Genomic DNA, 144,179 nt, shown 5'->3' with positions numbered 1-144,179 from the left:
ACAAAATTGTGCAAGCTCAGCATTTAGCAATTTAACCCCTATCATCAGCCAGTACAACTGATTCGGGGGAATTCCACAACTTCACAGCTCTCACAGTAAAAAGTCCTTTCCGAATATTTAAACGGAACCTCCCTTCTTCTAAACGAAGTGGGTGCCCTCCGTTGGAAGGACCTACTGGTAAAGGTTATTATATGATCCGCTTATATATTTATACATAGTTATCATGCCACCTCTTAAGCGCCTCTTCTCCAGTGTAAACAAACCCAACTTGGCCAGTCTGGTCCTGGTTTCTGCTTGGACAAATCCTGAACTGAATCCTGGATTTCATATTGGCCCCAGTAATATGCCTATAAATTGGCTATATTTTGATATTTGTAGTTTTGACAGTAAATTGTGAGTATCGGGGCTCAGTAGTCACTATTCAGTGGATGCATGCAATAAAACCGTAACTTTTAATATTGCATAGGTATATAGAAACCCGTTATCCAGAAAGCTCCAAATTACGGAAAGCCTTTTTTTCCCATAGACTCCATTTTAATCAAATAATTTAGGTTTTTAAAACTGATTTCCTTTTTCTCTGTAATAATAAAACAGATACCTTGTATTTGATACCAACTAAGATATAATTAATTCTTATTGGAGGCAAACAATCCTATTGGGTTTTATTTAGGTTCTATTTATTTTTTAGTAGACTTAAGGTATGGAGATCCAAATTATGGAAAGACCCCTTATCCTCTAGATAACGGGCCCTATATCTGTACAACTAAAATTATATACTGTATATACTCGAGTATAAGACTAGTTTTGCAGCACCCAAAATGTGCTGAAAAAGTCACCCTCGGCTTATAATCGAGTCGGGTGCCACGGGTCCCTCCAGACTAGCACCCTCTGTCCTTTGTGTGCAAATTGGGCCACCCGCAACCAGACCCTCCAGTGCCCTGGCCTGCTCCCAAATTCATCTTCATCTACCATCCTCACCTGTCCCATTCTACACTAGACATTGCACTTTATATTCAATATGAACTATATATAGTTTTGAAGGATTTTAACTCTTTGTGTTTTAGCTTGGTTGCTGATTGAGCTAAGGGGGTAGTACTCTTAAGGTATCATTGTTGATACCATATTGTTTTGTTGTCCACTAGAGCTAGTTTACTGTTTAAATAAATATTTAAAAACACATACCCCACTCATTTAATGTAATTTTATTGGTATTTATTTTGATTATTGAAACTTAGTAGTAGCTGCTGCATTTCCCACCCTAGGCTTATACTCGAGTCAATACATTTTTTCAGTTTTCTTAGGTAAAATTAGGTACCTCGGCTTATATTCGGATCGGCTTATACTCGGGTATATACGGTAAGTAACCAAAGACAGAAGCTAATAGGTTTTAGGCTGGGGTTTTACAAATCTGTCTTTATCTCAGAGCCTCTCTTAGCTACAGGTTACATTACCCTGGCACTGGGGCGTTGTTCTCTTGGCAATTAAACATCATGTTACTACTGAGGCGATCAGATGTCACTTAATAAGTAATGATTTAGTTTACTCATTATGTGCTGTAATTCACTCATAGATGGCGCCTGTAGCCTTATAAAAAGCTACCTGTGTGTTGTTTCTCTGGGATTCCCCCAACCAGGGCTGCCACCTTTTCTAAAAACAAAATACCAGCCTACTATAGCATACCCCCCAACTGTCCCACTTTAAGCGGGACAGTCCCGCTTTCTATAGCTCATCCCGCTGTCCCGGATAGTTCCCTGAATGTCCCGCATTTTTGTAATAGATTACAGAAATGCGGGACATTCATAGAACGATCCGCGACAGCGGGAAGAGCGCTCCGACTCCTTGCGCTGCTTCTCTTCTTATGTGGCTCCTTCTCCGGCGGTCCCTGGCCCTTTTATAAGGTTGCGCCCGTGTGTAATGACGTCACACGTACGCAACCTTATAAAAGGACCTGGGACCGCCGGAGAAGGAGCCACATAAGAAGAGAAGCAGCGCAAGGAGTCGGAGCGCGTATGGGGGGGCTCTGTGTAAGGGGGGTGCTCTGTGTATGGGGGGTGCTCTGTGTATGGGGGGTGCTCTGTGTATGGGGGGTGCTCTGTGTATGGGGGTGCTCTGTGTATTGGGGGTGCTCTGTGTATGGGGGGTGCTCTGTGTATGAAGGGCACTGTGTATGGGGGTGCTCTGTGTATGGGGGGTGCTCTGTGTATGGGGGGGTGCTCTGTGTATGGGGGGTGTTCTGTGTATGGGGGTGTTCTGTGTATGGGGGGTGCTCTGTGTATGAAGGGCACTGTGTATGGGGGTGCTCTGTGTATGGGGGGGTGCTCTGTGTATGGGGGGGTGTTCTGTGTATGGGGGGTGCTCTGTGTATGAAGGGCACTGTGTATGGGGGCACTGTGTATAAAGGGTACTGTGTATGGGGGGGCTCTGTGTATGGGGGGGTTCTGTGTATGAAGGGCACTGTGTATGGGGGGCACTGTGTATAAAGGGTACTGTGTATAAATGGTACTGTGTATGAAGGGTACTGTGTATGGGGGGCACACTGTATGGGGTGCACTGTGTATAAAGGGTACTGTGTATGGGGGGCACTGTGTATAAAGGGTACTGTGTATGGGGGGCACTGTGTATAAAGGGTACTGTGTATGGGGGGCACACTGTATGGGGGGCACTGTGTATGGGGGGCTCTGTGTATAAAGGGTACTGTGTATGGGGGGCTCTGTGTATGAGTCTCCCCTGTGTGGGGGGGCAAATCTGGTAGATAGTTAGAACTCACATATAACTAACTGCCTTCTCTCTATATTTGTATTTATATGTAGGAGTTGCTATATGGTTTTCCTTAGGTAGTACAGTATGAGGGTATAGCACATTTGCATCTGATCCCACCATTTCAACTATATAAAAGGAGTATTTTTAGAAAACAATGGGGTGTGTTAATTGGGGCGTGGCCACAAAAGTGGGCGTGGTCAAAAATTGCCCTCTTTTCGGTTTTCAAATGTTGGGAGGTATGCTATAGTTTCATTTTTAAGTATTAATAACATTGGCAGAGGGGTCTCAAAATGATTTTACAATTATATGTGCCACAGTTACCGCTGCTTTGCGTTAGCATTGCCCATAACTGTGTGTTTTATTGTTCCTACTGGTTATACATGAGAATAAGTGAAGATTATTGTCCCAGCACTATGATTGGACGCTTGGCGGGGTTACTCAGCAACAATATTTCAACAAATCGCCTGCGACACTGGAGTAGCTTTTTTTCTATTCAACATGAAAAACAAAATGCTAATGAGAAAAATGAGGCTCTGTATGGGCGCCCTAACGCTACCTTACTGTAGGGGTCGCTGTGGGCAGCCGCTGTGTAACTGATGGTAAAGCCTGAGCCTGGGGGTTTTCTCATGTGAGAAAGGGGGGAGCTGCGGCCCAAAGGATACGGGGCTGCTCATTCTGTAGCAGCGGTGCGGCTTCTGTAGCACTTGTATTACGGTAATCTAGTTCTGAAGCACTTGTATTACGGTAATCTAGTTCTGAAGCACTTGTATTACGGTAATCTAGTTCTGAAGCACTTGTATTACGGTAATCTAGTTCTAAAGCACTTGTATTACGGTAATCTAGTTCTGTAGCACTTGTATTACGGTAAGCTAGTTCTGAATCTCTGAGCTCATCCTATGTGCGCAGGGTAAGTAGGAAAGCCCCCCAGGGAAGCCCATAAACTTCCAATTATAAAGAGCTCCGCCCCTCCCTCCGCAGTCTTTACCAGCAACGCTTCTCTTTAGCATCTATAGCTAGTACTTAGTATTGGTAGATACACTGCCCCTTGGCTTTCACTCCTATAGCAACCGCTGCGCTCCCAGCTAAGGGCATTCCCCTCCTCCGACACGGACGTGAGGCCCTATTAAGGGCAGTAAAGCCGCCCCCCCCCCGGCCGCTGTCGCATGTGGTCTCTTCTGCACGGCTCCTCCCTAGTCCCACTGCTAGTCCCACTGCTAGTCCCACTGCCCTCCTGATCTGCCTGGCACATCCATCCTCAGTCCCTCTGTCGTATCCTGCCTGGCACAGAGGTAAGTGGCACGGCTCTCTTATTGATCGCAGTCATGTGACCCCCTGGCACAGAGGTGCCCTGCTGATAACGCGCATCACCCCCTCCCATCTGCAGCGCAATGTTGTTTATCCCCTGGATTCAAGTGACAGTAGTGCCTCTTAGTGCCATTAATAGCATGGGGCCGGGGGTGGGTCTCTTCCCTTTATAGAAACCGTGTGTGTGTATGGGTGGTGGGTGCTGCTTTGGGTGCAACTGGCTGTAGCGTTTCACCCTCACATCAGCTTCTCATTTGCCTTCCTGTAGGCACCCACCAGAGCCTGGCACCCAGCTAGCTTCTCTTTGGGCATACTCACCCACACACAGGTAAGTGGCATCTGTATCTGAATAATAATAATAAGCAGTGTAATCCCCTCTATATATATCCATATAGGCTGTATTGTAAATATCTTAACTTGCCTAGAATTATTATCCCTTATAAATAGAGTGTATATGATGTCCATGCTATAGCCCTACCGAACATTATTATTTATCCAGATAGGGGGGCTGGGTAACCTGTCATTCTTCTGATGTTATTGAACTGCAACTCCCAGAACCTGCTCTCAGCTAAAGGTGGCTGTTAAAGGGTGCTGAGAGTTGGGGTTAGATAGCAAGACATTCTAATTGAATCCAATATTTATATATGTTTTAAATAATTATAGATATTATTATAAGGGTTATTCCTCTCTTATGCAACCTCAGACTTTATCAACCTTGTTGGCTTAACAGCTTGGGGACCTGATTGGCCTTTACAGTAATGCCTAGAAATCATGCACATGTGTGTTTTCAGCAATATTCACATCTTGAGTTCTATCAAACATTCTTTTTTTTATTCTCATTAATCCGGATTGCAAGCTCTCGTGCCCCTTGTCAGGGCACTTTGCATTGTCATTGATATTTTACATCAAATTGAATGAAAGCTGATGTTAAATCCTGATCTGGATTTGTCTTCTTTGTTTGCGTTTTCTTACATATAGTGCTCGCTCTGTGTACCACTCTTATACCATCCTTTTATAGCACCACCTTTCCATACTGCCTGGAAAACATGCGGTCCTTCTATTTTCTGGGCTGGTTTATTAAGTAACCGTTATTATGTTCTTTGTTTGATGACAACAGTTAAATGGTTGCTATTAGGCAGAAGAGTAAATTCATTTCCAATACACATTATTATTCAATTATTCACAAGCCAGTTTCCTGCGATAGCAGATGCACTTAAATGCATTACAGTCCAAGGAAATAAAGGAATGGCGTAGAAGTGCATTACAGGCTGAGGTGGGGCATGTTAAGCATAGTGCACTGAGATCTTGAACACACAGGGAAGCCACCATTTGCATTATCATCCTCATCATCAAAGAGAACATACATGATGGCAGTACCAGGGTACATACTGACACTACCAGGGTACATAATGATAGTACCAGGATACATAATGGCAGTACCAAGGTACATAATGATAGTACCAGGATACATAATGGCAGTACCAAGATACATAATGACAGTATCAGGGTATCAAGACATTTTGAAGTTGATGCAAATGTAATGCCCAAAACTAATAGAAGTGCCTAAGGATGGGCAGGGGCCCCAAGCCACTATTATTTGATATTTTTCCCTCTATGTGGTACTTTGGGAACAGAACAGGCACTTTCTTATAGAAGGAGTCACAGGGCACTGTTAGATCACCAGTTATATTTTGCTCTAGGAGTGGTTGGGCCAGGGCCTGACTGTGACTAAATTAGCCCTGGCACACAAACCACACCAGCCCACATGCAGACTCACATACTACTCACACACTCAGAGACCACAGAAGGACACAAATAAAGCACACAAACACACAGGGATGCACTTAATATTTGTTTCCTTGCTAGGCAGTTAAACAAGCCCTGATGATGCCATCGCTGTGCCATTGTAAGTATGACTTGCCAGCCTTGCTTGTGTATGGGGCACTAGGCAGAAGGCAGAGCTGTGGCAGTGGCAGTCTGCCTCAAACCTTTTCGGGAATCTAGAGAAGTAGGACAACCTGTATAAAGAAGGCTAGTACCTCCATTTAGACACCTGAGATGCAAAATATTCCTTTTTATTGGGCCCACAACAGCGGTCTCTAATTGCTCCACTGGACCCTTACTGCAGAATTAAACCCCCTCAAATTATACATCTGCCTTTTTAAATAATCTACTTAACCATACCTTTGTGCAATTTGTATTTCAAGCTTACTATCATATATTGGTGTTTCTACAGATGCTGCGGAACTTCCCAACTCCCAGCATCCTTTGCTGGAAGTGCTGTTCAGCAACAGCTGTTAGATGATTTTCCTGATTTATCTTCTCCTTGTTGGCTAAATAGAAATGTTCCAGTTGGTCCTAAATCCAGTCGTTGGCTCAATCCCAGTCCAACTAAAGGGCTGCTAAGCATCAACCAACAACTGATGCAATTCCTTGTTAGAGTAAGAGCAATTACTTCAGATAAAGTAATTGCTCCATTCTCTTTATAAGGAGGGGAAACGTAAGGGTGAGGTGCTATTCTGCATGGAAGTAACAGTTAACGTGTTCCAATTCAGCCCTTTCAATTCTCTAGTCTAAAGCATTGATGGTAACAGTTTATAGCCCCTTCTTGCCTGCTCACATTTATCCCACCCTAGATTGGTGCATGTACAATACAGAACTTCTTTCGGGACTACCATACTGTGCGCATGCACCCACTCAGGGTGGCACAGGGGATACCTGGGAGCAGAGAAGGAAATCCCTCTTTGCCAGTTTGTTTTTGAAAGAAGAGGTAGTAAGTTGGTATGTTGGCGATTCTCGTCACTGAGAAGCACCCCCACTGTCCTCCAATGAACATTTTGTTGCTGCTGTTTGTTCCCCCAAATAGAAACTGCTTTATCTTTAGGGCCCTGCAAGGGAATCTACTGAAAGATTTATAGCCTTTGTGGCAATGCATGCTGGGAACACTATTAACTGGAAATGTTCTGGAAATTATCATCACTACCCTCTTTATAAGCAGCTGATCCCACTGTTGTTTTCTGTATTTCCAATATATTATGCATAGACCTGGCCTTTTGGCCTTTTGTTGAGTGGGAATACAGCTGCTCAGGGCTGGAAACAAAGCCGCCAGGGAAAGCATATTATCAAAAATATATATAATACAAACAATGAAAGTGGTCCACTCTCCAAAAGGTCCCAAGCAGGTGGTGAAAGATCTTTGAGAAACAAAGATATTTGGAGTTTGGACCACTTTCATTGTATGTATTACATTTATTTTGGTTCTGGGCACCTACCTTTCACATTATTTATATATATCACAGGGAGTGTTTTCAGGTCACAGATTATATCCAGAGACTTTCTCTTAATAACTAATCTTTGATCCTACGTCTTAAGCAGTTTATTTTGGTGGTAGTCAGTAAAGGCTTTAATCTGTTAAAGAGCATGGTTATTTTTGTGCTTTTACACATGAGTGGAGGCTGCCATCTTGCGTGTCTTAAGCATTTCTCAGAGACAGCTTGAAGCTGTGAATCAAGAATGCCCCCTATAAATGTAAATGGGTAATAAACTTCACAGGTCTGTCCTGTGCATCTACTTCCATCTAGAGTTTCCACCTGGCCAGTATTTTACTTATCTATAAAATCAGGGGCATGTCTAATAAATGCAACTTTCTGGGCTTTCTGACTGATTGCAAGAAGTAGCAAGGACATGGGTGACATTTTTAACCTACCTGTAACCGGACATAGGATAGATTTGTTTGCCAGGGAAACGGATTATGTGGGAGGATGTTCTATTTTAGAAAGGATTTTACATTTTATAGCAGATAAATTAATTATTTATGCGTTCTACATACAAAGGAAGATAAACCTATACTACTTTCACATAGACAATATATTAGCAGTAGCAACCCAAATTTTTTTATACATGAAATGCAATTGACTCCTGATAAAATTGCCCATAGTGTGAATATGATACAAAACTTTGATTGTGAGCTGCGCTGGGGCTGATGTGAAGGATGTATAATCTCTGTAAAGGGCTGCGGAATATGTTGATTCTATAGAAATATAGCATAATAATTCCCGTAAGACTACGATTTAGATTGGTTAGGGGGTACATATTGCTTGGTACCACTGTCCATTCTTAGTACAGGTATAGGATCCCTTATCCGGAAACCCATTATCCAGAAAGTTCCAAATTACAGAAAGACCATCTCCCATAGACTCCATTATAAGCAAATAATTCTAATTTTGAAAAATAATTTCCTTTTTCTCTGTAATAATAAAACAGAACCTTGTACTTGATCCCAACTAAGATATAATGAATCCTTAGCATTTTCTTTTGCATCCCTCACTTTCTAGTAAGTTGTTGTACTTTATTATGGTAGGTTGAACCTAGGTCACAGTTTTGGGACTGAATCCACATTTTACTTTGTCATTCTGAGGATAAGAATTGTTGGAATTTGGAATGTTGGGGTGTCCTAGCAATACGTTTATGCTGGTTTTAGCTCCTCTTTCCTCCACCCATTGGGTTATTCCACAATGTCATGGAGAGGGTTGCCACCTGGCTGGTATTTTAATACCATCCTATATTTTTATCTTAGGGAGGAAAGATAAAAATATAGGATATAATTTGTAACCGTCCAAACTGGGAAATTGGACAGATTTTTAAATTTCTCTATAAGCAAACAAGCTGTTGTGTCCCACCACCACCATACACAGCGGCAGACAGCATAGAAGATCTCCAACATGGAAGCTAGAGGCTAGCGCAAACATTCACTTTGGCATAATGGTGGGAGGGCATGCCAAATCCCAATTTTCTAACAATGTCAGTCAGAAAAGCTAAACTAAACAGTATTTATAGTGCCGAATGCAGTGGCAAGGAGATTCTACAACCTGTGAGACCAGTGTTGAAGTGACCACTCTTTTGCAGGCTATAGAGGTGTGTCCTGTGTTAGTGTGTTTGAGGATATGTTTGTTGCGATTAGCTATTTGTTAGTGTGGACGTGTGGAGGTACAGAGGAATCTTGACAGATGGTTAAAAAAAATGTAATAAACTTCCACTTCAGACCTGACTATTATTTACAATGGCACCCTGAAGACAAATTTGACAAGAGTTTGCCAAAATAAGTGAATATAAAATTGTTAAAATGTACTAATGCAAAATTATTCACCAGAATGGTTTCTACGGTATGCAATTTTGCACTCTTTTGTTTAATTACCATTTTGATAGTGATAAGATGCTTTGACTGCAAGAAATATATCAACATCAAATTCAGTTCTATGTTGTTTTATTTTAATATGGTAGTAATGAATTTCATCTGTGACTATATGTGGAGATATAGTATATACAGCACATAGAAATATACAAATGCTGGTTTCAGTTGCCACATCTTGATTTGACATGAACCCCTCCCTGATATATGTTATTCCAGCCTTAACATCACAACGGAGCAGTGTTTGCCCGATTAGTCAATACAGTGACTTGTTGTTTTGCATAAAAGCTTTATTATAACATCCAAGGGATTAACAGTCTGAAATACACTTTAAATAATGTGGCAGGGAGCTGTCTTTATACCTCAGGAAAACCATTTCCCACTGTATTTTGTAGAGATATTGCTAAGAGCCAAAAGAACACTCAGTTCCCCATAACAAAGAAATAGTCTCGCTGCCGCCTTTCCTATAACACTGAAAGCAAAGTGCTGCAGCTGCCATGTTGTTTTCCTTTCAGCGCGGCTGAGTAAATGCAAAGGGGATGCTTGTGAGGAGAGCAGATGGTAGGACAGGGCCTAAGGTTGCCATAGTGATGCACTGAGCTGAAGCTCTAGAGCTTTCTCTTGCTGTGCCTGTGGAACTAAACACTGTGAGCATTTAATATTCAGCAGACATGACACATGCAAAGTAGGGTTTTTTTAGCTGTTTTGTTTGTCATAAGTCTTTTAACACTTACTGCACATTTGTACTTCTCTTGTGGTAGAATAAGTAATAATATTAGTGTAGCATAGCGACTGTGCTGTGATCCAGTCTAGCCTGGCATTAATTGCCTGATGGTCTCTGGGGGCATATAAGCAGTGGCGCATAAGGAGAGGGTAAAATGTTAAAGGCCAAGCACCAGTATATACTGGGGGGGAGGGGTAGGCCTGAACAAAAAATATTGGCAAAGTCAACAATGACTTGATTTTTGTCATTTGTTAACTATGACTCTAACATGGGCTTTATGCGTTAGCACTAATGGACCGATCCCTATGGACATCCTTCATGTAACATCGGTGTGCTTCATTCTGAGACAACCTATACACATGGGCTGTTAATTATAAGGTAAAGGTATCGAACCCCTTATCCAGAAGCCCATTATCCAGAAAGTTCTGAATTACAGAAAGTCCATCTTCCATAGACTCCATTGTAATCAAATAATTCACATTTTTTGTATTTGATCCCAACTAAGATATCATTAACCCTTATTGGAAGCAAAACAATCCTATTTGTTTTAATTACTGTTTAAATAAGGTTTTAGTAGAAGGTAGGAGATCCAAATTACGGAAAGACCACTTATCCGGAAAACCCCAGGTCCCAAACATTCTGGATAACGGACCCCAAACTTAGGTTTAACAAAACAATTCCATTCATTCAAATCTAGCCTCTGATTTCTGTGCCAGCAACCATGGCAACCAGATCTTTGTAAATTCAAGCAGAAGAGAGGCACAACAGAAAGGAAGACATATTAACTGTATGTGATCATAATAGCCAACTGAACTGGATGGCCATTGCCTCATGTGGGGGGTGGGTGATTTATACAATACGTTATTTATACAGTATGTAATTATACAATAATAAACAATTGTTTTTTTTGTTTTTTTTTTTTTAAATAATAAGCTGATAGTTATAGCTTTGTTGGAACATACAGTATAGCTACAGCTGGCTCTTACATTCATGTATAGAGATCTCTGCCACCTCACAACTGGGGTACCGTTGTATGACATATTCACAGTGGAGAATAAAGGATCTATTGTTATGTAGCTGCAGTACATAAGTTCCTGTGCCTTTATACTCTCAGGCACATTTGGTAGGCAGTTGTGTAGTGTTTAATGTGCTGTTTAACACCGCTCTCAAATGAACTAAAATAAACTCTTCATTTTTTCCTTTCCCTGACCTTTTTGACCTTTTTTCCCCAGTGAGATTGATACCAAAAGCATTTTTTTATTTAGTTTGTGGTCTAGGTGTGCGACATTTGGCAGGCAGCCGTCAAAGAGACGTCAGTTTGGCTTCTCCTTCTCGGTCACATGATGCTGAATATAATTTGTTCACACATCATCAGCTTTTGACCCCACCCATCAGCTGATTTAAAGGGGATGTTTACCTAATGAACCATTAGTAACTTGGAAGCAGCCATAGCCTAACCATGCAATAAAGTTACACTTTAGAATGCCAATAAAAACATAATCCTGATTTAAGTGATACTGGTATGCATTTAGAGAGACGGCACAGCCAAAACCCATTACTATTATGCAGGCCACATGCTAAATCTGTTGTCAATGGTTAGATTGGGTAATTAGCCAACTAAAAGTGGCCATACATGGGCAGATTTGAGTTGCCTATTTGGGTCCTTCAGACTGATTTGGCAGCTTATCTGCCCATGTATGGTGGCCTCCCCGACTGACATCTGGCCGTAAATTGGCCAGATTTCAATCGGGCAGGCTTGATTTCTTTGTAGGATCGAGGAACACATCACTGATGCAGTTCTCGCTTTAACGGCTCATATCGACTTAATTAGCACAATATTGCCCACCCAAGGTCGGGGGAAAGATCCTCACAGAGAAAGCAGATCTGTAAGGATAGTGTATGACCACCTTTTGTACTAGAGGCGAAAGCATCAGATTAGTGCACTTTGGGCTATTTGACCACAGGTCATTCTATCTCCTGAATCTTGGCCTGTGACTGACCAGCAAGGATCTGTGACATTTCTGACAAAATACTGTTGTAGAAATTTAGCTAGAATATCTGCCATAAATCGTGACAGAGATGCTGTTCTTGGGCACAGGAAGGAAGCAGTTACAGTTACATTACAACCATAACTACATATATCCAATTTAAGAAAGATAACTGATACTCTAAAGGAAACATATTTAATATTAGTTGTGTCACTTTTATGTGAACTCACTTGATTAAAATGATGTCTTTTCATTGTAGGTTTGCCATGATGCTAAGAAGCCTCTGGACTTCTTTAGTCCTTATCTCACTTGTATGCGCACTGACTGTATCTTCCAAGAAGAGTGGTAGTGGGAAAAGCAAAACCGGAGGATGGAACAGTGGGAGCAACCGGAACCCCAACTACCCAGGAGGCTATGGCTGGAACACCGGAGGGAATACTGGAGGCAGCTGGGGCCAACCTTATAATCCCAGTGGCGGAAACAATTTCAACAACAAGCAATGGAAACCTCCCAAGTCAAAAACCAATATGAAGGCTGTGGCCGTAGGCGCTGCTGCAGGCGCTATCGGGGGCTACATGCTCGGTAATGCAATGGGTCGTATGAGCTATCATTTCAGCAATCCCATGGAAGCACGTTATTATAACGACTACTACAACCAGATGCCAGAGCGTGTTTACAGGCCAATGTACAGAGGCGAGGAGCACGTGTCAGAGGATAGGTTTGTCACGGACTGCTACAATATGTCAGTGACAGAGTACATCATCAAGCCAGCTGAAGGGAAGAACACCAGCGAGGTAAACCAGTTGGAAACCAGGGTGAAGTCCCAAATTATTCGCGAGATGTGTATCACTGAGTACAGGAGAGGATCGGGATTTAAGGTGCTCTCTAACCCTTGGCTGATCCTCACTATCACTCTTTTTGTTTACTTTGTGATAGAGTGACCAGAGGGAAGGCCAAATGTATGTATATAGAGATTTAAAGAGAATATAAACCGATTCTGAACTGTCCTGTCTCACGCCCAGTCTGACAGTCTCTGTTGTGATTCCCTTGCGCAGCACTGTTGGATCCAATGTGAATCCAGCCCAGCTTTCTACCATCCGTAAGCAACTATGGATTTGTACCTCTCGCTTCAATACTGACCGAAATTCCCACTTCTGCATCAGCTACGATCTCTGCTTGACAACCTACATTTTGGACATCACAAATGGGCTTTATGTAACAGTGCATGTTATTAATGAGATATCTTGCAGGTTCCAGTACCGAAGAGCCACATTTTTGTGAATTTATAGAAGCCTTTGTAGAATCCGTCAACTGCAGATTTGTTTTCCATATCTTGGACACCCTAAAGGGTCCACTGTACAGATTGATTCACCGTTGAGACTTTATGCAGGAGAGTTTTAAAAAACCCACTCACAATGATAATTTTTGCAGGTTAGAGGTTGCACACAGTGGCTATAGAATGCCTGATTACCTTGCTGTGCTAATTCAGTCCCACAGCCTGCAGCCCTGTGTGTGATATTATTACCATTTATTTATACAGCACTAACATGTTCAGTAGACCTGTACAAACACAAGGCAGTATTTCACATCAGTCTCTGCCCCAGCCGTAACACACACACATCCTCAGTGCTGTGAGGCTACAGTGCACCACTGTGCTGTTTTTTTAAGGTTACAGTTCCCAGTGTATTTTCCATTCCACTGGTGTGACCCTTCTCCTCCCTAATGCCCTACACTCTGGGCCAGAAGTAAGAAGAGGGCAGTTCTGGATGAAACAACAATTTAAGTTGGGGGTTGCAAGGGGGAGATATCACTGAAAACTAACTGGGAAATTATTTGCTGTTACATGTGGGAAATAAGGGTGTTTGCAAACTTGCCGTTCATATGTTAAACAGCAGCTTAGAGAATCCCACAGCAACATTTCAGAGGGCTGCAGATAGCCCCAAGCTGACCCTATATTTAACTACCTTTTCTATAGGAAATATTTGGATACACTCTTTATGGGTATACTGTAAATACAATTATGTTTTGTACAGTTGCTGCATATGCTTAGATGGCTGTAGAGATTCATAGCGCAGATTTAGGCTTGCTTGAAGGAAAATATTTGCACATTTAGTCAGATGGGACCATGTTTTCTCTACCTTCTGAATTAAAATAAAAACATACACACCCCAAGTTGCTTTCTCAGCAGACATACACTGCAAGTGCTGCAACAATGAAACAAGAACTATTTATGAACATTGGAGGAGCTTTTCTCACACTGCGTAGGAAACATACCTCAGCCGAGGTGAGTTCATCAGGGCTGCTCACAAGCAAAAAATGAATGTCCATGTTGTATATTACTATTCTGTTAAAGCAGAATTCAAGGGGAGATAAACTGCAATTAATAACCAGGTACACAGCATTGGCAGCTTGTCTGGTGAGAGATGTAAGTGTATAATTTCTTTATATAATGTAGCATTTAGGGCTGTGGGACACCAGTGCATTTAAATTGGTCGAAAAGCATCATATACAGCCTTCTTACTGGGAATGACAGAAAGCTCCAGTTGCCACCTACGCATTTTCTTTCACTGCTTATGTCTTAGCAGAATGTGGCATGCCTGTTCTAGCACATTAATTGGTTTAACCAAGAATCACCCTGCTGCCACTGAGCCAGATTATAAAGAAAAATTAACCTACAGAAAGTTGTTTAACTGCCAATTCAATGGAAGATGTTTTACCCCTAACAGCTAAGCAGAGCACGTATAATGTTGCCATTGACATCCCAAGTCAAGAGGAGGCAACCAGCAGCACTACAGCCTTTGCTGAACTTACCAGCTCTACTGTGGGATAAATGATAGGAGCAGTAGTTCTGCAGTAGCTGGAGGCTGTCTATCCATGCCCTGGCTTGCAGAAAGTTGCTATCAGTGCTGCCATCTTCTAGTGTAGTTTTCCTGTTTAATGGGCAACAGATGGAAAACAGGAAATGAATGCATAGCAAGATTTAAACACATCACTGCCAAAGTCTCATAAAAGTAAATACCTGCTTGAGTTCTGGCTTTTAAACAGGGTTCTACCCAGTTCTGTGTAAGGTCCCCAGCAATTGGTACCAGGTTCACATTAACAAAGAGAGGCTATTAAGACTCAGAGCTTTACTTTTATGCTCTTTTTAGTTTGAGTACCACCAAACTCTTCTCTCACCCAGACACCAGAGAGAGTTCTAGGTGTTCAGCCACCTTTATATGGTACACTTGGGCCCATCTCCAACTACATGATTGGCCCTGGGCACTGCCACTTGGTACTGCAGTTTATTTTAACCCCAGTTTTTTCCATTGTTCTACATTCCTAACCAAAGTACATCTTGGAATCTTCTACTCTTGCCCCCTGTGGCCCTACCAAGCCGTGTGTGTGACATTCTTCCTGTTACTGCCATTGTATTATTGTATTGTACCATGTTTTTAATAAATTACTGTGCTTAAAACGGTCACTTGAGTCATATGTCACTTTCACTATATCTGGAGTTAGGATTACAGGCAAATCCCACAGAATCCTCTTAAAGGAAATGCCAGACTATCCCTGAACCGTTATCATTGAAAATGAACTGACCGATTGTATCTTGTACTCATCAAATCGTTTGCTAAACATAATTTGCAGTCCGTCAGCTCTCCTGTGTTCAGCCATCTTGAACCTGTCTAAACAAATCCCTGCCCATTCTCTTTTCTTTAATTCCTGGCATTACGTGTCATTTGTTATTATATTGGAACTTGTTCTTAGCAAAGGGATTGGGTTTAAAAAGTACCTTGATGAAAATGTTGATTTTACCATAGCTGGTGCCCTGACAGATAATTACAGAAAAATACATACATCTGCTGAAACACAGAACAGGGAAAGTTCAAGACCCTTGGGAGGTCCTGACAGATCAATATCTAGCTGAAAACCTGCCAGAAAAAAATCCTGTCAGGCCAAGCCTGCATTGTTTCCATAATGTGTAAATGGTTTGTTACTGGTCCCCATGAGAGAGTTTTTTTCCTGCTGCAACCAACCAAATCTCTAGAACGGCCACTGCAGGTCCATAGATCTCTTGCACAATGACAGTTCCCCTCTAATCCCTTACAGAGGAGCTTAGTGACAGCAGACAGCATGCGTAAAAAACTGAACACTCGGGCAGCAAATGGAGAGCAGGGCACGTGTAATCAGGCTGATGGCTATTAGTATCTTAAGTAGCTTACTGGCAGCCTAATGGCACGAAAATGAACAAGCATCAAATATTCACAAATACAGTGTCATCCAAATAACCAAAGAATTATATTTAGAGGTGTTTGCGTGGGATATATCTATTGTAGGAACTGACTCAAGTGGCAGAAGTGACAACACCTATTCCGTAGGCAGAGACAGTAACATCCAGAATAATTAGAAGCTGGTCTGCCCCTGTGTTTTATCCACAGTAAGGTTTTTTTACGAAGCACAGCACTTTTCTTTATAATTCCATAAGCAAAGTTTATTCTTCTGAAGCTAGATCAGACTGGTTCTCTGCCACTAGTAATGCAAACTGATAATGAAAAAAATAAAGTATTTCGCTCACAGTCTTTTTTTCTCCTTGGCGCGCTCAGGTGTACTACTTCCTGCTTCCAGGACAGGGAGCTCATTTCTAGCCCCACCCTCTTATCACTCACTGGCCTTTCTACCTGAGTGTACACAACCCCTGTGCTCAGACTCCGGTCTCTGGGAACGATATACCTTCCCTCTTGTGTTTTCCAGTTAATGTCCCATAATTTATAGGGGAAATGAACTAAGCGGTGTTAAAGTAATAAATGGCATTAAAATACAATCTGTGAAATTATATTTTTAACATGTGAAAGAGGGGAAGTCACTAAAGCATGGCACTTTGTGCAACACCAGAATTTTCCTCCAAAAATGTGAAGTGTAAGGTTGTCGCATTGACTTCAAATAACAATGTCATGTCTACAGGTGACTCCTTTATAAATTTGAGGGTTTAATGGTATATGCTTAGAGATTTCCACAAGAAGCACAGCACTAGCACATAGGGACAATATGTATTTTACACTCACTTTTTTTTTCATGGACAGGCCCATGTTGCTTTGGGAAGCAGAAATGTAATTAATTCATGGTCCAATAGGGAGGGATTTGACTTGGTCTCCCTGAGTTTAACTGCACCTGGGATCAAAGAGTTCCTGCTCACATGAAAATAATGCTAGCTAAGCCTTCATCATTCCCACCCCATTGCAGTTTTTATTATGTAAATTCACATTTGTGCTGATAAATGACCAGGTGGCTTTTCATCCCTATTGGAAATTCATGTTTCCATATAATTGTGTCTTCCTGTTTCAAAGCCTTAGGTCACCTTTCTGCCATAAATGGGAGAGCCAAGCTTAGGTGAGTGCAGGGACAGCATTTGCCCTGGGAATCACAATTGGAAGGAGCCCCTCATACTCATTGTCACATTGTATCAAATGTGTACAGAGGGTACAAGGGGCTTCATCAGTCCCTTATCATACCAGTGATAGAACCCTTGGATGAAGGAGGAACCAACCTGTAGTGTGGGAGTTTTGCAAGAGTAGAAATAGTGGGAGAGCTAAGGGCAGCTTCACTAGTAAATATCTGGGAGTTTATAATGCCCTATATAACAGGACTATATTAGTAAATGCTGTGGTCATACCCATTCCCTAAAGACTATATAAGGGAATGCTGTGTACTTACCCCTCCCCTAAAGACTATATAAGGGAATGCTGTGGACTTACCCCTCCCCTAAAGACTTTATAAGGGAGTGCTGTGGACTTACCCCTCCCCTAAAGACTATTTAAGGAAGCGCTGTGGTCTAACCCCTCCCCTAAAGACTTTATAAAGGAGTGCTGTGGACTTACCCTTCCCCTAAAGACTTTATAAGGGAGTGCTGTGGACTTACCCCTCCCCTAAAGACTATATAAGGAAGTGCTGTGGTCTTATCTCTCCCCTAAAGAATATAAAAGGTGGTGCTGTAGTCTTACCCCCTCCTCTAAGGACTATATAAGGGAGTGCTGTGGACTTACCCCTTCCCCAAAAGACTATATAAGGAAGTGCTGTGGTCTTATCTATCCCCTAAAGACTATATAAGGTGGTGCTGTAGTCTTACCCCTCCTCTAAAGACTATATAAGGGAGTGCTGTGGTCTTACCCCTCCCCCAAAAGACTATATAAGGAAGTGCTGTGGTCTTACCCCTCCCCCAAAAGACTATATAAGGAAGTGCTGTGGACTTATCCCTCCCCTAAAGACTATATAATGAAATGCTGTGGTCTTATCTCTCTCCTAAAGACTATATAAGGTGGTGCTGTAGTCTTACCCCTCCTCTAAAGACTATATAAGGGAGTGCTGTGGTCTTACCCCTCCCCCAAAAGACTATATAAGGAAGTGCTGTGGACTTATCCCTCCCCTAAATACTATATAATGAAATGCTGTGGTCTTATCTCTCCCCTAAAGACTATATAAGGTGGTGCTGTAGTCTTACCCCTCCTCTAAAGACTATATAAGGGAGTGCTGTGGTCTTACCCCTCCCCCAAAAGACTATAAGGAAGTGCTGTGGACTTATCCCTCCCCTAAAGACTATATCATGAAATGCTGTGGTCTTATCTCTCCCCTAAAGACTATATAAGGTGGTACTGTAGTCTTACCCCTCCTCTAAAGACTATATAAGGGAGTGCTGTGGTCTTACCCCTCCCCCAAAAGACTATATAAGGAAGTGCTGTGGTCTTACCCCTCCCCCAAAAGACTATATAAGGATGTGCTGTGGACTTACCCCTCCCCCAAAAGACTATATAAGGAAGTGCTGTGGACTTACCCCTCCCCCAAAAGACTATATAAGGAAGTGCTGTGGACTTATCCCTCCCCTAAAGACTATATAATGAAATGATGTGGTCTTATCTCTCCCCTAAAGACTATATAAGGTGGTTCTGTAGTCTTACCCCTCCTCTAAAGACTATATAAGGGAGTGCTGTCGTCTTACCCCTCCCCCAAAAGACTATATAAGGGAGTGCTGTGGTCTTACCCCTCCCCAAAAGACTATATAAGGAAGTGCTGTGGACTTAACCCTCCCCTAAAGATTATATAAGGAAGTGCTGTGGATTTACCCCTCCCCTAAAGATTATATAAGGAAGTGCTGTGGATTTACCCCTCCCCTAATGATTACATAACAAAGTACTGTGGTCCACAATGGGCTCTTGGAATCCGCTTTGGCTCATGGTGGGATGGAACTGCAGTAAACAAGAGTTGTAGGGCCTCAGGTTTGATATCCAAAACCATAGTTTTGTCCCTTTGCCATGTTTGGAAGCTTGGGTTGGGCATGGGATGGGAGTCACTGAAACACCCTTGCTGATATCATTGGAAAGCTCACAGTGACACTACACCATAAGATAGAAGGGAAAGTCAGCACTAAGGGGCTTATGGTAAACATCAAATAAGGTAATGGAGGACACCTGACACTGCAGGGCTTTGCTGCAAATTAGTGTTTAATAGTGTGTTACACTACATGTTTCGGGCAAAGTCCTTTTTCAAGTGAACATGTAGTGTAACACACTATTAAACACTAATTTGCAGCAAAGCCCTGCAGTGTCAGGTGTCCTCCATTACCTTATATGATGTCTACATGCAATTAGTGCTACAACAGGAGCACAGGAGTGATAGCCTGCTTGAATGAGGTATCTGAACTGGAATACTGGACTTGGAAAGATTTTGGGTTTATGGTAAAGCACAGGCCACAGCAATATATACCAGTGTTCATGGGTCTCCATATGAGTAGAGTGTATGCCTATTGGATATCACTGCATTTCCCAGCAAGTGTAATTGACACCAATCATTGTGCAGCTCAACTATACGTGAGCATTGCTGGGTACTTAGTGATACTGACATGAAAAAATTAGTTTTCAAAATATTGTACATAAAAAGTTACTTATAGGGCATGTTGATCATTTTTCACAGAGAGGTGTTAGAATTTAGTAAGGTACATGGGCGATCAGATGGGTAACATAAAAGCATCTGGAAATACTTGTATGGCAAAATTATACAGCTCATGCAAATATATTTAAAACACAATTTAATTTCAGGTGTCAGTATTTCTTTAAGCACTGCATGAAAGTCTCCCATCTAAAGGCAAATGTACATGGTTTGACTTAGATCTGTGCATGTATGGCACCCAGGGGCACATCTGTATTCCTATTGTATTGCTGTGTTTTTGTCCAGACATTTGCATTTACAATACATGTATGGGATCCCTTATCTGGAAACCCGTTATCCAGAAAGTTCTGAATTACGGGAAGGCCATCTCCCAGAGACTCCATTAAACAATTCTAATTTATAAAAATAATTTCCTTTTTCTCTGTAATAATAAAACAGTACTTTGTACTTGATCCCAACTAAGGTATAATTAATCCTTATTGGGGGCAGAACAGCCCTATTGGGTTTATTTAATGGTTTAATGATTCCCTTTTCTCTGTAATAATAAAACAGTACTTTGTACTTGATCCCAACTAAGATATAATTACCCCTTATTGGGGCAGAACAGTCCTATTGGGTTTATTTCATGGTTAAATGATTCCCTTTTCTCTGTAATAATAAAACAGTACCTGTACTTGATCCCAACTAAGATATAATTACCCCTTATTGGGGCAGAACAGTCCTATTGGGTTTATTTCATGGTTAAATGATTCCCTTTTCTCTGTAATAATAAAACAGTACCATGTACTTGATCCCAACTAAGGTATAATTAATCCTTATTGGAGGCAAAACAATCCTATTAGGTTTATGCAATATTTAAATGATTTTTAGCAGACTGAAATTATGGAAATCCAAATTACGGAAAGATCCCTTATCTAGAAAACCCCAGGTCCCGAGCATTCTGGATTACAGGTCCCATACCTGTACTAACTGCACCCAGCAGAAATACAATACTAAGGAGCCAAGCACTCCCTCATATTTCCCTTGGTTTTTAATAAAAATCAAATAGTTTTACTATTGTATATTTTCTGATACCACTTTCTTACCCTGCTCTTTTCTTCATTTTGTGCTACCAACCTTCGTAATGAAATAACGTACGTATTGAAAACATTGCATACTGGGCAAATAATGCTGGCATGCAGAAGGTTGTAGTGGGCTGCTGCCCTCCTTCCTTAGATGCAGTGATCAGTGCAATAAGTAGAGCAAAAAAAAAAAAAAGTAGGTTTGAAGGGCTATGGGGGGGGGGGGGGTTATAGCTCCCAAATTACAACCAGTTAGCAATGGCTACTTGGCATCCCCCAGCCGAAAGACAGGATATCTGAACATACATGACACATATCCCCTTCATAGTATGAAATCGTCAAACTGATAAACACATTAGACCAAGGTTTCTCGGAATTCAAGATACGTATGGGTTTTCTGTTTTCAGCAGGGCAAAAACAACACATTGATGGAACTTAATGGACAGATATAAGCCAAAAAGCTAAGTAAAAGGAAAGACACCAGTGAAGCTAATCATTAATGTATGAGTTAGCAAAACAAGAAGGCCCTTTACCAGGACATTTGATCTATTTATTAAGTGTTTAGGCCATAAATGGACAATCCAGGAGCTTACAAAGTTTTAATGGTACAGAACCGATCCAGTATGTTCAAACAGGAGATTGATGTTACCTACCCTAGATTGTACAATGAACAGAGGACAAACCAAAGCACATAGAGTTGTGGTTGTGCAAGGTTTGCTTCAGTCATTTCACAAATTAACATCATTCATTAAATGAACTTGCATCTAAAGAGCTCCTTGCACTTCAGTTTTAAGTGAGTTTTGGTGCAATTTGCCACTGCCCCCATCATTGACCTTTGCACACTACCCTTGTGCTCCTACATGAGCCCAAAAGTGTCTGTGGAAACAACAGAGGCTACAATATACCCCACACTGCTACCTTGACAATAGAATTGGACCAAATACTGAGCCCAGGCCTGTTTTTGGTAGCCTCCATGTCATCTGTAATTGTGGGTTGCGTGGATTTTTAGCATCCATCATATCATAGTTTGGATTCTTATTTTCTTGGTTTTGCATTAAATTTAGCACTTTAAGAGTTTTATTTTTCCTTTGTAGGGACGATGCAGGATCAGTGTTTGTGTGTGTGTAGGATATTGTGTAGAACATTTCTTATCCTGTTGGCTAATAGCTTGGCAAATATCATTGCAGCTGTATTGATTAAGGAGATAGGCGTGTATCTGGCTTATTCAAGGGGAACTTTCCTCAGACTTTGTATTATAAAGACATTATTGGCTTGGTATGATTATTATCTCTCGCTCTGTTTGTGAAACATTAAAAAAAATCAGGGGCTTTTTCCTGAGGGTTATTTAATGGTTTAATCAAAGAAATTATAATTCCATGTAAAGGTGTTGTGCCAGCCAAACAAGTAATAGGGTAAGTAAAACTTTTTATGAAACATAACAAAAGTTGAAAAGTTGTGTAAATGTTATTGGTAACTAAGATGATAATCAGAGCAAACTTCTTTGTATTCAGCTTTGAAAAAGGAACCAAACTGTTCTGAATGTTTGATGTGATCATCATCTTAGCCAATAAAGTTATCCATGGTCGGACTGGGGGGTGCAGGGCCCACCCCAGGGTCCTCCACACCCTGCAAAGGGGCACTATTGTTACTTTGGGGTGTGCTTGGGGAGGAAGAACAGCAGCCGGATGGAGCTCCGGGGATTGGGTCTGGGCCGGCCCAGTTTGACCCTGAAGGGATCACCTTTACGCCACTTTTGTTATGTTTCATTTAAAATTATTTCCCCCATAAATAGGTTTAAAACAACACCACAAGCACTAGTCCAGTTGCTGTTCAGTTGCCCTTGGCTAGCTGTACGGTCAGACTTCTGCGCTGAGAGATAAATGCCCCCTACCCATAATACCTAATGGTGCTATGACCTGCCTGACCAGCAGTGCTCCCTTACTTAATGACACAAAAGTAAGGTAATATAACTTATATTTCATACTCACTAAGTGATATTCTTCTACTACTTTAGCAGTGTGCCGTACATGCCTAGATAAGGTTGGGCAGTTTGGCAAATTTTAACCATACTACCTGACCTTTAGGACATGTATACCAGATCATCTTGATATCCTGCTGGATTGCAGACGATCAGTCATGTCTAAAAAACCTTGTCTGTCACCTCAACTCATCTGTTTGTGGCTCTGATCATTTGGGCTATTGGCCTGAACAAATAGAACATTATCTCAACATGTATGGCCACTCATAAGGTATCCATCTGTTTGGCCAACAGAGACTATTGATAATGCATGGCCACCTTTACTGTGATTGGCCTCCATCCAGTGCTGGCCAGTTGTAATGGTGCCCAGCCCCTGCTTGCCCTCAACTCCCCCCCCCCCCCCAATACTAATGCAATTGCTTGCTCGCTCCCCCACTGGTCACCTTCTCACTCGCTCACTGTCCCCCCACACCGGTGCCACCCCTACCCCAATTTACCCTAGAACCATAGAGAAGCACTCCCTTAACTAATGTAGCAACTTGCCTGGGTGCTGGTAAATAGAAAAGGATAGTACCACACCCAACGGGAATACTTGTCCTAAGCCCTTATGAATATATTACATTTTATTTAGTTCTATTAATATTGTCTTTTTGTGGTTCAGGGTAAAAACTATTTGCAGTTAATTAAACAGAGTGCTGGTAAATGTAAAGATTGACATTAACAAGTACCAACGTTAATGGAATTTGCACAATTTCTTTGGGCAACAGTACCACCTGCTGCTCAGAATTCTATATTACAGAACAAAGAGAGAGACCACGAAAATGTTTGCTCCATACAAGCAGTTTATGATTCATGTTTATCATTCATGTTACAATTAAAGAATAAGCTTCAGTTTGTTGAATTAGACAGGAATATTAATAGAAATGGAGATATGTCCCTGTCCTTACATACTTATAAGGCAGGGCTGTCCAACTGGGGACCCACAGGTCAAATGTGGCCCTCTGAAGGATTTTCGTGGCCCCAAGTTGGCTTGAACACGCCATAGATGTCACTGTATTATCATTTTAATCCAGCCCTCAGACATGCTGTATGAGAATCAATTGACCCACTACAAGTAATCTGAACAGAGCTGTTAAAAAGGTCCAAAGTGCAAGCTGTTAAAAGGGAAGTTCACCTTTAAATTACCATTTAGTATGATGTAGATATTGATATTCTGTGACAAATTGCAATTGGTCTTCATTTTTTATATTTTGTGTTTTTATTAGTTATTTAGCTTTTTTTCAGCAGCTATCCAGTTATATCCAGAAACTGGAATATAAATAGGTGAAGGACTGAATTGAAAGATAAGTAATAAAAAAGTAACAATGAAGTTATAGTCTTAAAGTCCAATAGTCAGTGTCCCCATCTAGCAGCTCGAAAAAGGCAGAAAATGAAGGCAAATAATTAAAAAAAACAAACTATAAAAGTAAAAAATGAAGGCTTGTTGCCAAGTTTCTAGGAATAGGACATCATATAACATACCAGAATTTAGCTTAGAGGTAACCACACTTTTAAATATACACAAATCACCATCACAATACTGTATTCTTCCCAGAGTCCCACCAATAGCGGGCAACCACATAATAGCAACCTGCAACTTGTTTGCATCTTACTGCCATATTGTTTCTATTGTTAAGTCACCTACCTGTTACCTACCTGTTACCTATTTGTTACCTACCTGTTACCTGAATGTCATAATTCCAAGAGTGCCAATGCACACAGCAACAGAAGTAGCATTAGGAGCAAGTCAGTTGTGTGTGTGTGGGTGCAACACACAAAGGGGACTCTGTTAGTTACACCCCCTAAAGGCAGCTGTGTACTCTAGGTTTCCTTGCATCCATGTGCTCCAGAGTTTGCACCTTGCATGCAATTCTTCTAAGCAAGCTGAACCGGTGCATTGGTACTAGGTTCAAGTAGTAATGAGTGTGCACAGGTGTATTAGTATTTAAATGCCTTTAACAGTTTGTTAACAAATTTGCCTTTTTATGTCTCTTTTTAAACTAAATTATCAATACAGAGATGTATAAAGGAAAAATTTTACCTCTATTTCTCTTTACTGAAAGTCCACACAGATCTTTCTCTTTGTTTTAATTCCGGAACAAAAATAAATTAGATAAGGGGTATTTCAGCAATGACATAAGCTGTCCTCAGACAGTACTCCCACCAGAGGAGCATAGATAGTTAAGGGGGCCATATATATTTACTCAGGGTCACCATCAGAAAGCACAGGGCCCCACGCAACAAAATTTTCTGGGCTGCCCTCCCACGGGGCTAATCCCCCAATGGCCCCTCCCATCAGTACAAAGGACACAGTCATAAAAAGTATCAGAGCCTCCTAACACAGTGCCCCCATACACAGTACCCCCCATACACAGTACCCCCCTCCCCTAATGCTATGCTGGCCAGGGCCCCCCATACACAGTGCCCCCTGAAGACGGTCTTCTTCGGCCTCTTTGGCGGCAGCTCTGGCGACTTCAGGCTCCTCCGGCAACGTTGGGCTCCTCCGGCGACTTCAGGCTCCTCCGGCAACGTTGGGCTCCTCCGGCGACTTTAGGCTCCTCCACGAGATACTTCCGGAGCAACCCCTCTTCGCTTGTGTCTCCTCGGGAAAGGAGACAGGCCCTTTTAATAAGGTTGTGCCCAGTGCGTAATGATGCCACACGTACATACGGGGCGCGACCAGTTGTATTGGATTACTGATGACAGGGCCCGTAATAAATTAAAGGGGGCCCGAGCTAGTCATAAAACTGTAGCACAGTCGGGCCCCCTTTAAAAGTGAAGATTGCCCGGAACGACTGTGCCCCCTGATGGCGGCCCTGCATGTACTCCCTCCAGAGGAAGTCAGTAATTTAATGACCTATGTATAGTATAGGGTCTTCCTGACATTATCTGGCTGAAAATCAGGGAGATACCCTGATTGAAATTGAAATTGGCACTGGGTGAGGACCATAATGATACAGTCATTTCCAAACAAGTCACTGGAGGCTCATAGTATGATTTCATTATTTGGCCCTGATTTCTTCTTCATTTGTCTATTTCTTTTTTCCATCATCTCTCTTCTTCCGTCTCTCTTCCATTATCCGTTCTTACCTCTCCCTCTAATTTTTGATTTCCCTTATGTCTTCCACTTTATTTTCTTCTGTGTGTGCCACTCAGGTTTCTTCCTTCCCTGGCTCTATTACCTACAAATAAGTTTATAACACTGAGTGCTGCAATGTTGTATTATAGGCATTATGGTTGAACATGGTGGAACTTTGTCTTTTTTCAACCCAACTTACTATGTTGGAAAAGAAATAAAAAATGTCCAATAAAGGAGGGATAGACTAGGGTGTACCCTATAATAGTACAGGCATAGGATCTTTTATCCAAAATGTTTAGGACCAGATGTTTTCTGGATAAGTGATCTTTCTGTAATTTGGATCTCCATACATTAACTCCACTAAAAATCAAGTCAAAAATCCATTCCTCTCCCTTCAATAACAATTATAACTAAGGACAAATTCAAGTATCTTTAATGATTTATACTTGTGATAATATTCGGTTGTGTAACGTGCTTTAAAAAGGGCAATGTGGCGACCAATCTTCTTCTAGCCGACTTTCTTGTTAAGCCAGAATAATTGCTCCAGCTTGATGGATGATTTTCAGTCTGCCTCAGCTAGAAATTGGGAGAGAGGGTCGTAGCTAATATTATTTCCTCAGCATCATCTGTTTCGGTAAGAGCTGAGAGCAGTGAATGCAGCAGACAGGTCAGCCATCAATCTTTCAAGGACCAGAGAAGACCCCAACAAAGTCAACATGCTCACGCTCAGCTCGCTCCTTCACTGCTCACAGCTTCTAGCGAAATAAATCAGGCAGACGAAAGGAGAGAACAGAGCATGCTGATAATCCTCTGTGAAGCCAAAGCAAATGGTTCCCCTCCCAAATGGTTGCCCTTTGATTGGCCACCACTGGGATCACCTGACTGTAACTGGGAGGGAATGAGCTACAAGAATGAACTGGCCCCTGCTCCTGTATAAATTATAACAAGAAAGGGAGAGTTGTGTTCACCAATAAAGAGAGCAACCATTCTGGAGTTTGAACCTTGAAAGCAAGCAAGTTGCAAGAATAACTCAGTCCCTGTGGATAATATCTAATTAAGCAGTAGAATTCTTAATGAATCACATGAAAGTAGGACTTTGATGTAGTTGGCCAGTTTGAATATATTGCAATATATGGACAAACAATCCCTGTTTTGCTTAAAAGAAAGGGCATTTCCAAGTAGCCTAATGGACAGAATGTCTTAATGTCCTATATATATTGATAATGAGTGCAGAAGACCTTTAAATGCACAGAATACAGAACTTCAGAACAGAACATGAGTAGCACAGAAAGTGAATTTATTTTGGTATTTTGGCAAAAAATGTTCTTGTGAGCCCTCCATTCCAGGCTGTTCCTGCTTGCTAAGCTTTGCTTCTATCACAAAACAAGAGGCGTATCTAAATTAAAAGCCTAATGCTCGTCTGCAATGAATCTATATGGAATTTTTTTAGGGCTGGGATCAAGATGTTCCATGCTTTCCTACGAGCACCTGTCTGGAACACAATCAGTCACAAGCTGAAAATAGCATGCCATTACTGACAATGTGAATAATAATAACGTACCCCAAAGGGAATGAACATCAGAGCACTCTGCCACGCGAGTGGTTCTTCTTGCTCCTGCCTAACACAATGCCCAATGGTCGGCAAAACATTAGTGACTGTGGGAAGATGGAATCTGATCATCGCACTTTGATATTAATGGTACATAATGCACTTTGCAGAATCTCTTGAAACTTATCCATTATCTATGTTTTTTTGGATAGCGTAATGGAGATTATTAGGTCAGTCACTAATGCGCAGTTTGTGTTCTTCCATGGATATTTTTCAAAGCGTTCTCTAAAAGAGTTCTAAATACCCATTACAGTGATTCTCTATTCTGAACTCAGTGTATCCATAGACCCTTATCCACATATATATACCCATCATTAATTTCCTTGTATTTAATCAGAAACCAGCGGATATTACAAAGCAAATACATACACAATATGCCGCTATGATGACATAGGGGAGTTCACAGAACAAATTTACAATAAAGCATCGATCCATAGGAACCAATCATAAAGGCACTTTCTTTCTTTTTTCAACCAATGAGAGCTAATATCTGACTGGTTGCTCTGGGTTATTATTAAAGAAAAAGTAACATCTAAATATTATGTACTGTTGCCCTGCACTGGAGAAGTGGTGTCTTTGCTTCAGGAACACTACTATTGTTTATATAAACAAGCTGCAGTGTAGCCATAGGGGCAGCCATTCAAGCACAGGATACACATCAGATAACAGATAAGCTGTGCTGAATCCCATTGTATTCTACTGTTATCTGCTGTGTAACCTGTGCCTTTTCTCCTTTTTAGCTTGAATGGCTACCCCCATGGCTACACAGCAAATTATAGTAACGTTTCTAAAGCAAAGGCACTGGTTTCACCTGTGCAGGCATCAGTACATTATATTTTAATTACTTAAGAATACTTTTTTTGGTGTTACTGTTTCTTTAAGAATTTAGATGACTCCCTAGCTACTGTCCCATCAGATAACTAAGAGGTCACTAGGCATGTTAGAAAATATGTATTGGCAACCCTTACTGACTCTGAGAGGTTATCTTCTGCACCTGGAAGCCTGTTTCAATCCAACACACAGCACATAACCCATAGTATGGTCCATTTTATTAGGAAGGGAAGTGGATCATTAAGCCATGTCTATGATAGTACATTAAGAATAGAGATGAATGGATCAATACAAGTCTAAATTGAACTGAAGTTCTTACTTTCTCATTCATATTAAAATAATGATATCATAGCAATGAATGGCTTCTTATAGGGCATTTTCAATATTAGTTTGCACATTCTACCAGCCTATTGATTTTCTATATAAGTCCATAAAGGTTTAAATAGTCTTTTCTGAAGAATTTTCTTAGTAATAAACTCCCCCTGTATAAGGAACAGCGACTCTGTGTTGACTGGAGTTACTGAAGTCATTTTGGAAGCTGCTGTCCATGGTCCTGGACAATGGTGCTACCCAATCTGTATAGTAAGCCTCCCGTGCTCAAAAAGTGCTCATACCTTCACTTCCTTCAATTGGCCAAATGAATGGGAGCCCCAGAAAGCAGTCATGGGAGAATTACAGCAGTCAAAACTATGGCAGCTGGAAGGTGTTGTGACACTGGCCTTACTTTTCATCTTGCAAGGGAGACTGGCTGAAAATCTATGAATCATCTACACAAAACAATCCTGTGATTAGTAAAAATATAATATATTGTGAATTAACTACACAAGTCTATGATATAATTATTGAAAGGGAAACATTAGAGGACTCATTCACCAATCTGTCCCCCATGGTTTGTCTCCAAAATGCAATGTATTTTCTCAGAATTCCAGTGTAATTGCTGGTACACACAGCATGCAAAGCAATGCAAACTATTGGAGGAACCCTTTCTTATAACAGGAGTCAATTCCAGGCTCTCTTGTGTCTGTATGTCTTATACTTTCACTTTTCACCATATGAATAGTGGGTCTACCCAAGTATAGTGGGAAGAGATGGTGCCTATAGTAGCAGTGGGGGGATAATAGCCTGTGGGAAGGGGCTGGGGCTGTGAGATTACAGGTATAGTAGGGAGAGATGGTGCCTATAGTAGCAGTGGGATAATAGCCTCTGGGAAGGGACTGGGGCTGTGGGATAGCAGGTATAGTAGGGAGAGATGGTGCCTATAGTAGCAGTGGGATAATAGCCTCTGGGAAGGGACTGTGGCTGTGGGATAGCAGGTATAGTAGGGAGAGATGGTGCCTATAGTAACAGTGGGGGATAATAGCCTCTGGGAAGGGACTGTGGCTGTGGGATAGCAGGTATAGTAGGGAGAGATGGTGCCTATAGTAGAAGTGGGATAATAGCCTCTGGGAAGGGACTGTGGTTGTGGGATAGCAGGTATAGTAGGGAGAGATGGTGCCTATAGTAGCAGTGGGATAATAGCCTCTGGGAAGGGACTGTGGCTGTGGGATAGCAGGTATAGTAGGGAGAGATGGTGCCTATAGTAGCAGTGGGGGGATAATAGCCTCTGGGAAGGGACTGTGGCATAGCAGGTATAGTAGGGAGAGATGGTGCCTATAGTAGCAGTGGGATAATAGCCTCTGGGAAGGGACTGTGGCTGTGGGATAGCAGGTATAGTAGGGAGAGATGGTGCCTATAGTAGCAGTGGGATAATAGCCTCTGGGAAGGGACTGTGGCTGTGGGATAGCAGGTATAGTAGGGAGAGATGGTGCCTATAGTAGCAGTGGGATAATAGCCTCTGGGAAGGGACTGGGGCTGTGGGATAACAGGTATAGTAGGGAGAGATGGTGCCTATAGTAGCAGTGGGGGGATAATAGCCTCTGGGAAGGGATTGTGGCTGTGGGATAGCAGGTATAGTAGGGAGAGATGGTGCCTATAGTAGCAGTGGGGGGATAATAGCCTCTGGGAAGGGACTGTGGCTGTGGGATAGTAGGTATAGTAGGGAGAGAAAACTCCCAGCTCCCACCAAAGAGTGTCTACATTATTTAAAAAATCTAAAAAAGTCTGTCTTGCCATGAGCCCAGAATTTCCATAGAAGTGACTTTATTTCTTTACTACATTGTACGACAGTAGATTTAGAGAAAATACACTCACACGCACATTACAAATGGATCAATGTTTAAAAGAAATCCCCAGTGTTAAATAAATATTCTCCAAATGAGAGTCTGATAATTCTGTATACTTTGCTGGATAATTTAATCTCAGAAACCATTTTCCCTGTCAACCCCTCTGGCAGCTGGGACGGGAAGGAGGAGTTGATATATTAAATTACATATCATATCTAGTTTTAAACTCCCCTCCCATCGGCTTTATAAGCATTGTATGCCCATCATTTCCAGTCAGTGCCACTGAACAGAGCGCCAGCTGTGCACAACAGGTAGGTCTGTTGCTTTCTATGTGTCCAGATTCCATTATGTGTCTATTTGTGTTTGGGTAGCCTCTCTAACATACAGGGTGCAGCTGATTTCCAAATGGAACATATGCTGCACCCAAGCACCACCTTCTAGTCCTTGGTTGTAGTATATATGCACAACAAACACACCTTTGCCTGGAAGATCCGTGTATTTGTGCTGTTTTGTGATTGTGTCTTTCGGATGCCTTAAAGGAATAACACCCATTGCAATAAGAACAGATTTAATATTTTGGTATCACAGTTGGTGCACAGGACTTGCCTCAAAACAGAGTCAACATTTTGAAGAAAAGTGCATTTTTAGTAGCAGGGGTGAATTGGTGCCTTAGGAAAAGGCAACAGGCAATGATGAACAGATGGGACCTCCTCTGGGTGGAAATACATTGTGGCTATTGGAGGAGGTTGGGAATTGTAGTAGTTGAGAAGCTTCAAGGCAGTGGGCTGGACATGCTGGCACTAGGCACTAGGCACAGAGATGTATAACAGGAATATAATAAAATTACATTTCATTGTAAGTGGTTCCTCTGTGACTGGGGACTCTGGGGAATGCTCTATTGAGCTCTGCCTGTAAATTAGCCATTTTTATCACCACGTTCATCAGTGCAGCACAATGTGAATATTACATGGGGGATAGATGCAGCTATTATGTATCTAAATGAAAGCAGGACTCAAAAATTATGACATTTTTCATCGTTTGAGTTTGATTTTTTTCCACGATTTGAGTTTTTTTTGCACTAAAAAATTGAATTCAAGTTATGGTTCAAAACTCAAATGACTGGTATTTATTATGTGGAAAATACTTGAATGTAAAAATTCACCATCTAAAAGCGTGTGAGTTTCTATAGCAGTCAATGGGAGTTGTCTTAGGCAAAGTCTGAGTGTATTGAGTTTGTAAACTTGAAAAATTCTTGGTAGTCAAGGTTTTTATTCGAAAGAGTGTTAAGCGACCACTCGATATGCAGTTTAATTGATTTGGAGAAACAAACTCTAATTCACAAACTTAGCAAAATGTCAGACTTATCAAAATGCAAGATTAGAGCTCTCCACGAAAAAATTCGCTCACTTTTTTATTCATTCCTATGGGATTTTAAGATGCGTTTTTATCAATGAGTGATCATTAGAGTTTACTATATGGTAAACACACATTTAAAAATTCCATAAGAATGAATAGAAAGTCAGAAGCAAACACATATATAAGGGATAATGCCCCCTTAGTGCTCATTTAAAAAGCACTTGTATCTTGGGCATATCTACACTCTGCCCCCTCACACTACATTCATAATCTGGTGAGGTGCATGCCTATCATGAATACAGTACTGCTGAATGCAGGCAGCTCTGTATTCACTGGGGAAGCACAACGAATGCATAAAAAATAACCATATAGCCTCTATAACTGAACACAGTATTGTGAGCTACGTATCTCACCTCCACGCCCCACAACCACTTAATGGAAAACTTTTAATAAAATTGATATATTAAAAATCGTTTACTAGTGTTATGGATTTGGCCCTAACTCCAGCTACTTTCTCATTCATAAAATATCCTGTCTTGATGGCCTTATGCCATAGGGTTCAATCTTCATTTGGGGGCTCCTATAACAGACTCTGGACCTCATGCATGAACTCTCTCTGGTAGGAATCCTAGGGAAAATGTATGACCCCTTCCTTTTATATATCATAGGGTCACCATAGATCACCAATGGGGCCATTTTAGCTCTTCCACACTTCTACCACAGGTAAGCATCTAACTGACAGGTAGGTTCTCACTCTATTCTATGGGTGCTAACATATACAGAACTTCTTCACTGTTCTATGTTTACCACTTGTGACCCTACACACAGCAGCCTATTCTCAAGGAAGGGGAGTCACACAGTTGGCAATGAGTAGGGGAATGTTAGCAGAGAAGTCTACAAATGCAACATAAACTTCTATTTTAGCTTTCATTTCATTTTAAAGGCAAGAGAGAAAATTATGCCTTCTACAAACAAGAGAGAGAGATAGAAACTACTTTATAGAAGCAATGGAATCCCTTGCAATAGCAATATAAATACACACAATTTATGGTATATATTAATGTATACAATTGCCTTGCCTTGTAGTTTAGCAATGCCTCTGTTTTCAAAAACATTCAATTAACAGAAAAATAACCCTGTGACTTGGAACATATTTTAATGCTCAGTGCTCAATGAACAATGGTACAAAAGCTTCAGATATCAGGCAATCTTTTGTCTCGATCTCGTCGATCGGGATAAAAGATTGCCTTTAGGGCTGAATCATTAGATAGGGGTAGAATCCATATTGTTTCTACCTCCATATCGACGATATATGACGATTCAGCCCTGAACGTCAGTGGAGGGTGGGAACAATCTTTCCTGTGACCAATGGTCGCAGGAAAGATCATAATTGTAAGGTGTATGGCCACCTTAAGAGAGGAGGTTAGGAGAAAAAACATGTTTCTCCAGCATGTTTCTCCAGCAATGCCTTCTCTTCATTGGCTGCTAGACTGGAGGGTGTTTAGAAATCGAAGCTAAGAAGAACTGAACATGCTCAGTAGTCAACAGCCAAAGTAAATTTGTGAGGGAGGTGGCCGAGTGGGTTTGAGAAGGAATCCTAAGTGATTAAAGGAATGCTACAGTCTTATTATTAACCTCTGAACAACCGGAGTGGCAAGAATTTAAAGATTTCAAAGAGGCTGTCTATTGATTAAACTTTTGTGTGGGGGTCCTTTAAGTTAAAAGGCCTGCGCTTTACACATGGGGTGTCAGGATAAGGCAGGAATCACACTACAGAGAATGCATGGGGCACAATGGGTGTCTGAAATGGTCTTTATGAGTACAAACTATTAAGGTGACCATACATGGGCAGATAAAAGCTATCAGTTCTGTCCCTCCAGGTTGAATTGGTGGATTATTGTCCTAGGATGGGGTCCTTCCAGACACCGTGTCTGATATCTGTCCAAGGATTGGCCAGCTATGGTGTCATTAGTGCATCTTAAGTTGCATGGGCAGCTTTTAGATATTTTCTCACAAAAGGCCAACAGGTCCAGGCCAAAGAAATAAGCTACCCTGATGTGTATACAAATCCCGATTTATTGTCATTTCTCTCTTTCGTAGGTGGTGACAGAATGGGAAGGCAGAATCTATTCTCCTGTCTGATTCTTCTCCTGCTCATATTATATTGTAGTCTCTCTTCTCCTAGAAGAGCAGCAAGCAGCAAAAAAATTAGCAAAACCACAGATTTGAGCAGGGGAGCCAAAAGAAGGCCAAAAGTGACCAATTCTCCTGCCCTCGGAGATCTGTCCTTCAGAGGCAGGGCACTCAATGTGAACTTTAACCTTACCGAGGAATCTGAGCTTTATACAGCAAACCTCTACAGCTTCCCGGATGGCCTGTACTACCCACGGCCTGCCCACCTCAGTGGTGCTGGTGGGACTGACGAGTTTATAAGTGGGTGCCTTAACACCACAATAGAAAGAAACAAGGTCTGGATCTCTCAACTGGAAGACGATGAAGAAGGGGATATTTATATGAGCGTGGCCACGCAGGTCCTACAGTTTCTCTGTATGGAAAATTATGTAAAGCCTACCAATGGGGCAGTGACCTGCACTGGTGGATTGTGGGTCTTTATAGGTGTCATGCATTTTTTTTTTTTATTTAGGAAGGGAGACTAAAGCCTAGGAATTCTGTATTTTATATGAACTTTTAAGAACTAACTGTACTAGCCCAGAGGTTCAGCAGCCCTATAACAGCAATGATCCAGGCCTTCAAATTTGTCCACAGCAGCTCTTGGATCTCATCTTGGATCTTTTGAGTGTCAGTGACACTGCACATTCTCAGTGTGCAGGGCTGCTGTTAAAGACTACGCCATCTGTCATAGAATGCACGTTTCTACACAGGAAACTAAGAATATACTCTAATATATAGGAATATATGTGCATGCACCCTACTAATAGTTCAGCCTGCCAGAGATCACCAAGGAGTTGCATAGCCTTTTTTACAAACATATCCTTCATCTAAAACTTCATCTGTGACTTCTAATAGTCTTATAAATTACAACAGGAGCAATATTATATTCTATATTATATACATATAAGCAGGAATTATGGCTGCTGTTGTGCACACAGGGAAGTTGGAGGTTTGGCCACGGTTTGTTTTCCCCTTATTATAATTGATGAAATAAAAATCAGGTTAAACTGGATTTTATTTCCCAGTGATATTCAACTTTACTGGAAATTAAAGAAGTATACACTAACTACATCAATGTGAAATTGCTTTTGCAATTTATTGCACCAGTTGCAATATCTCTATAAAAGTAAAGAATTAGGTCTTCAGTTGTGCACAGGAGCTCCCCATCTTGGATATTGTTAGAAGTGTCAGTGACACTGCACATACTCAGTGTGATCTGGTCAGCTGTTCAGAAGCTAAGCTTAGTGGTACCCAGCAGAAAATAAGGTTTCTATAATCATTGTAAAGGATTTCCCTCCTAGCTGTAATATATCCAATGCTGTCACTCATCCATGTAAGCTCTTGTGACACTTCTATATAGTTTAAAAGGGGTTATACAGTAATAGAGACCATCTGTCCTGATCCAGTAACCCATAGCAACCAATCAGCAGTTTGTTTTTCTGGTCTAATAGATCAAGAACAACAGCATGGATGGAGTTGATTGATTGCTATGGGTTACTGGGAAACATTGCTCATGTTACTACATAAACCTCCCTGTTCCCTTTCCTCTCCCCACCTCATATTTGTTATTAGCACAACAGAAGCATTTGTATTATAGATGAGCCCTCCTCGCAGTTCTTTCAAGCCCAGCGTAGCCAACCATTTCTGCTTGAATCATGCTGATTTATAATGAACACTTCTCATGCGCGGCACTGGTAACTGCCAGGCTCTTGGCTTTTGCTCAGCTTCTGCCTTGTCAAGAATTCAAGTGGAGTATTCATCAGAAAGGTTCAAGCAGGAACTGCCAGCAGTTGGTACATACTTGCAATATACAGCATTCTCCTCTCCCCTTACTTAGGCAACATTTTGAATATCTCTCAAACATCCTGCTTTACCAATAAACAATACAAAGCAGATACTGCAAAGTGCTTTATTCAGAATGAAATTGGCTGATGTGCCATAAAATCAGCATTATCGCTGTAAAATTCACATTTTCTGTTAGATAGAAAAGACAAAACTTTACACAGAGATCAGAAGCTCATGTCAAAGACGAAAAAGCAAAAGGTACAAAATACACGCCTATCCCATAAGTATTGCTGTGCTGGGGCCTATCCCTGTGCCAAGTTGTTCTTAGGTTAATTCCCTTCTAACCCATAATCAATGCAAGCTAGTGAGACCCTGTTCAAGGACTTTCTTTCCCTGCTGTACATATACTGAATGCTCAGAAAAGCTTTCTGTGCTTTATAACCTGTGCCATGGAATCTTAGAATTCCATACACCTACACATTCTGCAAATTAATGTCAAGAAGCGGCAAATCCTCTCAACTTGTACCTTTCTCAATTACCCATAATCCTCTACTACGGTCATGATTATTTGCAAGCATGCTGCTTTGCAAGCCAAAATGGCACCTACTCCCTGGTTTTCCTCTATAAGGCATCTGCGTCTTTCCCTAAATACTGCCTGTTTGCTAGATAACTTCCTACTGGTTATTATATTCGTGAGCTGCCTGGCTCACCTTGTCTTTCAACAAAATATCAGAAAAACACATTTTCTTTAATGGGATGAATAAAAGGTTGATGTTAGTGCATAAATTGACTTGTAGGTACTTGAGCACCTAGTGTGTTCAAGCTCAACTAAAGCTGGAAGCTGCTATCAGACTGTAACAGGAACACATTGCAACAGACAGCCAGGTGCTAAACCCAATAAAGTACAGAATTAAGAAGCAAAACATTAACCTATTGTTATGGTGCCAAGAAGCATTATTTTGAATGGCTAATTAGGTGATCTGCAATACAGGGCATACCATCCAGCAGAAGGGGGTCAAGCAATATGTGCTTTCAATAAAAAGTTACAACCCCCCTGACCAGACCCTTGTTTGGTTGCCATCTCACAAGGAGGGAAATGTTTCTGGTTACAGTCAGGAAACACCCTTGAAGAGCTTACATGGTGGCATGACATCTTGCCAGATCTTGTAAACGTTGTTCGATTAACACTCGCAAGGAGGTGTACCTGCAAAGGAGATAGTGAGTGTTACTGTGTGGAAGCCAAGTGCATGGTAAACTTACTGTTCACTCACTTATTCCAGAGGAATCCACAGCAAACACAATAATAATGTAATAATGGTAATGTAACAACCTATTCAGTGTTGGACTGGCCTACTGGGGACCCAGGATTTTTCCCAGGTAGGCTCTGACCTTTCTGGAGCAAAAAGTATTAACTCTTTTATACCCTTTCCAGAATCTGGGTTCTGTTTGTGTTGCATTTATTCATTGAGAAAGCTAGGAAACAGGCAGGCATCCAGTCAAGCCTCTAATTCAGCAGCATCACAGGCCGTCATGGCTAATGGTTATTTTGCCTCTAAGCATGAATCAATTTAAAAGAAGAGCTTTACAACTAGAGTTCTGCTGCACTAATACATCTACTAATGTTGGTTATCATGAACACAAGTTGGCATTTGGGGAAAGAAAATGGTTTAGGGCTAACCCAATACCCTTTTTAGTACCTCCTCATTAGCTTGTCCACCTCTCTATCCTCTTCCTCCTTGAGTTTCTCGATGAAACTGCTCAAAACAGGCATTTCAAATTTGATGTATTGGGCCACCTAAGGGATTAAACAGACATACTATAAAGCCCACATGGAAAATAAACATAAATGAGAGAGGGTAAGATATAGCATAATAATGTAGAATACATAACACTTTTTAACGAACCAAGATTTCAAAATGAGATGTTTAATTGCAAAAGTTTTCACAGTCATTGTCATCTAGTGAAGAAGCCTATATAGCTTTCAATGATAAGCAATTGGCACCCCATTAAAAGGAATTTGATCTTCAATACTTTTCATTATATTTCCCTGCTAATACCAGGCTCTCAGTTTAGCAGCTCTCTTTTAGAGTCACAGTTTCAGGGACCATATGGCTGGCCCAACATACAAATATTTCACTTCATATTGCCTATTAATAAACAATAGGATGGGAATTGAAGACAGTAAGGAATCTCACATCATATGTGACCTCTTCCACCTGGTCTTTCTCCATAAGGAAAACCTTAGACACCTGCTCACAAGGCCCATGCAGAATTCGTGCAATTAGAGGATAATCAGTGTCCTTCAGCTTCCTCTTCTCTGGATGGAGCAAGGGTGAGACGGAGAGAAAGAGGAACAATTAGATATCATTTCCCAATTGTGGAAACTATTGCATCATAACCGTTGCAAATGCAAGTTATATATATATCACTGAAAGCAATATATCTATCAATATATATTTATCATTGTTTGCACTTCCCTATAACCCTAATTGTAATTTTGGTGCGGAGGGGTGAGGCCTGGGCATCAAATATAATCAGTATGTGACTCTCTGCATTAAACTAACTCTCACAGAGTTGGCATACAATTAACATACTGTTTGGGCTTTTAGAAAATTGCAGTCACATGATAAGTTAACTGTAAACACTGTACAGAATGTTTGGCCAAACACAATTACAGGATTATAAAACTAAAAATATATACTGCAGAGAGTTTGTGAGACCACTACATGAGCCCAGCCACATTAGCACATTATTAAATAATAATACTTTGCCAAAAAACATGGCCATATAATAGCTTAGTTAAAAGCCACACCATGCAGTCATGCATAACAACTAATTAGCTATGATAGAGACTGAATCAGTTGACTTCATTTAAAAACACAAACTTATAATTAGTTTTTATGGGTCAGCGTAATTTTCATAGTGGTAGACACTGATTTTGGAAGGAATGTTGTATTTGTAAGGCTAAAGGTGGCAATACACTCGCCCAACTTGCACAGTATCCAACCAGACGGCAATGGTACAAGGGGCTATACATCAGCCACCTTTGCATTGTTTTGTTCATTCGGTCAGAGTGGCCAAACACTGAGGATGTGACTAATACGAGGGTAACATTCAAGCTTCTTCTACCAGCCCATGAGTTCATTATAGCAAAACAGAAAGACAGCCATGTCTAGAACAACACCCATATTATAATGTTGAACATCACCTCTCACCTCCGCTGGTGTGCACCATGTACAGAGAAAATTCCGAGGCCGGGTTCTCAATCTGATAACAGAAAAGGGCAGTAGATGTCATCAGTAAATCCATGGGATGCATTTTCAGTGCAAGTAGGGTCAACAGATTTTGTCTATAACTGGTATTTTGTGCTAAGAGAGCCCTATGTGATAAACTGATGTTTGTGTCTATTTATATAGAGCTATTTGTACACACAGTGTTGTATTTTCTTACATTTATAGTACAGACAGGAGGGAACAAACACTACAATAAGTGAAACATCTATAGAGTTAAAAAGAGTTAAAGACACAGGAGGATATATTTTGGGACAGAAGTTAGCAATGTAACGTGATATTATTTTATGTTAAAAAAATATCTTGAATTAAATGCTGTTTGCATAGGCAAGGCTGCCACGGGGGGGCAGAGGAAACAGGGGCCTTGATTGGCTAGAAATGGGACAGGGTTTGCCATAAAATGGGCAAGATTAATGCTGATCTGGCCACGGTAAAGCAGCTGTATTGCGCTGAAAAAGATGCAGGGATTCACAAATACAGGATTCAGTATGGTATTTGCCCAAATTCCAGCACTTTTTTGGATTTTTTTTAGGATTCAAATTCACCCAAATCCTTAGTGCCTGGCCAAACTGAATCCAAAAGCTTAAAGCTCTGGACAACTGAAAGAGCAATTTTTTAAACAGCAATTTAATTCTTTTTTTCAAATTCAAATCTGCAAATTTGGATTTTCATTTGGTTTAATAGTCATCCAAGTCTGTGTGGTGGATTTAGTAATCAGCTTTGTCTAAAGATTTTGGACTTGATGCACGACTATTAGTTAGCAGACTGTACTTTGCACAACCCATTCTTCAAGATGCCTGGTCCCTGTTGATGAAAAGCATCCCCACAGCTTGATATTGAGTACTAAAAAACAACTCTTCAAAATATGAATGTATAGGTCATGTTGATTGTTTTTCCCTGATATGGCTACTTTTGTAGCCTGACTGTTTTGCCAACCTGACTGCCCCTTCTACACCTATCTAATGCTAATGGCTTACTGCTGCATAAAAATGGCAGCCCCCTCATAGAGGAGCATGGGGGATCAGAAAGGGAATGTAAAAGCATCAGGCAAATACTTTTATTGCAAAATTATTAAGGTAATGCAAAGACACTGTTATGAGAGGTTACATTTCGGGTGTCAGTATCTCTTTAAGCAAACAGATAAGGTGTGGGGTTACCTACTCTTAGGGCTCTGGTACACGGGGAGATGTAACATGTAAGTCGCCGGCGGGATGGCAGACGCGGCGGGGCGATTTCGGGAAATCGCCGAAAAAGCCTCGCGAGTCTTTTTCGGCGATTTGCGCGAAATCGTGCCGCCGCGTCTGCCATCCCGCCGGCGACTTACATGTTCGCCGGTGGGATGGCAGGGGGAAGGCAACTCGGGGAGATTAGTCGCCCGCGAGCAGGGAGTTTTGCCACGGGCGACTAATCTCCCCGTGTACCAGAGCCCTTAATATTCATTGCCCATAAGTGTGTCGCTTCTTTATAACTGGGAGATTATGTTCCAGTACATACCTTAAACTTGTTGAGAAGCAATTTCAGGACCTGGGGAGTGGACATTGTGCTGTTTATCCGCACGTTGGTGACAGAACCATACGCTGGAGTAAATACTGATGTCTAGTAAAGTAAAGGTCAGAGAACAATTCAGGCATATTTATTGTGCAGCACATTTGTGGGTCAAGTATGAAAGGATATATTAGGAAAAGAAAATATTTCACTTAAAATGGGTTAAAATGCAAATTTAGTATACACCACATCCCATGTGCATGCTGACCATTCCCTTGCAGGCACATTTATGCAAAATTTACTAACAAGAGACAATGTTTGCATCCCTGGTATCAGGTGCAAGATTTTATCTATGATAAAGGAATTCTGGGAAGGAATACTCCATGGTGGCTAAAGACATGGTGCACATATAACTGATTCTGCCAGAGTATAAGAGCTCTGAGGAAAAGACTGCTTGTTCTGTGCAAGGTTCCAGAATTCTCCGTTTTTATTATTAAAGGGAAGGAAATAGGGAGTCTGAAATGATGTTGGCTTTGTCAGATTATATTAATCTTCTGGACCTAATGAAATCAGTAACTAATTAAACCCCTCTATTTTATACCTTGTGGTTGTAGAAGTGCCCATTAATGGAGAAGCGATGGCGCTTTATGCGTCTCTGCTCCCCTGGTGTGCGCTGGTTCCCCCTCCTACGCACCCCAACATCACTCCTGGTGCGCATCAGCTGTGGGGTGTCATCTTCAGTGGTTTTGATTTCCTCCTCCTCTGTGGGACACAGATATCACATGCTGAATTGATATTATGGGAGATAAGTAACAGGCAGTCTTCTGTTGCCTAATATATCAATATCTAATATCGATAGCTATGGTCGTCTATGGGATTTTTATGGACAAGATTGTCCTAAAGCTTCTTAAAGCTTTTAAATACAACTTAAAAACAGTTAATTGGGTAGTGACATCACACTTGTATCTTGACGCTTTCATTGATTACACATGACCCCTGGTCATATGTAAGAGCACAATTGGTATAATATAGCAGCCGTTCAAACTATTAGCAACATATCAGCCTGTCATGTGAAATTGCCAACCAGAGACACAGGTCTGACATGTCAAACACTAATAGAAAGGGGCGCTGTGTATTGCAACCAACAGCTGATGAAACGTATGATGAGTCCAGTAAATACCTGCAATGACATTGCGTCTAAGGATACCCAGCAGTACTAAATAAGAGCATCACTGCTAAGCAGAGAGCGGCCAGTGCCAAAGTGCCCACATTGTGCAGCCCACCCTTCTTAAAGAACCATAAGGAACAGTAGATGTGATTTACAAACACTACTGCGGAACTGCATCAGTGCAGCAACCAATCAGATGTTTGCTTTCATGTTCGAGCTGTTATTGGCAAATGCACTAGTGCAATTTGGCCCCTGTTATTGAAAAACCCCTCAGTCTGGCATGTTATCATGACTGTTTATTTTTTAATCCTCAAAACATACAAGATAGCAAATAAATAGGCCATTCCTTGCCTGCCTTAGGCTAAAACTGACAGCTCAGCAGCTATTCTGGACCCTCAGCTCCCATAGGGCAGGTCTGGAAGTCTGTGCTCTAAAAGAAGGAAAGCTAGTTTCATGCATTTGCTGTTCCATATAGCACTAGATCTGTACATAACAGTTTGTGGGTAAGATTGGCAGCAGCCTGACACTATATTGCACTTTATCTTCTACTTCTTAGGGAGTATGGGTGTCGCATGTACAGTGCCTGCAGGCAAGGAGATCATTAAGTGGAAAGGATGATGAATTATTAAGGTGCCCAAGCTGGCATCAGCTGGTAGCATGTATAATTAAATGGGAGGAACCACCTTTCTGTGTGGCACTGTGCTTCCTAACCTTCTGACCTGGATTAACCAGTCCTAGTCATGCACAAGGCATGTTTCATTAGCTGTGAGCCTCTCTAGAGCACTTTCAATACTAAGGGGCAGATTTTGTTTATGATAAACTTCCACTAATCATGGTGAATGATAAATGTGACTGTGAAAACATTAATTTATTTGCTGCAATTTTCTTGAAGTTGTTCCCTTTCCTCCCCTGGGTAACAATCACTGGTGCTATCCAAGAAGGAACTTCCTGATTTTAAAACCCAGTGACTGAGAAAAGATCATGTGACTTGTAGCAGTCACATGACCCTGAGACTGTAGACTACTTGCTGTTGGCTGCTGAGGTAAAAAAAGATCAGCTTAGGAGATAAATTACTTTTGTAACCTGATGGCACAAAGTGCAAAAAGAAACCACATTTTACCTCATACATTTCACAAAATATATATTTTGCATTGAACTTAAGTGCTCATATCTTTCCCTATGCAACAAAATGGAGCCATAACATCTGCTTGCTGACTTGTTCCCCCACAGTGTCTTGTTCAGTTCACCAACATGTAACCAACAGGAACAGTAACACCAAAAAATGAAAATATATTAAAGAAATTAAACTATAATGTGCTGCTGCCCTGCACTGGTAAAAGTTGTGTGTTTACTTCAGAAACCCTACTATAGTTTATATAAACCCTGGTGTGTAGCCATGGGGGCAGCCATTCAAAAGGAGAAAAGGCACAGGTCACATAGCAGCTAACAGATAAACCCTGTAGAATACAATGGTGTCTTATCTGTTATCTGCTATGTAACCTGTGCCTTTTCTCCTTTTTTCCACCTTGAACTGCTGCCTTCATGGCTACACAGCAGCTTACTTATATAAACTATAGTAGTGTTACTGTAGCAAACACCCCCAGCTGTACTAGTGCAGGGCAACAGTAAATTATATTGTAATTGCTTTAAAACACTTTAATTTTTTGGTGTTACGGTTCCTTTAAAGGCAGCGACTTACCGGTACTGGTGGGATTATCTTCAGCTTCTGTAATCTGTATGTCAGGAATGGTGGCGGGTTTAGCCACAGGCCTAGGACACAAAATGTTGGTTTAGTTTTAGTGACAGCGGCTAATTATCTGTCAGTTGTCATCTGAGGCAGAAAAATGGGAAAAGCAGAACACCAAATAGTGAGCACACAGACATGTTGCCATAGTGACATATTATATATATATATAAATATAATGGAAACAATACAGTTCTGCTAGGTCAGTGCCCAGAGCATACAGTGAACTACAGAGTGCCCAGAGCATACAGTGAACTAAATACATGTGCCTATACATATAAAGCAGAATATTGATTCATCCATTGATAATAAGAATGGTAGCTGTGTAGTGCAATAAGCCCACTGTAGTTAGAATATGGCTATTGGTGTATATTAATAGGGCGGAGCAATATTGTCTAGGGATCTGTGTCTAATTGCTAAAGTCCCACAGAATAGAAGTATAATTAGGCTCTGTGCGGCACGTGATGATTCTCTGGGCATTCATGTGAATCTGTGTCACAGAAGCTTCACACCCAGGGGGGTGTGAGGGGAGCAAAGGAACAGGTGCAGAATCATGAGACTTTACGTTCTCTCTGGGGGCTGCAAGATCTAAACTGGGACAATGGGGTTTTACTGGTGATACAGAATACGGTCCCATTCCTCTGGCTCATACACGGGCACTTTCCTCTGGCCCATACATGGGGACTCAAAGGAGTGCTTCACCTTCAGGGTAACTTTTAGTATGTTTTTAGATTGGCCTATACTTAGAAACTGTTCAATTGGTTTATATTTTTTTATACATTTTCAATTATTTGCCTTTCTTCTTCTCACTCTGCCCAGCTTTCAAATAGGGGTCACTGACCCCATCAGCCAAAAAACAATAGCTCAGTGAGGCTACAATATTATTGTTATTGTTACTTTTTATTACTTATCTAGGCCCTCCTCTATTCATATACTTTTCTCTTTTTCAGAGTTGCTAGGTTAAATTAGACCCTAGCAACTAGATAGCTGCTGAAATTCCAAACTGGAGAGCTACTGAACAAAAAGCTAAATAATTCAAAAACCGCAAATACAAAATGAAAACCAATTGCAAACTGTCTCAGAATAGTAGTCACTACATTATACTATAAGATAAAACCCCTTTAAGTTACTGTCTCAGTTGGGATATACTCACCTGCTGTGTCTGTGAAAATATTTCTTACAAGTAATGCAACACACCAATCTCTCAATTACTATATGGCACACTTAAAAAAGGGAGAGATGGGGGCAAACTGGGCATTTATTCAGGGCACACCATAATCCCTTTTAACTGCAATACATCTGAAAGGGGTAGTTTACCTTTAAGATAGAAAAATGAGAAATACAAAGAACACTAACAATTAAATTGTAGCCTCACAGAGCAACAGTTTTTTTGCATGCTGGGGTCAGTGACCCCTCATTGGAAAGCTGGAAAGAGGCATTCATATATTATAAGATTACGTAACTTCACTGTATAGCTTATGCTTTAGCATTGAATGCACAGGGGCTGGGTGTGCAGGAAGCAGAGGAGAAAAGAATTATATTTGCTTATGAGTGAAAGAAAAAGTTAATAAGCACAGAAGCATATTAGGTACAAATGTTTACATCTCAACACTGTTTATTTGCCCTTTGTGCTGTGATCTGCAACAACCACAGCGCCGTTAAATGAAACCAAATGCTCAGTTCTCCAGCAACGGAACAAACAAGGAGGGAGTGTTGCCCAGATGATTTTCCCATATCCTTTGCTAGAATATTTCTCTGTGTTGTGCTTGGATGAGACACATGAAATCCAGGAGTATTTATGCCAAAAAAGAACAAACGTTCAAGCTTGGTGAATCCCACCTCCAACCCATTTACTCTCAGTGCTGATCTAGAGAATCTCGCAGGCCAAGAACAAATTGTACACAGAGAGAATAATATGAAGGGTTCAGCACCAGCCATTAGCTTTCTCACTAATTGACCTCTGCATTGTAATGGGGCCTACGCTGTTTTTGTATTCCCATATAATCCATTGGCAGCAAACGGGTTAAACACTTAGGCCATAGCCTCCTTTTAATAATAACCTGCACTCTGAACAGATCTAAAAGTCCTGTATATCTGCCAGTGAACAGGCTGCTTTATGACAAATGAGTCTGCCTTCTGGAGAACTGAGTAGTTGTGTTAGACCGGAGACTTTAATTAAGATTAAGATGGCACAGGTACAGACTTTTTGGCAGTAGGGTGAAGAACTCCCTGCCAAATCAACGCACTCTGCCTACTACCTGTATATGCTTCAAGCTGGCCTGGGCAGTTCAGGTACACATAGGCCCAAACAACACCCCACACTGATGTTAGTTATCTTGCCATACAGTCCCCAAAATACTAAAAAAGTGTCTCCACCCACTACTGACCGTTGGGTTAGTAGATTGCACCCCGAATGCCAAGATGTAGAAGAAGGAGGTGGGCGAATTCTCTCGTTGTCATCCTGCATCTGAAGCCGGATCGGGCGCCTTAAGCCCCAAAAGATGTTAAGCAGTCCTTCGACAATCAGCTCCTCCTCCTCCTGCAAATATACAGACTGCAGTCATTAAACGGCTGTTTTACTAATTAATTCTGAGAAAAATAAAAATATAAATTTTACATTGGCTTTATTTCTGACCCCAACAGATGCTACAAATAAGTGTCCTGAAGATGTAACAAAGCAAATAGGAGAAACTATGGTTCCAGTGCCCATACAAAGGTAAATTCTCACTTCTGTACCTCTCTGTGCCGAAGCTGAAGGTTCAGTCCTTCATAATACAGGTTGTAATTTTTCAAATGTGAAAGCAGCTCATTCCTGCAAAGAACAGAATGGAAGCATGTGAGTATGGCTATGTGCCTGAACTGTATGCACTGCTACTGACTGTGTATACACACAAATAAAGGCATTTATCTGGTATGAAATGTATATCCCAAGCCATGAGAGAAATTCCCTGTATTATGTAATATACTGTGCAAGGGCAGCACAGAGCTTGGCATAGACTGGTATCAGGCCAGTATCAATCCATGCCACATTCTGTTTAACTGTCTGCAGAGGATACAAGAAGTGTTTTTCTTCTCTTTAAAGACAACAGTATGGTATTCTTGGGGTTGTTGCCCCCAACACAGCCACCATGATTATTTTTATTAATGTTGTTGCAAACAACACCAGCCAAGATGCAGTTTAGGCTTACAAGGTACTTAAGGCAATGTGCTTGGCTGTGGGATGTCTGCCCAGACAGCAGTCAGGGGAGAGGTATATATGGAATAACTAGCCACATACATACACTGCCCAGACAGCAGCCAGGGAAGAGGTACATATGGAACGACTAGCCACAGACATACACTGCCCAGACAGCAGCCAGGGAAGAGGTACATATGGAACGACTAGCCACAGACATACACTGCCCAGACAGCAGCCAGGGGAGAGGTACATATGGAACGACTAGCCACAGGCATACACTGCCCACACACAGGCCAGGGGAGAGGTACATATGGAACGACTAGCCACAGACATACACTGCCCAGACAGCAGCCAGGGGAGAGGTACATATGGAATGACTAGCCACAGACATACACTGCCCACACACAGGCCAGGGGAGAGGTACATATGGAATGACTAGCCACAGACATACACTGCCCACACACAGGCCAGGGGAAAGGGCACTGCTTGGCATGGTTCATGAACTATCCTACCGATCAATAATCTCAGTTGCAAGAAGCATGCCACAATGAGTCTGACTGGCACATCCCAGTAGCATTACTGCCTCCCCCCCCCCCCTCAAGGAGTCAAATGTAAGAAAGCTTCAGGTATACTGTATTTACACAAGTGGCTGTCGCTTGCTCACTAGAACACTACACTAGATAGAGGAACAAATAAACCACTCCAGGCTAGAAGTGTCACAAAGGGAAGTGCAGCATGAAACAACTGCACTGTGTTGCAACCGGAGCGAACGGAACAGACAGGCACACCCATTTAACCATTCAAAAGTTAAGCAGCACCCTTTGTTTCGTAAAGCACATACACATTGCACTTCTATTCTATATTGTAATCATGACATATTCCCTAGAGTTTTACAGAGTACACATCATTGCATCAGTCCCTGCCTCAGCGGAGCTTACAATCTAACACCTCTGTCACATTTACACACATTAGGGAATCAGATAAACTACCTGGATGTATTTGGGTTGTGGGAGGAAACCAGAGTAGCCAGAGACACAGGGAGAACATACAAACTGAACCTAGGACCTCTGCACTCCAGAATGGAGGGTTGCCTGAGTCACTGCACAACTGCCAGTTGTGATGCATTTACACACACAAGAACATACTAATGAGGCGTCTGAATAGGATATATTAACGAGACAATATTTAAAAGTACTTAAAAATACTGAATTGTTTCTCCCCCATACAAAATAAATTTAGTAAAACTAGTTAAGTAGGTTTGCTTGTCCTTAATTATTAAAACCCTGCACATTGAATCCCTTCCCCCCCTTCATAAGCTGCTTTTGTTCCATTTTTTTAGGCTTGAACGGTTGGATTCTCCTATGGTGATGAAAGAGTAAATAATTAATGAGAACTAGTAATTTAAAGACCAGACATGCTCCTTAGTCCGGCTAATAGTACATGAATGGCCGCTGTATATGCACAGGAGGAATAGGCCCAGTTGGGCAGTCTGGGAGAGAGGAGAGGATAACACATTCCTGCCATCCTGTGTGGCTGCTATGGAGAGTGCTGACTTAGGCCTTTATTGCCATCTCCGTGCAGGACACAGAAGGCCAACAGAAGACAGCTAACGGCCAGTAAGATTTATGGAGGTTACCCTACGAAGCAGGAAGACGCCAATAGGAAAAACTCACTTGGAAATGTACTTGTCTTTCCCACAGGGAACTAATGAGGTCTCCAGTGAGTGCTCCATGTGTTCATCCCACTGTCCATGAGAGGGACGACCTGAAATGAGAACAGAACCAGATGGGGATTAATGGCAGGCAGACAGAAGGGAAAGGATTTAACTACTGCTGCCTGAGAATGATTTCCCTTTTCTCTTTGATCCACCCCAAAGCGCAAAAATACAGCAAGGACACTTCTACAGTCATTCTATAGACTACAAGCTGCTAAATTGTAATGAAGAAATATAAAGGTGGTGCCTGGAGCAAAGGCAACTGCCTGGTCCACTCTCTTACAGGGAAGACAGTATGTAGAGAAACTAAAATGGCTGGATCTTTATTTAACTACCCAACCTATGGCCACTTAACTGTTATAAAACTACACTCCCAGCAAACGTAAACAGCCTTCATCTATTAGAGAGAGTGCTGGGACCCTTCCCAGAGGTTATTAACCCACTGCTACTATAGGCACCATCTCTCCCTACTATACCTGCTATCCCACAGCCACAGTCCCTTCCCAGAGGCTATTATCCCCCCACTGCTACTATAGGCACCATCTCTCCCTACTATACCTGCTATCCCACAGCCCCAGTGCCTTGCCAGAGGCTATTATCCCCCCACTGCTACTATAGGCACCATCTCTCCCTACTATACCTGCTATCCCACAGCCCCAGTCCCTTCCCAGAGGCTATTATCCCACTGCTACTATAGGCACCATCTCTCCCTACTATACCTGCTATCCCACAGCCACAGTCCCTTCCCAGAGGCGGCTATTATCCCCCCACTGCTACTATAGGCATCATCTCTCCCTACTATACCTGCTATCCCACAGCCACAGTCCCTTCCCAGAGGCTATTATCCCACTGCTACTATAGGCACCATCTCTCCCTACTATACCTGCTATCCCACAGCCACAGTCCCTTCCCAGAGGCTATTATCCCACTGCTACTATAAGCACCATCTCTCCCTACTATACCTGCTATCCCACAGCCACAGTCCCTTCCCAGAGGCTATTATTCCCACTGCTACTATAGGCACCATCTCTCCCTACTATACCTGCTATCCCACAGCCACAGTCCCTTCCCAGAGACTATTATCCCCACTGCTACTATAGGCACCATCTCTCCCTACTATACCTGCTATCCCACAGCCACAGTCCATTCCCAGAGGCTATTATCCCACTGCTACTATAGGCACCATCTCTCCCTACTATACCTGCTATCCCACAGCCCCAGTCCCTTCCCAGAGGCTATTATCCCCCCACTGCTACTATAGGCACCATCTCTCCCTACTATACCTGCTATCCCACAGCCCCAGTCCCTTCCCAGAGGCTATTATCCCCCCACTGCTACTATAGGCACCATCTCTCCCTACTATACCTGCTATCCCACAGCCACAGTCCCTTCCCAGAGGCTATTATCCCACTGCTACTATAGGCACCATCTCTCCCTACTATACCTGCTATCCCACAGCCACAGTCCCTTCCCAGAGGCTATTATCCCCACTGCTACTATAGGCACCATCTCTCCCTACTATACCTGCTATCCCACAGTCACAGTCCCTTTACAGATGCTATTGTCCATCAATACATTTATATGAGCCCCACCCACTCTCCTACCTGCACAATTATATCATCTTCTTTCTCTGCTTTCTTTCAGTGTCCCTGGCAGATCCCAGGCATATTATATATCCTCATAATACAGAAACACAATACTGTTTTTTGTAAGATGAAATAGAATATAATTTTCACTTCCTGTTTGCTCACACGTCGCTTTAGATACTGGCCGGCAGCTAGGCGTATGACACTCACTTCCTTCCTAAAGTCACAGAATTTCCTCTCCTGGCTGCTGATATGGGTGCAACTGTCAGTTCAGAGAAGCGGGTGGGAGGGAAGACGGCGCATTGTTTTTTAAAGTGGAAAAAAAATAAAACATAGCCCGCCATTAGAGAACACAGAGTATTCATGGGACTTATGTGCAAATATTTAATGATGTAAGTGATGCCTTGATAAAGGTCCTCTGTGTCAGACCAAAACGTTGACTTACACCATTACATTCATTTTTGCACATAATTTAAGTTTCATGAGTGCTCTGTATTCTACATATTGATATTATTTTTTGCCACAGCACCTTGGCTGTTCTTGCCTTATTTGGGGATGAGAGCGCTGCCTCACTCTCTCTCTATATATAATATATATTTTATTTGGCTTTACATCCCCTTTAAATATTTGAACCTGCCCCTTGCATTTTTACACTGAGCGCAGTTTCCTGCTTGGCTTTAGTGACAGCCTTACAGTGGGTACCAGGAACAGTTTTAGGCTCAGCAGAGCACATGATTTGATCAGAGATCAACCTATCCCAATTGCTCGGTCAATGACTTTTACATATCATGGTTCTGAGACGAATATTCTGTGATGTACGAAATGCAAAGTGCCAGCCTATCTACACCACGTGCATAAGGAGCACCCTGGGGCAGTGTATTATTATGCGCATGGCTGTGCCCCATTAGCCCCAACATGGCTGCTGCGCTGCAACCTCCCTCCTGCTTGTGGGGCCAGAACACTTGAGAGGGGGCATATCTCAGTATTTCAGAAAAAAATCTATTGTTTTCCCCATCCACAGTGTGAGGTCTATAAGCCCAAAGCTCTGGTGGGGGGAACCAATTTTAAGGTGACATTTGTATCTTCCTCCAACACAAAAGTAGGAATTTGATGTAACTACATTTCATTTGATATTAGCACTGACGTGGCAAAAATCAGTTAAACACAAACACAATGTGATACATTCCCTTTAACCCCAGAACACCTCCCTTGCCTGTGCTACACAGAGCTGACATCCTCATATGATTTCTAAAGGGCAAGTGAACAACAGCAGAAAAAGTTCGTCAGAGTTTCATTTGCTTTTCTCTCCCCAGATGTCCCACTTATCATGACTTTAGGGTGGCTGAATGTGGGGGGGCCTGTCTAGGTCTCCAATTCACTTGTTTGCTCTGGTTGCACCATTGGATAATCTGCCCCATATCTTTCTGGTCCCTTACTAACTCAGAGCCACCCCTACATGCTACTGCACTTCCAAAGCTCCTGTCTTGTGACTCCTTTCTGTAAAAATCATTTGGATTCATTCCTCAAATTCCATTTCTTTCTTTCTCCATGTATTTAGACAAATAAACACACTGTTCGCTGGGATGAACTTAACCAGTAAGTTGCTGGATGTGGCTGATCTACATGGCAGGAGAAATATTCATCAAAGCTCAAGTCCCTGCACACACCTGTCCCACACAGTTAGTGGCTGTACTACAACTCCCAGCATCCCACTGACAGCCTGGGACACAGCTTGGCTTTCTCTCTTACAACAAGCATCACATTCCCTATAGCAGGGGAGAAATAATAGGAACACCTTGGAAATACTTATGAACACAATGCAGTCACAACGTGCTTCCAATCTATGCTTCAGGCTGCAAGGTGCTCCGACGTGCGATCCTCCAGCTGTTGGTGCAACTGCGACTAACAGCATCCACGGCTCTCAGTGTGTGTTGAAAGTTGCAGTTCAAGCAAGTGCAGGAGGTTGCACATTCCAATTGGAGTCAGAGATGGTCAAAAATAGGCATATTTGGAGGGAAATGAAATACAGGGAGATAGGGGTACAGAGCCCAGTATATACCAAGAGCAGGCGGATGCATAGTAAAGGGGCAGCGGGATGTACTCACCCTGTCCCTGTGCCAGGGAGGGCTCTGCCCGTATAGATCCTTGCAGGGTGCTGCTAATGCCAATGCTATAGGCTCCCAGCCTTCTGCCTATCAGTAGCGGGAAGTGTGCGCTGTGCATGGAGCAGCTGTGCCTCTCTGGCTCTCCCCTCTGGCCAATAGCAGTGCGCGGTGCTGTGGGGGCCGGAGCCCCATTGGCCAGAGACTCCCCTATTGGCTGCCTCGCACAGACAATGCTCACACAGGGAGGGGGGGTTGTGCCCTCCCAGCATCTGTCTGACAGAGCGGCTTCTTCCTCATGCCTGTGCGGGGAACGGGGGGTTTCTGGGGAGGGGAGAGGCTTTGTAACCTCTGTGGGACGTGGGAAACTTGCACAAACAGCCCTGACGCTTGGGCCCCGAGTAATACAGGGCTCGGCTCCATACATGGGCCCCGAGTAATACAGGGCTCGGCTCCATACATGGGCCCCGAGTAATACAGGGCTCGGCTCCATACATGGGCCCCGAGTAATACAGGGCTCGGCTCCATACATGGGCCCCGAGTAATACAGGGCTCGGCTCCATACATGGGCCCCGAGTAATACAGGGCTCGGCTCCATACATGGGCCCCGAGTAATACAGGGCTCGGCTCCATACATGGGCCCCGAGTAATACAGGGCTCGGCTCCATACATGGGCCCGCGTTATAGAGCTAGACTTGGCATGGACTGTCAGCGCAGGGGCAAGATGGAAGCAGCCTGGCACTGTTTATGGGGAGAGGCACCCCATGGTGCTTATTGGGTTATACACTAACGCCATAGGGTGACTGTAGGGCTGGGCAGTAACGCTATGGGCACATCCAGTTAATAAATACACACAGAAAACACTGGGTCACAGCCCTAACAGAAATGTAGGCAAACTGCTCTAGTTATTATATCTCTGTGCAATTAAAGGGCTGATTAAGTTCTATAGGGTTGCCACCTGACTGGGCACATCCACATCCTATACGGCTAATTAGCAATTAATTCAGATGTATTCTGCATGGCTACACATTAATCAGTTTAGTCTGCAGCATGCAATTACATTCATTTCTAATTAGCCATGCTGGGTGTGGATTTAACATGTGGCTGGTATGAAAGGGGTGAGGCAACCCTGCCTATACATTCACTTACATGCATGGTCTCACACAAAGCAGTGTAGTTATGAGTAATTAGCCATGCAGCCTGCATGTAATGAGTAGGAGGGGAACAGAACATAACCCCATGTACATGTATGTAAGTAGCCATGTAGCACTGGCACCTTGGGGCATTCCCACTCTCAGTGCCACCCCCTGCCCTGCTACTGTGTCTTAGTACCCACATACGTGGGCCTGGGGGCAAGGTCTGAAATCTACTCACCCCCTTCCTTGTCTCATCTGCTGTACATTTGTGCGCCGGCATTCTCTAATAATTACTCCCTGTGTACCTGCCTGTTACTCCCTGGTTACACCTGTGTATCCTACTGAGGATTTATAGCAAGGGAGACTCATGTAATCAGTCCCTGAAGTCCTATAATTACATTCAGGCATTTCTAAATTATCTTTATAGTCAGGGGCACTTCTGTGCTCTTACAGTTACAGAGGGAGGTTATTACTTACACATACACACACACACATATTATATATATATATATATATATATATATATATTTCTTTCTACTATAATGCAAGCACACCCTGAGACTACTAAAGGGTTTATGAAGCACATGAGGCCCAGTGGGTCACTGACTGATAAACAGTTAACCAAAAACACATAGCTAGATAGATATAGACAGACAGATGATAGGTAGAACCTTCCAATACTAGTGATGTTTTGGATGTGTAACCCCCAGTTGCCCTTCTCCATTTACCCAGGTATTTTTAGATTTGGAGGAACGGGTGGTTTCCATGAAAGTGTCTATTACCAACTGTTAATAAAATGGAGGTGGCTACGTAATAGGTATAGGAATCTATCCTGTAAGAATTGTTTGTTCCAGTGATCGCTAAGTTCATGACCATGACTTTGGGGAACCTTTATCTTAAAGAATGGGCCAAAATCCCACCACACCTTAGCTAAAGCTGTATATAGCAAATTGGCTTTCCCACACAAGTCGAACAACAGGGTTTCAAATTGTCCATGGCACAAGGATGTCTGTTCTGATTGTTCTTTGTATAAACATGCCCAAAATTGTATATTTGCATGTGCATGGCTGGCTTTACTTGGTTGCCACAGGTTACTGCCCTGGTGCTAATCTTCTCTGTATTTCTAAATGGCCCCCACTGTTTTTGGATTGTAATTGGATGTGCGTGGTGACGCGTGGTGTTCCAGAACTACGCCAATACCAGTGGGTGTTTGGATTTGTGCTACAGGTAGTGGCCGTGTCTGCCTTAGGCATTACATAAAGGTGAACTGAAGTGTACCAAAGTAGTAGGGTAGAAATGCTGCACATTATGTTTTTGGGTTCTGTACCAGCTCAAGGCAACCTCAGCTCTTTAGCAGGGAAGATCTGTGTCCCCAAAGATGCCCCCAGTAGCCCCCATCTTCTTTTCTACTGATTCACTGCCCATACTCTGTGCTGCTGTCACTTACCTGAACTTAGGGACCCACTCACAATATACTGTGTATATAGAATATACATGTCACAATACAAGGCTGATAAGGAATTAATGCAGGTTCTCATTTTCTGCTTGATAATTTTCGATGACCCCACTGAGCCCCAGCACCCAAAAAATTCAAGATAGGGAACCCTTGTGCACAACTTTGAAGGCCTGGATTACTTTTATTTTCATTACTTTTAAAGAGATGCTAAACATCTGGGATTGTATAGTAAGTCCAGCATATAAAATACAGCATTTCTAGCCACATTCATTTTAGGGTTTAGTTCTCCTGTAGATTTTATTAAAGGCCTGGGTAGGGTAAAATTCCTGCTTCAGTTAGCAGTAATACTGGACTGAAAACTCCAGTGACTGAACAGTCCTCTTGGAGGCCTTTGCTTAGCCTCTGGCTTCAGTGCCACCTCCGAGCTCCTCGTGGGCGGGGTCTCCCCCTATACTTTGTGTTCAAATGAAACCAATACCAGACAGCACAGGCGTTCAGCAGGAATATCCAATTTATTATATTTAACAGCTTTAAAAATACAGAATAAAATAGGTTTTATCTTCTACTATTATTCACATCTGGTCCAATATTACATCTCTCTTTTTTTTAAATATATTTAAATGATAAATGAAAGCAGTTAGAAAATAAAAACAAACACTAATTAAAAAAATTGTAACAAATTACATCACCGATAAAAACAAAAACAAAAAAAAAACTGAATAAACTTTGTATGTTACAAGCAAAAAAATGTTCAGCTATTAACCCCTGAACTGCAGGAAGGCTATAAAATAGCAAGCTTTTCCTTCCTGCCGCTGAGGAGCACCTTCGTTATATGAAGATGAGCGCGACATAAAGCTTCCGCTAGTGAGATACGTCGGCCGGGCACAAGGAAACATTTGTGCCAGTTTTGTGTCAGTTGTAATCACTACAAGTTCTGACAAAGGAAGGGGGGGGGAGGAATGTTATGAATAGGCAAAAAAAAGTCTTCAGTTTGCAAGGTTTATTCAACCACCTCCCGAGTTTGCCAATGAACCAATCATTTGGAGTTCTGTAATGTGACATCATCAGTCCCATGACATCACTGAGCAAATAGTAGCGGTGATGCAATAGTTGATGACTGCAAGATGCCATTCATATGGCATGAGCAGCGGGAAGGTGGGCGCCCAAACCTTAATACAGTCACTACATATATGCAGCCGGTCATATTAATACTGACCCTTCTCTTGTACACGACGCGGCGCTTCTGGCAGAGTCTAAGGAACAAAATGAAGCAGTCGCCGGCCCAGGCAGTCAAGCAGCTTTAAATCATGCACCATAAAGAAATCATTTGCTGAGCCAATGTAATAGCCCAATTGTGCGTTTGGGAAACAGAAACTTGCCAAGCGTATAAGAGGGCATAGTGATATATCATAATGATTCTAGCAGGCAGGATTGCTCACAGGGTCAACTTATATAAAGTGGAAAGATCCCAGAGGGAGGGTAAATGAATTAATGTGCCCAAAGGTAGAGTAATGCCCAACTATGGCACACAGGAGGCATTGCTAGCTAAACACAATACGGGCTACTGGCTGCCAGGGCATGGTGCCAGGACTGGGGAGGGCTAAGCAATACACAGGGTGAGTCTATAGCAGGAATCCAATGCATGCACCAAGGACTTCAGCTGTCACTTCAAGGTCTATGAATGGGCAGCCATCAAAATGACAACTGGGGGCCGCTCTCAAGTGAAAAAATCAGCACTGAGTGGCATTTACAGAGCACAGCAAATGAATCATTAGATAGAATCAATAGATTCTGAAATGGAGAACAGATTTCAATACAGGAAGGGGCCATATCAATATAGAAAGGACAACAGACGGAGTCTAAAGGGGATTTAAAGTAAGCATAGTAAGTCTTTACTGAGCTCTGGCACGCAGCCCTGTCCAACAAGGTGCACTGTGGGATACCGCAGGGCCCAGGGAGCTGGGGTTTATAGGGGTAAATGCTGATGAGAAACAGTGGGAGGAAAGCAAAGGATCAGAAGCAATAAATGCACATTCCCATATATACACGCGACCCTATCACACACTAAATGTGGTGTTGGCTATGGCATTAGTGTTTAGGCTGCACCCTTGGTTGTGGCTGTGTACACAAAATCCTGCTTCATACCAGATTTGGAAGCAGGAGATTTTGTGCAGCTTGGCTGTGCCTCCCAGTGAGCTAATGCGAAGCTAAAGCTGCCCCCAAGCAAATAGTAGCTGTAGTGTAGAGTTGGAACTGACACAGAGGTGTTCAATCATTTCTTATCAAAACCAATCAGGGTTAAGTACTCACTTGGGAGTCACCCCCAAGACTGCTGCCCAACTGTAGCCTGCGGCACATACACCGAGCCCTACGTGCTGCGGGCATGGGCACATACACCGAGCCCTACGTGCTGCAGGCATGGGCACATACACCGAGCCCTACGTGTTGCAGGCATGGGCTTGGCAAGAATGCAAGAAATCCCACGCAAAGACAAGACGCTGGGCCCGATTGCTTCTGTTCATTCCCTGCGGCCAGAAGAAGCCATAGGCTAGCATGTCCAGGCAGTAATGGCGTAGCACCAGCGCAGGGCACGCAATGCTTTCTCACTTTTAGAATAATGGCAGGCAGACGACACATCTATACAGATATATGTATATTTTGTACATGTACACATACACAGGAGAATCTAGTCACACATGACACTGTCATGAGAATATTAACTTACTCTCCACCCCCAATAGGGATGTGAAATGAATTTTTTTTTTGTTTTTTTTGCTTTTATGAAAATACTGAGATATGTGTAAACTGAAGCAAATAACTAACACCAGCACCTTTCTCCTTTCCCTTAAACTCAAGAGAGAGATTTGCACTTCCATTACTAACAATGCGGTGGGTCCCATCATTCCCATGATCCTCAGCTGCTAAACACCACAGCTTCAGTACATGCGCTGAGAGGAGGAAATCTATTGGCAAATGGCAATGGCTACCTGCTGCAATGAAAGAAAGATGCAAATACCAAGCATGGCAAATTCAAGGGTCAGCGATGTCAAACGATGTCAGTCTGACACTGAATCCAAAATTTGAAGGTCAAAAACAGCTTCAGTGGGGGGAGTCTGACACCAACGCTACACGAAAAGCCATGTTATTGGCACAGTGCCTTGCAGGGACACCAGGGGAGAGTAATCACAATTAATACTCTGCACCTTTAAGGGAAATATGACTATAAAGACACCGGGCCAGTCTATGGTTATTTAGCTTTTTAACTATAACAGCCTCCATCTGTCAGAGGGCACCGGGAGTTGTACTTTGTCAACTGAAGTCTGCAGGTTGGGCAACTCATTTATAGGGTTGTCACTGTCTTACTATCCTATTGTAACTGCTCTGCCGCAGTCCCCCACTGCCCATATATTGGCACTGATAATGGATGGTGTATTTGTACATAGCTTTAGAGATGGCTTGTGCACTGCCATACATATACTTGTGGATACAGACATTTCCTAACGGGTTATTCAGTTAGAGGCTACTAGCAGGCATATTTATGCTCCTTATGTTGATTAAACCATAAAGAAAGCAGCTCACAATCAAAGCAGCTTAACTGAAGGGAACTTTGATCTGTTAGTATTCGATTTGATTTGGTTCCATCCCATGAAGTAAGTTTGCTTTATAGTATCTGTTAGTAACCAGCATTACAAGGCCAAGAGTCTGCATTATCCTGTATTAAAAGTAGGCAGGGTAGAAATGTTACAGCTGTGGGACTACTGCCTGCTAAGGATTCTGGGATATAAACATAAAACATCTGCAAGGCCACTTAATTGCGATTACTATTTTAATGAAGTACTGTTCTGTATTGTATCTTTAAGTGGCAGAGATGGAATAGTCTGGTATTTTTATATAATAATGCCCATATGAATTATTTTATTTAAAAAAAAGGGGGGGGGGGCAGCTTATCGCTCTGTAGAACGGGAAGTGAAGAGTGCAATGAAATATTCTTCCCCCCTAAAACTTGATCCTATAAAACACAATTCTAAATATTGTGCACACATCCTATCTGGTTTTATATTGGGTCAACTTTAGCTCTACTTTCTCATCGATTTGGCAATGCTGACACTGAAACTACATGAGCTGCTCTGGTTTGCCCTTCTGATACAGAAATATGGGGAAAATATCCGGGAATGCATTTTGGTTTGTTCAGTACCAGGGACAGTTCCACACTTAGGTGTATGTTTCCAGTACTCATAACTAGGGCAGCAGTACAGAGCCACAGACAGCAGCAATAGGCACATACATTTATGCCAACTCTCTCTCCCAGCTCAGGGTGTGGGAAGCTTCCCCAAGGCAAAGCACCAGGCTGGCCTGTGAGTTTCTGTTGCACATGAGCTAATGGGCACATAGCTGGCTTATTGGTAGCAGCCTTATATATTCACCTACAAACTAGCACATACGGCTATGAGATTTTGGTTTTCCTTAGATAATAGATTCAGAATGAATTGCATCACATTTAATATACTTTTAGGATGCCGGGATAACTCCAGCATCAAGTCTGTGGTCTGAATGGCAAAATGGAAGAGAAATAGATAAGGAGGGTAAAGAGCCGCAATCAATAAATAAATATAAATAAAAAATCCACCCTTGTCTGCATCCTCCTTTCTGGTAACTAGCGTACTTTACCTAGTAACCAGTAAATCTATTTCTGCTTTTCCTTAAAATAGATTAAATATACTTTTAGGATGCTGCGATAACTCAAGCAGCAAGTCTGAATGGCAAAATGCAAGAGAATTAGGTAAGGGGGGGGGCACAGAAGGGCAATCAATAAATATATATATAAATAAAAATGAACCCTTGTCTGCATCCTCCTTTCAGGTTACTGGCCTCCTTTACCTAGCTATCACTAGGCAATTAAACTTCCCAATTGTGAGGAAGTCATTGATAAACTTAGATCTCAGGAAAACAAATTTTCTCAGATGATCAATCACTGTTGACAAAACTTCCCATTTCAAAATTTCCTGGCTACCAATGGTGACTATAGTGGAGAAAACTTTAAACATATATACAAGTTCTGTGTACCCAGAAAGCAGTAGAAGCTTCTCCAACAGGGAGATGCTGTACAGGATTTAGAGCTATGGCACATGTGGCACAGTGCGTGCTGCTGGCCCCTCAGGGACAACCGTGCCAGTCCCATACCCTTCCCTACCCGCAGCACCCGCCTTAGGCATTTCTTGCTAATGTAAAGAGCCAGCTGCTGCAGGCAGGGAAGGATATTTTGACCATCACGGTTGCCCACAGAACACTGGGGCATTCAATATGCACTGGATGCCACAAGTCTTTCAGAAAAGTGGGGAATCTGTTTACAATCTCTATATAGAGCCACACCATTTAGGGGATAGGAGAAAGGTGGTGTTTACACAACCAGGGCCCACATCATTGTGGGGGGGGATAAACAATAGGAGATAGGACTGCAATAAAATAAATATTCCCGAGCTGAGACAGAGGGCAACTGTGTACCCTTCGATGGACACTAATACCCGTTTAACCAGCCAGTGTTGAGATAAACCCTTAGACAATTTTGGAGCCCACCATGCTGAGCCAGAGAAGGAAGGTGGGATAAAGAGAGACGGAGAGAATGTGCAACAGAACTGGACTGTACAAAGTAAAGAGAAGCACAATAAGTTAATTAGTCAACTTACGGCATTAGCAGTACAATATATATATATATATATATATATATATATATACATACATATATATACATACATATTAAAAGAAGGAAGGGTTAATAAAGCCCATACTGCACCCTGGGTCTCAGTCCTGGAAATTTATGTAAATATACAAAAACACATCTGGTTCAAGGTTTGGTAAACCTGGTAAAAGTTTGCAAAGACTGTACACTGCCCAATAAGAGCAAAGGGGAGGGGGGGGGCCAAGGGTTATACCGCTGGCTCAGGTTCCTCCTCTGCAGCTCTGGGACAACTGCCGCATTTCCGTAGAGCCTTCCATTGGTACCCGGCAAACGTTGGACTGATGGGAAGGTAACTGAAACACTTGTATCTCCGCAGAAAGCCCATTCCAAATGGCAGGTCATAAGACTCCATCCCTTCAATGCCTGAGGTGCCTTTGCCCACACCTCGTTTCCACTTGCGTATGCCTCTCTCCTCGGGCGTGCCTGTGTAAGCAAAGGATTCAGGGTGAAATATCAAGCAAATAAGTAAGTGCACCAAAGAGGTGTACTACAGATAATGCAACTACACTAAACACACTGCCCAGCTAGTAAACCAATCAACTAAAACTAAAATCCACCCAAACCATGCTTTGCACCTTACCTGGAATAGTGTTGTCCAGAATAAAAGCCGTACAACCTCCAACAAACATGGCTGTTGTCAAAAGCACATTTAGCACTTGATCGATCTCTGCAATACCTGAAATGCAAAAAGGCAGAAGTGAGTATATCAAACACCTGTACCGCTTCTGCCCATTCCCCCTCGCACTGTAAATCCAGCAGGGAGGAATAAAAAAAAGCGGAACCTACTGCCTGATTGGCTCAAGGCTGCGCACTAACCTGTGACCAATGGATTCTGCTTCAGGTAACTGGGAAGCATGAGCCCAAAGAAGATAGAGAATCCTAGGACAAATAGGTTTCGGGAGGAGTTGAGATCCACAAACTGGAGGTTGGAGAGCCCCACGGCCGTGATCATTCCTGAAAGAGATGAAACTTGATGGCAACTTGAACTTACAAGTGGGAGTCACACAATACCTGGAACAGCAGTCCATCAGCTTAGTATGAAAACTAAATTCAGACACACTAAATTGGCACACTCCATGTTTATAATGAACGGCCATTACCCATGCTGTCTCACTCGGCTTTTATCAGCACTTGTTGGTTGTATAAGCCAGCGACTGTCTGCATTCTGTGTACTGAATATGCCTAGAGCGTGGCTCAGCTTACCAAAAAGGGTGCAGAACAAAGCCCCAAGAACAGGATCAGGGAGAGAAGCAAAGAGAGCGCTGAATTTTCCAATCATCCCCAGCAGCAGCATGAAGGCAGCACCATACTGGATAACTCTCCGACTGGCAACCTGCAAGTTATACAGCAAATGAGCAAGTACAGTAGTGGGAAGAAAAGGGCTCTGACCTTACTCTAAATCAGTGATCCCCAACCAGAGGCTCAGGGGCAACATGTTGCTCACCAACCCCTTGGATGTTGCTCTCAGTGCCCCCAAACCAAATAAAGCATTCTGTAAGCTGATACTGTGCATAGAGGCCCCTAATAGCCAATCTTAGCCCTTATTTGGCACCTCCATGAACTTTTATGGTGCTTGTGTTGCTCCCCAAGTCTTTTTACATTTGACTGTGGCTCACGGGTAAGAAAGGTTGGGGATCCCTGCTCTAAATAGAAGTTAAGTAAGAACTTAGGCTGTCCCACCTGCAACTGGAGCTACAGCAAATTAGTCCCAGAGAGATCTGCTATGTGGTGCTATTAGTTGTGGTTGCAGGGGTTAAAATCTGACCCCCAAAGTTAATATTTGGGCTCTCATGGACTTAATTATTATTAACTTAACTTATTATAAGTTTACAGCCAAATTGCTAGATTTATTCTATAGAAGGAGACCTTTCCAGTAATATGGCAGGATCCCATTTACTATATCTCAGACAATGGGCTTATTCCATTAACAGATGGAAAGTATTGAACTATTAGAGAGAACAGACTAAGAGATGCTATAACAGCTACGTGACACATAGGTGCCCCCTATGTAAGTGTGCCTGATATGTCTGCTCCTTCTAGCTGAAAAATTATTGACTGCCACTAGATGGTGATGAAGGTTTACTTTCAGTTCAATACCAATAAAAGGGTCCAAAGAGTGATACGCACCAAAGAACTAGTAAATGTGTATAGAAAAGTGCAAACCAGTTGTAACACATGTAAATAACACATGTTTTTAATAAACGCATGGCTGCTTACCTTAGTGATGCCAAGAACGCCAATATTGGGACTAGATGAGGTGGAGCCATTTCCAGTACCAAACACCCCATCAAGGACACAGGACAGACCCTCAATAAAAATCCCTCTGTCAAAGAAAATCACAGACTGAAGACGATTATGGTACATTTGGCTCATTTGGTAAGAACCATAAGTAGCCAAATAGGGCAAAATCCCCTTGCAATGATTTTTAAAATAACATGTAAATGTAGTTGCTATGGAATGCGGTATATTCTGTCCCTTACTCCTTCCACTCTTGTCATCACTACAAATCTCATTTAAACAGTGTAGCAAGAGTCCGTTCTACTGCAGCCAAGACTACAATTCTCAAGCTCAATAATTACAGAACATGCAAGGCATTGTGGGAATCTTTGCTAGAGGAGAGCGCACTATTGCTACATTCTTTCAATAGTATATGAAGTCAGGACAAGCAGTAAAGAGAATATAAATGGACAGATAGATGTAACTGTTTCAAAATAGACACCTCAAAGGGATGGTTCACTTTAAACATTAACATTTAGTATGTTTCGGATGTCCTGTTTCTAGCAACTTTGCGATTGGTCTTCAGTATTTATTTTTTGCTTTGAAAGCTTATCACAATAACAATTTTATTTTACTTTTTATTCCTTGTCTTTATATTCAGTTCCTCTCCTATTCATTTTTATGTGTCTCATTCAAACCACTGCTTGGTTTCTAAGGTAAATAAGACCCTAGCAACCAGATACCTGATGGAGAGCTGCTGAACAAAAAGCTAAAGAACTGAAAAACCACAAACAATAAAAAATGAAAACCTAATTCAAATGGTCTCAGAATATCAATGTCTATGGCATGCTAAAAGATGATTCAAAGGCAAACAACCCCTTTAATGGCAGGTAGTAATTGAGGATCTCTTACCTGTTAATAGCGTGGATTGGAGGTGGGGGAGCACAGGACAGGCGTGCGCAGGCGTAGTAATCCCCAATCGATTCTATAATACTTGCTACCACTGCGCTCAGCATTCCAATAACACCGGCCGCGGACACCGTAGGGAGACCCCATTGAACTGCAGAGGGAAAGGTAAGTCAGGTGGGGAGGGTTAGGGAAAGCAAATGGTTCTGAGGAGGATACTGGTATATAAAGGAGCAGTCCCATCTGAGCCAGTACAGTCCCTATATCTATATATCTATATGTATCTCATGAGGCTTATATTTTTTACCTCAGTGGTTTATTGCTTATTTTGGCATTTCATTATTTCATAGAGCAGAAAAAAGGTAATACAGGGGCATTTATTTAAATGTATTGTATAAACTTTGGTTTAACTGTTTGAATGCCACCCTAAGTGACACTTCAGCAAACTTGGTGTGCGAGAGGCAGGGCACTGACTGCATGGCTTATCAGTAAGGCATGGGACTGCGCCTTTATAGTGAGACTATGAAACAGACACACTTAGGAGAGGTGCAGGGTTACCTTGATTCCTACAGAAATCCTGTTCCTAGAATGGAGCGTCATAGCAAAACACAAACATGCGACTCCCTGTGTACACTGCTCTAATGGAGGGAAAGGGCGGCATGACAATCCTGCGCCACACGGGGAGACATTAACACTGAAACGGGAAAGGTACAAGATGATTTCCCAAGGCCCCAAGCCCAATCCTCTTCTCCAATATAATCCTTCATAAGCACCGGGGCATGGAGCACGTCTTGCCGGCCCTCTAGCCTCGAAGGGTTAAGAAGATGTGAGTCAGAGCAGTGTACACAGAGGCACAGCCTAAAGATACAACATGGACGCCCTGCTGCTACCTATCAAAGCAAGGATGATAAAGAATCCCTGCGGCACATCACAGTGCACATAGTTATTCACAGGAAAATATGAAATTATCATGGGACAATTCTCCAGATTCTTCAGGGGAAAGTGGGTGGTAAGAAAAGCAGCTACAGCTTCAATATCTGTTTAGAGCTGCAATACAGATGGCTCAAAAAACATACACACCTCATGTCTCACTTACTCCTGCTCCATTTAGATTGCAAGCCCTTGGGGGCTGCACACTACAGATAATGAACCAGCTGGGCTAGGCAGCTTGGCAGCAATACTAAGAACTGCAATACAGACAAAATAAGCTGTCCTGATATTGTCTGTTTTATAAAGGGAAGAACAATAAGTTATACTTTCCCTTTAACCCTGAAATGAAGGGAGACAAAAGCTCACTTAAAAGTTTAGCCCCTAGAAAGGCTGTCACTGGTAGTTACTTATAACTGTGAGGGGTTTATAGAAAAGGCTGTGGAACTGCCTGACAGAAATTAATATATACTTACATGGGTAGGGAACCTTAAACCATGGGGCCACAGTCAGGACCCCTTGCCTGGCATCAGTGCGGGCATAGTAGCCGTATTTGCTGCTATCTGGAGGGAAAACATCTGTCACAGTGAAGATGAAGCAGAGGAGCCAGGACACAAGTATGGCCATAATAATCTGTAAATGAAAGGACAACAGTATTTAGTGAATTTACTCTCACTCTGTGTGTGTACCCTGCATTGTGCTGGTCTGGGCTTTTCACTGCCCCATTTAGAAATTATGAATGAACTTGACCAATAAATGGATGGGATCCAACAAACATAATCACATGTTGCCCTTTACACATCAGAGGCACATACACACAGCAGCATGTCATGTTGCTACTCACGGGGAACATTTTGAAGAGCTGAAGCTTGTAGGCGGTCCAACCTTTTTTAGATTTGTAGATGGGCAGTGGCAATTTGACGTTTCTCGCGTACTGGGAGAAGAGCAGGACCAGGAAAATGGTGCTGAGGGAAGAGAAACAACAGAAGATGTAAAAAGCAGCAAAAAAGCCACAATATTCACACAACAGCTGGAAGCACTGCCCAGTGCAGGTACACACTGCCAATACTGCCAACTAACACAAGACTTGACCTATGTTTGTGGATATATCGGCTGAGGGCGCCTGCGCCCTGGCGTATTCAGTGCTTCCAGCAACAGGTACAGTTAGAAGATATTTCAAGCGTAGAAGCGGATTGTCAGCCTGCGCTTTTACACACTAAGAGCACAATAGTCAAGGAACAGTAAATAATGCCTATTTGCCATTATTATTTGGACTCCCATACAGTGCTCCTGGCATCACCCCACTGGCCTTTGTGTAAGCTAAAACTTTACTGGCAAACCTCAATGTGGCAATAACCAAAAGGGGGTCATTTTATTTATTTTTTTCCTAAAAACCATTGCTTTTGATGCATTATCATCTTTGTTGCATTTCCCAAGGCAAAGTGTTGATTTGGGAATATAGATGTACGCCTCTGCAGCATATGCTTTTTTTCTCAGGCTCTTGGGGCAAGTGACGTGACATACACTGCATTGATGTCTATGGCAACACCAGCAGCATTAAGTGTTCTAGAAATACCTGTTTCCAAGGGATCCCTTCCACTTAAGGGGAAAAGATACCTTAATGGCACACAGTAATTATCATCAAGCTTAATACACACAGTAACCGAATGACCAGCCTGACATACAAGCAACATGCAAGGGTTAATTAGCCACGTCCTGTGGGGACATAGCATTTTGTTTTTACCAACTTGAGTACACCATTTAGTAAAAACTCTCTCACTTTGAAGGAAAAAAGGAAATAATAAAAGTATGGGACTCAGGTCTCAGGACCTGGGGTTTTCCAGATAAGGGGTCTTTCCGTAATTTAAATTGCCATACCTTAAGTCTGGTAAAAGAAAATAATTTAAACATTGAATAAACCCACTAGAATTGTTTTGCCTCCAATAAGGATTAATTATATCTTGGTTGGGATCAAGTACCAAGTGCGGTTTTATAATTACAGAGAAAAGGGGCATTTTTAAAATTTTGAATTATTTGATTAAAATGGAGTCTTTGGGAGATGGCGTTCCTGTAATTAAGAACTTCCTGGATAAAGGGTTTCCGGAAAATGGATCCCATACTTGTACATTCATTAACCACAAAAGGCATTCTCTTTAAATATTACTATTATTTATGTAATAGAAGTTCTGCCTCTCTTCATTCTAGAGTATCCCCTGGGTGCCTGAATCGGAGGTTCTCTTTCTCATTGTTATCTTAACCCTATAAGCACCACATGATCATGGACAGGAGCTGTTGCAGGTAGGTAAACAAGAGGTTAAGGGAGACTGAGGAGTCTATTGCCTGTCTGTTCTCCTACTACACATAATTTGTTAGATAAGACAGAGAAATTCTGGGAGTCAGCTGAGGAATTCATGGCTCTTTTCTTCTGTATGTTGCACACTTGTCTGCCTTGTTATCTGCTACAATTAATCCACAGCAGGAACCTTTCCTTCCCTCTAACCTTGAAGGAGGATGATATGGAGATATTTTAGTCTCCCTCTAACCTTGAATGTAGGCTTCAGCCTCCCTAACCAACTCATCATCCCTGTTACTGTGATAAAGGTGCCGAGACGCTGTTCTTACAGATTTATAATTAGGGAAGTGTGACCTGTGGATCTACCTCTGGGTTTGATCTACACAAGAGCCTTTGGCTTATCATCCATGAACAATAGCATGACAAATGTGTAAGGATATAGACAACCAAATTCCACATAGTTTATTACTATGACATAGCCTCAAGCGATTTACAGAGGTTATCAGTACCTGTCCCAGTGGAGCTTGCAATCTAATTTTCCATCACGTCAATTTTTTTTAAGAGCCAATTAATCTGCTCATATACTTTTGGAGTGTGGGAGGAAACCGGGAGACATGGAGAAACCCACACAGACAGAGGGAGTACAAACAGACTCAATACACATTGTGCCCTGGCTGGAATGAAATAGAGGACCCAGTGCTGCAAGGCAGTAATGATAAACACTGCGCCACCATGCTAGCCATTTATATGTTGGATCCATCTCCTCCCCTGTGTTTTTAATTGTATTACAATCAGCCAGGTGAACTAGGTGCATTCTCCCCTAACAAAGCTTATGTAGGAGGGAGCCATGTGTGGTGCAGATTCCCTAGATTTGGTCAGGCAGTATGTCAGCTGATCTGTTTTATCTGATGTTTTATCTGCAGATGGACCTTGTAGGCCATATGAGGAGCTGAAGCCTTCACTTCCTCCAGGCCATCATCCCTATACAGCTGCTACAACAGCATCTGGCCAGACAAGTGTATGGCCAATAATAAGTTCTTAGTCCAACTGGCTGATTAGTGGCAAAGGGGCACGCAGTGCACAAATGACATTTGCACAGCACAATAATGACAGCTGTTTACCATATATATGTCACTTTTTAGAATTTGGCAGCATTATGACAAATCCATAAAACTATAAGATACCTTTTGTGAATTTGTGTGCTTACAATATTTTTACTATTTGGTGACAGACACTCTAAGAACTGTGTACTTACTGACACTTTTGTGAATTCCCCCCCTCTCAATCTTCATAAACTGGGGTCACCCCCTACTCTACTCACTTACTGTTCCTTCTGCAATTTTAGAAAGTTGAGTTCCATGAAACACATGGTTATGGGCAAGGGCACACAGGGCACACCAATAAACCCACACATGGCTGATGATGTGCGTTTCTCAGCTGAATGCAGTGAGGTAAAATGGCCCAGCATCATTATGCAATGTAGTTACGACGAGAAACCTACGCTGCTTATATGTTTGGGAACAAGCTACCTTCCAAGGGTTTTGCTTGTCACTGTAAATATGCAGCGTATTTCAGCTTAATGTATCAGGGATCCCATACCATGTGAATCCCATATTGCCTTATGGAATGGAGTTTTATAGGCGTATTGGCGTTTCACCAGAAAATCATACACAATGGCGTAGCCTGTTGGATGTCAGCTTTTAAGTGCCCTAAGAGATTACAATAGCTGTGTATCCCATCATTGCCTGTAAGGCTGCATTTTATACCTATTTACACTCAAATGCGCTTTTCTAAAAACGCAAGGCAAAAACAACCCTTGCTCTAAAAAGGGCTGGGCAATTTGAGGCAGTTGCAACACAACTTGCATCCGATTACAAAATCAAAAAAATAACCCATGCCCAATAGAAAGCCTAAAACAATAGAAGGATTTTTTGATAACTGTAAAAATGTTTTTAGCTTTCATAACTGAGACTAAACACAAGCTGAAATTACAAAGGACACTGTATATCAGTCTTGTTTCTATACTTCCCCCAGCAATGCAGTTAGTGGGTGTGCTTGAACTTACAGCATGGCAATGCCCCAGTGTTTTCCTGCTCTCTCCCCAGCGGCCTGAAATCCAGAGAGACCAATGAGGGACACAGTAGGAGTGATGGTTAGTGGCCCAATATATTTAAGTAATGCTCCAGGGAGCCCAAGGAAGCCAATAACAACTTCAATCAGTGAAGACATAATGATAGCTCCTTGGATCTGTAACGGAAACATAAGAAATTGCATTAGTACCATCCAGGGGTTAAAAGATACCAAATGAATCTGTACAGAAAAATAATATTTGTTAGCCCCTAGGTGTTAGCATCACTCTCGTTCTCTATTATCCCTCTAATCTGTCTACTAACAAATTCTGCTCAAGGGGCTACACTAAGTGTGTATCCTCCATTAATTGCAACCCCGAAAGACAGGTCTGCCTAAGCATCAGGTTTTCCAACACTGCCCCAAACCTAGCAGTGCTCAGTGATAAAGTGGGCATTTTGTTCCTGTTCATCCCTTAATGTGGCTGGAGGATGGTTTATAAGGTTAGCTGTTAACTTGTTAGGAACTGTACCTCACGTATCCTTGGATACCAGATATGTTCTGTATGGAGCAGCTCGGTTCCATTGGTGATGGATAAATCTGAAAAAGACACAGAAACGTGACATGGTCACCAGGAGCTTTTAAACAAAAAGGGGCAATGGATTTAAAAAAAATAATGCAGCTGATAATAACCAATAGTCAAACACTATGATTTAAAGCACATTCCTTCTATATTTACATGAGTACAATTCATTGCCCCAATATTGTTTTTCACACAATATAACCCCTTCAAGCATCCAAAAAAAACCAGCAGTGAATGTATCTGTTGTGCAGTCTCTTTTTCTTCCTCCAGGGAAGACTTCATTTTATCACTTCTGCTGGCCTCAGTATCCATAGCTACAGCTTCTGGCTTTGCAGGTCCAACTATGTTGATGTTATTATGGCTTCCCTCTTTTTATGTTCAATATTTTATTCTATTACTCAACAGAGTCCATTTTATTTCCAATTCACTTTCTGTGTATCCTGGAGCAATGACATTGTGGGAGACAGGCTCTAACACATAACCGTAGTGGGACACCAAGGTTAGTACTCAGGTTCTTGCAGCTAAAGGAAATCAGTCTGACCCGGGTATATATACAGTGTATCACATAGACACTAGGCTGGATTAAGGATTTGGGCCCCCTTTATCCCAACTAGTAATCACATAGAAACTACATGTTCATGTAGCGTGCCATGTTCAATAAAACTAAAAAGGAGTCATGAACTCACAAATAAATTTTGCTTATTAAAGAAAATATAATCCTAACCAACTTTCCTCAGCTCCAAAATGTGCGCGCTAAAAAAACAGGCAGCCATACTCATTAAAGCTTTTACTGCTCGGAGCATGTACATTCTGGGAGAAAAATGCTCATACACAGGGGACCCCAAAGTGCCCATATGGTTTAGAAAGTTGGAGACCTGACAACCCAGAGGAAGCAAAAATAGGAACTTAGAAAATGAAACTGTCAGTATTTTTAAACCTAATTCATGAATTACAAACTGTAATTGCAAACCAGCTTTATTTTTAATAGTTCATTTGGATGAAAAGTTTTAAAAGCGAACTTCCCCTTTAAGATTTCAGGAACCTCTATTTTTAGGCTTTCGAAATAAATCCCTCAAATGCAGATATTGTTTCTAACACAATAGGGTTACTGGGTTTCCTCAAATCAGGTGATTAATCCCAGGATTCTCCAGGGCTGAGGTTATGTGCTTTGTTCCCACACCCCACAGGGGTAACAAAGGATTAGCCGCACAGGAACCAACAAGAGGAATAGCCCTGGGTGCCTTGTACCATGCATACACACTCGCACACACTGCACGGTCTCAGCAAAAGACATAATGAAGGTAGGAAATCTTTTGGTGAGTGAAACTGTACCTGTAGTATTACATTTCCACTTCTCAAGGGATAGAATGGCACGAGCCGGGGCTAGGAAGGCAAATGCACTTGCCTGGAACAAAGGTAACCTGAAATAGCAAGAGAGCAATGTCAGAGCAAGAAATACTGACAAGACATGTGAACTGGAAAGAAATATTTGTTCTTAAATAAAGCACACCTTCATTGAATTAGCCACTTACACGCTTGGCATAACTGGGATGATCTGTCCATCTGGCCTCAGGGACCAACTATAAAGTCATAACAGGGGCCTACGGTGACCTTCATTTACACAATGATGTTGCTCCTCACCTTACAGCTGCAATCCTCAACCAGTGGTTCGTGAGCAACTTGTTGCCCCCCAACCATTTGGATGTTGCTCCCAGTGGCCTCAAAGCAGGTGCTTATTTTTAAATTCCTGACTTGGAGGCAAGTTTTGGTTGTGTAAAAACCAGGTGTACTGCCAAACAGAGCCTTCTGTAGGCTGCCAGTCCCCATAGGAGCTACCAAATACCCAATCAGAGCCCTTATTTGGCACCCTCATGCACATTTTCATTGTTTGTGTTGCTCCCCAACTCTTTTTACATTTTTGTGTGGCTCACAGGTAAAAAAGGTTGGGGATCCCTGCCTTAGAGGCTACAGCAATGTTAATGAGCACACGTGGCAATCAGCCGCTCTGGCAAGTGGGTAATTCGTTACATTATGAGATGTTATAAAGAAAACAAACAACTGAGGGTCTGATAAGTAAACATTTCAAGTGGAAACGAGTGGGCTTAACGGAAGGAAACCTATTTCCAGCTCTATCCACACTTGCATATCTGGCAATGGCTGTAAGTGACCTCTCTGGTACAATGGCTTTGTATTGGCCGTTTCCTGTTAATAAATGTAACAACCGGATCCAGACTGAGTGTATCTGTCAGTTACTTTATAGGAGAATTATTTTAAAGTTAAAAAATAATAACAATTGTTCTGTCCTCTTTTAAACCCTTGTCTTATTAACTTTTTCCTTTCTGCTCTAAACCCCAAACTGAGCAAACACTCTTCTTCCATTCGACAGTTTCCAATTGAGGTAAATTCTAGTACCCTGTCCTGGCTTTTGTATTTTTTAAAAAGAGGCAAAGGCTCATTGGGGTGCAGAGGTGCCAGCGTTCCTTTCCAGGGAAAGTCTTCTTGCACTCCCGGGGCACTACAAGAGCACGTGCTGTGACAGTAAAGAAGCACCAATGGCTGCGGCTGCTCTAACCGACAGATTCTATAACAGCTATAAATACAAAAGTTTTCTCACCTGCACCCGAAAGTTGTCTGAAACAATGTAGTGATTCCTACACAGAAAAAAATGGTCCCAATGAGTTGGCTGGTGGCCCACTGGTCAAATCCAACACACATGGCTTCTGCCAGCAGGAACGGAACAGCTACTGTCCCACTGAAGCATGTCAGGTAGTGCTAGGAAGGAAAATGGCACAGAAGGTGTAAGTAACTGGCTTGTTCAAGTCCTTTCTGGGCACCCTGCACACACAGGAGGGAAGAGGTCCCTGCCCTGTAGATAACTTATAGGCACAAATGCAACAGTAATAGGAGAGCAATAAATGATGCCATTCACAGTGGATGGGTGTGACATTATTAAACACAATTAGCAAGCTGAAATGCTCTGGCATGACTGGGCTCCATAATACATTACATTTCAATGTATTCCCATCCCTTTTCATGGTGTCACTGTTTGATTAGTAACAAAACATGACATTCAGGTCCAAACTGGGATTCCAAATAGGCCCAGCCCAATAAATAGTGACTGTCTATGGCATTACAGCAGCCCTTCTGGCATTCCAGAGGATCCATAAATTGCCAGTCAATGACAAAATGGATTTTATGGATTGGGGAAATAACAGTATCCGTATGTGGCTTTTCTTGTTGGGTAAAACAAGAATTATGGATACTGACAAATATAATAACAGTTACTGCTGATTTAGCCACTAGATCGGTGATTTATTGCAGCTCCCATTCATATTAAAAGGGACATTATACAGAACAAAATTAATTTTGCTTAGGAGCCCTCACAAGAATTCTTCCTTTTAAGAGCAATTCTGCTTCGCTGGAATCGATGGCCAATATAACTAGCAGCACTAACAAGGAACAATATAGAAATGTCACCAATAATTAACAACTGACAACTCTCTAAATAAATGCAGACAAATAAGGCTCTGTGTGCCAACAGGTTTAACTGGATATTTACAAATACAGTTACGGTACAGTAAGTCACACAGGGTGGAGTGAACAGTTCAACAAATACAAATATCCCGCTGAACAAGACTCATTTGGGGAGATGTAATAATGGAGACTAAGTTTGCCCAGGAGCAGTAACCCATACCAGCCAATCAGCAGGTAGCATTTATATGATAACCAGTTTAAAAGCAAACACGGGTTAGTGCTTCTGGGCAAACTTAGGGGCAGATTTATCAAAATGTGAGTTTAGAGCTTAATGCATAAAAACTCACCCACGTTCTATTTATTCCTATGAGATTTTTAGAAACGTATTTATCAATGGGTGAAAATTAGAGTTCACCATTTGATAAATATGCTCCTAAAAATCCCATAGGAATAAATAGAACGTGGGTGAGTTTTTATGTATTAAGCTCTAAACTCACATGTTGATAAATCTGCCCCCAAGTGTCTTTTATTATATATAAGGGTTAATACACAAAAAACTGAACATAACTATTTTACTGAATAAGAAAGCGCAACTAATTACCACTAGTTTCCTTGTAACATGTTAACTACCAACTTAAATCCATCAAGGCTCTACAAAAGGCCAATGGGTGAGAGTTAGGAACACAAGACAGTTCTTGATCAAGGACTTTCCAAACTTATATACAGCCTGCATCTTTGTAAACATATATCCTTGCCTTTATGCCGATCATCTCCCCCCTGCACTGTGATCATAGTTCAATTTTGCTGTCCGCAAACAAAGATCCATTGTGTCAATGCCTTCCTCAAAATCAATAACAAACAAGTGGACCCACTACAGAACTAACAGAAAATGGCTTGGTACTTTGTCACCCACAGACACCCACTGGCTCACCGTTGTAGCTGCATGTAAAACCAGTGACTTGTCTTTGTTGATGGACAACAACTAGAGATCCATGGGTTGGAGATGAACAGGGCATGGCACACTTGGGTGAAAGATTTGGCATAACAGAATGCAATAACCATACCCCCCGCCCTTCTCTCTCCCAGGGGGAGACGATCACATGAAACAATATGGAGAGAAATGAAAGGAGAAGTTTATCCGTTTCGTTATTATGTATCTGTAGAATTCCATGTAAAACCAATACGTGGTTTTTAAACTAAAGGACAAACATATGCTGACACTGCCCAACAAAATAGCATGATTATTCCTAGTTTAGATTTTTCCTAAATGACACAAAAGTGTTTCTAGTTATTTTGACCAGACCTGGTGTTTCTGTGCTACAGGGAGATTAGTTATAAACCTAACACATATAGAACTCATTCAGTGACACAAATGCTATTAGTTCTACACAGTATATTATAGCAGTGAAAGTACAGGGGGAGTTAGCAGTATCCGGGCCACTTTGGGTAAATATATGAACACAGGGAGACTTGTTATATCTATATATAATGTATTTACTAATGTGCGAGGGCTGCTACAATACATTCATTGGCAGTTAAAATGAAATATGCAAAAACTATTGGCAACATTTATTAAAGTACTCAGGTAGGAGTGGCACAACGTTACAAGCTGGATGCCTTTTGGGCTCACAAAGAGCAGAACATACCTGTAATCCCAGAAAGATGCAGAGGTACCAGGGAGGGACGTCCTCCACCGTGTAGATCATATCAAGCCGCTGTCGATCTAGACTCCCAGTGCTGTCCAACGTTTCTGCCAATGAGCTCTGTGTGGGGTTGAGAAAGCACAGAAAGAGAAGGGATGATATAAAGTAACCACTATACACATTATATTGTCTTTAGCCTATAGCAGGGGAATTGGAAATGGTCACTGCTAGGGCATTTCTACAGCTGAAACACTAAGATTTTCTGTTCCTACAGTACAGTGAATCCTCAAATCTAGCTCCCGCTAATATAATCTTCTACACAAATAACAAAAGCAGTGGCGCTTGAACTAACTCAGGAACACAATAACTCCATTAATATTTCCTGGGTTTAAAATATGGCATGCCTGCTGGCAAAATGTCACATACAGAACCTTCATTTCTGTCTTTTTGTTCCAGAATTGTCCTTTGGCTGGCCTTTTAAAGTCAATCAATAAATGTGGCAGTTGCCCTTTAAATTAGCAGTATATCCTCTTGTTCAACATGAGTGCAAATAATAGGGCTTGTGCTGAACCTACTTTGTGCCCACTGTTTTATTCACAAAATACTCCATGGTTGTAATTTCTTGGGCTAAACAGGCTACAAACAGGGACATTGAAACAACTTCATTATTGGTCCCTGCGAGGCAGATAATTAGATTACCAGTGCACAGTGATTATAATCGATTACCTCAGACCCTGGGCCGGGGCTCCATTTAAAATATAATGCCCACTTGCCCAAAGTAGGGATTAAAATGAGCTGATCAGTCATTAAAGGGCACAATAAAACTGCTTCTCCCACCAGAGGTGTGGGCTAATAGAGCCCACACTACGGTTGGGGAAAACAATTGTTTTTTTTTTTTTAAAAACCTTACAGCTCCCGCCATTGCTATGCTGAATGTATTGGGAGGGAGCCCTGTGGCATAGGTGCCCTTTAGAAATAAAAAAAATACCCTAGATATGAATAGAAAATGACCCAACTCTGTGTTGCACTTACAATTACAGGTGTCACACTGTGTAACCAAAACAAATATGTGCCAGTGCATTAGATTCCTCTATATACAGAAGTATTGTGCTCAAAAAATGATGTGTTTTGTGCGCATTTATGAAGAAATTACCCCAAAACCCTACTTTTTAAAGATTATGATTTTTTTAGATCCAAGTGAAACCAGCACCATATATTATTCATGATTACATTATGCTCACAAGCCATATACTGCTCTTTAATAAACTTTTATGCCCCTCTGAACCCCGTAACTTGCATGATATCAGCATTTTATTGTACAATGGCCCTCGGGAATGTGCAATGGCGGAGAATAGCATGGCGTAGCAGCGTACTGCCTGACACAATGGGAGAAGCAATAATAGAACTTGTGGAATCAGTGCCGAAGTGCAAACTTTGCTGTAATACAGGAGAAGGTGGCAATCAATGGTATCGGAGCAAATTAGAAAAATAAACAGAAATAATCTGAAAGGTTAGACGGTGTGCCTATCTGTAAGCATAATGCAATCCAGGCTTTTGTTGGGGAACAGAAGGATTACATAAAGGGAAAGAAACCTTAGCATGCATTTTTTTTTTTTACAAACACTTAAGAACCTGAACATCTTATTTTAAGAGGCATTTTAGTTGCAACAAAGGAACGAAAGCCTCCGTTTTGCATGTGTGCAACATTCTAGCAGAGGATTCTGGGGGCTGGACCTACGCCCAGCTAAGCCCATGACCTTAAAATCAGTAACCTGATCAGAGTTTGTACAGTTCTATAAAAATATTTGCTTTTGCCAAAGGAATTGCATTCTTGCCAAATCACAAAAGTGCACTTGATTCTCACTCATTCTGAGCGGCCCACGAAGGCATGAAGTGACACGAACACATGAAGGGTGTAATTGTATAAGAGTGTGCCCTTACCTAGCCAGCAAAGCAAACGCTGGCTCCCAGCTGATGGACAAAAATACGTTCAACACTCTTTATTGCTCTCCGACTTCCAAATATACGGCCAACTGATTCCATAAACCCTTCATTATTACTTTACTTGAGACCCTCATTCTATGTTATCCCAAAACAAGCAGATTCTATGCAACCAACAAGAAGCTACAGATCTAAAGGAGAGGAAGCCAAAGACCTGATGTATGTGATCAGTCATACAACTTAAAGGGGAAGTTAACTTTTAGTATGTTATAAAAGGGTCAATCGGTCTTCATTTTTCATTTTGTTTAGCTTTTTTTTCTTTTTAATTATTTGTCTTCTGACTTCTACCAGACTTAAAATATGGCAACCAAAAAATTATTATTATTGTACTTTTGTATCTATTTATTCAGGCCCCCCCCTCCTATTCATATTCCAGTCTCTCTTTTAACCACTGCCCAGCTGCTAGGGCAATTTAGTTCCTAGCAACCAGAAAGGTGCTGAAATTCCAAACTGGAGAGTTGAACAAGCTAAATAATTCAAAACCACAAATAATACAAAATGAAGACCAACTGCAAACTGACAAACTGAATTTTAATTTTAAGATGAACATCCCCTTGTATCACCGATAGCATCAATTGCCTACATCTGAGCTACATCTCTAAAATCTATGCATGAAAGTACTTCCATCTTCCAAGTGTTCTGATGAAGGGATCCCTCTCCACTCCATACTAAATACTGTTGCTAGACTCCCTCATCATCATCATGAGATAAATGCCCAATAAAATATTGGTTTCTTCTGTAATCAAACCTGCAGGGAATGTTTTGCCTATTGTCTTATTAGAAGGATGCTAGGACAATTGGTGTTATCATGACTAGTCATGTAGCTGAGTCCTACTCTGGTCTGGGATATGTGCCACCTTTACCCTGTGCCAGTACCTTGCAATGCCATTGCATACTGTTAGAAAGAGAATGCTGATGTGCCAAAGAAAATGTGGCACAAAACAATGGTGAAACACCCATGTTATACTTATCTAGCACAGGCATGTCTCCATGTTTGCTATAATGATTAGTACGGAGTAACTTGCTGGCACTATATAGAACAGATAAATGATGATAAAGAAGAACCAGTAGCAATATTCAGTAGGTAGCTGCTCATATAGGAAATAAAATAATGCACCATGGCTCGTCCTTCCATCACTACAAGCAAACAAGAATGTTCCCAGATCCGTTAAAGCTCTAATCTCAGATAAGCCTACTGTGTGCAGGCATTCATGAGCATGTATAGTGTACCATTGCACAAACTGCCGTGTTCCCACCATCACTATAAGTGGAAAGGACAGAATTATAGTACATATATTCCCACAAAATGACTAATAACCTTATTTCTATAAGCTTCCCCCCCAATTTTGAGCTCATTCAAGCACAACGTAAGAGTTTAACATTGTTTTTCACAATTCCATTAACTATTTAGGGGGTTGAGCGCCTTCAAATTAACTTTAAGTATGTTAGAATAAACAATTATTGGCAACTTTTAAACTAGTCTTCAACTAGTCTTTATTATTTATAGTTTTTTAATTATCTTCCAATTATTTCCAGCTTTTAAACTGGGGTCACTGACCCTGGAAGCCAGGGCTACAATGTGAGGCTACAATTTTATTGTAATATTTTATCACTTATCTTTCTATTCAGGCCACTTCTATTCATAGCCCAATGTCTTACTCACACCACTGCTTGGTTGTCTAATGTAATCTGGATCCTAGCAACCATATAGCTGCCAAAATGCCAAACTGGAGAGTTGCTGGCAAAAAGCTATATGAATAAAAAAAACCTACGCACATAATAAAAAATGAAGACCAATGGCAAATTGTCTGAGAATATCACTTTCTCAATAACTTTTAGTATGGTGTAAATTTGAACAGCCCCTTTAATGACTCTGATACAGTTAACAGTGTTCTCTCTGACCAGAGAGGAAAATATACGGCATGCCAATACATGGCACTATTCCCGTGGGTTCCAGTGAAATGCTGGGAGATTTATTATTAAGCAAGAGTCTCTCTTCTAGAAACGCTAGTTCATTTATGAGGTCTGATGAGTTCTTCAGAAATACTCAGGAAAGTATAAAACTGAACATAATGTTGGGGGATGTACAGCTGGGCAGTCAGACTGGTCAACACATGAAATAAATTGTGCCTAATCCTGTGTCCCTCGTGCACTAACACTGCAAGTCTCTGTATGATGTAACTCCTGCTTCGCAATAGTAATACTTCCGCTCTGCAATGAAGTGAAACTGTCCAAGTGGGTAAAAATATGGGTTGCAGGTCTACCTGATTGTTTACAGCTTGCATCAGCTCAACAAAAGCAGTAGGGCTACATTATCCTAATTCTTAGTTAAAATACCAGTGTGTAATCTTTTGTGGCCCTTAGCACTACAACTTCTAGCATCTGCCAGATAGCCTTGGGAAGATGTAGTTACAGAGTCATAGCGCAGGCAATTAAAGGGGAGTAGATCAAAACCAGACACGTGGAGTTGTCTGGTCTGAAATTCAAAATAGCCCCTGGCATTTCAAGTACACAGAGGACCAAACAGCCCCTCACAGGCCTAATAAATAGTGACTGACTATGGTATCTTACAGCAGCCCCTCTGGCATTTGCCAGAACCCAGTCGGGTGCCTTGAGAATAGTAGCTATATGAAAACACATGTGAATGGTTATTATATGTTGGAAACCTTGACACCTTTTTATCCATTACCCCAAAGGTCTTGTAATCCATTGCAACCAACAGCAGGTAGATAACCCAAGGACTCCTGTATCCATAATGCAATAAGAGATACTAGTTGTGCAGTTCTATGGGCCTAGGCTGTTGTTTATCACTTTACAGAGGATAAGGCAATACTGGGAATTGGGACTTTTTTTTTTACTACATTAATCATCTCCGGAATGAGGCAGAGACAATCTATAGCTGTTTCCTCAAATATGCAAAATTAGATCTGTGTCCAAGATAAAAATATTTTGTTTTTGCATGTTTCCTTGTTTTGTTGTTGGTCAGCAATGAGAAATTCGTCCAAGTCTTGTGATAATACAGTCAGAGAAATTTTCCCTGCAGGGAAGGGCATGATCATCACATTGTTATATGAAGGTCTAAAGATTCATTTGCTGGAAAAGCACAATAAAAATGAAACAATGGAGACTGTGCAGCAGATCACTGATCACATTTTGGCACCACACACGCTCTTCTACATATACAAGGGGGCCTTTAAACTAAACAGGGATTCATCACTCCAATGATTTGGGCTTTCTGTGGACAAACAGCACCAGGCTGCAAGAAAACCAGTTCTGTCAGCTCTATGAAGCAGAAGAGATCAGATCACTCAGATGAACCTCTAATTCCAACGCTTGTTTCAGGCTTCTGAACATCGCTGTGCCTCAGGCAAACCTTGTTTGGTCTGGATCACTGGGTGCTTGAACACCTTAAAGTTTATCTCATAAGAAGTCAAAGCAGAAGTGGTGGGATTTTCTGAGGCAAGCACTCTTCACCAGTATGGCTAAGGGGATCGTTTTAAGGCTAATGGTACACATGTGTAGGAACACAGGAGAAGAATAAGCCAACCCAATTGGATCCATGCCCTGCTGTAAGTGTAAGGACAGGCACTGCTTTTCTATGCCGAAATCCACTATGTGTGCATTGTCAGTGCATTTACAGGACAGAGTCAATCCTCTTGGAATGGTTTATTCTCCCCGTTATTGTATTTACTTACCTGATACCCCAGGTGGTGTAGTTAGCAGAAAACTGCCCCAGCCTAGGGTTCTGCTCAGTGAGCATCATGGAGCGACCTTCTTCCTATCTCCTTTTTCTTCCTGCCAGGGCCTCATGCGCAGTGGATTGAAAAGCTGAGCTTAAACCAAAAAAGATGGCTTTTCTACTTTACTGAGCATTTGTCTGCCCTGGGAATTTGGGAATTTAAAAAAACTGGATCACTCTATGGTGCTCACTAAGAAGAACCCCTGGCCGGGGCAGTTTCCCACAATCAGGAGCACTGGCCCAGAATATCAGGTAAGTAAATACAATCATCGCACTGTTCCCTTTCTCTCTCTGAACGTGTGTGCGCTGACAGGCGCAGTATCAGCCAATCATGGCACACATGGTTCCACAATATAATTTACTAGGGGAATAATAGGAATTTGACTTTTCTGACAATGCTGCCCAAGGCTGCAGGCCGGATGCCCCTGCTCTCCTCTGCTTCAGAACGAGGCATCATGTAGCAACTCTAATTCAGGAGGCCCTATTGCACCATGAAAAACCAAAATGCCCAATTAATTGTGCCACCCCTAGATAGGTGCGATCACCCCTGATGATAGCGCTGTGAGTGGGAGATACTACATACACAACTAGTTACAGTGTACAGTGTTTTAAAAGACAAGCATAAACAAGGGAGAAGTTAGTATAAATGAAACTTATGACATGAATGAAATGCAGTACTAGGAATGTCAATAGACAGTTGAATAGCAAAGCCATCCTACCTTCTTCTGGCAATATCAGACAAATCGGCGTATCAGGTACTGATCTCCTTACATTTACACATTATATAACTGTGACGCCAGCAGAACTGTACATACCTTGTAATATTAGCCTTATGCTTATTTATAAAGAATTAAACAAACATGAATTATAATGTTGTACAAAGGGCACAAATCCAGTCTTGGTGCTGAGTTGCAGGCTCACTGTGAGAATACCCAACCCATAATCTGCTCCTTCTGAACCTTAAAGTGCAAATGTAGGGATATTATCTGAGAACAGCACGTTCCTGCCCAACAGAGCTTACAGAATTTTTGATATTTTTCCATTCCTGCCCAGGAGCACAGCCTGATGAGGAGCACTGTGCCATGTAATATACACACCTTCTCTGCAATGCCACTCTCAGTGGTATAAATAGCCATTAGCTCTGTATCTTCAGTGTCCTGATCTCCACTGGAAGCAGCTCCTCCATTTATCACTGCCTGAAAAACAAAAGCACAATCAGTTGGGTTCATTTGCTGTGTATCTATTTCTATTTTTTCATACTGCCAAGCATTGCCATGGGCACTGGCTGCCTCCCACCCAGGGGTAGTCCATGACATTTAGCACTGGATAAAAAGCACATTCTGCTCTTTTATTTTCACAATGACACAGTAGGGTCTGTACATTATATCAGAAAGTCCTGTGCATGATTCCCTATGAAAGCTCTTCAGGAAAGGCAGTCCGGGAATATTGGTATCCCAAACTTTCTGAAGCACAGAATTCCTACTTAATAAAGTTCTTACAGCTTGTAGTCCGGGATCCCATAAAACTATACATTACTATTCCCTTATTGTGAGTGCAAATACAAAGTATATTCAGTACAAGCTCTACCCATTTAAAACTATACCCCCCAAACAATGTAGGTCTCAAATTTATTGCATAAACAAGCTCATATGTAAAACCCAGGCACACATACATGATAGGCACCAAGGCAAACATACATGTTAGGCCAGATCAGCCAATGAATGGACAGAGTTCTGCCTTTTGCTCCCACACTACTTCCTGTTACAGTTAGAGCTGCATTATTTCCTGTCAGCTGATCTCTGAGGGGACACACAGCCCATCACTAAATGGCGGCTCAAGGGAAAGGATGGAAAAGGGCAATATTTACTGATATATATTCCATTTTGATGAGATTCTTTAATAGGTCACTTAACATAATAGAAAATATCTGTTGGTTAAGTATTCATTCTGGGAATATAGTTTTCTTTAAAGTTGTGTTGAACAATAAGTATACAGGTATGGGACCTGTTATCCAGAATGCTCGGAACCTGAGGGTCTTTCTGTAATTTGGATCTAATCTGGCTGCTAAAAAAACATTTAAACATTAAATAAACCCAATAGTATTGGTTTGCTTCCAAATAGGATTAAGTATATCTTAGCTGGGATCAAGCACAAGGTACTGTCTTATTATTATAATGGATCCCATAACTGTACCCTGTTTTCACCTTACTGTGTTTGTTCCTAAAAACTATTTAAACACAGATAACCTTGTCCCAACAACCACCTAGAAGCCCACAGGGTGTGGCATAACCCCACAGTGCCATATGGGCAGACAAGCACATTCCACAACAGGGACAACAGCCAACATTTTATTATAATGAGAGCTGCCAGAATAGGTATTTCCTATGTACTAAACACAGATTTGTTGGAAAATGTATGATTGTGGTGATCCCTCAATACAAAATCATGTCCGGCAAACATGGAACAGAGAAGAAAAGTGGGAATTTGGAAATGTTTTGTAGGTTAATAACCTTGGCAAATACAAGAAAGTTTAGAGAGAGCAAAACAAGCTTTCCTTATCGGCTGGTAAAGTCGGCATGTCAGATTCTGCTTTGCTCAAGTATCCTTTGTGGACCAAAGGTGTTCAGGGGGAGATAAGTGGCACTGGCTTAATCTATGCCGACACTGTCATAAGATCTCAGCGTCACCAGCGATGTCACACTCTCTTCCCATTGCTCGTGCTGACTTAATGGCATGACTCAGCAGCTTAGCCAGTCGCTCTCTGTAACCCTTTCCCGTATATAAGAGAGAAATGTTCATATGAACATTAAAAATAAACGTAGCATAAAAGGAGTTATAAACCTGATACAAAATACAACTGTAAGCATTTCTAAGCCAACAAAAAATAAAAAGGGAAAAGGAAATCATTATTTATAATGTTATAAAGGTGACATGTTATGTTGTAAAGGTGACCTAACCCTTTATTAGTTCAGTTTCATTTCTAACGGCCTAATTAGTCGTTACATTTTTAAACCTGCCGTGGAGGTATTTCTTCTGCCTGGCTTAGTTTTCTTATGAGCTATGATACAAACGATGGGTTCCAGACATTTCCCTATGCACAATGGCAGTAAATCTTTGTTTATTTTTGCTCCTCAGGCACAACTAGCAGCATGTATTTTCTGATATGAGTTCCTCTAATCTCCAGTGCGTACAAATAGGAGTAGTAGATGGGGGGGGGGGGGGGGGTGAGTGGGGTGTAATTTTCTGCTTATATGGAGACTAATGCTCCTTTAATGAACAGCAAGGAAGAGGTTTCTATAGCAACCTGACATTCGGATAAAAGAAATAAATCTAGGACATGCTGCAGATAATTAACACTATTAAAAGAAAAGAGGAAGCGGTGAAATAAAATCTCCTTCCATCACTGTTACTGCGTTTAATACAGATTGCCTTTAAAGTGGTGGTTCAAAAAACCACTGTTGACTCGGTCAAGTGATGGAAAACTGCACAGTCAATTGACTAAACGTTCCAGTGGAATAGGAAGGGCATGAGAATGGTAACCATACGGCCTATAATGTAATTATGCCAAGAATGCACTTCTTATTGGGTTGATTCCGTTATAGGGTTGCCCCCTGTCCGGTTTTGACCCAGACAGCCAGGGCTTTGGAAGGGCTGTACAGGTCAAAACTGTCTGACGGTTTTCCAAATTAGGAAAACTGGGCACGTCTCTCTAAAGCTGGCCATACACGTGGCGATCTGACGATGTTTCGTGCGACCATCAGTCGCACGAAACATCGTCAGATCCACCACACACCATTCAGGGCTGAATCGGCAGGTAAGGAGGTAGAAACAATAGGATTTCTACCTCCTTCTGCCGATTCAGCGCTGAAGGGAGATTTTGGTCAGGCGCCTTCTATGGGCCTGATCAAAATTTTCAAACTGGTCCGATCTGCGAGTCGCCCGATATCAGCAGCTTCCTGCGATATCGGTCGACTCGCCGACATACCATACACGCACCGAATATCGTACGAGATATTATCGGTGCGTGTATGGCCACCTTTAGACTGACATGGTGATTGGACAATCAATCATTTGCCACATCATAGCCCTACCCCATGACATCACTGTACCCTCCCTGTGATGTCGCTAATCCCACATCCAACCCCCACTTTGACAGCACTGCCAGCGTTAGCAGTGGGGAAGGAAAGGTGGCAACCCTATTCAATTACCATTATTAAATTGGTAGTTCACCTTTTTTTATGGTTTTCAATTTATTTAGCTTTTTGTTCACAGCTCTCCAGTTTGGTAGTTCAGCAGCTATCTGGTTGCTAGGTCTTATTTACCCCAGCAACCAGAGAGACAGCAATATAAATAGGAGAGGGCCTGCAAAGGAAGATAAGTAATAAAAAGTAACTATAACAAGAAAATTGTAGCCTCACAGAGCAATAGTTTTTGACTGCTGGGGTCAGTGAACCCCATTTGAAAGCTGGAAAGAGTCATAAGAAGAAGGCAAAAAATTCAAAACTATAAAAAATAAATAATGAAAACCAACTGCAAAGTTACTAGGAATAGGGTATTCTAAGACATTCTAAGTTAACTTAAAGGGACCCGCACCTTTATTGTACATTTCTATGCCATTGATAATGAAGTACTTTGACTCCCTTTACAGACATCAATGAAAGTCAATCAGTGCCCAAGTCTGTGCAAGAGGTAACAGTGAGCGGCACCTCTGATTGGGTATCAGGTAAGATAACCAGCTTGGTTATTATATTAATGGCATAGAATGGGCTGCATTGTTCAGCGGCTTCACTGGTCTCTCGCACACTGATCTTTGCCCCAGGTGTGAGAATTCCAGGAGCTCTGACACACAGGAATTGTGCAACTCACTAAATAAATATAAACTATATGCTGCTAATGACCCTTAAATATATTATTGAACTAGGACTTTGAAGGACTAACATTTAAATATGACAGATTGTAAAATACACACCTTCCAAGAAATGAGGACTTGTTAAAAAGTGATTTATCATACTATTATTGCAAAAGCCGTAATGAATCTTTCACCGCGTCCTGATGCCCAAGGAGATTATAGGACAACTTCTCTGAACAATCCTTCTGTTGTCCTCCACTGGCAACTTTCTGGGCTAATTGTGCTACAGTGCACTAGTCCAGTTGCCCTTAGCAAACAAACAGCTATTGGTATTGTTCAGACTATAACATGTAAACAAATGAAGGCTAATATCTAATTGGTTGTTAAGGGCAATTTAGCACCTATGTAAAGGTGGCCATACACATTGCGATATGCTCGTTCAGATCTTCTCCCAATATGCCACCTAAGGTGGACGCTATGGGGCTAATTCGATCGTTTGGCCCCAGGGCCAAGTTAAAACAATGGGCATAAGCACCATGGGGCTGAAGACTAAATTGACGACCTGATGTGGTCCCCTACCCGATGGTAAAATCAAATCTGCCGATTGAGATCTGGCCAGGATTGAGATGTTGGTTGGGTAGGCCTGCGGGGGTGCCCATACATGGGCAGATAAGCTGCTAAATCGGCATGAACGACCCAAATTGGCAGCTGAAATCTGCCTGTGTATGGGCACCTTTAGTAGATCAGCCCCACTGTAGGAGAGAGATCATGACAATGCAAACACTAAAGAAACATATAACCAGAAATAATCTATGACAGTCTGTCTCTCATTCTTCACGCCTCACGCAAAGGATTTTATATGCCTTGCCATAAAGCAGCCTCTGTTTTCACAGGTTATAACAACAGCTAATGCAGCTTATAAAAGAGACAAATGTCCTTCTTATAAGAGTACGTGCCATGTCTATGACATACTGACTGGGTGTGAACTGGAAACTCTTTAAAAAAACTCATTTTAATGGCCAGTCCAGTGAGCCCTTCCAGACATTACTAACAGAAAATATCTACTGCTCAATGTGTCTTCCTATAGTTTTAAAAGGAATGTAGGGCAACCTAAGAAAATATAAATTTCCCTCTTAAAAACCCTTATTCAGAGTTTTCAGGCAAAGAACCTTTTCCATTCACTTCAATGACAGGAGGCAGAGGGGATGTGTCTGGCAGAAACAATGCTATTGTGTCTGTGCCATTAGCCGAAGCCTGGAAACCAACCATTTTCCACTGGAATGACTCTGTGTTCCTTTCTGAATGCATTGACGCCCCACCTTTATAGAAAGCCCTACTCAACTAGTCTCCAGCTCTTCCATAATGTCATGTATTTATAAAAGGCCAACATGCTGCACAGAGCTGTACAATAAGTGGGTGTATACATAAGAAAACATACAAAAACAACCAATAACCAATTGCAAAGGTAGAGAGGGCACTGCCAAAGGAACTTCCCTTCCCATCTACTTCCAGGGCTCAACTACCAAACCTTATTATAACCGGAATGTCAAGCACTGACATTCCCATAAGTTTAAATACAAAATCCTCTCTTTGTTCCCATTGTCCTGGATATGTGTTGGTTATGAGAAAAAGTTGATCATGTTAAAGCATGTCTTTGCGGCTGCTAAATGACCCAGCTTTTGTTGGATAAGTCATACTACTTAGCCAGCCACTCCTTTTCATTCAGGTCCAATTAAGTCCTTGTTCCCATGAGCTTTTCCCTTCTGAAATGTAATTATTTTCTGCTACTTCGTCTTCAGTGAACATCAACAAAAGGGGTTATGTGATAAAAGGTGCTAAGTTTGTTACAGGTCTAGCCATCTATGCAGCCAATTGGCAAGTAGCATTTACTGGTCATCTGTTTAAAAGCTATCATTAGTCGGTATGCCTTAATGTACTCGGGCAAACATTTGTGCCTTTTATTACACATGGGGGATAGTGTTGTCATATGAATGCTCATGTAAAGCAAGACAGGGTTCTACAAAACTCTAACAACCCCTAGAACCCATTTGTCCCCTCCCTGTGCTAAAGTTGACCATATGTAGCCTGGTACCATTGGGTAATATACCTAAAAAATATGAATGAAACCGGTCCAGGGAAGAAAGTGGACAAGATTGCAGAAAGACAAAAAAACAACATGGTGGGGGGATCCTTTTTTTTTATATTTGTCCTCAGCCTATCCAAAGTTTTCCCTGCTTCCCCAAGCCTGACATCTACTTCAGGAAGAGAAGCTGACGATGGATCAGGAACGGCATCTGCACGGAAGTAGGGGGTCAATATGTAGCAGTACGTTTCTCACTAAAGAGCTTATTAAAGTCACAGTGATACATTCCTGATAAATGAGGAAAGTGTCACTATCACTTGAAACATTTTACTGGTAGCGATTCACATGGACACCAATGAAAAGGTCATTTTGAGCCCTTGGTCCCAGTGACGGAGGAGATCACTAATGGCCCCTTATCCTGAGCATTTGTTGTTTTCATTGGCTACAGGGTCAAGCTAAGAGCCTAACAGAAAGGGCACTTGCACATAAGATCACTGTAGTGAAAATGTCATTTATAAATGCCTATATATGCCAGCCCATTTAATAAGAAAGAAACCTGAGCACTTAAAACCAACCTACTAATGTTGGCAGAGGCTTTAGGTACCTGTATTATATGGATTTATTTAGTGTGTGTGGAAATATTGACCTTTAAAGGCTTATACAATAGCATTAACAATAACAGGATTGAGAGTGAGATTAATTATTAGGAAACTGATCCAGCACAGGGGGTGGGAATAATATTTTTACATTTTAAAATTTAACAAAAAAACAACATGTACTAGAAATGTTCAGTGCAATCTCTTTTTATCTGCTTTAAGACAGGATTTCCATGTCATTTCAGTGCAAGTTATTCTGCTTATTACTCACTTCCGCACAAGCCGCACTGCATTATTTACGGCACATATATTCATTATTCTTGTTTCCCAAATGAACTACGTTTATTGTTTAGACAACAGAACATCTGCAAAACCCAAACAAAAACATATTGCTTTCTTTTTTATTTCAAAGAAAATTCCCCAGTGATTCCTACATTTGCTTCCCCGTTGTTTATTCGGTTTGTGATGCCACCGGTACAACCCTGTTGCCTACAAACACTGGCTTTTAGATGTTGTTTATAGAAAAAAGTTTAGACACTTACTGGCAGGGTAAAAAAAGCTGTATGCTTGGATTCCTCCTCATACTTCCCATCTGTTGAGTTTGTGGATTCCATTGCCTTGGATGAGGGGTTCCGACCAATGCCCATCTCTGGTGCTGGGGTCACTACTCAACACGCCTTGGCTGAGCCTGGCAATGCCACACCGCTGCTTCTTGTGCTTGGGAAACCCACCCTCAGAGCTCAGAATGAGGACTGCCTTGGGCTGTGCATCCAGACTGGAGAGTTCTATAGGGCCACTCCACAGATCTGCCTTAAGAGATGGATGGGGGTGGAGACAGAAAAAAAAAATCTAATTAACACAAAATTCAAAAAAAAAAGATGCTATCTGAAAAGCAAGAATGAACACAATGCAGTATAAATTCCAGTGCCTGAGGGAATTCTTCTGAAGAACTTAATAGATAACCAAACTTGTCTGCAGGAGGTCCCACCAGGGATTCCCTACCTTAATCTGTACTTTTTTTTAAAGGGAACAATCATTCAACTTCTCCTTTGTACTTTTTAAATGACTGATAACCCAAAGACTGATGACATAAGGATGTGTGACTGGTTGACTGGAACTGCCTAGGCTATACAGCAATCACCCATGTGTGGCTAAATTGTGCAATATCTAACTTTGCTGCTTGGATATTCTGGGTGTTAGCGTGTTACCATCATTAGCATTCTTCTGCGCACACGTAAAATGCTTTTGTGCTCACCTACTGCAAATATTTAATTTTTTTTACTGTTAAAATCAACACACAACAGAGAAAATACATAGCTAAAGCCAATTATAGCACAGATGACACAGCACTGCCCTGTCTGGCCTTTCAGTCACTGGGTCTGACATCATATGAAGTACTCCCTGTGCCTCGCCTGGGCAGGTCTAGGATGTGCTCCCTATGAACCCTTTCCCTCTTCAGCTAAATAATATTGATAGCACTTTCACCCGCTCCCTAAGACTCAAGCTACCATGATGCCACCAGCTATGAGACATGGCGATATCACAGAAATGCCAGAAAGTGAGTCATCCCGGCTTGGTAGATAGTGTTAGTGCATATGACATATGCTGACTTGGCACCCTTCCTTCCTGTATGTACGTACATTGCCAAGACTGGAATCCGTCCTGTTACTGCGCACACAGGGACAGATTTTGCCCCAGTTATGCTGAAGAGTGCACATTCAGGCTGGAATCTGCCCGATGTGTAGTGACAATCAGATTCCATTCCTGCCAATACACACACAGGGCCTGATTCTCTAATGGCAGAGAAACTGCAACGTGTGCCATTAGCCTAATAGTGCATGCTGGTACCCATTAACTTCTGCATTGAGCTAGCAACCAACGTAATTAAAGCAAATGTAGCTCACACAGCTTAGGCACAGCCTCAAATCCCTTTGTAAAGGAGGTTAGGGAATGTGTGAATCTAGACTACGCCACAGCTTAATACTAAGATACAAATAAGCTCCTTGAGATGGATAACAGATCCAATTCCTAAGTGCATGAAGGCGCAACTGTATAACTGCATACTCTCATAATATTAGCGTGACCCTTTAGGTGCACCCTCCAGCATGGTAACGTTTCTACTTTCTCTGCCTTGCCTAAAAAACAAGATTTTGCCATCATAGTTCTAAAGCTTTGTTTTCTCCTTGTTCATCTTTAAAGTGACGTATGCTGTAGAGAGTGCTATTCTGTGACCCTTTTTATTTGGTTTTCATTTCTTATTATTTGTGGTTTTTGAATTATTTAGCTTTTTGTTCAACAGCTCTCCAGTATGGAATTTTAGTAGCTTTCTGGTTGCTTGGGGTCAAATTTCCCTAGCAACCATGCAGTTTGCATACATTCAAGGCAACAAAATGAGAAGCCGTGCAAGTGGGTGCTTTGACAAGCCCAAATACCCCTTATAAAGTGTCCTGTTTGGAGATATAACACTTAACAAGAGAGGAGTGTGTAGGAATCTCTGAGTTTGTACAGGTATGGGACCTGTTATCCAGAATGATCGGGACCTGGGGTTTTCCGGATAAGGGATTGTTTCGTAATTTGGATCTCTAGAACTTAAATTTGTTAAAAATCATTTAAATATTGAATAATCCCAATAGGATTGTTTTGCCTCCAATAAGAATTCATTATATCTTAGTTGGGATCAAGTACAAGGTACTGTTTTATTATTACAGAGAAAAAGGAAATCTTTAGAAATTATTTGCTTATAATGGAATCTATGGAAGATGGCCTTTCCGTAATTCAGAACTTTCTGGATAACGGGTTTCCGGATAATGGATCCTATACCTGTATAATGAGTGATAAGCGAAGGGATAAGCTCCCCCTTTGCCCAAAACTTTGAATCTTCAGTAAATTGAATTAAAACATATTGAGACACTCCACATACACATACACAAACACAGACAAAATACAATTTAATGAAGTTATGGGTTTTGGAAAAGAAATAGTCAGAGGCAAATCCCATGGCATAGGAGAGGAGAAGCACATAAATGCCTCACAAACCCAAGCTCAAATATAAAAATGTTATGCTCGTGATTGGAATCGTTTATCAACAGCATTAATAACATACTAAACTAAAGATTGCATCAGTATTAGATGTGACATAAAAGCGATACAGAGAACATGAAAGGGCGGGGGGAAGAGAACAGCAGCAGGGGTAGGTGCCCAAGCAAATCAGTAGCAAGAGTGGCACAGGCACCCAAGCTAATCAGTAGCAAGAGTGGCACAGGCACCCAAGCTAACCAGTAGCAAGAGTGGCACAGGCACCCAAGCTAACCAGTAGCAAGAGTGGCACAGGCACCCAAGCTAACCAGTAGCAAGAGTGGCACAGGCACCCAAGCTAACCAGTAGCAAGAGTGGCACAGGCACCCAAGCTAATCAGTAGCAAGAGTGGCACAGGCACCCAAGCTAACCAGTAGCAAGAGTGGCACAGGCACCCAAGCTAACCAGTAGCAAGAGTGGCACAGGCACACAAGCTAATCAGTAGCACAGGCTCCAATGGGCATTACCCAATTTTCTAAAGCAGGGATTTGTGCCACCAGTCTACCCTCACCTTACAATATACTAAAGCATGAGTTCTCTTACCTAAGTAGCTATTGGCCTATTTCCATTTGATTGATTTGCTCATAGTGTAATTACATACAATTGCCAAGTAGAGTGAACTTTGTGATAGGAAATTGTATTGAATCTGCTAAAGCTTAAACAGGATTATTCCTGCTGTGAGAATGAATGGGTATATTTAGAAGATACACTAGAGTGATAACGTGGAATGATTCCTGACTGGGTAAGGAAGTGAAAGAAAAATCACGAGTTCAGAAAGGGACAACCAGACGGCTTCCTATAAATTATACCAATGTGTCAGTATCACTTTAAAGGAACAGTAACACCAAAAAATGAAAGTGTATAAAAGTAATTACAGTATAATGTGCTGCTGCCCTGCACTGGTACAACTGGTGTGTGTGCTTAGAAACAATACTATAGTTTATATAAACAAAGCTTCTGTGTAGCCATGGGGGGCAGCCATTCAAAAGAGAAAAGACATAGGTTACTTAGCAGATAACAGATAAAACACCATTATATTCTACAGGATTTATCTGTTATCTGCTATGTAACCTGTGCCTTTTCTCTTTTTTTTTCAGCTTGGACGGCTGCCCCCATGGCTACACAGCAGCTTATTTATATAAACTATAGTAGTGTTTCTCTAGCAAACACACACATTTTACCACTGCAGTGCAACAGTACATTATATTGATAAACTGATCTGTTTGTTTCAGAAATGCTATCATTGGGTTAATAAACAAGCTAGCTTCTGTGTAGCCATGGGGCAGTTACAACAGGGCTAAATGGCACAGGAAATATACCAGGTAACAGATAAACTCTGAAGTACAACATTATATTCTATAGTGCTTATCTGTTATCTGCTATGTACCTGAGCCTTTTCCCCTTTGACTGGCTGTCCCTGTGGCTACACAGTAGCTTGTTTATACAAACTATAGTAGTCTTTCTGAAGCAAATATACCAGTTGTACCAGTCCAAGACAACACTACATTCCATTTTCATTACTTTGAAACATTTTCATGTTTTGGTGTTACTGTTCCTTTAGGATTATTTCCAAATAAGTGAATTATTGGTCCAAAACTGCATCTAGAGGTGGCAAATATGATCCTGTTGTACAAAGGGTATAGAATCGTAGTAGAAAACCTCCTTTTATATCAACAAGAGGGTTTCTTTTTTTCAGCAACAGCATCACAAGCAGCTCGGCCAAACCCAGGCTCATCCACCAGACTGCCAGATGGTAAAGCCCAATTTAGCAGTAGTTCAGAGTCCAATGGCAATGTTTGCTCTGTTTGCTCAGCATTTCTAATTGTAAGACAGCAACAATGCACCCGTGGCTGATACATTTTACTGGGTGCCCTCATTGTACCGTTCCTTATCTACGGTAGCCCTAATCATAGCCCATGTGCGCTTATCCACAGGCCAACAATCTGCTTTGCGTGGCATTAGCCTTAATGCTTTTGAGTAGAGCTGGGCGGTATGACCAAAAATTTATATCATGGTATTTTTCAAAATTATATCGGTATCACGGTATTTGACGGTATATAAATAAAAAATAAATAATAAATATTGGTGGCCCCCAACAACAACCCCAACAACCCCAGCCCCCCCCCCAACAACCCCAACACCAACCCCAGCCCCCCCAACCCCAGCCACAACCCCCCCAACCCCAGCCACAACCCCCCCAGCCAGCCCCCCCAACCCCAGCCACAACCCCCCAGCCAGCCCCCCCAACCCCAGCCACAACCCCCCCCAACCACAACCCCCCCAACCCCAGCCACAACCCCCCAGCAGAACTTACCCAACTTGTGGTTCCTCCTAGCGACGTCGCGTGCGCGCCGACGTCACATGCGCGCCGACGTCACGTACGCACGGGCGCAACCCGGATGTGATTGGAGAAAAACAGCAGGAGGCGCGCATACCGGTATAGCGGTATGTTTAAAACTCATACCGTTTTTTTTAAAAAAAACGGTATACCGGTTAAACCGGTATACCGCCCAGCACTACTTTTGAGTACAGTCCACAGTTTTCCATCTCCCAAAAAATCATGATACATGTATGGGGCCTGTTATCCAGAATACTCGGGACCTGGGGTTTTCCGAATAAGGGATCCCATACCTGTTCCATACATAACACTTGTCATCTGTGAATATGATTCATAGCATCCATGCTGTATATGATACTTAAATTTAATGATCCACTGCTTTGGCCCATGAAAGCTCAAATCAACTTATGCATTCAGGAGGTTGAATGCTGGTATTAAGGTTATAGATGTGCATGGGGAGAGGTGGTTTCCAATGTTATGAATGAAAGGGCAAATCAGCCCACGGGTAAAACAATGAGTGTCATAGAAATGGCCGTATATGTTATTTGTAGATTGTAAGCTCTTTTGGGCAGGGCCCTCTTCACCTTTTGTATCGGTTATTGGTTGCTTTATATGTTACTCTGTATGTCCAATGTATGAAACCCACTTATTGTACAGCGCTGCGGAATATGTTGGCGCTTTATAAATAAATGTTAATGTTAATTGCCACCTTACTATTATTCCGGTGTTTCTGTATGATAGTAGAGATAGGAACAGCTCTCAGGCTTATTGAGCTACTATACACAAACAGAGAACTATACAGAACTTTGTTTCATAATATTGTATTGGTATGTGTAGGGCCAGCTCTCCAAGAGAGCCCTTTTATCAATGCGGGGCTACGTTCAGCACTGATGATTCAGTTTATCATGGCCGGCATGATAAGGAAAATCTCAGAAAGCTGCACTGTTCTCCTCATGTAACCACCTGTATATCTCTGGAAACAAAGGGCATTCCTAGGAGCGTTACTGAGTTCTTTGTAAACAAAAGAAATTCTGGGAGTGAATTCCAAACTCTTAAAAAAATCCCATTTACATGGGTTTATCCTATAGGCTAAAGCTCACCCACTGGGTTTGAAGCTGAAGCCAGGACAATAGCTGATCAGATTCCCAACTACAGACCGGTTTCGCCCTTCTTGGGGCTCATCAGTGTAGTGTAGGGTTTTCTGATCAGCTTAGGTAGAGTCACCATGTGGTTCTACAAACAAATAAATTAGGTTGAGGAGACTGCCTGGGTTTGAAGCTGAAGCCAGGACAATAGCTGATCAGATTCCCAACTACAGACTGGTTTCGCCCTTCTTGGGGGCTCATCAGTGTAGCGCAGGGTTTTCTGTAGTTGGGAATCTGATCAGCTATTATCCTGGCTTCAGCTTCAAACCCAGTGGGTGAGCTGTAGCCTATAGGATAAACCCATGTAAATGGGATTTTTTTAAGAGTTTGGAATTCACTCCCAGAATTCCTTTTGTTTGCTTTTGTCTGTATGAGGCAGTCTCCTCAACCTAATTTATTTGTTTGAGTTCTTTGTAGAAACACTTTAGCTTTTGAAGTTTCATGATTTGTGCAGACCCTGCCCTAAAACTGACAAGCTCCTCTGTAAATGTCATCATTTGCCAGATTTGAATGTGAATTATCCACATTTTTGTGAGCATAAAATACCATGCTTTTGGTTGTGCTCACTCCCCAGGGCACACAGCTTGTTTGGCATCATTTATTTCTCATTAGAAGCAGCGCATCCGCATTATGGGCGACTTCAGCTTAAATTCAAGTCTTTCCTCATTCTGAATGTCACCAGTTCAGGGCTGTTACGTTTGCAGTGTTTGAGAGAAACCTTGGAAATTCCAGAAAATGATCTGCGCATTCTATAGACTTGTTCTCCTTGGTGCTGGTTTTCAGAACTCTATGACACTATGTCTGTATTTGCACTAAGCAGGCCAAATATAAGGCGGGTAGGCCCTCAGGCAGCAGATTCTGACTCCGGCTCAGCGAGGGTGACAAAATTGCTAAGCATTGCCCTATCTGATGTTGCTGGCTAGCTGAAAACAGGCTCAAAGGGTTGGAGGTAGTTAAGAAAGGTGTGATAGAGTTCAAAGTAATCAACAATAAAGCTTAATCAGAGAATCACCTTTGGTGTGTCTTCAGCATCCACAATTGGATTTCACATAAATAACCCCCCCGTCTGTGCAAGGAGGGGTTTGGGCTAAGTAGTACAGGGCCTATAATCCACTGCCTTCCCATTTAGGGGTGTGCAACATGGAGCAAATCAGAGCCTCACTTATGCACAGATGAGCCAAGAGTCCCAATTCACCCATGGGTATCTGTGTATCTTTAAGGCACTAATTTATGTCAGAAGATAAAGCTCTCTGTAGGGACTCCAAGTCTGAAGCATGAAGAAGAAAACTTAAAAGAAAAGTAACACCAAAATATGAAAGTGTTGAAATGTAATTAAAATATAATGTAGCTCTAAGTAGCTGCTACTAGTAGCTCTATGTGTTTTCACCCTAAGGGCGACTTAAAGGGACAGTAACACCAAAAAATGAAAGGGTATAAAAGTAATTACTATATAATGGAATGCTGCCCTGTAATGGTACAACTGGTGTGTTTTCCTTAGAAAGACTACTATAGTTTATATAAATAAAGCTTCTGTGTAGCCACAGGGGCAGCCATTTACAGGAGAAAAGGCACAGGTTACTTAGCAGATAACAGATAAAACCCCATTATATTCTACAAAGCTTATCTGTTATCTGCTATGTGCCTGTGCCTTTTCTCCTTTTTCCCAGCTTCAATGGCTGCCCCCGTGTTGACATAGCAACTCATTTATATAAACTATAGTAGCGTTTCTGTTGCAAACTTACCAGTTTTACCAGCGCAGGGCAACTGTACATTATATTGTAATTACTTTAAAACACTTTCATTTTTTGGTGTTACTGTTCCTTTAACTACCATAGGCTAATATACAAGTCGCTGCGACTAATTGCCCTGTGTGTCTTTGCCCTAAGGCTACAGCCACGGCTTTTAATCAGCACCTATGCTCCAAACAGACTTGGCAGTAACCCATGAAACCAATGAGACGTTTGGTTGAAAAAAGCTAATCACTGATGGGTTGCTATGGTATACTGCCCAGGGGCAAATTTGCCCAGTGTTTATAAATGAGTTCCAATGGGATCTATGTACGGGCACATTCAAAAGCCGATCAAAACTTAGGGGCTGATTATTGGCTTGTGTTTATCTGTAAACCAAGAATCTGCCCAGTGTGGCTTAAGCCTAATTAACTAGGGATTGCCAATATCTTACGCAACCCCCACTAGATTAAATGTCTAACCCTTTCCCCTGGGCCAGTGCTACCCTTTGGGAAAAAAATGCAGCGGCCAAGATATTTTTCCAAAAACGTGCTGGTCATGCTGCCATCTTTATTTCCCAGGGATCAGTTCCATCTAGCTAGAGTTGGAAAATGTAAATATATACAGCACATTCACAAATCTACTAATCTAGGATCCCTCGGAAATAGAAGTAAGATAGCTGCATGGTGCTTAGGTAGAAAAACTTCTAGTCTAATGGTCAGTGCTTGATCTGGGTAAAAAGCTAGTGATTGATTTCACTGGAGGGGTGCCTAACATATTGCTACCCCCTAGTGAATTAGACTATCCTTGTTAACATGGCTATCTAATACTGCCACTCACAAGAACAGGAATACTGGTGCCCTCAGATAACGACTGACCTAAGGGTCTAATAGATATGCAGAGCACCCCCTAATAGCAAGAGAGAGCAGAAAAGGGCTGTATGTATTATATTAAATATATATATAAATCAAAAGATAAATAACAGGAAATAAATAAACAATATTGCACAGCTCATGCACTTATGTTATGCAGGAATGTTAATCCAAGGTAAAAATCCCCCTGCCATTTTTGAGCCAAGAAGAAATTGCAATGACTTTATTTGCCAGTTTTTTCATTCTGAGCCAGTTTAACAGGAATTAGTATTAAGTGCATAGATGACCTTGATGGGGCTAGATCCTTTTTTATTTAGCTATAACTTTTAACTATTAACTATATTGTATTCACTCATTTGCTGATTATGTGTATGTATATATATATATGTGTGTGTTTTATCACATCAATGTTTGTAAGTGCTGTATGTAAACTTAAAACAAATATGATTGTCTCTGTGTATTTGTGCATGCTTTATATACACGAATGCCACCAAACCAGGGAGGCAGGCAGGCTGGGCAGGACTGAGTGCTAGCTGTATATCTGGCTGAAAGTCATCCAGATGTCAATAGGGCAGGTTTAAAAATCTTGTTGGGGGTGCCCTCACCCTGTTGGCCTCTATCCGCGTTGTTGAGATCCAATCTTTTGGCCCTACCAGCCCAATATCCCCCACCTGAAGGTGTATATATTGGGCAGCCGACCTGACCAAAGAAGCAGATCTTTCCATGTATGGCCACCTTTATATGGTTATGTCATTCCTACAGAAGGCTGAGTCAGGCTGACTCATAATTGGGTGCCTGCAGGTGCTTACACAATGCCTTTAATCCCCATGAGGAAGAGCTCACACCTATTGTGAAATACCTGTTGTGGATGCAACCGAATGCAATAACCAGGTGTAAAATAAAACCTGTATTAAGACTTTACTTTAAGAAAAACATTTAATTAAATATAAACACTGCTGTGATCTACCTCATCCACAGGGCTGCTGTACATGCCTATAAATACAGCAACCCCAGGGCAGGAAAGGTTCTAAGAACTCCTTGCATGCTGAGTCAATAGAAAGCAAAAAGCACATTACACTAATTGATAGTTGTTATGTTCAACTGTGTGTTTAAAGCACAGATCCCTAAGGGCTATTTCACATTTTCTCCGTTGGCTCAGAGGCATGCCATTGCCTGCCAGTGCATACATGGGCTAGATTTCATTCAGAAAATTAATCCTTTTGCGTTTTTGTGCCCCAAATGGTGTAGTTTTGTCCTCTTCCAGGAGCCATATCTTTAAGCACTTTGTACACGGTTATTTCATTGGCCTCCCATTTAATTTAGAGTATCCTTATAGCTGACATAAATCATATATTCACAGTGGTGGATGGGTAGCACTGCTGCCTAGCGGCACATAGGGTGCTAGGGCACTATCAGCAGGAGGTTTGCAGGGGCTCCTCCAGGTACTGGGGTTTCCCCCCCACACTCCAAATACACCCAGTCTGCTCCTAATTAAATTGTTAATTGTAAATGTGAAAAGTACACAGATCAGAGGACTTCCAGGCTGCGGTGGCAGAGGGGGGGGGGGGGGGGGTCAGCCAGTTAAAGGAACAGTAACACCAAAAAATGAAAGAGCTTTAAAGTAATAAAAATTAGTGCTGGGCGGTATACCGGTTTAACCGGTATACCGGTTTTTGAAAAAAAAACGATATGATTTTTGAACATACCGGTATGCGCGCCTCCTGCAGTTTTTATCCAATTACATCCGGGTTGCGCCCGTGCGCACGTGACGTCGGCGCGCATGTGACGTCGGCGCGCACGCGACGTCGCTAGGACGCATCGCTGGAGGAACCACAAGTTGGGTAAGTTGGGCTGGGGCTGGGGTTGTGGCTGTGGCTGTGGCTGGGGCTGGGGCTGGGGGGGTTGTGGCTGGTGCTGGGTTGGGGGGGTTGTGGCTGGTGCTGGGGTTGGGGGGGTTGTGGCTGGTGCTGGGGTTGGGGGGGTTGTGGCTGGTGCTGGGGTTGTGGCTGGTGCTGGGGTTGGGGGGGTTGTGGCTGGTGCTGGGGTTGTGGCTGGTGCTGGGGTTGGGGGGTTGTGGCTGGTGCTGGGGTTGTGGCTGGTGCTGGGGTTGGGGGGGTTGGGGCTGGGGCTGGGGGGTTGTGGCTGGGGCTGGGGGGGTTGTGGCTGGTGCTGGGGTTGGGGGGGTTGTGGCTGGGGTTGGGGGGTTGTGGCTGGGGCTGGGGGGTTGTGGCTGGGGTTGGGGGGGTTGTGGCTGGGGCTGGGGGGGTTGTGGCTGGGGTTGGGGGGGCTGTGGGGGTTGTGGCTGGGGCTGGGGGGGTTGTGGCTGGGGGGGCTGGGGTTGGGGTTGGGGGGGGTTGTGGCTGGGGTTGGGGGGGCCACCAATATTTATTATTTATTTTTTATTTATATACCGTCAAATACCGTGATACCGATATAATTTTGAAAAATACCGTGATATAAATTTTTGGTCATACCGCCCAGCTCTAATAAAAATGTAATGCACTGTTGCCCTGCCCTGGTAAAACTGGTGTGTTTGCTACAGTAACACTACTATAATTTATATAATAAGCTGCTGTGTAGCCACGGGGGCAGCCATTCAAGCTGGAAAAAAAGGCACAGGTTACATAGCAGATAACAGATAAGTTCTGTAGAATACAATAGTGTTTTATCTGTTATCTGCTATGTGCCTGTGCCTTTTCTCCTTTGAATGGCTGCCCCCATGGCTACATAGCAGCTTATTTATATAAATTATAGTAGACTTTCTGAAGTAAACACACAACTTTTACCAGTGCAGGGCAGCAGCACATTATATTTTAGTTACTTTTATACACTTTCATTTTTTGGTGTTACTGTTCCTTTAAATCCATGGGAAAATAGATATTAGTCTTAGATTGTAAGAGCTGCAAAATAAATTGCCTCTATATAAAGAATAACAACAATATCTACTTCTCTGCCTATAAACTAGGACTTCCCAACACTGCTTTACTTCCCCACTGCTACTATAACTAAAACATATCCTGCTTCCTTTATCCTTTGACCATAAGTTATAAAGGAAAAAGCTCCATATAGCCATAGAGTTTCTATAGGAAGACAAAATAAATAAATATTCCCCCGGCAAAGGGCACTAAGATTGCTACTGGGCTAGAGGAGCTTTGGGGAGCTATGTCTGTAAATATATGGATCAAAAATGAGCCAGAAAGTTCTTAAATGAACAGTAACACAAAAAAATGAACATTTATCAAAGTAATTTGAATATAATGTACTGCTGCCCTGCACTGGTAAAACTGGTGTGTTTGCATTTAGAAAGACTATACAGGCTATATAAATACCCTGCTGTGTAGCCATGGGAGCAGCCATTTAGGGCTCTGGCACACGGGGAGATTAGCCGCCTGCAACAAATCTCCCTCGTCACGGGCGACTAATCTCCCCGAACTACCATCCCACCGGTGAAAATGTAAGTCGCGGTGGGATGGCATGCGCCGAGCAGGCGATTTCGGCAAATCGTGGGCGACTGATCTCCCCGTGTGCCAGAGCCCTTAAACTGGAAAATACGACAAAAGGCACAGATTACACAGACAATAACAGATAATCTCTGTAGACTACAATGGTATTTTATCTGTTATCTGCTATGTAACCTTTGCCTTTTCACCAGCTTAAATGTTGCCCCCCCCCAGTACATTATATTTTCATTTTCATTTGTTGGTGTTACTGTTCCTTTATATTGCCCAAAGCACAATAAATACAAACTCTGTACAGATACACACTGCCACGACAGTTTAGGTAACTCCGCTGTATTGCTACACAAAAAAAAAAAGGAATTACAATTGATATTAACCATTTATCCCTGACAAGTTGCAGTGTAAGAGGAAGGCAATAAGAGAGGAATGAACAGGCAGTGACACAGCGTACAACAAATGTCACAGCTTGAGTAGATAAGTGAGGCACAAAGTACGAGATCCATCAATGGATTGTGGCACAGCCCTTAGCACAAAGTATGAAGCATGCCTTTACAGAATGGTGCCGTATTGTAAACACAAACTCATTAGGATAATCAATGAGATCCAAGCTGGCTATAAGAATTCCCTATGAAAGAATAAAAGGTAGTAGTAGCAGCTTAGGAATGCTGAACTTGACCCGATTCTCACCTAGGAAGTGGCGTGCTCAGCTCCAGCACTTGTGTCTCCTCTGAAGGTTTCTCCTTGTCTGTGATCCCTTCCAGCCCGTCTGCCTCATTATACAATGGCACAGCATGCTTATTTAACGTGCGGAAGAAACTGCAGGATTGCATAAGAGCCAAGCACAGACCTTCAAAAGGAAACGTCACTGTAGGCTGGCCAGACATGGGTGCAACACTGACACACAGAGGCACAGCTTGGTACTACAGGAGCACCACATCTTACAGCGGCATAAAGTCTGACGGTCTCATTAATATTTACACTTTTATTCTTTACATGTTTAAAAGAATAAAGGTCCTTTTAGCTCATTAAATACCCGATACACTATTTATAATTAAACTGGGATAAAATGTGCTGGGCTCTTTACCATCATACAAAAAAATGTCTGTGACTATAAACATATTTTCTGTTACTAACACTATATTAACATTTATTAACATCTATTTATAAAGCGCCAACATATTCCGCAGCGCTGTACAATAAGTGGGTTACATACATTGGACATACAGAGTAACATATAAAGCAATCAATAACCGATACAAGAGGTGAAGAGGGCCCTGCCCAAAATAACTTATAAATCTACAAGAAAGAGCTTACAATACAGAAATAATAGGCCTTTTAAGAGCCACTATTATATTATAATAATAATTTATATCATTTTCCTTTTTAAAACTCTGTATCAGGACAAGAAAAGCCTAAAACATTTAGGGTACCAACTTACTAGACTTTCCAAAATTGCAACCCGTTTTTACCTCTAGAGAGCTGCCATTTTCCCCCCCCCCCCACTTCTAGGTATCCCACATTTGCAGTATAGTAAGCCTGAAGCAATAATATTCATCCAAAAGTATACTTGGTGATAGCCAGAATATGTTTTCCTACATGTTCTGGTACTACAACTCCCAGCATTCCTCAGGCAGCAAACTTTAGAATTTGGATTTAATTTGGATCCCAGCAACATTTTGCCATTTACAAAGGAAGGGAAAAAACACTTTCCAAACTAATTACATCTAATGCTTGGCTTGTTTCAGCATGAAACTCTCCAAATTACATTTACGTCACAGGAGAATGCATCTGCGGGATGATTTATGATTAGGAAGCATTTATTTATAATCCATTAGGGAATATAAACCGATTAAGCAATCGCTGGGAGTTGTAGTTTAACAGCTGCTAATTGCACTGACATGACACACATTTGAGTCAAATCACTTGGGGGTGAATGTATGAAAACTTGTCCAAAGGCCGTTTAATATGAATCTATTGTTACCAACTATGATTAATTTTAAATGGAAGCATGTACAATGCACTCATATTATATATCTGAAGTTCATTTTCCCTTTTCAGAAAAACAGAATAATTTTCCTTGCAAGGAGAAACAACAGCAAAATAAAGTCCTTATAAGCATTTAACATATTATACAAACATGAAAGGGAAAACTACTGGGGGTAAAAGCATGAGCAATGGGGGTTTCAAGCAATTATTTCTACCTCTTTATGGTACGTATGGTCTTGCTTTCCGAGTATTTTTTTTTCTTTTGTAAATGGCCTTAAATAAGTGTTTGGTTAAGTATGATTGCGTGGCCTATTACAGGGAATGGGTTAAGGACAAAGAAAAAAAATGCATTCCAGAAGTCAAGGCCTTATAAAGGAAGCCCCAATGAACAAACTGTATCAGGAGGGGACGGGGGGGAGAAAGCTGCAACTTCTCCTTTGCAGATTTAGAATGAATTACATATTATACCATTGTGCTTAAGTAACTAAATAGGTTTTTATGGCCCTGTCGGCAAAGTGAATTTGTTTGGTAAGTTACCCACAAGCAGCCCAGCCAACATCGGAAGTCTGAGCTCCCAAATGGGAGGAATGAGACCAGCAAAGTAAAGGTTGGGGGACCACTGAGGGTATTTCCCAGGTTGGTACCAAAAATATCCAATAGTTATTATCCATTGGAATAATATCTCATTTATACTTTGGTCAATGGATTTTTCTTTTTGGTTTTGTAGCCTGAGAAACAGAAGTAATATTTTTCGACACAGGGGTTTTTCCCTGACAATTTAAAGGTACAGATTGTTAATTGGCAGTGAGGTGGAAAGGGAAGGAAGGAAGTGGGAAAGAAATAACAGGCTAAGCTTCCTCAGGACTTTTAAGAGCATTCCTCACTGAACTCCATCTCAGCCTGAGTACAGACAAACACGGGGAGGGTCACATACTCAGCTCTGGGTCATAGCTAGAAGGCTATAAAACAACAGAAGTAAAATCCCATGCCAACCTGACAGGAATGACAGATATCACATGAATAATGATTTTTAATACTCGGCCTCTTCTAGGAATGTATTATGCTTCCCATGCCATTGGGGTGGTATCAAGCTGACAAGGGCTGAGGTAGGGCACAATAAAAGAACATTTTCTGCCTTACCATTCATTGCATTACAAATAAAAGATAACATAGATTTGTTACAAAGTCCTGTGAGTGCTATGTCCATTCCATGCTTTATATATATATATATATATATATATATATATATATATATATATATATATATATATATATATATATATATATATATCCTCTCTCTCTGTCCAGGGCATTGCAGTAGTGTAGATGTCCAGTTTATCTCAAACTCAATGGGACGGGTTCTCCCCCCACAACTTTTTGTAACTGGCTGCATTGTGTACCATGACTACTGGGAAATCCCCAGCCCTCAAATTTCCTCATTTTACCACATGCTAAGCCCTATCATAACACATAAAACACTCTGTTTGATATTAAGGTTCCTGGTGGTGAATCACTGCCCTAGCCACTTTCTCATGAGACGATGCAGTCCCAAATCCAATGGGAAAACCAAACTTGCCTGATCCTATCTCTCTAACCGCTCCTTCTCTGTTGCTCTTGCTAACAAATCCTCTACCCCGGTTCCGCTTAGTGTGGGGGTGCCTCAGGGCTCTGTGCTTGGTCCTTTGCTCTTCTCCCTGTACACTCTCTCTAGGAGACCTTATTTCTTCTTTTGGTCTTAAATACCACTTATATGCAGATGACATCCAGATATATTTAGACACCTCTGCACTAACCTTTGATGTTCAAACCCGGATTGCTAACTGCCTCCTGGCTATCTCCTCCTGGATAACCAACACCAGCTGAAACTTAACCTAGCTAAAACAGAGTTCATGGTCTTCCCCCAAAACCTAGCCCTTCTCCTCCTTTCCCCATTACTATTGATGGCATGACCATCAACTCTGTTAATTCAGCACGCTGCCTTGGGGTTATCTTTGGCCAGTCACTCTCCTTCTCTAACCACATTAATAACACTGCCAAAACCTGCCGTTTTTTCCTTATCCTTTCCCGCTTACTGCAATCACCTACTAACCGGCCTCCCGGACTCCCATCTCTCTCCCCTGCAATCAATTTTAAACTCTGCTGCCAGGATCCTCCTGCTCTCTCCGAAGAGGGAACCTGTTCTTCCTCAATTAAGCTCACTAGCATGGCTGCCTGTTAAGCAAAAAATAGCTTACAAAATCCTTCTGCTGACATTCAAAGCCCTTCACTCCTCTGCTCCTCACTACATTACTTCACTGGTCTCCCTACATGTTCCTGGTCGTCTCCTCCGCTCCTCTCAGAGCCTCAGTCTTTTTACACCATCCACACCCACTGCGCTCTCTCGTCTTAAACCTTTCTATCTCGCTGCTCCTTACCTCTGGAACTCTATCCCTGAATCCCTCCATAGGGAAAACTCACTAACTCTCTTTAAGAAAAAGCTCAGCTGTTACCTTCTGGAGCACTAAGACATTATCTTGCCTAGTCCTGCGCTTAAGGGCAAATGCCCATACCTGATGCACTCTTACCTTCCAGTTTGTGCCTGTATGTTACCGAACCACTTAGATTGTAAGCTCTACGGGGCAGGGACCTCCTTCCTACTGTGTCTCATACCACATGGCACTTATATATATATATATATATATATATATATATATATATATGTATATAAATATTTATTGTATTTATTATATCACTTGTAAATAAAGTTATACATACATACATCAAGATCTGCCCAATTTTAGGCCAGATTAAGATCGGGTAGGCCCGTTGGGGGTGCCCATACTCAGGCAGCTAAGTTGCTGAATGGGTCTGAAGGACCCAAATCTGTGTATGGCCACCTTTAATTACATTAAAACAAATCTGACCCTTTTTTTTTTTTTTTACTTCACTCCTCTACCCAATGACTTCACTGCCCAGTGAGTACAAGCTCAGTGAGTAGCCTATGCTTCTAAACATCAGATTTTCAAAACAGTTAATCCGTCTCCCACGGTCATCTCCCCTCTAAGGAACAGCGTCAGCTCTTCTCTCGCTGCCTCGTGTGCTCTTCTAAATAGTGTCAGCTTTTCTACCACAGCCCTACCCCATCATATCTGTCAGTTCCCCTCTGCTGTACAGTCAATATTGTTCTCAGGCAACTCTCATTCCCAGCACAGCAGCTTCATAGCAATGGTAATATATTGGTATTTGTTTTCAGCGTTTTAGTTACCCCTGGCTACTACCTGTGTGCCTCAGCATGGCCCTCAGCCCCAGCACCCCTGGCTACTACCTGTCTGCCTCTGCGTGGCCCTCAGCCCCAGCACCCCTGGCTACTACCTGTCTGCCTCAGCGTGGCCCTCAGCCCCAGCACCCCTGGCTACTACCTGTCTGCCTCTGCGTGGCCCTCAGCCCCAGCACCCCTGGCTACTACCTGTCTGCCTCTGCGTGGCCCTCAGCCCCAGCACCCCTGGCTACTACCTGTCTGCCTCTGCGTGGCCCTCAGCCCCAGCACCCCTGGCTACTACCTGTCTGCCTCTGCGTGGCCCTCAGCCCCAGCACCCCTGGCTACTACCTGTCTGCCTCAGCGTGGCCCTCAGCCCCAGCACCCCTGGCTACTACCTGTCTGCCTCCCTGTGGTCCTCAGCCCCAGCATTCCTGGCTACTACCTGTCTGCCTCAGCGTGGCCCTCAGCCCCAGCATCCCTGGCTACTACCTGTTTGCCTCAGCGTGGCTGAGGAGTTCCCAACCTTTCTTAAGGGTGAAGGCACACAGAGCAACTCGTAGCAGCTACTTTATCACAGCTACTAAATGCCAAAAAATACCCTGCCATAGACAATGCTGAGAATTGCCTCTGCTGAAACACACATTCAAAGAGTTATCAGTAAATGAAGTAAAACAAGTAGCTACTACTAGTAACCAGGGCTGTGAAGTCGGAGTCAAAGGCAATTTTGGGTACCTGGAGTTGGAGTCGGCAAAAAATGAACCGACTCCGACTCACTCACATTCCCCCTATCTTCTCACCGTCTAATTGTGTAGCCAGTGCAAGGGCATGGGCATCAGGTCCCCCCATTCTGGCACATACACAAGATTTTGGGACGATACAAAGCTTGCCTTAATAACAGTGCCCACAAAATGGCAGCTGCCTGCTGGCTGTGATTATTAACAAGATTTATATGATTTATATAGTTGATAAAGTCAGTTTTGCTTAACAAACACAATAGAAAAGAAACGAATTATTTCCTAGAGTGACAGGTCCCCTTTAAGACTGAAGCTTTAAAACATTTGAAAAACTGCTGTAATTCAGCTGTAATGTTAGCTTAAACTTTAAACATGCCTATGGGATTCTAGGGAAATCATTAGGAGTAGGAGTATAGATAAAATTGTCTATCAGTTTATTATCAGTTCAGTTGTGTTTTAAGTGCCACTTCCCCCCTGCCCCTTCCTGGATGTATAAAATACATTAGAATATTAAAAACAGAGGAGTCGGAGTCGTGGATTCGGAAGTATCAGAAACTGAGGAGTCGGAGTCGGAAAATTTATCTACCGACTCCACAGCCCTGCTAGTAACTCTGTGTGTCTTCACCCTAAAGCTGGCCATACACGTGGCGATCTGACGATGTTTCGTGCGACCATCGGTCGCACGAAACATCGTCAGATCCGCCACACACCATTCAGGGCTGAATCGGCAGGTAAGGAGGTAGAAACAATAGGATTTCTACCTCCTTCTGCCGATTCAGCGCTGAAGGGAGATTTTGGTCAGGCGCCTTCTATGGCGCCCGATCAAAATTTTCAAACTGGGCGAGTCGGCCGATATCAGCAGCTTCCTGCGATATCGGTCGACTCGCCGACATACCATACACGCACCAAATATCGTACGAAACGAGGTTTCGTACGCTATTATCTGTGTGTGTATGGCCACCTTAACAGTGTCAGTTCAGGAGGTATGCAGTGAACAACTGTCTACTGTTTATGCTGATATATTTAACATCTCTTTGCAGAGCTTAATTGTTCCTATTTGGTTTACAAATACTATCACTGTTCCTGCTGCTAAAACAAATAAAGCGGCCTGCTTTATCACCTTTTAGCACAAACTTCTATCGTAATGAAGTGCTTTGAAAGATTGATGTTAAAACTTTAATTCCTCTGCAGTTTGCATGCCGCCATAATCAGATCTACTGAGGACGCAATTTCACATATGCTTCATACAATTCTAGCTCATTTGGACAATAAAGACTGTTATGACAGGATGTTATTTGCGGATTATAGTTCTGCATCTAACACAGTTATTATTCCTACAGAATTGATTCAAAAGCTGTTGGGTCTGGTTCCTGGATTTTCTCACAAATAGACCACAGCATGCATGGGTTGGTTAAATAAACTGTTTCTTAATACCGGTACACCAAGGAAATATTTTGAGCCTGATGCTGTCTTCTCTGTTCACACATGATTGTATGTCCAGACACAAGCTAATACCATCATTGAATTTGCTGACGACCATTGTGGGACTAATCACTAATAACGATGAAATGGCCTACAGAGAAGAGCTCAGACTCCTGGCAGAGTGGTGTCAGGAGAATAACCTTTCTCTCAAAGGAGAACTAAACCCTAAAAATTAATATGGCTCAGTGGCCTCTGAGGAGCTGCTGAGAAGCTAAACTTAGGGGGCGTCGCAAATTATCAAGCAGAAAATTATGTCAGCCTGTTATTTAAGCCAGTGTTTTTCAACCTTTTTTGGGCAAAGGCACACTTGTTTCATGAAAAAAATCACGAGGCACACCACCATTAGAAAATGTTAAAAAATTTAACTCTGTGCCCAGCAGCAGTGCCCCCCTAGTACATTGGTGCCCAGCAGCAGTGCCCCCTAGTACATTGGTGCCAAGAGCAGTGCCCCCCTAGTACATTGGAGCCCAGCAGCAGTGCCCCCTAGTACATTGGTGCCAAGAGCAGTGCCCCCCTAGTACATTGGTGCCCAGCAGCAGTGCCCCCTAGTACATTGGTGCCAAGAGCAGTGCCCCCCTAGTACATTGGTGCCCAGCAGCAGTGCCCCCTAGTACATTGGTGCCAAGAGCAGTGCCCCCCTAGTACATTGGTGCCCAGCAGCAGTGCCCCCTAGTACATTGGTGCCAAGAGCAGTGCCCCCCTAGTACATTGGTGCCCAGCAGCAGTGCCCCCCTAGTACATTGGTGCCAAGAGCAGTGCCCCCCTAGTACATTGGTGCCCTGCCTACGGCACACCAGGCAACATCTCGCGGCACACTAGTGTGCCACGGAACAGTGGTTGAAAAACGCTGATTTAAGCTGATGCTTAAATTGTGACATTTATATTCTATATACACAGTATATTGCGAGTGGGTCCCTAAGCTCAGGTAAGTGACAGCAGCACAGAGCATGGGCAGGGAATCAGCAGAAAAGAAGATGGGGGGCTACTGGGGGCACAGATCTTCCCTGCTAAAGGGCTGGGATTGCCTTGGGCTGGTACAGAAGCCCAAAACATAATGTGCAAAATTTTCTGCCCTATTTTGCCCTTTAGTTAGGCTTTCGTTCTGCTTTAACATCAGTAAAATTAAAGAGCTGGTCATAGATTTTAGGAAACACGGTGGGGTTTATTCTTCCATTTATAGTAGGGAAGATGCTGTGGAGAGGGTCAGTAGTTTTAGGTTTCTAGGGGTACCCTAAGTGCTAATCTTAAGTGATCAGATCACACAACAACCGTTATTAATAAGTCTTTATTTTCTTCAGCATTTAAAAAAATTCCAGATGTTCACCACAGTCCTTACTAGCTTTTATAGGGGTGCGGTTGAGTCTATCCCTACAGGTTCTATTACATCCTGGTATGAAGAACAGAAAGCTTTGGAAAGAGTGGTAAAAAAAACTGCTCAGAAGATTATTGGTACACCACTTCCAGCAATTCAGCATATTTATATCATGCTTTGCAAAACAGAGTGTATTATGAAAGAATTTAATCATGCTGCATTACTACTGTATTCTTTTTTGCCCTCTGGTAAAAGGCTTAGGCCAATTCATACACATACCGCTAGATTTAGATTTAGCTCTTATTCTTGTGCTAATAGATTGTTTAATACATATCAATGTAATACTGCATAAGTATAAGTGATATAGAGGTGTTACAGTGGTTATAAATGCAGTATAATGTGCATTCTATACTTTGCAGTGGTGCTTTTATATTTGCACTATGGTGGTTAATAGTAGGGCTAATATGTTTATGTTTGACTTTCAAGCATTATATTTTACACTTGCACTTTAGATATCGTTAATGCCAAGGCACTGTATTTAACATTGGCACTTTTAGAAAAATCGTTTTAACAAATTTATGTGCAATATTTCCAACAGACACTGAAAATGTTAAGATTGCCAAGTTGCTTTTACACTGGCATTTATGGTTGATTGATAAATATCATTGCATATGGAACAGTCACTGCAAATGCTAATCTTGGTAAGAATCTAAAGACAATGATTTCCTCTAGGCTTCTGCCCATGACCCTGGCAAGCCCAACCATGGCAAGTTACAGCCCAGCACATGAATCTGAATGGCTGGACGGCTCTGACCAGGAAATATACAAGCACAAAATGTTAAGAGTTCTTTTTTTCCAAGAGAAGAGAAGTACAGCATTACATGTTATTTCTGACATGAATACTCTTATTTACTACAGTAACCCTTCAACGGGGACGATTTACAAAAACCTGACCGCAACTGAAAAATAAATATTTAAAGAAAGTTTCTTTCTCACTAACATGAATGGAAAGCACTGTGGGCTTTCCTGTGCTTGCAGTAACCAGTTAAAAAGACAAGCAATCACAAACAGCCAACTTGCCTGCTGATTGGGCATTTTCCTATACCTCAGCATGGCCCTCGGCCCCAGCACGTCACCGCATCGCGGAGACATGACGCTCTGGACCGAGGACCATGCTGAGGCAGACAGGTAGTAGCCAGGGGTAAGGACACAGTGGGGGTGCAGGCCGGGTAAATGACCTTGGGGGGGGTCATTGTTTGAGGATCCCTGGGCTAGAGCCACAAGGGGCTGATCCTCGGCATGGGGAAAAACACAGGCAGACGCAGCAGATATCGACTCTGAAATGCAACCTTATGAGTTTCTTTGCCGATATCCGCTGTTTCTCCCTGCACCCAGGCAGAGACAATACTTCCGGGTGCAAGTAAGGTAGGAGGCTGGCCCAGCGTAGGGGCTGATTCAGCCTGTGTGGCATTAGCCTTAGCACTACTGATTTCTGATGAGACACAGCATGCTGCATTCCACTTGCGTTTAGCACTTTCGTGCATTTGTATTAGTTCAGCCCCATAAGAAAGAATAGGATGTGTTTCTTCCTGCGCTCCCCTGCAGAGGAAGGGAAGTACGGGAAGAAACGCTCGCGAGTACAAGCCCTTACCCACTTTGAATTCATAATGTGTACTTTTCCAAAAATATATGGTTTTATGGTTTTGGCTTGATTTTCAGGAGCTTTTATGACACATTATAGAGAGGGAGTGTGAGTTTTGCTTGCAGAGGACAGCCATGAAAATTTATTTGCTCTAAGTACACTCTGGGGTTTATAGAGAACAACTTCTGATACGGAATGAATATGCTGTACCAAAGTACTCATAACATCCCCTCTGGATTTGTGTCTGTAAACCAGACTTTTGTGCTAATGTATTGAACTTGAACTGAAAAGAATTTTAATTTGATAAAACAATGGTGACGGATACTTAATGGTAAAAATATGCCTTAAAAGCAAAATGCTGAATAACTGCATGGCATTTAGCACCTTTGTGGAAAATCAGCTGACAGTCAAAGAGTTAATATCTCCCACCGTGCGTGCTGACTTTATAATTAGTTCGCTCCTGCATAACTAAACAAATACCCATCAGGCACATGCCTTGTGATAATGGAACTCGTTTAGACACATTAGTCCTAGTTAACTATTTAAGTGCTGATTGTGGGCTTAAACACACGACTTCAGGAAAATGAGTGCTTTGCATACATGTGCTTCAGAGTATATGGGTATGGCTCAGTGTCTGGCTCCAACTTCTCATATTCCCTTTATTATAATGCAATCATTTGCCATAGGGCCACACAAGATGGGCATATCAGGGGAAAGGTTTACTTGTTTGCCGACCTCGACAACTAATCGAATCCTACCATGTATGGCCACCATAACTTTTAGTATGTTATGCAATGGCCTATTCTTAGCAACATTTTAACTTGTCTACATTTTCTATCATCTTCTACTACCTCTTTCCAGCTGTCAGATGGGGGTCACTGACTTGCTGACGATTCAGAATCTATGCTGTTGACAAGAAAAGGCTTAAGCTGACCATACACTAAAAAAAATTACCATTTAGGTTACCAAAAACTTTGGCCACCACGGTGAATCCCTGGCCAATGACTGGATCATAACCGACCCAATAAAACAGGATCATATCAGTGGCCTGGTGTAGTACTTGTGTGGCGGGATATTCAAACCTGCCCTACTGATATTTGGTCTGTCATGATATCTGTCAGACAAGCCCATTGTTTTGGCTAAAAAGCAAACAAGCTGTCATCAAGCTGTCTTCAACTCTGTCTGTGGGCAGCTCATTTTTGACAATGTTAGGCCAAGTATATATATATATATATATATGCAATCAATTATTGTACAATAAACATACCCACACAGAACTGACTGGCCAAGCTGCAAGGGCAAACCATTTACATTCCATGCAATCCGCACGTTTCTCAGGAACAAATAGTAATGTGGTGCTTTTAGCACCCAAAGCAGCCCAAGTGTCAATCGCCTAACAATTACAACTGAATGGCAAGAGGGAGACCAGTATCACACAGTACCCATTATGGACTATAAGAACCATCAGTGTACAGCAGCTGCCAAGGACTATGGCACAGTCAATGCTGAAAAGAAAGATGGCAATGCCAAGACCAAGATTTAAAAAAACCCTCAGGTCACTAATTCAGAGTAGGGGACAATCCCACAGTGACTCCCTTCTGCCCCACAGTCACATGCCCTGTTGTGCCCACCTTATGGCTCACTCTGCAGTCACCATTAATGCCAGTGCTGCCGGTGTGCTCATCGCTCAGCTCTAGGAGCCCTTCTGTGCCCATCACTCAGCTCTAGGTGCCCTTCTGTGCCCATCACTCAGCTCTAGGTGCCCTTCTGTGCCCATCACTCAGCTCTAGGTGCCCTTCTGTGCCCATCACTCAGCTCTAGGTGCCCTTCTGTGCCCATCACTCAGCTCAAGGTGCCCTTCACTCAGCTCTAGGTGCCTTTCTCTGCCCATCACTCAGCTCTAGGTGCCCTTCTCTGCCCATCACTCAGCTCTAGGTGCCCTTCTCTGCCCATCACTCAGCTCTAGGTGCCCTTCTCTGCCCATCACTCAGCTCTAGGTGCCCTTCTCTGCCCATCACTCAGCTCTAGGTGCCCTTCTCTGCCCATCACTCAGCTCTAGGTGCCCTTCTCTGCCCATCACTCAGCTCTAGGTGCCCTTCTCTGCCCATCACTCAGCTCTAGGTGCCCTTCTCTGCCCATCACTCAGCTCTAGGTGCCCTTCTCTGCCCATCACTCAGCTCTAGGTGCCCTTCTCTGCCCATCACACAGCTCTAGGTGCCCTTCTCTGCCCATCACTCAGCTCTAGGTGCCCTTCTCTGCCCAACACTCAGCTCTAGGTGCCCTTCTCTGCCCATCACACAGCTCTAGGTGCCCTTCTCTGCCCATCACTCAGCTCTAGGTGCCCTTCTCTGCCCATCACTCAGCTCTAGGTGCCCTTCTCTGCCCATCACTTAGCTCTAGGTGCCCTTCTCTGCCCATCACTCAGCTGTAGGTGCCCTTCTCTGCCCATCACTCAGCTGTAGGTGCCCTTCTCTGCCCATCACTCAGCTGTAGGTGCCCTTCTCTGCCCATCACTCAGCTGTAGGTGCCCTTCTCTGCCCAATCACTCAGCTGTAGGTGCCCTTCTCTGCCCAATCAATCAGCTGTAGGTGCCCTTCTCTGCCCAATCACTCAGCTCTAGGTGCCCTTCTCTGCCTAATCACTAAGCTCTAGGTGCCCTTCTCTGCCCAATCACTCATCTCTAGGTGCCCTTCTCTGCCCAATCACTCAGCTCTAGGTGCCCTTCTCTGCCCAATCACTCAGCTCTAGGTGCCCTTCTCTCAGCTGTAGGTGCCCTTCTCTGCCCAATCACTCAGCTCTAGGTGCCCTTCTCTGCCCAATCACTCAGCTGTAGGTGCCCTTCTCTGCCCAATCACTCAGCTGTAGGTGCCCTTCTCTGCCCAATCACTCAGCTCTAGGTGCCCTTCTCTGCCCATCACTCAGCTCTAGGTGCCCTTCTCTGCCCATCACTCAGCTGTAGGTGCCCTTCTCTGCCCATCACTCAGCTGTAGGTGCCCTTCTCTGCCCAATCACTCAGCTGTAGGTGCCCTTCTCTGCCCAATCACTCAGCTCTAGGTGCCCTTCTCTGCCCATCACTCAGCTCTAGGTGCCCTTCTCTGCCTATCTATCAGCTCTAGGTGCCCTTCTCTGCCCAATCAATCAGCTCTAGGTGCCCTTCTCTGCCCAATCACTCAGCTCTAGGTGCCCTTCTCTCAGCTGTAGGTGCCCTTCTCTGCCCATCACTCAGCTGTAGGTTCCCTTCTCTGCCCAATCACTCAGCTGTAGGTGCCCTTCTCTGCCCAATCACTCAGCTCTAGGTGCCCTTCTCTGCCGATCACTCAGCTCTAGGTGCCCTTCTCTGCCGATCACTCAGCTCTAGGTGCCCTTCTCTGCCCATCACTCAGCTCTAGGTGCCCTTCTCTGCCCAATCACTCAGCTCTAGGTGCCCTTCTCTGCCCATCACTCAGCTCTAGGTGCCCTTCTCTGCCCATCACTCAGCTCTAGGTGCCCTTCTCTGCCCAATCACTCAGCTGTAGGTGCCCTTCTCTGCCCAATCACTCAGCTGTAGGTGCCCTTCTCTGCCCATCACTCAGCTGTAGGTGCCCTTCTCTGCCCATCACTCAGCTCTAGGTGCCCTTCTCTGCCCAATCACTCAGCTGTAGGTGCCCTTCTCTGCCCAATCAATCAGCTGTAGGTGCCCTTCTCTGCCCAATCACTCAGCTCTAGGTGCCCTTCTCTGCCTAATCACTAAGCTCTAGGTGCCCTTCTCTGCCCAATCACTCATCTCTAGGTGCCCTTCTCTGCCCCAATCACTCAGCTCTAGGTGCCCTTCTCTGCCCATCACTCAGCTCTAGGTGCCCTTCTCTCAGCTGTAGGTGCCCTTCTCTGCCCAATCACTCAGCTCTAGGTGCCCTTCTCTGCCCAATCACTCAGCTGTAGGTGCCCTTCTCTGCCCAATCACTCAGCTCTAGGTGCCCTTCTCTGCCCATCACTCAGCTCTAGGTGCCCTTCTCTGCCCATCACTCAGCTCTAGGTGCCCTTCTCTGCCCATCACTCAGCTCTAGGTGCCCTTCTCTGCCCAATCACTCAGCTGTAGGTGCCCTTCTCTGCCCAATCACTCAGCTGTAGGTGCCCTTCTCTGCCCAATCACTCAGCTCTAGGTGCCCTTCTCTGCCCATCACTCAGCTCTAGGTGCCCTTCTCTGCCTATCTATCAGCTCTAGGTGCCCTTCTCTGCCCAATCAATCAGCTCTAGGTGCCCTTCTCTCAGCTGTAGGTGCCCTTCTCTGCCCATCACTCAGCTGTAGGTTCCCTTCTCTGCCCAATCACTCAGCTGTAGGTGCCCTTCTCTGCCCAATCACTCAGCTCTAGGTGCCCTTCTCTGCCCAATCACTCAGCTCTAGGTGCCCTTCTCTGCCCAATCACTCAGCTCTAGGTGCCCTTCTCTGCCCATCACTCAGCTCTAGGTGCCCTTCTCTGCCCATCACTCAGCTCTAGGTGCCCTTCTCTGCCCAATCACTCAGCTGTAGGTGCCCTTCTCTGCCCAATCACTCAGCTGTAGGTGCCCTTCTCTGCCCAATCACTCAGCTGTAGGTGCCCTTCTCTGCCCAATCACTCAGCTCTAGGTGCCCTTCTCTGCCTATCTATCAGCTCTAGGTGCCCTTCTCTGCCTATCTATCAGCTCTAGGTGCCCTTCTCTGCCCAATCAATCAGCTCTAGGTGCCCTTCTCTGCCCAATCACTCAGCTCTAGGTGCCCTTCTCTCAGCTGTAGGTGCCCTTCTCTGCCCATCACTCAGCTGTAGGTGCCCTTCTCTGCCCATCACTCAGCTGTAGGTGCCCTTCTCTGCCCATCACTCAGCTGTAGGTGCCCTTCTCTGCCCAATCACTCAGCTGTAGGTGCCCTTCTCTGCCCATCACTCAGCTCTAGGTGCCCTTCTCTGCCCAATCAATCAGCTGTAGGTGCCCTTCTCTGCCCATCACTCAGCTCTAGGTGCCCTTCTCTCAGCTGTAGGTGCCCTTCTCTGCCCAATCACTCAGCTGTAGGTGCCCTTCTCTGCCCATCACTCAGCTGTAGGTGCCCTTCTCTGCCCATCACTCAGCTCTAGGTGCCCTTCTCTCAGCTGTAGGTGCCCTTCTCTGCCCAATCACTCAGCTCTAGGTGCCCTTCTCTGCCCATCACTCAGCTCTAGGTGCCCTTCTCTGCCCATCACTCAGCTCTAGGTGCCCTTCTCTGCCCATCACTCAGCTCTAGGTGCCCTTCTCTGCCCATCACTCAGCTCTAGGTGCCCTTCTCTGCCCATCACTCAGCTCTAGGTGCCCTTCTCTGCCCATCACTCAGCTCTAGGTGCCCTTCTATGCCCATCACTCAGCTCTAGGTGCCCTTCTCTGCCCATCACTCAGCTCTAGGTGCCCTTCTCTGCCTATCTATCAGCTCTAGGTGCCCTTCTCTGCCCAATCAATCAGCTCTAGGTGACCTTCTCTGCCCAATCACTCAGCTCTAGGTGCCCTTCTCTGCCCATCACTCAGCTCTAGGTGCCCTTCTCTGCCCAATCAATCAGCTGTAGGTGCCCTTCTCTGCCCATCACTCAGCTCTAGGTGCCCTTCTCTGCCCAATCAATCAGCTCTAGGTGCCCTTCTCTGCCCAATCACTCAGCTCTAGGTGCCCTTCTCTCAGCTGTAGGTGCCCTTCTCTGCCCATCACTCAGCTGTAGGTGCCCTTCTCTGCCCATCACTCAGCTGTAGGTGCCCTTCTCTGCCCAATCACTCAGCTCTAGGTGCCCTTCTCTGCCCAATCACTCAGCTGTAGGTGCCCTTCTCTGCCCATCACTCAGCTCTAGGTGCCCTTCTCTCAGCTGTAGGTGCCCTTCTCTGCCCAATCACTCAGCTGTAGGTGCCCTTCTCTGCCCATCACTCAGCTCTAGGTGCCCTTCTCTGCCCAATCACTCAGCTGTAGGTGCCCTTCTCTCAGCTGTAGGTGCCCTTCTCTGCCCAATCACTCAGCTGTAGGTGCCCTTCTCTGCCCATCACTCAGCTCTAGGTGCCCTTCTCTCAGCTCTAGGTGCCCTTCTCTCAGCTGTAGGTGCCCTTCTCTGCCCAATCACTCAGCTCTAGGTGCCCTTCTCTGCCCAATCACTCAGCTCTAGGTGCCCTTCTCTGCCCAATCACTCAGCTCTAGGTGCCCTTCTCTGCCCAATCACTCAGCTGTAGGTGCCCTTCTCTGCCCATCACTCAGCTGTAGGTGCCCTTCTCTGCCCATCACTCAGCTGTAGGTGCCCTTCTCTGCCCATCACTCAGCTGTAGGTGCCCTTCTCTGCCCATCTCTCAGCTGTAGGTGCCCTTCTCTCAGCTCTAGGTGCCCTTCTCTGCCCAATCACTCAGCTGTAGGTGCCCTTCTCTGCCCATCACTCAGCTGTAGGTGCCCTTCTCTGCCCATCACTCAGCTGTAGGTGCCCTTCTCTGCCCAATCACTCAGCTCTAGGTGCCCTTCTCTGCCCATCACTCAGCTGTAGGTGCCCTTCTCTCAGCTGTAGGTGCCCTTCTCTGCCCAATCACTCAGCTGTAGGTGCCCTTCTCTGCCCATCACTCAGCTGTAGGTGCCCTTCTCTGCCCATCACTCAGCTGTAGGTGCCCTTCTCTGCCCAATCACTCAGCTCTAGGTGCCCTTCTCTGCCCATCACTCAGCTGTAGGTGCCCTCCTCTCAGCTGTAGGTGCCCTTCTCTGCCCAATCACTCAGCTGTAGGTGCCCTTCTCTGCCCATAACTCAGCTGTAGGTGCCCTTCTCTCAGCTGTAGGTGCCCTTCTCTCAGCTCTAGGTGCCCTTCTCTGCCCAATCACTCAGCTCTAGGTGCCCTTCTCTGCCCAATCACTAGGCTGTAGGTGCCCTTCTCTGCCCATCACTCAGCTGTAGGTGCCCTTCTCTCAGCTGTAGGTGCCCTTCTCTGCCCAATCACTCAGCTCTAGGTGCCCTTCTCTGCCCAATCACTCAGCTGTAGGTGCCCTTCTCTGCCCAATCACTCAGCTGTAGGTGCCCTTCTCTGCCCAATCACTCAGCTCTAGGTGCCCTTCTCTGCCCATCACTCAGCTCTAGGTGCCCTTCTCTGCCTATCTATCAGCTCTAGGTGCCCTTCTCTGCCTATCTATCAGCTCTAGGTGCCCTTCTCTGCCCAATCAATCAGCTCTAGGTGCCCTTCTCTGCCCAATCACTCAGCTCTAGGTGCCCTTCTCTCAGCTGTAGGTGCCCTTCTCTGCCCATCACTCAGCTGTAGGTGCCCTTCTCTGCCCATCACTCAGCTGTAGGTGCCCTTCTCTGCCCAATCACTCAGCTGTAGGTGCCCTTCTCTGCCCATCACTCAGCTCTAGGTGCCCTTCTCTGCCCAATCAATCAGCTGTAGGTGCCCTTCTCTGCCCATCACTCAGCTCTAGGTGCCCTTCTCTCAGCTGTAGGTGCCCTTCTCTGCCCAATCACTCAGCTGTAGGTGCCCTTCTCTGCCCATCACTCAGCTGTAGGTGCCCTTCTCTGCCCATCACTCAGCTCTAGGTGCCCTTCTCTCAGCTGTAGGTGCCCTTCTCTGCCCAATCACTCAGCTCTAGGTGCCCTTCTCTGCCCATCACTCAGCTCTAGGTGCCCTTCTCTGCCCATCACTCAGCTCTAGGTGCCCTTCTCTGCCCAATCACTCAGCTCTAGGTGCCCTTCTCTGCCCATCACTCAGCTCTAGGTGCCCTTCTCTGCCCATCACTCAGCTCTAGGTGCCCTTCTCTGCCCATCACTCAGCTCTAGGTGCCCTTCTCTGCCCATCACTCAGCTCTAGGTGCCCTTCTCTGCCTATCTATCAGCTCTAGGTGCCCTTCTCTGCCCAATCAATCAGCTCTAGGTGCCCTTCTCTGCCCAATCACTCAGCTCTAGGTGCCCTTCTCTGCCCATCACTCAGCTCTAGGTGCCCTTCTCTGCCCAATCAATCAGCTCTAGGTGCCCTTCTCTGCCCATCACTCAGCTCTAGGTGCCCTTCTCTGCCCAATCAATCAGCTCTAGGTGCCCTTCTCTGCCCAATCACTCAGCTCTAGGTGCCCTTCTCTCAGCTGTAGGTGCCCTTCTCTGCCCATCACTCAGCTGTAGGTGCCCTTCTCTGCCCATCACTCAGCTGTAGGTGCCCTTCTCTGCCCAATCACTCAGCTCTAGGTGCCCTTCTCTGCCCAATCACTCAGCTGTAGGTGCCCTTCTCTGCCCATCACTCAGCTCTAGGTGCCCTTCTCTCAGCTGTAGGTGCCCTTCTCTGCCCATCACTCAGCTGTAGGTGCCCTTCTCTGCCCAATCACTCAGCTGTAGGTGCCCTTCTCTCAGCTGTAGGTGCCCTTCTCTGCCCAATCACTCAGCTGTAGGTGCCCTTCTCTGCCCATCACTCAGCTCTAGGTGCCCTTCTCTCAGCTGTAGGTGCCCTTCTCTGCCCAATCACTCAGCTCTAGGTGCCCTTCTCTGCCCAATCACTCAGCTCTAGGTGCCCTTCTCTGCCCAATCACTCAGCTGTAGGTGCCCTTCTCTGCCCATCACTCAGCTGTAGGTGCCCTTCTCTGCCCATCACTCAGCTGTAGGTGCCCTTCTCTGCCCATCACTCAGCTGTAGGTGCCCTTCTCTGCCCATCACTCAGCTGTAGGTGCCCTTCTCTCAGCTGTAGGTGCCCTTCTCTCAGCTCTAGGTGCCCTTCTCTGCCCAATCACTCAGTTGTAGGTGCCCTTCTCTGCCCATCACTCAGCTGTAGGTGCCCTTCTCTGCCCATCACTCAGCTGTAGGTGCCCTTCTCTGCCCAATCACTCAGCTCTAGGTGCCCTTCTCTGCCCATCACTCAGCTCTAGGTGCCCTTCTCTCAGCTGTAGGTGCCCTTCTCTGCCCAATCACTCAGCTGTAGGTGCCCTTCTCTGCCCATAACTCAGCTGTAGGTGCCCTTCTCTGCCCATAACTCAGCTGTAGGTGCCCTTCTCTCAGCTGTAGGTGCCCTTCTCTCAGCTCTAGGTGCCCTTCTCTGCCCAATCACTCAGCTCTAGGTGCCCTTCTCTGCCCAATCACTCAGCTGTAGGTGCCCTTCTCTGCCCATCACTCAGCTCTAGGTGCCCTTCTCTCAGCTGTAGGTGCCCTTCTCTGCCCAATCACTCAGCTCTAGGTGCCCTTCTCTGCCCATCACTCAGCTCTAGGTGCCCTTCTCTGCCCATCACTCAGCTCTAGGTGCCCTTCTCTGCCCATCACTCAGCTCTAGGTGCCCTTCTCTGCCCATCACTCAGCTCTAGGTGCCCTTCTCTGCCCATCACTCAGCTCTAGGTGCCCTTCTCTGCCCATCACTCAGCTCTAGGTGCCCTTCTCTGCCCATCACTCAGCTGTAGGTGCCCTTCTCTGCCCAATCACTCAGCTGTAGGTGCCCTTCTCTGCCCATCACTCAGCTCTAGGTGCCCTTCTCTGCCCAATCAATCAGCTGTAGGTGCCCTTCTCTCAGCTGTAGGTGCCCTTCTCTCAGCTCTAGGTGCCCTTCTCTCAGCTCTAGGTGCCCTTCTCTCAGCTCTAGGTGCCCTTCTCTGCCCAATCACTCAGCTCTAGGTGCCCTTCTCTGCCCAATCACTCAGCTGTAGGTGCCCTTCTCTGCCCATCACTCAGCTGTAGGTGCCCTTCTCTCAGCTCTAGGTGCCCTTCTCTGCCCAATCACTCAGCTCTAGGTGCCCTTCTCTGCCCAATCACTCAGCTCTAGGTGCCCTTCTCTGCCCATCACTCAGCTCTAGGTGCCCTTCTCTGCCCAATCACTCAGCTGTAGGTGCCCTTCTCTGCCCATCACTCAGCTGTAGGTGCCCTTCTCTGCCCATCACTCAGCTGTAGGTGCCCTTCTCTGCCCATCACTCAGCTGTAGGTGCCCTTCTCTGCCCAATCACTCAGCTGTAGGTGCCCTTCTCTGCCCAATCACTCAGCTGTAGGTGCCCTTCTCTCAGCTGTAGGTGCCCTTCTCTCAGCTGTAGGTGCCCTTCTCTCAGCTCTAGGTGCCCTTCTCTGCCCAATCACTCAGCTCTAGGTGCCCTTCTCTGCCCATCACTCAGCTGTAGGTGCCCTTCTCTGCCCATCAATCAGCTGTAGGTGCCCTTCTCTGCCCAATCACTCAGCTCTAGGTGCCCTTCTCTGCCCATCACTCAGCTGTAGGTGCCCTTCTCTGCCCATCACTCAGCTCTAGGTGCCCTTCTCTGCCCAATCACTCAGCTGTAGGTGCCCTTCTCTGCCCATCACTCAGCTCTAGGTGCCCTTCTCTGCCCAATCACTCAGCTGTAGGTGCCCTTCTCTGCCCATCACTCAGCTCTAGGTGCCCTTCTCTGCCCAATCACTCAGCTGTAGGTGCCCTTCTCTGCCCAATCACTCAGCTCTAGGTGCCCTTCTCTGCCCAATCACTCAGCTCTAGGTGCCCATCACTCAGCTCTAGGTGCCCTTCTCTGCCCAATCACTCAGCTGTAGGTGCCCTTCTCTGCCCATCACTCAGCTCTAGGTGCCCTTCTCTGCCCAATCACTCAGCTGTAGGTGCCCTTCTCTGCCCAATCACTCAGCTGTAGGTGCCCTTCTCTGCCCAATCACTCAGCTGTAGGTGCCCTTCTCTGCCCAATCACTCAGCTCTAGGTGCCCTTCTCTGCCCAATCACTCAGCTCTAGGTGCCCTTCTCTGCCCATCACTCAGCTCTAGGTGCCCTTCTCTGCCCAATCACTCAGCTCTAGGTGCCCTTCTCTCAGCTCTAGGTGCCCTTCTCTGCCCAATCACTCAGCTCTAGGTGCCCTTCTCTGCCCAATCAGTCAAAGGAAGGAACCCTCCTGCCCCACCTCATGCCATAACTATAGGTGCCCTACTGGTCCTCACCCATTGTTCTCTGCTGCGCTCCGCTAGGAAGCCCCATCATTCTGTTCCGCACCCTGCTGTACCGAGGGCCGCCATCAGGGGGTTCGGGGGGAGTCGCACCGGGCCCGGTAGTGCAGCACTTACTTGTATTATCGGGCCCCCCGCTGTCAGTGAGCAGCAGACTTCGGAAGGAGGGTGGTTGCTAGGATGCCGGCATGTTCTTTCCCCTACAATCCTAACGGTACAAGTCTCATCACGCGAGACCGGCGTCACGACTACACGTAGCGCACTGTCGCACCGCTCACTTGCTTTGTGGCAGTACAGGTCGGCGTCCCTCCGGGGGTAGTTTCCCTCACAGTCTGGTTTAACTCTGCTCGACATTCACCTCTTACTTTTGTTAGGGAACAAAAAATAAAGGGAAATATATTTTATTTGGCTTTCCGCCATGCCCCTTCAAGGGAACACAAGTGCCCTCAGCCATCACAGCCTCTTTCCCAATCTGACCAAAAAGAAAATAAGAGAACTTGTCATAGGCACCTGACCTAAATACACCCGCTATGGCGCATAAGTGACGTCACGCCGCTGGGTTGCTGAAGTGACGTCACGAGCAGTGTGCGTGACCTCACTTCCACAGTGTAAACCCTATCAGAAGCTTGGGTCATGTTTTAAATGAAACTAATATATAGACACCCATGGGCAGCCTTCCGCCATAGGCACAGGCCCTGGGCAGGCACAGATTTGTGGCAAGGACACAAAGGCCCAGGCCTAGGGTGGCACAAATGTAGGGGTGGCATGCCCCCCAAGCCGCACAGCAATTTTGCTCACATAGGGAGCTTCTTCCCACTGCTCCGTATGTGAGTTTAAATGGAAGCGCTAATGCGTGGGGGGGGAGCCCAAATGGGGGCGGTCTCTGGGTGCCCCAAAAACAAATCTGGCGCTGGCCCTGGGGTGTCTATATATATCTCAACACCCATCTCATTTCCTGTCATGTAAGCTCACCCCAAGAACCAGCAGGGTCTCTGGCCTCTACCTGCTGAAGCTCCAGGACTGGGTATTTTCTGTAGATGGAGTTCTGTGAGGGTCTGATCTGGAGGTCTAAGGTCTTGTTATAAAGGTTGCTATACACGTTGCAATCCGCTGCTTTGATGAGGTCACAAGAGCAGATTTTCTCCCAATATGCCCACCTAAGGTGGTCATTATTAAGTTAATTAAACCGTTGGGCCCTAGGGCGGGCATAGGCGCAGTCGGAGCAAGGACCACAGGCAGCAAGCTGATCTGGTCCCCAGTCTGACAGTAAAGGTGGCCATACACGCACCGATAATATTGTACAAAACCTCGTTTCGTACGATATTCGGTGCGTGTATGGTATGTCGGCGAGTCGACCGTTATCGCAGGAAGCTGCTGATATCGGCCGACTCGCCGATCGGACCAGTTTGAAAATTTTGATCGGGCGCCATAGAAGGCGCCTGACCAAAATCTCCCTTCAGCGCTGAATCGGCAGAAGGAGGTAGAAATCCTATTGTTTCTACCTCCTTACCTGCCGATTCAGCCCTGAATGGTGTGTGGCGGATCTGACGATGTTTCGTGCGACCATCGGTCAGATCGCCACGTGTATGGCCAGCTTAAATCAAACCTGTCCGATCAAGATCTGGCCTATTTAAAGCCAGTTGTCAGTTGGGTAGGCCCGTCGGGGGTGCCCCTATACGGGCAGATAAGATGCCAAATCAGTCTGAAGGACACGAATTGGCAGCTCAAAGCTTCCTGTGTGTGGTGACCTTTATAAGTTACTTTCTTGTTCTGTTTGTTATGTCTGTCATACTTTGTAATATCTTATTATTTTCTCTTTTCCGGGGTTTGTGTTGTGGTTATTTGTGATTAAATATTTAAACTGACTTACTATTGTCATTTAACAATATGCACTGTAACTTTCCCTTATTTTCAGCTACTTTAACACACTTGTGGCGATATCTGCTAATATGTAGCACACAAATACAAGGGGGTGGTCAGATTGCTTGGAAGTTCAGGCTGGGCTGATTGCAGTTTAACTTTGGTGCAGTCAGTGCTACCCTGCGGCATGTTGGTTGGACCTGGAGTTTTCTGGTCACCCTACACGGCAGTTCATCGTTACCATGGTACTATTTTATGTAATGCAGCTTATTATTAGAGTGGTTTTATATATTGTACATCAGTATATCATTATAGGTTAGCAGGTTACTAAAGCATTACTACTATGATGCTTCTTTATCTAGGGTATTATACTAATACATTCTGGATTTTTTTTTGTTGGCTGCGGATTTACAAAAAATCACCAACCTGATTACAGATTAAAGTTTCATCACTTTAAATTGTTAAACTGTAAAAATTTATTACCCTTGCTTTTAATGCTGAGCCTCTATGATGAGGATAACCTCTACTGTCTCAGAGTGATGAGTAGGTTGTGGGAAAGCTGTCATATTTTGGGTTGTTGCTATCTGAGGTCAACAGTTACTTTTTTTTTTTATTACAGTATTTAAGTTTCTTCTAATGACTTCTGCAATAGCACGGTGCCCTTTTTATAGGGAAAGTTTGTGCAATCCAGTTTCATTCATGGTTAAAGTTTATCTTAACCACAGTAACAAGGTTGCTATTATTCTTAGGCAGCTAATCTTGTTTAGTGAGGTAGAGTGATTTATGCAGTGGTTCAATTGCTAATGTTTCCCTCCCTGGTGTTTGGCTTTGGTACATCCCACTGGTGCCCACTGCCATGTAAAGGTCCTGGAAAACTGAAAATCATATCATTCTTACCAAGATTTTTGTCTACTGGACTGCAACATGGCAGTGGGCACAGGCTTCCCAACCCAAGTGGGGAGAGTTCTCTGCTTACAGTCAATAAGATGGATACTTGTGGGTTGGGAGCCAAATTTATTGATTGGTTGCTAATCTCTGTCACATGACAGGGGATTGACCCATTGGTGCCCACTACCATGTTCCAGGAAACAAATATAAGTAAGTATGATGTGATTTTCCATTTTCTATGTTTTAGTAGAAAAGAAAAGCAACAGCTGGGCTTGTCGTATAGATCCTAGTTACTTATGAAAGCAAATTACTATGGGGATTAAATCTGCAATTTTCATAACATGCCCCAGCAGGAACATTTAAGCTTTAGAATATAACAAGTCAGTGTTTGTTTCCTAAGAAACCTTTTTGTGAATGCTAATTAAAAAAACTGCTTATACGGAAAAGCAGACCAGTTGGCCTGAGTAATTTTTCTCATTTTTTATTTTTTCTGGAGCTTTATAAATTGTCTTATGTAGCACCTGCCCCATGTTACCTCCACTACTGCATTTGCTGTCTGTGTCCTAGGTGAATCACCATTTTGTAGGATTTGTTACCTTTAAGTATTTTTCCATCCAGGTAGCGCACTCACCCTACATTCTCATGTGGGCACATTAAAATGGACACAAATGATGGTGCATATTAATGCCATTTATTTAAGCACTTACTTATGGTTGCACTAAGTGCCATCATCCTGTCTCTTCTGCTGAATTGTGCACAAATGTGCCTAATAATGCTGACCCCAACAGCTGCTGGAAGTGATGTAGTACTCATGCTCAAAATCAGGTGCAGCTGTGGTGGGCGCAAGTATGTTGAAATTTTTGGGAAAAAAGCTGAATTGTGGGCAGAATCCCCTTATATACCTATTGCTGAATAAATACCATTGTTATATGGTGAAATCCAGTTGCAAAACAGTGCTTCCCTTTCTGCATCATTTGAAATCCTGGCAGGGGGGAGGGACTAAAGGTCCCCATACATGGGCCGATTCGCTCACTTGCCGATGTCGCCAAGCGAGCAGATATTCTCCCGATATCCACACCTACGGGTGGGCGATATCGGGAGAATCCAGGCTAATTCGATCGTTTGGCCCTAGGGACCGCATCAATGAGCCGATGTGGTCCCCGATCTGACTAGGTTTTTTTAACCTGCCCGATTGAGCTCTGGCGGGTTTCAGGCCAGATATCGGTCGGGCAGGCCCGCCAGTAGTGCCCATACCCGGGCCGATTAGCTGACGAAACGGTCTAATGGACCAACATCGGCAGCTAGAATCAGCCTGTGACTGGGGACCTTAAGTCAATGATGTTACAAATTGTAACAACTTCTCCACAGCTTACATGAACTACATGAACAGCATGCAGGAACTACATAACCCACAATGCATTGCACTGTGATGTTCCTTTCCTTATTGACACATGTCACATGTGAAGGGAATTGTGGTATTTGGGGGATGCAGGTGACTATTATTACTTTTTATGTGAGTCTCAATGTAGACAGCCAGATCAGCAGGAGAACAGGGTGGCTAGGCTTAGGTAACTGTTCCAAACCATATTGCTACATTAAAGGAGACATATCCTATAAAAATTAACAATGTACCAGGGAATTGTACTCCTCTAGATATAGAAGGAATGTGCTAAAAAAGTTGTGTTTTAGACTGATTTATTGAGAAATTCCACCAAAACCCCACTAGCCCTGCCCATCCATTTCACTTTTTGCTGGCTGAATTCTCTGGATGTGCAGGGGAGCCGGCGGCCCTCAGTACCCTGCACTGTAGCATAGGAACCAATCAGCAGCTAGGGAACTGAAGCCTGCCTGTGCTTGTGAGAGTGCAGGGCTGTGATTGGCTATCCCCCTCCTACTGTGCTTCTGGCAGGGATCGTTAGGACACGCCCAACCCTTATTTCAACCTCTGACAGAAAAGTGATATGATCTATAGGGAGCTCCAATAAAGGGGACATTGATACAGATAGGGTTAATTTTTACCACAAAGTGAAACCAGCACCGTATATTATTCATAATTGCCTACAAAATTAGGGTTTTTCCCCATTTATCCTATATGTCTCCTTTAAATATCAAATAAACAAATGCTGCAAATTTTTAATTGATATATATATTGCAAAGTTGCTTAAAATTATGTTTACTTTTCAAAATGCTTAAGTTGTGTTTGGGTGGAGTTCCCCTTGAATCTCCTTTAACACCATTCTGACAGCATGGCTGCAGAGATACAGCTTGATCACTAGACCCCTGTACAACCCAAGTACATGACTGTCCTTCTCTTTAATAGGCGAGTAGGTAAAGCATTGACTAACAAACTTCTGGTACTTTTCATTTCAAACACAAATATGTACCATATCTAAAGAAATTGCAGAAACAGTACAATTAAACTGGATCTCCAGCAATCTGTAAGCACAGCGACACTATTCAGAGCCAGCATATTACAAAAGGATTATGAGATTTACCTGTTAGAAACCAAGCTTAATTGAATGAGGTGGAGTACGGTGGTGTACATATGGGAGGATGGATGTTGGAATTTGCACAATGCTGACCTTGGGTCCCAGTTAGGTCTACTCCTTATACTGGGAAAATCTAGATTATCCTAGATGTGGGGGGGAAAAGAATAGAAGCACCTCACTACATAACTAGGAGAATTATATATTAGTTAATTGTAAAAGCGCAATTAGCTGTGCAGAAAGATTGGGAATTTGGAGTCTAAAAGGTATAATTACATTTTATTAAAGGTATAGGAATTCAACTGCATGAATGTATTTATAAAAGTATAAATACTATTTGTAAGAAATTCTTAAAAGGCAATTAAGCCTGCAAATAACCATCCACTAATCTGTGATTATGATTGGTGTTTCCATTATCTACATACAACCAGTGCAGTCCCATATAGCCCCTTGCCTGCGTAGAATGATGTATAAATTCTGAGATGAAAAGGCATTACTTTACCAAAGGGAAAGACTTACTGATTGGCTCAGCTAAGACATTCTCCAAATCAATAAATCTTATTTTGATCACTAGATGGCACTGTTTCAGTGAAGTTAACACATGAATACTTATACTGTATTTTTATTTATAAAGTGCTATACTACAAGCATGGCTATACATCTTTACAGTACAGTAATATTACAAATCAAAGGGAATTTAACATGCAAATAAGGAATGTCCTGTGCACACCAAATACCTTTCCCTGTCCTTTTTAGGAAAAATACAATAAACATTATAAACAGGGTATTATTTCCCCTTAAAAATGTAATGTAATAAAAACTGCATTTGCAATTGATTTATATAGTAATTAGTATGGCAGAATAATGATTTCCACCAATTTACCCTCATTCATCTGAAACTTTTCCAAGTATTTTCATACAGAACTATGTTAAGTCAGAAACCTCCTGCCAGTTGATTGGTTCGTGCCAATTGCCCCACAACCTGTTTATTTTGCTCTGATTTTTAACTAAGAGTAAATCTAGGGCCGGGAACCCTTATGTTGTTGCTTACAAACAAATTCTTAGACCTATGCAATATGTGTCCTCTGCATTAACTGGTCTCTCTTAAAGTAAGTCTACTCCTACTAGGGCACAGCAATGTCCTAATCCACACAATGTACGTTGGATTATCAGTCATCAAAATCTGGAATATCGTCGTAGGAGTAACCTCGATACCCTTTGGAGGCATAGTACGCAATGCGCAGATGATAAAAGCCAGGCAGGAAAACCAGTATGCCAATAATCAGGACTGGGATTGCTCGTTCATTTCCCTGAATGAAGGATAGAAGTCCAATGAAAAAATTTGTCATATAACCAATACACTGTGATATCCATTTAAAGAAATGTTATACTGAACAATAATGACTGTCAATTTGAGGAAAAAACAATCCTACATAGCAATATGATCGTCAATATGGGGAGAGGCAAACAAGGCTAACTGCTCCACATACAGTTCCTCATAATTGTTCTTTTGATAGGTGGGGTTGTCTAGATTCAAAGTACCCCCCCCCCCAAAAAAAAAATGTGAGCTTACCCACGCTGTGCCTGTCAGTGCAGAGGAACAGCTAAGTGGATAGGAGCACATTGGCTTCTCTCCATCTGCGGGGAAGACACAGGTGGAGAGAAGCTTGCCCTGTGTCTCATGTACCCTCAGCCTAGGGTTGCCACCATTTCCTTCAAAGTATAGCAGAGGGGCAGGCTGACAGGGGGTGGAGTCCAAGAGTGAAGGGGACTGTGCTGCTTTCTCAAAAGTATAGGGGGAGAAAAAGGGTCTGGTTGTGGGCAGATTGGAAGCAGACTGGGTCCAATTTGACTAGCTATTACAAATTTACCAGCAAATGTATTGCCAGTGAGATACCAGTGATAGCCTTAGGTGATAACTTTGGGAGCTGCCACCACAGTCCCAGGAACCAAGTGACCTGTTTGGGCCCAGTTTGAATGTGAAAAATCTATGCACCTTATAAAATGCAGACCACTTACCCCAGGGCTGATATATCCGGCTAAAAGCAGAGACCCAATGACAATGAGTAGAGTACCAATTAAGAACAGCACTGTTGCCAGAGCAATGGCTTTGTATGGGATTTTTGGAGGGCTCTTCTTAAACTGTGCAGGAAAAAAAAAAAAAAGGAAAACTGTTTAATTTCACATTTTTGGGAAACAGAAATAATAAAGAGAAAATGAATGACTGAGAGGACCACCTGTAAGATGTAATGTGTACTATTCCTTTAGGAATCATGTCAGCATAAATACAACACAGCAGGCCCAGGGTGTAGGACACAGGTATCTAATCAAACTGATCTACAGCTATTACTGAACACTCAACTCTGAACCAACACTCAACTCCCAACATCTTATCAGAGAAATCTAAGAATGGGACAACATTTCTCTTTTAAAACTACAGCAATTGCTTTTCATAGTTCCTAAAGGTTTACAGAGTGCTGTTAACAGAAGAGCTGGTGCAACAGAGTGGGAAATGTGTCCCTCACCCCAACTTTTTTGAAACCAGTTGCTGGCATCAAATTCAAAATGAACATTTATTTAAAATGTTTCCATTTCAACATTTGATCTCTTGTCTTTTTACTACTGTGTGGACTCAAAATTTGTTACAGAGCCCCATGCAACACAGAAATCCCTAATATACCTGTAATCTGTTCCTTTAAAAAGTATGAATATATTTTAGATGTTCTGCATTTGATATTCTGGCAGGGAAGGAGGGACTAAAACTTTGATGTTATAAATTGTAACAACTTCTCCACAGCTTACAGACAGCATGCAGGAACTACATAACCCACAATGCATTGCACTGTGATATTCCTTTTCTTATTGACGTCACTAGTTTCCCTTTAACCAGGGTCCTCCAGCAGATATGATACCTTTAGGTTACAAACAAAAATGCCATTTGAAGGAAGGAATGGCAAAAGTTGGTCTCAAAGCAGACACCTCTGCTTTACTTGCCACCTTGGCCTACTTTCATATGGTGTTACTTCTGAGTTTATGATGTTGGCACCCAGTGGGTAGCCAATATAGCAGGTTGGGTGTCCCATTAGACCCAAGAAATTCTCTAGGATGGAGGTTCTTTGTTTTCCCTGCATGTTGAAAATAATGTATTAAATTTGATATAATGTACCCTCTTTAACTATATGCAGAATGTTATACCTCCCTTTAGTTCTGCATTGCTCCTGACATTGGGGCCTGGGAAAGTCCCGCAGAAGTAGTATGGTAACAGTTTAACAGACAGATGTGTTGCCACGCTCTCTCCTATCCTCCTGTGTTTACTTAGTGGGAGAGAGTCCCATCATTCCCTTCAGGCTGCAGAAGTTCAGTGTTTACTCAGTTTCAATCATTCACTGACAGACTTCCCCTCATCTCCCTGGAGCGCTGATAAATCTGTCTGCCACAGCCTAATTGGGAACACTGGGCACCAAGCAGACTATCAGTGAATGATTTATTCCAAATTAACATAGGACTCAGCAGCCTGCATGCTGTTTTATGTTCTCTCTAAAAAAGAGCAAATATAGGACAGAGGATGCCCTAGTATTCTATGCTAGTATTCTCTATTTAGTACACCCGTCCTACTAAAACACCACCACCAGTGCTCCCTTTTGATGCTGATGTCAGAGCTGGGGAAGGGGAACCCTCTGCATATAATACAGAAAAATGCATTTTTATAGAAATGTTTATTTTGTTGAATAAAGTGTAACGGCCTTGTTTCAAAAGGTTCTTTTTCAAGCAGTTGCCACAAGTAGGAAGTACAGTATTGCTCAATGGAAGCAGTGGCCTAGCACTTGGCAGTCCTTTCCTGTGCATTTGTGTGGCCACACACTTCATGACTGAACTAGATGACTGATCTAGATGTTTCTGCTTCTCTATCAAATCACTTACTATTGACTGAGGCAGCTCTAGCTCAAATGGAACAACTGAAAGCTGCCATACAGGCCCGGAGCGGCAATGTGTGGATTCTGGAAAATGCCAGACGGGCTGCTGTAAGATGCCACTGACAGGCACTACTTGTACCTGGGTACCTTGTATTCTGGGTATCCAATATATAACCTGGGGTTTTCCGGATTAGGGGTCTTTCCGTAATTTGGATATCCATGCCTTAAATCTGCTAAAAATCATTTAAGTATTGAATAAACCCAATATAGGGCTGTTTTGCCTCCAATAAGGATTAATTGTATCTTAGTTGGGATCAAGTGTTAGGTTCTGTTTTATTATAACAGAGAAAAAGGAAATAATTTTCAAAAATTAGAATTATTTTGGGAGATGGCCTTTCCATAATTCAGAATCCCATACCTGTATTATTAATAACATATTTCTAAAACACCAACATACACTGTATATATAGAATTACATACAAAGCAACCAATACCTAATACAATAGGTGAAGAAGGGCCCCTCCCAAAAGAACTTATAATCTAAAAGTTCATATGATATTAGCCTTTAATTCCGTAACCCTTCTTTGTTAAATTATTGTAAGAACCCCCATATAAATGAATGTAAAGTCCTGCATAACTTGCTGGCGTTCTATAAATTATTAATGATCAGACATATATTATCTGCCCCAGAGCCTCAGTATCACTTCTTATGTTATTGGCTTTTGTGTAAAGAAATGGTGACACCCAGTGGCAATACTGTTTTTTGCACAAAACGTCACTGTTTTTGTAGGCTACACAAAAAAGTGCACACTACAGTAGACTACAGCACTTCAGTCAGTCGGTTGCTCTGCCCAAAGCTGCTGGATATGGGATAACAAAGAGCTCATTTGCTGCTATAAATAATTGATGCTATGAAGTTATCATGTACATGAACTTTTTAACATGATAGGGTATATGTGCAAACACATGTGCTAAACCAGTGCAGTTACCACTAGCAAACAATATGAAATATGCATTATATCATTATACCGTAAAGGTAAAAAGGAAAGCAATATTTACAAACACTTGATTTGACAAGCTTTTCCACTCACCTTTCACTGTGCCTTTAAAATTGCTAGATTCCTATCACCCCCGAAACAGTGATAAAATTAGTATTTTGCAAATGCTTCTTCAGAGTGGTTCACATCACAGTCAGGTGTTAAAAGCTCATAAATGCCACACTAAGGTGAGGTGGGCCGGAAGGCCAAATAATTAGATAAGGACAAAGATCTGATCAGTGAGTCAATGCACTCCTTGCTCCTTTTTAAACCTGCCCCATCAACATCTGGGCGATTTTCAGCCAGATATCGGTCTGGTAGACCCATCAGAGGGCCACATACAAGGACCAATAAGGTACCGATGCAGTCCACCTTTATTTTGCAGAAACAATTCAAACTGAGCATTATGTGAATGTTGTCTATTTTGTGAAGATTTCCCTTCTACAAAACCTTGACTGTTGTCTGGTAATATAAATGAAAACATCATGACCTGTACTTCTGTTCTTTAATTACTTATACAGGTATGGGATCCCTCCATTATAAGCAAATATTTCTAATTTTTAAAAACAACTTCCTAAAACAGTACCTTGTACTTGATCCTAACTAAGATATAATTAATCCTTACTGAAGACATAACAATCCTTTGGGTTTATTTAATGTTTAAATGATTTTTAGCAGACTTATGTTATGGAGATCCAAATTACAGAAAGATCCCTTATCCGGAAGACCCCAGGTCCCGGGTATTCTGGATAACAGTTCCCAGACTTGTAAATTCAAAATCACAAAAAACTATTTAGTTTTAAGATAGGAATTCTCACACGATCATCTAGGGCAGGGGTGGGCAAACTACGGCCCGCGGGCCACATCCGGCCCGTCAGCCCTTTCAATCCGGCCCCCTTAAAAGAATGACGGACCCTGATTGGTTGAGCCCCGTGCGCACGGGGCGCAACCATATAAAAGAATGCACTGGGGAGCCGGTGAACAGAAGGACGTGACAGAGGGGACGGAGGAAGCAGCGGGTTGCTGGAGGAGGGAGCCGCAGGTCATGGAGGATGCTGGGGGGGAGCTGAGAGGCCCCATAATTTTTGATGGCAGCCCCGGGTGTAATGCTGTCCCGGCCCGGTCCGTCTGTTAGTCAATGTGGCCCCTGAGCCAAAAAGTTTGCCCACCCCTGATCTAGGGTAAGGACCGCCCAACTGCAGGCTGGATGAGACCCTCAAAAGGATTTTATGGCTCCTAGCCTGCTCTAGGGCACAAAAGACTCTTTTGTATGATGCCATTATTTTACCATAATGTCACCCTCAAACATGCAGTGTGATATATAATCCTGCTGCATGTAAAAAGCTGCATAGCACTAAGTCAACACTTCATCTTGCTGACTCCTTCTTCCTGCAACTCTCAAACCACTCCCTGGGGCCACCATTCAAGGAAAACTGCATCAGCTATAAAGAAACCTCTTGTCTTTTGCTTTGTCATTCCTTGAGCTGCAGACAAGCCCTGCGTATTACTTGCATCTGCAACAGAGTAACATCACTCCTCCTGTACAGCACACAGTGTAATAATGCCAAGCGTAGATAATAAAGCAGCACACCCTGCACTATGCGGAGTGGCTCGGTACACTGTGAGCAGTAAAGCACTGTACACTATTATTGTCTGGAAAGGTGAAAAATTAGATCTTTTGAATATAATTGTATTAGTCATATGAGCCTAAAATAGCAGTTTGTTGCACTTACCTCTCCTTCTAAGGCTAAGGTTTCCACTCTCATTGTATCTGCAATGCCTTTCTCACAGTAGCCTTACTGAATTTGATAAGTTATAGATAAGTTATAGTGGCTTTTTCTGATTATTATTAAAGGAGAAGGAAAGGCTAAATCTCTAGCCTGGGGGAGGGGGTTCAAAATATTAGGGGCCTGCACATGCGCAGTTGAGTGAAAAGCCGTCTTTTTTGCCAGTGATTGTAACTTTCTTTCTCTTTTAACTGTAGCTGTTCCCCATAAACATGGCCATTTAAGACATGAGTCTATCTTATTTAGGGTGCACCAGTGAGGAGAAATGCTAGAAGCTTTGAGTAAAGCAAGTGTGAGGGTAGGGTGGGCACCCAGCAGGTACTTTACCAGCCAAGCCAGTAAAATGCCTGCCAAGGCCATATTTACCAACAATGTAGTTGGCTGTAAATTTGTAACACCCTTAACCTTTTCACTGCCAGCCGTTTTGGACCAAAGTGGAACTTCTACTGCCAGACAGTTTTTGAACATTTTGCACTGTTTCACTTTAGGGGCTTTTCCTTGGGGGGACTTTTAGTTTACCCAGGAAAACTATATATTGTTTTTTTCAGGACAACCTAAGCTTTCAAAATTTTTTGGAATTTTTGTGTAATTACAATTCTGTAACAAGATATAGGCTTCTAGATATCTAAAAAATGAAAAAAAATTATATTTTCCATAATATAAACACATACATCAGAAACAAAAAATATTTTATGCACAAAAATACAACTGATTTGGAAAGTCCCATGTCTCCTGAACATGCCAATACCAAATATATATAGTTTTATGGAGATTTCTCACTTGTATAGGTCAAAAACTCCCAGCAGTACCCTACCAAATTTCCAAAGCACTGCTCCATAAAGCTGCATACTTTAGATTTCAAGGTCACAAATTCCACTAACATAAGGTTTATCCCAGAAAATTATACATTTTTAGAAAGAACAGATTCTGTGGAATCCAGAATAGATAGAACTGTCTGTCTACTCCAAACTATCAAGTCGCAATGCTTTCCTAAAGTTATTGGTTTTTATCAATATTTGTGAAATGTATTTAAAATTGCTTCAAAGCTTCCTGTCTATAGTATCTTATCTCCTACAGGTCATAAAGTAACCAGATAAAACACCCTAAATATGAACGCCAGGGGTCCACTGAACAGTTTGATGCCCAATTTGTATAGGTTTACTTAAGTATGTGGCATGTAGGGGCCCCAATGTGAACATACCCCATGTGATCTATCATTTCTGTCATTCCAGCTTCTGCAAAATCAACACATTTACATTATATTGTGTGGGATAAAGCTACAAAAAAGTACGCTTACCCCAGAAAGCCATATATTTTTGGAAAGTACACATTCCCCCAAATCTAAAATGGGTACCTATGTGTTTCTACTCCAAAGTACCAAGCCGCAAAGCATTTCTAAAGTTAGCAATTTTGATGACAATTCCAAAAATCCCCTCAGAGCTTCCACTTTGCAGCATCTTATCTCCCATATAGCATTAGGTACCAACATAAAACACCCTAAATTTGAACACCAGGGGTCCACTGAACAATTTGATGCCCAATATGTATAGGTTTACCTAAGTATGTGGCATGTAGGGGCCCCAATGTGAACATATACCATATGATCTGCCATTTTTGTCATTTCAGCTCCTGCAAAATCAACATATTTACATCATATTGTGTGGGATAAAGCTACAAAAAAGTATGCTCACCCCAGAAAGCCATATATTTTTGGAAAGTGCACATTCCCCTGAATCTAAAATGGGTACCCATGTGTTTCTACTCCAAAGTACCAAGCTGCAAAGCATTTCTAAAGTTAGCAATTTTGATGACATTTCCAAAAATCCCCTCAAAGCTTCCAGTTTGCAGTATCTTATCTCCTACATAGCATTAGGTACCAAGATAAAACACCCTAAATATGAATGCCAGGGGTCCACTGAACAGTTTGATGCCCAATATGTATAGGTTTACCTAAGTATGTGGCATGTAGGGGCCCCAATGTGAACATACCCCCATATGATCTGTCATTTCAGCTCCTGCAAAATCAACACATTTACATCATATTGTGTGGGATAACACTACAAAAAAGTACGCTTACCCCAGAAAGCCATATATTTTTGGAAAGTACACATTCCTCCGAATCTAAAATGGGTACCTGTGTCTTTCTACTCCAAAGTACCAAGCAGCAAAGGTTTCCAAAGTTTGCTGATTTTTTCCAAAAATCACCTCAAACCTCCAATATGCATCATCTTATTTTCTATAGGTCATTATGTACCAAGATAAAACACCCAAAATATGAACCCCAGAGGTCTACTGAGCAGTTTGATGCCCACTGTACATAGGTTTATCAAAGCACATGGCACTTAGAGACCCCAAAATATACTTTGTGCACACTAATTTCATGGCTTACCTTTACCTAATTCATAAACACATGGCAGTTTTATGTGGGATAGAAACTGCAGAAATGTAGGGTAACACATGAAAACCATATATTTTTGGAAAGTACACGTTCAGACAAATCCAACATGGGTAAAGAGTCCTTTCTACACCAAAGTACCAATCTGCAAAGTTTTCCTAAAGTTAGTGGTTTCTATGACATTTCAGAAAATCGCCTAAAAATGTTGCAATTTGCTGCATTTATCTCACACAATTTCTTGCATACAAAGGCAAATCACCCCAAATAGGAATATTAGAGGCCTACTGAACAGTTTGATGCCCTATATGCATAGATTTACCAAACTATGCGGAGTACAGCGGCACCCAAATAAAAATAGTGCATATGAATTTTCACATAAGACGCTCCGGCTCATGCAGTTTTTGCACCCGGTATGTGTATTATGTGCAATAAGACCCCCTAACAGTACAGAGACCCTAGAAAATCATACATTTTCCGAAAGTACACATTCTGACAAAACAAAAATTAGTAAATACATCTTTCTACTGCAAACTACCAAACTACAAAGCTATGCTAAACAAAACGGTTTTTATGGCATTTCTGAAAATTGTCACAAAGCTTGCATGTTACCTCATTATGTACCCCCCCATTTTGTAATGTATCAACATAAAACTTTCTAAATATGAACGCCAGGGGTCTACTGAACAGTTTGATGCCCTATATGCATATATTGGCCAAACTACGTGCCGTACAGGGGCACCCAAATAAAAATAGTGCATATGAATTTTCACATAAGATGCTTCGGCTCATGCAATTTTTGCACCCGGTATGTGTATTATGTGGCATAAGAACCCCTAACAGTACGAAGACCTTAGAAAGCCATATATTTTCTGAAAGTACACATTCTGACAAAACAAAAATGGGTAAATGCATCTTTCTACTGCAAACTACCAAACTACAAAGCTATGCTAAACAGAATGGTTTTTATAATATTTCTGAAAATTGTCACAAAGCATGCATTTTGCCCCATTATGTACCCCCACAATTTGTAACATATCAACTTAAAACATTCTAAATATGAACGCCAGGGGTCTACTGAACAGTTTGATGCCCTATATGCATTGATTTACCAAACTATGCGGAGTACAGCAGCACCCAAATAAAAATAGTGCATATGAATTTTCACATATGACGCTCCGGCTCATGCAGTTTTTGCACCCGGTATGTGTATTATGTGCAATAAGACCCCCTAACAGTACAGAGACCCTAGAAAATCATACATTTTCCGAAAGTACACATTCTGACAAAACAAAAATGAGTAAATATGTCTTTCTACTGCAAACTACCAAACTACAAAGCTATGCTAAACAAAACGGTTTTTATGGCATTTCTGAAAATTGTCACAAAGCTTGCATGTTACCTCATTATGTACCCCCCCATTTTGTAATGTATCAACATAAAACTTTCTAAATATGAACGCCAGGGGTCTACTGAACAGTTTGATGCCCTATATGCATATATTGGCCAAACTACGTGCCGTACAGGGGCACCCAAATAAAAATAGTGCATTTGAATTTTCACATAAGACGCTCCAGCTCATGCAATTTTTGCACCCGGTATGTGTATTATGTGGCATAAGACCCCCTAACAGTACGAAGACCCTAGAAAACCATATATTTTCCGAAAGTACACATTCTGACAAAACAAAAATGGGTAAATACATCTTTCTACTGCAAACTACCAAACTACAAAGCTATGCTAAACAGAACGGTTTATGTGACATTTCTGAAAATCGGCACAAAGCTTGCATGTTGCCCCATTATGTACCCCACATTTTGTAACGTACCAACATAAAACACTCTAAGTATGAACGCCAGGGGTCTACTGAACAGTTTGATGCCCAATATGCATAGATTTACCAAACTATGTGGGGTACACAGGATGCCAAATTGAAATACAGCAGGCAAAATATCCATATGGCAAGAATAAAAATGATGCAGTAAAAAAAAAAAAAAAAATTACAAAATTACATAAGTGTGTAAGTGTGTGTGTACGCATGGCAAAATGTGTTTTATGTGCATGTGTGTGCAAGCAAGTGTGAGTGTTGTGAAGGTGTGAAACCCCCCAAAAAATGTAAGTGTGTGTGTAAGTATAAGTGTGTATTAGTGCAATATGTTGTATATGTGTGTGTGTTTGTGGCACCTACCCCCTGCCAAGATGCTGGAGATCGCTGGTGGGAGACATCTGACCCAAGGACTGCAGCTTCTGCGACCAAAAATCCTAAGTGGGTGGCACAGGAAGTGAGGGGAGCAAAGGGAGGGAGCGCAGGAAGAAGGAAGAGAGCTGGCGTTTCCTGTGGGGCCCCTGGACGATCGCGCCCCAGGGGCCACCACTTACCCCCCTCTGCTCGTTCTCTAGGGGGTTCTTTATCCTGCGATCGTTCTCTGCGCTCGGATTAAGCGCCGAGCGCAGAAAACGAGAGCAGGATAAAGAAAACGTTGCTCCTACGTGCGTGGCGCCTAACGCCTTTTAATGCCAGCACGTAGGAGCTACGTGCTTGGCGTTAAAAGGGTTAAATGAGAACTATAGCCTAATTAAAGACGTAGGGCAGAAACGTTGTACATTATGTTTTGGCCTTCTGTATCAGCCCTGGGAAACCACAACCCTTTAGCAAGGCAGATCTGTGTGCCAAAGTATGCCCCAGTAGCCCCCCCATCTTCTTTTCCGCGGATTTCCTGCCCATGCTCTGTGCTGATGTCACTTACCTGAGCTTAGGGACCCACTCACAATATACTGTGTATATAAAATATAAATGTCACAATATAAAGCCGATTGGTAAATACTATAGATAAATACTACATGGCAGCTCATAAACCAGTGCAATTCACATCAGAATTTAATAATCAGCCCTGTACCACCAGCTTGTATGACAGACCAACCTCATTTTCTGCATGACGATTTGTGACGACCCCTAAGCCTAGCTCCTTAACAGCTGCAACAACTTAAGAGAGCTTAAGCAGGAAGTAGTGTTCTGGCTATTATGTTAGATTTTTGCCTATCTATTTTACTCAGTTTCATTTTTACACTGAACTGTCCCTTCCTAAGGTGGCCATACATGCACCTATATTATCATACAAAACAAGGTTCCAATATGGATTCATGCAGGTTAAATACCATCACATGCAAGGCTCTGTTGCATTGTTACACAGAAAAATAAGATCCTTTTTATAAATTAGAATGATTTGTTTATAATGGACTTGTTGGGAAATGGTTTTCCCGTAATTCTGAGCTTTTTGCATAACTGGTTTCTGGATAAGGGGTCCTATACCTGTATTGTAAACTATACAAATAATCTGGCACAATTTTTCGGTCTTTCACCCAAATATATATATGTATTTTGAAATAAAAAGGGGTTAGATTTGGGGCTGATCAGGGCAGAGTTGTGTGTACCACATGTCACTAAGAACATCAGTGGATTGGCTGCAGATATCACAACACTATTGCTCTAAGTGAAGGTTAGTCATGCTGCATTTGTGTGAAATTAAGTTCAGTGCAAACACTGGTTTAATGTTTAGTCAGAAAACAATCACATAGATTTTGACAACTTAGTAATGAATCGTCTGACTGGCCTGTAACAATTGCCAGTTAGCAACTGGAATCACTAGGGGGCCCCTACGTATTGGAACCCTAGAGAATCTGAGCTGCCTTGTCCTTTAATAACTATTTTCTATTGAAGAAAGAAACTACACATTATTAAAAGGGGTCATGGAGATCCACTCTGAACAGCATAAAGACCTATGTTTGGGTGTCAAGCCACAGGTTAAATAAAGGTTAAGAATCTCTGCACAGTACTGATCCTGCTTTGGGTTAGCCTCACCTGAAGGTCAATGTATCCATCATCTGTATCAGAGAGCTTGGAGTACTTCACTTTACTGTTTGGTATTCCTGATGCTGCGTTGTTGCGTGACGGCATCATGGCAGAGATGGCTTGTCATGGGATACACAAAAACTACAACCTGTTATAAAGAAAATGACATAAGAACAAGACATGAAAGGGTTGGCCTACAGGCAATATATATATATATATATATATATATATATATATATACTTGCCAGTAAAAGCCAAGGATTCCCTGACATCCCACCTAAACCACTTTGAAGCAAATAGCAGCCAGCAGTGTTCTTGTGAGCAGCACAATCCTCAAAGGGTACATGGGGTACTAGCATAAAGGGTAAGTATTAAGGTAGACCAGGGGTCCCCAATCTTTTTAATCTGTGAGCTACATTCAAATGTAAAAAAAATTTGGAAGGCAACACAAACATAGGGGGTGCCATGGGGGTGCCAATTATAGGCTGTGATTGGCTATTGGTAGCCCCTACATGGACTGGCAGTTTACAGGAGGATGTGTTTGGCAGTGCACGTGTTTTTTATGCAACTAAAGACTGACTTTATGCCAGGAATTTAAAAATAAGGACCTGCTTTGAGGCCCCTGGAAGCAACATCCAATGGGCTGGTGAGCAACTGTTTGGGCATCACTGAGGTAGACTTATGCTTCATTAGATAATCTTGTTACTTTATGAACGTCATTTTATATTATTTTCTTAGAATTTTATAATACACAAGAGCCATGTGATATCATCACATTATATTAAGTGCTTAGTGATGTCATTTGTGTCACATGACTCACTAAAATATATGTATTAGGGATGTGCCAGCTGGCCCAAAAAACCCGGTAGGCCAGTCCGACCCTGTGCAAGTCGGGCAGGTTAGGGCTGGCTTCCACAGCTTCTATTTATAGGTGTGCTCCTGCCCACCCCCTTTCACGCCATCAGAGATGGGCGGTTCTAGGGTGGATCTATAAATTGAGGGGCCTTGCTGGGTTGGGAGTGGGGGGGATTAGCACATTCCCTGTTGTAAAATATAAGAGAGGCCATCACTGTGGCTTTCCATGATCTGTATAAAGGTTCTTAGCTTGTGGCCTCATGCCTTTTATTGCCATGGAACTGCTTTGTGACTTCTAATATCCTTATAATTTACAACATGTTATACATGATGCTGTCATTATATAAAAAAAATATGTGCCTACACACTGGTGCATAACATTAGGCAAAGCTGGTCCCATGGTTACACATCTCTCCCCAAACATTCAATATTTCAATACCTTTCATAGACTCTAATTAATAGGGACATCCACACTACAGTACATTTGTACACTCAAACATGTTCAATTATTGTACAGTTGCTTGTGAATGTGGCAGTATCTGTCTGGCTGTTTATATTCTTCACACTACTGGTTCTGACTCCTGAAACTATTGTAGTTGATTAACAGACCAAGAAGAGAACTGACTTGAGACACATTGTTTCAGAAGTCAGATTTCAGTTGTAATTACATTTACTATTAACTTCCAAACCACTGAATATTCCTAATTAATGTCAACTAAAAAGTTGCTTACAATGATATTCCCTATCATTCTGCTGATAAAAGAGTGGGGGTCCTTTAAAGAAGAGGCGTTTCCCAGCAGCCCCCTCCTGCTGCTTTGGGATATAACATGACTCCTGAATCTGCGCCTAGCATAGTAATATAGCCGCAATGAAGCCATCACCCTGGCACATGATAGGGAAGCCATAGCTTCCATCTCTCTCTCCCTCCCGCCATGACCCGCACCTGAGCTACTCACTATACCTCATACCGGCGCCCATGGTACGGGGGCTCGGATTATCCCGGCAGGCTGTGCGTCAGCAACACCAGGAAGTAGATTGGCCGAGGCTCAGTGCCTTCCCCCGGAACCAGCAAGCGCGGTGCGATGTGTCACATTCCGGCTAATTGGGATCCGCTGCAAAGCGGCGTGTAAAGGACGGGAGAGCAAACCTCGCAAAAAAAATGTTGAATAAAAAAGTATTTTAGAGCCTGCTGTAAGCTGTATAAAGCACTGGAGGGCCGCGCTGGGGTTGCCCCCTGCCTAGTATTTCACCTGGTACTATAAATGTACCCTCAACTTTCATGATTTATCATTTGAGCCCACCCCTAATCAGCCAAAATCTCCACTTCCAACTCTCCCTTTCCTCCCCCTCCAAATGATTGCCTTAATAACTGCCTATTGTATATCCCCCCATGGTATATAGACAAACCCAAACTGGCAGCTAGACCAGTGCAGCTGGCAGCACCTCCAAACATTCTCCTTTATGGGGGCATAAGGGGTGCAAGGTTCTTGCCATGGCCCAGGAAACTGAGGAAGGACCCATGAATCCAGAGGCTTGTGTTTGTAGTACAGTGCTATACCCCGACTTCAGCTTATTACAGATGCATGATCATACAGAAAAGCAAAACAAATCACAGGCATATATGACATGAGGTAGCAGCAGGTGTGCAGCACTTAGGTGTGGGCTTTCTAAGATATAAAGAAATGTCTGAGCCAAAAAAAGTGCATGATCTATATCAGCAATCCCCAACCAGTGGCTTAGGACAGGGGCGGGCCGAGCCGACCGGGCGCCCTAGGCAACCCGGTCGGCCAACTCCCCGAATGGCGCATGCGCGCCACAGCACAGGAGGCGGTGCAGGGCGATTAGATCGGTCATTGCCTCCACCGCTAATGACAAAACGGCGGAGGCAAAGACAAAGTAGCACTAGGGGTAGGCAGGAGAGGCTCCTGCCTGGCGCCCCTCAATCGTTGCGCCCTAGGCAGCTGCCTCTTCTGCCTACCCCTAGTTCCGGCCCTGGCTTAGGAGCAACGTGTTGCTCACCGACCCCATGGATGTTGCTCCCAGTGGCCTTAAAGTAGGTGCTTATTTTTTTAATTTCTGGCTCGGAGACAAGTTTTGGTTGCATAAAACCCAGTGTAAAGCCAAACAGAGCCTCCTATAGGCTGCCGGTTAGCCACATAGGGGCTACCAAATAGCCAATTATAGCTCTTAGTTGCACCCCCAGGAACTTTTTTCATGCTTGTGTTGCTCCCCAACACTTTTTCCATTTGAATGTGGCTCACGGGTATAAACGGTTGGGGATCCCTGATCTATATTTACATATATGATAGATAACAGGAAGCAAAAGGCCCTTTTCTCAGATTTGGAGTATCGGCTAGTACTTTTCTACAACCAAAAAACCCTGTAGCACTATTTTACGGTATTTTAAGGGTCCACTGTGTGGGATAACAAATGGCTCTAGATCGTATCCACTTCACACATCCATAACAGTAATAAACTACAAATGGGAAATGTGACATGTAAAGACAAGATTATATTTCTGCCCAAATATGGATAAGCCTCTCACAACAAACAATTTAGCTTCACTCTGCCAAGAATACAAATACTAGTAGAATGAGCAACTTGTAGTGAGGTAAAGTCAGCCTAAGTGTATTTTGAGATGTAAATTGTCCTTAGCTGTGCTTTTCTAGGTAGCACATCTCTTGAAGTCAAATCTGCACATACAACTCCTGTCCCTGTTCAGGCCTCATCCTAGGGCAGGGGATCCCCAACCTTTTATACCCATGAGCCACATTCAAATGGAGGTTTTGGAAATCAACTCAAGCATGAAAAAAGTTCCAGTATGTGCCAATGAGTGCTACTTGGTAGCCCCTATGTTGACTGGAAGCCTACAGGAAGCTCTGTTTGGCAATTACACTGGTATTTTATGCAACCAAAACTGCCTTACCATAAATTCAAACCATTTTGATGTTGCTCCCAGCAGCCACTGGGAGCACCATTCAAAGGGTTGGCAAGCAACATGTTGCTCACGAGTCACTGGTTGGGGATCACTTCTAGGGTGTTTAAATTCATTATTTTGAAGGTTAAGAGGTCCATTTACCTGTAAATTAGACATTTTGGTGTACCCAATAATGTGCTTGAAATGCCTCACTACAGGACTCTATATGGGAGAAACAGGATAATCACTTCAGCAGTGGATGAAGTTTAACATTATTATAAGTGTATAAGATCTAGTTCCATTTGTTATCCCACCCTTGTTTTGCTTGTCTAATTACCCACACGTGCACTCTTGCTAATCCCCACCCTATTGTGTGGCTGTATATAAACCTTCTATTAAA

At 43.0% G+C, this 144,179-nt stretch overlaps 4 protein-coding genes across 14 annotated transcripts; 1 reads left to right on the top strand and 3 right to left on the bottom strand.

Moving 5' to 3' along the window:
• The first annotated feature begins 3,452 nt into the window (after nucleotides 1–3,452).
• On the top strand, nucleotides 3,453–15,428 carry prnp (prion protein). 5 transcript variants are annotated; one of them, XM_031897659.1, is made up of 3 exons: nucleotides 3,453–3,474; nucleotides 4,334–4,393; nucleotides 12,225–15,428. In XM_031897659.1, the coding sequence occupies exon 3, from the start codon at nucleotides 12,232–12,234 to the stop codon at nucleotides 12,904–12,906; it is 675 nt and encodes a 224-aa protein (XP_031753519.1). In that variant the 5' UTR covers nucleotides 3,453–3,474; nucleotides 4,334–4,393; nucleotides 12,225–12,231; the 3' UTR covers nucleotides 12,907–15,428. The 5 variants fall into 5 exon arrangements, with proteins under 5 accessions (XP_031753519.1, XP_012821570.1, XP_012821572.1 ...); XM_012966116.3 differs by lacking the exon at nucleotides 3,453–3,474 and adding an exon at nucleotides 3,642–3,667; XM_012966117.3 differs by lacking the exon at nucleotides 3,453–3,474 and adding an exon at nucleotides 3,741–4,049.
• Nucleotides 15,429–36,067: 20,639 nt separating this feature from the next.
• Nucleotides 36,068–52,521, bottom strand: rassf2 (Ras association domain family member 2). Of its 4 annotated transcripts, NM_001015703.1 has the most exons (12): nucleotides 52,228–52,243; nucleotides 50,141–50,213; nucleotides 48,496–48,586; nucleotides 46,381–46,456; nucleotides 46,032–46,183; nucleotides 43,600–43,670; nucleotides 41,334–41,494; nucleotides 40,742–40,843; nucleotides 39,173–39,224; nucleotides 38,153–38,274; nucleotides 37,655–37,752; nucleotides 36,068–37,161 (listed from the first exon to the last, which is right to left on the bottom strand). In NM_001015703.1, the coding sequence occupies exons 3-12, from the start codon at nucleotides 48,552–48,554 to the stop codon at nucleotides 37,092–37,094; spliced, it is 963 nt and encodes a 320-aa protein (NP_001015703.1). In that variant the 5' UTR covers nucleotides 48,555–48,586; nucleotides 50,141–50,213; nucleotides 52,228–52,243; the 3' UTR covers nucleotides 36,068–37,091. The 4 variants fall into 4 exon arrangements, with proteins under 4 accessions (NP_001015703.1, XP_012821988.1, XP_012821990.1 ...); XM_012966534.3 differs by lacking the exon at nucleotides 50,141–50,213 and having other exon boundaries at nucleotides 52,228–52,521; XM_012966536.3 differs by lacking the exons at nucleotides 50,141–50,213; nucleotides 52,228–52,243 and adding an exon at nucleotides 51,918–52,196.
• A 2,784-nt stretch (nucleotides 52,522–55,305) lies between these two features.
• Nucleotides 55,306–121,994, bottom strand: slc23a2 (solute carrier family 23 (ascorbic acid transporter), member 2). Of its 4 annotated transcripts, none has more exons than XM_012966056.3 (16): nucleotides 121,788–121,890; nucleotides 88,474–88,741; nucleotides 81,501–81,599; nucleotides 74,667–74,783; nucleotides 72,161–72,318; nucleotides 70,879–70,967; nucleotides 69,496–69,563; nucleotides 68,962–69,143; nucleotides 65,448–65,568; nucleotides 65,080–65,236; nucleotides 63,683–63,830; nucleotides 62,771–62,876; nucleotides 61,757–61,886; nucleotides 61,370–61,507; nucleotides 61,134–61,229; nucleotides 55,306–60,976 (listed from the first exon to the last, which is right to left on the bottom strand). In XM_012966056.3, exons 2-16 carry the CDS (start codon nucleotides 88,576–88,578, stop codon nucleotides 60,741–60,743), a joined length of 1,950 nt encoding a protein of 649 aa, XP_012821510.1. In that variant the 5' UTR covers nucleotides 88,579–88,741; nucleotides 121,788–121,890; the 3' UTR covers nucleotides 55,306–60,740.
• Nucleotides 121,995–127,633: 5,639 nt separating this feature from the next.
• On the bottom strand, nucleotides 127,634–141,889 carry tmem230 (transmembrane protein 230). The gene is given in 4 exon segments (NM_001005085.2): nucleotides 127,634–128,337; nucleotides 129,047–129,169; nucleotides 140,017–140,155; nucleotides 141,824–141,889. Coding segments are annotated over 3 exon segments (363 nt in total). The 5' UTR covers nucleotides 140,116–140,155; nucleotides 141,824–141,889; the 3' UTR covers nucleotides 127,634–128,196.
• Between the last annotated feature and the right edge of the window lie 2,290 nt (nucleotides 141,890–144,179).

The sequence above is a fragment of the Xenopus tropicalis genome, chromosome 3 (assembly GCF_000004195.4).
Source record: "Xenopus tropicalis strain Nigerian chromosome 3, UCB_Xtro_10.0, whole genome shotgun sequence".
Lineage (NCBI taxonomy): Eukaryota > Metazoa > Chordata > Amphibia > Anura > Pipidae > Xenopus > Xenopus tropicalis.
The sequence above is the reverse complement of the archived record's forward strand: the minus strand, read 5'-3'. Positions and strand labels throughout refer to the sequence as shown.

Coding starts and splice junctions, on each gene's coding strand:
- slc23a2 (XM_012966056.3), bottom strand. CDS start 88,578: ATGGGCATTGGTCGGAACCCCTCATCCAAGGCAATGGAATCCACAAAC. Junction 70,968..72,160: donor CAGACAACTTTCGGGTGCAG/GTGAGAAAACTT, acceptor TTGCTATTTCAG/GTTACCTTTGTTCCAGGCAA. Junction 69,144..69,495: donor GGTATCCAAGGATACGTGAG/GTACAGTTCCTA, acceptor TTTCCGTTACAG/ATCCAAGGAGCTATCATTAT.
- rassf2 (XM_012966534.3), bottom strand. CDS start 52,345: ATGCACAGCGCACACTTCCCGCTACTGATAGGCAGAAGGCTGGGAGCC. Junction 46,457..48,495: donor AAAGACAAGTACATTTCCAA/GTGAGTTTTTCC, acceptor TGTTCTTTGCAG/GAATGAGCTGCTTTCACATT. Junction 37,162..37,654: donor GTGGACAAGCTAATGAGGAG/GTACTAAAAAGG, acceptor TCTCCTTTGCAG/GTACACCTCCTTGCGAGTGT.
- prnp (XM_012966116.3), top strand. Junction 4,394..12,224: donor GCATACTCACCCACACACAG/GTAAGTGGCATC, acceptor TTTTCATTGTAG/GTTTGCCATGATGCTAAGAA.